The sequence below is a fragment of the Taudactylus pleione genome, unplaced genomic scaffold (assembly GCF_031769625.1).
Source record: "Taudactylus pleione unplaced genomic scaffold, aTauple2 ptg000019l, whole genome shotgun sequence".
Lineage (NCBI taxonomy): Eukaryota > Metazoa > Chordata > Amphibia > Anura > Myobatrachidae > Taudactylus > Taudactylus pleione.
In genome coordinates this window covers 20,853,365-20,997,543 of record NW_028284421.1, presented here as the reverse complement: position 1 = coordinate 20,997,543, position 144,179 = coordinate 20,853,365, and the positions used below count along the sequence as shown (strand labels likewise).

General features: G+C 44.3%; 2 protein-coding genes and 1 pseudogene across 2 annotated transcripts; 2 read left to right on the top strand and 1 right to left on the bottom strand.

Moving 5' to 3' along the window:
* The first annotated feature begins 38,519 nt into the window (after positions 1 to 38,519).
* SCAMP5 (secretory carrier membrane protein 5) lies at positions 38,520 to 64,508 on the top strand. The gene is made up of 7 exons (XM_088445883.1): positions 38,520 to 38,644; positions 49,540 to 49,595; positions 50,151 to 50,279; positions 53,229 to 53,385; positions 53,793 to 53,894; positions 61,160 to 61,277; positions 61,846 to 64,508. The coding sequence occupies exons 2-7, from the start codon at positions 49,589 to 49,591 to the stop codon at positions 62,038 to 62,040; spliced, it is 708 nt and encodes a 235-aa protein (XP_088302009.1). The 5' UTR covers positions 38,520 to 38,644; positions 49,540 to 49,588; the 3' UTR covers positions 62,041 to 64,508.
* A 20,973-nt stretch (positions 64,509 to 85,481) lies between these two features.
* On the top strand, positions 85,482 to 112,952 carry PPCDC (phosphopantothenoylcysteine decarboxylase). The gene is made up of 6 exons (XM_088443644.1): positions 85,482 to 85,649; positions 88,192 to 88,351; positions 88,691 to 88,786; positions 90,013 to 90,141; positions 103,216 to 103,384; positions 112,384 to 112,952. Exons 2-6 carry the CDS (start codon positions 88,202 to 88,204, stop codon positions 112,461 to 112,463), a joined length of 624 nt encoding a protein of 207 aa, XP_088299770.1. The 5' UTR covers positions 85,482 to 85,649; positions 88,192 to 88,201; the 3' UTR covers positions 112,464 to 112,952.
* Positions 107,584 to 107,702, bottom strand: LOC148540397 (5S ribosomal RNA; annotated as a pseudogene).
* Positions 112,953 to 144,179: the final 31,227 nt, after the last annotated feature.

Genomic DNA, 144,179 nt, shown 5'->3' with positions numbered 1-144,179 from the left:
GGTCTCGCACATGCGCACGACGGAGCCGGCTCCGTCGTGCGCATGCGCTGTGGGCCACCATCGACCCGGTTGCGAGCACTCAGCGCTTGCGACCGGGTCTGAATCAGGCCCATAGAGCACTATAAACCTGACCCATGGGAGAGGTATACAGGGAGACGGGAAGCAATTGGGAAGCCGACTGCCTAAATACCGGCAGCCGGCTTTCCGACTGTCATATCCCGGCAAGGGTGAAATGCCGGGCGTCTAGATGTAGACGCCCGCATTTCCCCAACGCCGGGAGACTGGCGCCCGGCATCCCGATCGTAGTGATGCCAGGCGCCGCGAGCGGAAAGCCGCGGGGGGGGGGAGGGTTAGGCACCCCCGGGGGGGACTTAGGGTTAGGCACCCCCCCGGGGGACTTAGGTTTAGGCAGCGGGGAAGGGGGTGGTTAGGGTTAGGCACTTAGAGGGGGGATTAGGGTTAGGCACTTGGGGGGGAAGTTAGGGTTAGGCACCCCTAAGGAGGGTTAGGGTTAGGGGGGTTAGGTTAGGTTAGTAGATACTTACCTATCCACGATCGGGATTTACAGCGCTGTAGGGCTTCCGCTGCTTCTAACTCTGCTCTTGTCGGGCTGCCGCTGACGGGACATGGCCGGCGGTATTTCATACCCATTCCCAGGGAGACTGACCCAAAATCTCCTGAGACCAACAGCTACAGCAGCGCACCAATAGTGGACTATAAGCATCTCATATACACGAGGCGGGTAGGAGGAGCGACCCAGACACGTGAAAACCTTTGATAGGACCGCGTCTGGGTCAGCTGAGTAGCTTTCGGGGGAGCACCTACCTCCCCTATGCTGTGTCAACCGACCGGGTACGCTGGCCTCGTAGCAACAGAACCGATCTCCGGTGTCAGACGATAAGGCCCCGGTGGTCTAGTGAGGACAAGGACACTCCGGGTCCTGACTGCAGTGGCTTCCGGTGTGTATCCTACGCCGGAAGCAAGGACTGCCGAGCACAATTCCCCATAAGCGAGGAATCACCTTACCTGACATCTCCGTGTGTTCAGTTGCAGTCCGGGTCCCAGCATCGCTGCTAGCAAGCTCAGCCGAGACCCGCCGGAATCACCAGCTCTATTACTGGTGTTGCGGCCCGGCAGAGGTAGATGGAGTCGCAGTATATGCGTCTTAATTCAGATGCACAGCACCGTCAATCCGAAAACAGAAAATAAAATAAAACATAAAATACAAGCTTAGAACTGCCTGAGCAGTCCCTGTTACCAAGGTGCGTTAGAATCCTGCCGCACCAAACGAACAACTGAGGGCCTGTGGCTGGGGGTGGGGTATGTGTGGGGGAAGACCCGGGCATCCTGGCAGCTGAGAGCTTTGGCTGTTTGGTGTGTGGATCTCTCCAACCACATTACCCCATTGTATCCCTGTGGACCCTATGGACCTTGAAGAAAAGGAGTTATCAAGATAAGTCTACCATAACTCTAATTATTATATCACATTGCATGCTGCGAGGATTACTGGAGATCCAGGAAAGAGACATTGCTACGTGCTATTATCTTACTCTTATCACTTTCTGGGGAATCGGTTTGAATTCAAATCCCGACAGCGGCTGGCCAACATGGCTGAAAATCCTGATCGTCCCAAGGTAAGTAACTAACCTAACCTACCCCCCCTAACCCTAACCCTCCTTAGGGGTGCCTAACCCTAACCTTCCCCCCAGTACCTAACCCTAATCCCCCCTCTAAGTGCCTAAACCTAACCCTCCCTTCCCCGCCGCCTAAACCCTAACTCCCCTCCAAGGGTGCCTAACCCTCCCTTCCCCTAGCCTGACCCTAACCTCCTGGGGTGGTGCCTAACCCTAAGTCCCCCCGGGAGCCCTAAACCTAACCCTCCCCCCCCGCGCGGCTGTCCGCAGCGGCGCCTGGCATCACTTCGATCGGGATGCCGGGCGCTGGTCTAGATTTAGACGCCTGTCATTTAACCATCGCCGGGATAAAGTGGTCGGGAAGCCGGCTGTCGGGGTTACGTCCGCCAGCTTCCCAACTGCATACCCTTTCGGGGCACTATTCATCCTTCTGTGGATTCTTTTAATCATCTGAGGTTCTATTACAAGTGAGAATTTTTATGGAAATACACACTTTATATATGGACTACGCTATGATGTCTGGCCCTGATTCAGAGCCGGACGCTCTGACAGAGCGCTCGCTCTGAATCAGGGCCGTCCCTCTTACTGTTTGGAGCGGCCTCCTGGCCGCTCGCATAGCTGTGGGTGACCACCCACAGCTATAGCGAGCGGCCAAAATGATGGTCGCAATGGTCAAGACCATCGCGACCATCGGGCTTGCGACGAGACCCTTGCGGTAGAGTCTCGCTGCCGCAAGCCCTGGAGTGCTTTTGGCTCTATCAGAGCCAAAAGCACTCCCACTGACATCACTAGTGATGTCAGTGGGGCCCGGCCCCAGACGGTAGGCGTTCCCATAGGAACGCCTCAGTCTGGGCAGCCACGCCCACCAAAGGGGGCGCGCTGTCAATCACCATCGACAACACGCCCCCTTTGGTGCGAGACCCATAACGACGGCTTGGCCGTTGTTATTCGGGTCTCGCGCATGCACACGACGGAGCCGCCTCCATCGTGCGCATGCGCACTTGGTCAACATCGACCCGCTTGCGAGCGCTCGCCAGCGGGTCTGAATCAGGCCCTCTATTCTGTGTTTGTATTTCATTTAGTGCTGGATCCACCGGACTCTGTGGTCAGAGGTACTTTCCATCAGTAATCAGGGGCACCGAGCGGGGTTGGATCTCTCCAATCATATTACCCCATGGTATCCCTGTGGATCCCTATGGACCCTGAAGAAGAAAAAAACATTTATTACAGCTGTATTTCATAAAAAATATATATAGGAGCAGTGGTACACATCCAGCTAAAATTATGTCAATATAACGTGGTTAATATCAGACAAATAACCCGGGCATGAGTCTAAATATTTACACACGGCCGATAGTGTCCACGCACACCCACTCTTCCAATGCTGCTGCAGTCTTTATCAAGGATAAGTGGGGAGTGAAATAAAACATTATAAATAGCTTACCGTCAGTTCCTCCATTCGGCAGCTTCCGTCTGCGCTAATTGCCAGAGCTGGAAAAATGTCATGTGTTCCATCGTCTCTTGCACACGTCTTCCGGTCCCCGCATAGACAGAAACAGCAAGTTCTTTACTTAATATGTGTATTTGAGATAGGTCAGACCTTCCGCAAGGGCTGCATGGCTGGTCGATATTACCGATATTTACGCTGGTATGTGATTTCGGACGCCGATGAGAAGGCAGTGGTGGGTGTCCCTATGCTTGGGCGAGCTTTGGAACTATTAGTACATTTTCGCAGCTGTGCTTACTCTCCACTCAGATCAGCACCTATATCTACTTGGCACATTGAGACTGCACTGTGCTCCTAGTGGGTAATCTGCTATGGACTTCTGAAATTTAGGACAATGTAACAGAGTGAGGGAAGAAGAAGATCGGGAGGCTGTAGGATTTGTTTATGATTTTAGAGGCAATAATGTACATAGTGAAAATAGCCTCAAAATGTACCATATTTAGGTTATTTTAATGATATACTTTCTATAATATTGTGGAATGTAATGATAAATTCAAGTGTTCCCTAATATATCAGAACGGTAACAAAAATGTATAATAAGAGCATTTTATTATTCCAAGAAACACGTCACTGGGCATGGAATTCTAGCTCTTAAAAGTCCTAGGATGAGGCAAGTATACTCAAGTGGAGTCACCATCTTGGTGAGGAAAAATGTAAATTATATAAGGGCTTTATTTATTTTATGTAAATCTGTAGGAATGCAGAACAAGAGATTTTATATGGAGTCTAAATTAGTTGAAGTAAATAATTATGTACTCAAATCACAAACATCTTACACTGAATGGATGCAGTTATAGAGGAAACACACAGTAATTTTGAGCAGTAAAACAAAAAGAGGGTTGTTTTATAACAAAATAACCCCCAGGCATTATTTGAACATGGTGACAGGGCGGGAGATTGCTCACTCTCCTTGCTATATACTGCATTTGTCAGGAGGCACACCTATATTGTAGATAAGAAAGGCAATAGATTAATCAGACATTACTGACAGGTAAATGCAGTATTATAAAGCAGAGTTGGTGTAAGTACAGTGATTATAGTGAAGTTTGGAAGTAGGAACTACTTGTGCAATTGACTGTTAGATATTCTAGGCAGTGGTATGGAAGATGAAGGCAAGAACAGTAGTGGGATGAGGACCAATCCTTGGCGGTACTCACGGATAGATAGCCTTAATACTAACATTACTATTACAATTGTAGTATATTCTATTCAGATTATTCTTTCCATGTTACAATCTTTGTCTTCTTTTTGTGTGCATTGTTCTCACCCTCCCATATGTGTATGTGTTGCACTAAGCCTCCACCCTCATCTGTATGTTGTGTTGTGCTCTTACATCTCCCTTATCTATATGTTTTGTATTGTGTTCCCCTCCCTAACCTGTATGTCCTATATTGTGCTCCTACATTCTGTATGTCCTTTATAGTGCTCTTCCATCTCCCCCATTCTGTATGTCCTGTATTGTGCTCCCCTCCCTAATCTGTATGTCCTATATTGTGATCCCTATTTTGTATGTCCATTATTGTGCTCTTCCATCTCCCTTATCTATATGTCCTGTATTGGGGTTGGGTACGGCATCCCGGCATTCAGATTTCCGGCGGTCAGAATGCCAGCAGCGGAAGCCCAACAGTGAAAATGCTGCCGAATTTCAGTAAGTATTTTTAGGCTAACCCTGACCCTAATCCTAACCCATCCCTCTCCTCCAGCAGCCGAACCCTAACCCTCATACTTACTTTTAGAAGTTGTCGGCATTCTGACCTTTCGGGATCCTGTCCTTGGCGTTCTGCCCACCAGGATTCTGAATGCCGACTAGTAGACTCAGGATCAGCCTCAACATCACAAACTTATATCAAATTAAATTACGTTGTATGTATCATATACATGATGAAAATTGCAGACCAGGACAGTGCTAGGTATAGTAAGTGGAGTATCGTGGTACTTAATTTAAATTATATTTAAAATATTTTTAAAGGTCAGAATGGAATGGGTGGCTGGTAGAGGTGTTCCAAATAAAGTACAACCATATGTAATTCACCCACATGAAGGATTATCCGGAAATCATAGGCGATTGCGTGCATAAGTATCTGCTGGGAACCATGATTACAATATTTGGAGAGTTATTTGCTGTTATATTGAAGAAACCGAGCAACCACCGGGTAATTGAACCCATTTTCTGCTATACATTCCTACAGATGTTTACAGCGTCACCATAAAAGAAGATTGCATGACAAAGGTAGCCTCCTGACTGTTCATAATCGCTTGCTATCTACACTGAAACTGATGGCACTTTTACAATTTCTAATAAGTATTTTTCCAAAATGTCTATTTTACAATGTTTCTTTTTAAAATGGACTGGCTGGAGGGCCCCATCACAAGGAAAAATTATCACCTGTCAATTAAATTCTGGGGAAAAATTTACATATACTCGTCCATTAATTACTATAACGGCGGTGCAGAAAAACTGAGGATGGCCATATGACGTCATTGGCCTACCGGAGAAACTTTGGTCAGGTCTATGGTCAATCTGCCCCTGACTACACCCATATTCCCCCTAATAATTGTGGTACATTTTCCTCTTCACAGCTGTTATTAATCTCAGCTGCAGTAATGAAATTCTGACAAGAGCATCTCAGTTTTGCACTAATTATCCCAGAGGCTCAGAGTCTAACGAGGGTCAGGTATTTGCCAGGGACTTTGCTGATGAACACTTTAGGTTGTTGCCCAGGGCGTAGTCTAAAGGCCGGTACACACTAGACGATGACAAGTGTGTACCGACCTCGTAAGCGACGGCACCCAGCGGGGTGTCGGCATCGGCAAGTGCATACACACTTGCCGATGACGCCACACGGGGGGGCATGCTGCATTCGGCAGCAATGGCCCTCGCTAACGGTATCCATCGGACCTGTAATGCAGTGACATTGAGGGTACACACTAGACGATGTGCCCGATATCAGAGATTGTCAAGTGTGTACCCAGCATAAAGGCTGTCTGATTATTAGGCTAGGCAAAAATACAATGTTCAGACACAGGGGTCAATCCAATTGCATGCAATGTACTTGTGGGTGCGAGTCATTGCAGAAATGGCCGCACCTTGCAGTAACCTGTATTAGCATAAAAGTGCTCGCAGCCCCTTAGGGCTCTGAGCAAAATTAGGCGAATTTGGTCTTGGAGTAGGCCGCGGGGGGTGCGAGATGCAGTGCCGTTGATACCGGCGCTCAATATAATGGTGCCAGAATCCCGACAGGAGTCGGAATCCCGGCGCCAGTATCCCGACCTCCAGCATCCTGATGGTAAGTATTGGAGTTAGGGGGAGGGTTAGGAGTTGTGTGTGTGTGGTTAGTGTTAGTATACTTAATTGGTTGGGTTGGGATTCTGATGGGATGCATCTGTCGGTATTGTGACCACCCGGGGAAAGGGGAGCGTGTCCGTGGTGCAGAGGGGTGTGCCATGATGTCAAGATGTTGTGTCTGTTGCAGAGGGGTGTGGGTATGTGCACTAGACTGCCCCTTCTCTCTTTCCTGTCTATACAATAACCTTTACACTGCCACATGCACCAGGACAAAGCACTGAAATAGGGACCGTATTTGCACTTAAAGAAGAGGGCGCATATAAGAAGACCACTCTTCATAGAACAACCTTCGTTATTCCTTTATGAACTTTCAGCGGGGGATATGTAGATGAATTTTATCATCACCATCTTATAATACAGATATATCCATTGGTCATTTTTTTGTTTATTTTTCTCTTTTTATCTTTCCAGGCACAGGGGGAATTCAACATAATATCAGAGGAAGTGAGGATTAAGGACCACATGCTAATGCAGCCTATATAGTGGTATTTTTTATGTCAGATTTCATGGTATATTTACCCTTTTGTCCACCTGTGTTTTACCATTGTACTCTTTGGATTTAGGCCCTCATTCAGAGCCGCTCGTAAGCGGCAGTACGCTCGTAGCATTCCAATGTTGTGAAACCACGCATGCGCCGGTGTAAAACTGCGCATGTGCGTACGGCTGATTGCGATCTTTTTTTTAGTCGTTCTTCGAATAGGGAACAGGAAGTGACATGTCAAATGTGATTGACAGAACAGGCCATTATTGGGCGTTGACGGGGGTGGAGATGGGAAAACGCAGGCGTGTCGAGGCGTTTTTTGGGCGTACATAAATTATCTCATGTGAACGGAACAAGTGATACGTCACTGTCTGATCCACTTTCCGTTCAAACTGCTCGCACAGCTTGTGGTCTGGTCTACTCTACCACAATGACGATGGTCACGTCCTCCTTCCCGTGCCTCTTCGATGTTTAATCGATTTATCATTACTTGCCAGAAAAACAATCAACTTATAATTGAAAACCAGCTTGTAATGTGTTTCGCAATTAGTTTTTTTTTAGTAGCACAAAACCGTACGCAGGTGAAATACTCAGCTGCTAATTTCTGGATTAGACAATCAATTAGTGTACCAATTTTTGTGTTGTTTTTTTTTTGGCATTTTATTTTTGTTTTTGTGTTATTGCAACAATATTGTCATCATGTTTGTGTTTTTGCAACATTTTTAATGGGCCAGGAAAAATCGCATTCATTTTGTTTTTGCAAAGTGTTCCTTAAAACTCCTAAATGGTTTTTAACCCTTTGGAATCTGAATTCAAAATAATGTCTTTTTTTTTTGGCCGGGATTACCTATAAACCATTTTTAGAATAATGTCACAATACAATGGAGCAGATTTTCAAATGTTTTTATTTTTTAGACACATTTTTTTTTTCTAATGTGCATTTGCCAGATTTCAGCTCTGGCTAACGTAACAAAATTGAAAATAAAAATTAAAAAACAACAATAGTGGCATTTGCCAAAAAGAAAATAGCACACATTAAAAACAATTCACAAGAAAGGAGAGGGAAGTTTTGGCCCTTAAGGAATATGGGGCAAGCACAGAAGGATTGTGGGAAAATTAGCCAGTGCTGTCATCGCTTTTTGGCCCGTTTGGCCGGGGTAGGGTGGGAGCCTGACCGGGTTCGGGATGTCCTTTGGCTGGCCTGTCCAGAGGCAGATGTTGTGGCCTCTGGACTAGGCAGAGGGCTAGGCACATTTGGAGGGATGGCTGTTGTTGTGCCAGAGGTGGAGGAACCTGATGTTCCGGCAGGAAGGGAGGCCGGCTCCACCATGTGCTGGCGAACGAGCTGCTCCAGGGCATTGGCAATTCGGATGTTGGCCCCGGTATTTTCCGCCAGGGCCTGAGCAATGGTCACGTTGGCAGCAGCATTTTGCTCCATGGCCTCCGCCACCCGTAGCAGACTGGCGTCCATCCTCAGCAGAATCTCCGTGTGGTGATCCAATTTAAAATTGAGATCCGTGAGGAGGGCCACTGCCTGCAAGGGGGATTGCCCTGGACTGGCTTCTGCAGGGTCCCCAGCCGGATCTACTGCTTCCTCCCCTGCAGAGCCAGCAGAAATTCTGCGGCCAAGGCTCCCCTCTGGAGCAGACTCATCCGCCTGTGTCTCTGTGAGAAAAAAGAGAAAAGAGTAACATTAGAATCTATATATTGTCACAAACACATTTCAGAGTTGGTAACATAACAACATTTACCTGGGACAACATGAGGAGCCGCAAAGTCGGGTATGTCCGTATCCATGTTGGACACGCCAAACACCTCCTCATCCTGCACACACCCCTGTGCCAGCTCTTCCAAGTCATTAAGCTCCAATGACACAGGGGTGGGACCTCCACCTGTCCCCCTTGCACGCCTAGCCCTCTCAGCCAGTTTTTGTCTCAGCCGATATTTAAAATCGGTCCATCTGTGGGTGAAAAAGTTTGCATTATTCCTGCAGTATTTGACCCTGTAACCACTTTTTATTAAAATGTAGTTTTTACGTACCGGCGTTTGACATCCCGGGTTAGACGGTCCAACTCACCCACCCTATTGACAGCACTGGCTATCTCATCCCACATTTTCCACTTCTGGCTTGCACCCATATTCCTTTCTGCCTGTGGCTGGGTGTCACACATTTGGACCAAAACCTCCATCTCCTTTCTTGTGAATTGTGGCTGCCTCTTTTTTTTTGTTTGTTTGGTTGGCCTACTCGGCCCAGCAGCCTCTTCCATGGCATCCTCAACACCTTTTTTGATAAACATTGTTTAAATTTTGATGTCAAACTTTCTCTAAATTAGGGTTCTAAATAATCCTTTAATACAAAAGAGACAAATACTTACCGGGCGCCTCTTGGCCATTGTTTTGCTGGTCTGTAGCCATTATGAGCACCTCAACTTGAACTACAGCAGACCGTTTGTGAATTTCCGTGACGTATTTATACATGCGTCCTCATTATTCGTCCGCATCATTGATTGTGCGCTCCTATGATCCGTCCTTAATTTGAGCGGGAAAATAAAGACTATTTATGGCTTGTTGCGACTTGAGTCGAGGTGGCGGGTGATGAATGTTGGAGGTTTAGCTTGGAGGAGTGGATTGTTGGCGTGATTAGTGGTTTGAGGCGGTTTGTTGGAGTTGGTTATTGTTTTTGTTTTTTTGATTTTTGGATTTTACGTTTGCTTTTTTTTGTGGTTATTTTCTTTTTTGGTTATTTTTTGAGTAAGTCTTTTTAAAAACTCCTTGAAAAAATAATGGATCTACTAACCAAATGTTATTACTTATATTTTTTTTTTTATAAAGTTATTTAGGCAGTGCTCCATTTAAGTTTTTGGACTGTGACTTATTTGTCGCTTTTCGGTAAGTTTTTATTGTTTCATGATTTTACAATTTTGATGTGTTGGTCTTCGCATATGTTTTGCCAAGTAATGTTTTATTTTTAATTTAAACAATCATGTATTAACAATAAATATAGCGTACTCTTTTGCGAAATATAGTTAATTTTTTTTTAATTTTTAAAATGCGAACTATTTAGCGCACTAATGTTTCCTTCTTAACCAGTCAAAAATGCGAACTATTTAGCGCACTAATGTTTCCTTCTTAACCAGTCAAAAATGCGAACTATTGAGTGCACTAATGTTTCCATCTTAACCAGTCATAAATGCGAACTATTTAGCGCACTAATGTTTTTTGCCTGGAACAAATGTAAAGTCATGTTTTACCACTAGCAGGGGTATTCAATATGGGTGCGATAAGTATATTTTTTGCGTTAATATAGCACTTTTGTATGTTTTTCCGTTAATATCACTGTTTTTACTATTACACCGTATTCAGTATCAAAGACTTTGCACATTTTAGAATAGTCGAAGTTAAAAAACGGGGATAAGTTTTCACCATTGAATAGGTGTCTAAAAAAAGTGCAGATTTGGGGTTTAGGGGTGCAGGCTTTAACAACAAAAGCCTGCACCCCTGAGAATGTCATTTAAAAAAGAACTGTGTTAAAGAAAGGTTTTTTTAAAAATAGGGATACCACAAAAAAGTTATTGTAAATTTGGGGTTCCCAAAAATTATAAAAAAATATAATTGTTAAACAATAGGCAAATAGGTTCCGGGCTATTCTGCATGTATGCGGCAGGTGTTTTGAAGAATAGAATTATAGCGGCAGGTGCACAAATGCAGAATTTAAAAAAACTTACTTTAGGGACACCAAAATATGCTAGGAGGACCCATTTTAATGTACCCCAAATTTGATGGGACCACTTAAAATCTTTTCAGAAAAATCCTAAGTGCTCTTCTGCATCACTTACTCAATGTCGGTAAAAAAACACCTGCTGCGGCTATTTAAATCCCCGACTTTCACTTAAAGGCTAAAACGGGGGGACCCACAGTGTGCCCCCATGTTTTCCCAACTTTAGGGGGGTCTTACAATTATTTTACGGAAAACTTCATAACTTTACGCCAATCCAACTTCTGAGTTTCCCGTTTTCGTTAATTTGCTATTGAATACGGGGCTAAGCGGGAGCACGCACCCTACCTTTACGCAGAAAAAAACTCCGATATGAAACATCAACTTCGACAGTGAAGTTAACGTTTTATATTGAATCCCCCTCTGAAACGTTAACTTCACTGTCGAAGTTAACGTTTCATATCGGAGTTTTTTTCTGCGAGCTGCTGGATGGTGATGAAAAGCGCCGGGGGGGAGGGGAGGGTGAAGAAAAGAGAAGGGGGGGTGGAGTGGAGGGTGAAGAAAAGAGAGGGGGGTGGAGTGGAGGGTGAAGAAAAGAGGGGGGGGTGGAGTGGAGGGTGAATTTTGGTGGTGGGGGCCTCAGGTAGTGGCCGGTCAGGGGTGGAGGGGGAATTGGGGGAAGGTTGGGGAGTTGTTGCTGTGCCGGGAGTCGGACTCAGGGGACGAGCCCGGCGTCTGTTACTGCGGCGAGGCCGGCTTCTGCGTTCAGCCCCTAAATGAGGTTTGAAAAATGTTTATTCTTTTTTGGGGGGGGGGGGGTTTGGCCACAAATTAACAACTCCACAAATGTTATAACATTAAAAAAATGGAAGACATGCACACGCAGGCCTGTCAAAAAACTACCAACAGGGCTATACTGAAAACATGCACACGCAGATAGGCCCACAATAAACAAACAGGGCTATACTGAAAACATGCCCACGCAGATAGGACCACAATAAACAAACAGGGCTATACTGAAAACATGCACACGCAGATAGGACCACAATAAACAAATTGGGCTATACTGAAAACATGCCCACGCAGATAGGACCACAATAAACAAACAGGGCTATACTGAAAACATGCACACGCAGATAGGACCACAATAAACAAACAGGGCTATACTGAAAACATGCACACCCAGATAGGGCAGCAAAAAAAGCCCAGAAAATAACCAAACAAATACTTACTTTCAGCTATACGCAGCCGAAAACAGGCCAGCAAGCGTGGCGTGCGGCAGCGCAGATCCGACCACCTGCGCTCTAGCTGCCCGATATTTTGGCGTGAGCCGAAGGAGCGCAGGCGGTGGCGAACCTCCGCATAGGCGGATCGCTTCTGGCGGTTGCTGATGGGGGGAGGCTGGCTGGTGATCCGCCGGTCCATCACCTCCGTTAGCACCAAAAGCTCCCGCCTGGTAAACGCGGAGGCTCTCATGATGGCAATGATTTTTTTTACACCAAACAGTTTTAATAAAGGCCAGAGAAAAAATTTGATTGGCTAATGTACTTGGTAAATTAACAGGAACCATTCTATTGGTTATTGTATGAGTCATGTGTCCTCCAGCCTAAAAAATATAATGTGAGTTATGATAGACTTGATGCAGTGACATTCGTAAGCTAATTTAAATAAAGAAATGAAGAAACTAAAATATGCCTAACACAAACACATGAAAACAATAGAATCATCGGTTACAACATGTATTTTTTATAAAGTAAAACATTGGTGAAACCGTACGTATTCTGCAGGAAAAATGACACACACGGACAAGAATAAAGTTTATTGAAAATGGAAAAGGATTGCAAACATGTGAAGAGCAATTAAGCTAATTAATATATTGACTGGCATGAAACGATTAAAGTATGTATGCAGAATGAACGAGCAGGTAATCGAAATCTGACAGGCCCACTTCCGGTTTGGACTTGTGCGAGCGTTCCCTGCAACCAAATTTGGAGATGGACGGTCGCAGTTTTGCTCGCTTGTTAGCTAGAGAAGGGGTTTGGGAGACTTTGGGGCGGAAGATTAGCTACGAGCGAACGCTTGAATTTACATTTTCTCGCTCGTTCCTCGAACGAGCGATCATCCACTTGCGTCCGCCTCTGAATCAGGCCCTTAGTGTGCAGTGTTCCCATCCAGGTCCCATTTTGTTTTATTTCATTGTGTCTTTGAGTGTTGGGTAACGCTCAGGGAACTGTTGAAGGGTGCTGCTGTCAGAATTGTTTGCTCAGTGGAGTTGTCTGGTTTTGTTGAATTGGTTTTAATCTTCAAAAGAGCCCAAAATTTGGGAAATTTGTTGGCACCTACACTATTTAAATCTGTATCTCAAAATAAACATGAAAAACAGGGCAGCACGAGTTGGTAATCCACTCGAACAATGGGTTGCTATAGATGTGGCTCCAGTAAATGCATCACTTGTGGATATATACAACACACAACTTTATCTTTTGTTTCTTTTAAAACTAAAGAACAATTTCCCATTAAAACATATGTTAATTGTAATTCTACCTATGTTATTTATTTTATCGAATGCTCATGTGGGATCCAATATATAGGCCGTACCACACGCCGTCTTAAGGATAGGTTTTTAGAACATTGTAGAAATACTCTAAGAAAATCAAAGGATCATTCCCTATCTAGACATTGTATAGAAGAACACTAAGGAGATTTTAAGTGTATGAAGATTTTAGGGATTGAGACCATCACCCCCACCATTAGGTGGGGTGATAGATATTCCAAATTATGCCTACGAGAAGCATACTGGATCCATAAAATGGGCACTTTACAACCTGATGGTCTAAATGTGATTACGGATACAGACTTTGACATATAGTTTATATAGCACCGTAGGTCCCTCGGGCTAATTTTTACTAATGTGCCATAAAGTACTTTATATTAACATCGTGGTATCAGTTTATTCCTTACTGTAAACACAGTGAATATGATCTAGATCAGGAATATGTTTCCTCCGTCTACCTCCCCTCTCCCTACATGTCGGTGGGTGGGATTAGGTGGACATGTGTTATGTATATCTTTTAAGTATATATATATATATATATATAAATATATATATATATATATATATATATTAGGGGTGAGCGGGTTCGGATTTCTGAAATCCGAACCCCCCCGAGCCCCCCCGATCCGAGTCCGATCCGAGTCAGGCTCGACTTTTCCCGCCTGACTCGGATCTGAAATCGAGGCAAAACGTCATCATCCCGCCTTCCGAGTCTCGCGGGTTTTGGATCCTATATAAGGTACCCGCGTCGGCGCCATTTTCTCACTCGGCTGTGGACAGTGAAGAGGGAGGGTGGGAGTTAGGGCTGTGTAGTGTAGTGTAGTGTAGTGCTGCTGTTGTCCACTACTTCAAAGTCCATAGGGGCTGGCTGTGTTGTGCTGTGCTGCTGTTGTTAATAGGGCTGTGTCCACTACTTCAAAGTCCATAGGGGCTGGCTGGACTGTGTTGTGCAGTCAGTTCTCCATAGGGGCTGTGTCCACTCCAAAGTCCTGTGCAGTGTCCCAGTCCTAAAGGAGTGCTGTAGTGTTGTCCAGGGGGTGCTCTGTCCATCAGGGGTGCTCCCCCCAAGTGCTAAAAAAATAATATATTTTCTGTGTTTGTGAATTGTGTGCGCAGTAGCCGCACGTGCATCAACAAAGTAGTGCCAAGCGTGCACCTGTGTCATAAGTAAAGGGCCGGCTGGCTTGACCGTTAAAGGGTGCTGTAACCCCCGAAAGTACACTCCAGTCCAAACCAAAAAAAAATTATTTTCTGTGTTTGTGAATTGTGTGCGCAGTAGCCGCACGTGCATCAACAAAGTAGTGCCAAGCGTGCGCCTGTGTCATAAGTAAAGGGCCGGCTGGCTTGACCGTTAAGGGTGCTGTAACCCCCGAAAGTACACTCCAGTCCAAACCAAAAAAAAAATTATTTTCTGTGTTTGTGAATTGTGTGCGCAGTAGCCGCACGTGCATCAACAAAGTAGTGCCAAGCGTGCGCCTGTGTCATAAGTAAAGGGCCGGCTGGCTTGACCGTTAAGGGTGCTGTAACCCCCGAAAGTACACTCCAGTCCAAACCAAAAAAAAAATTATTTTCTGTGTTTGTGAATTGTGTGCGCAGTAGCCGCACGTGCATCAACAAAGTAGTGCCAAGCGTGCGCCTGTGTCATAAGTAAAGGGCCGGCTGGCTTGACCGTTAAGGGTGCTGTAACCCCCGAAAGTACACTCCAGTCCAAACCAAAAAAAAAATTATTTTCTGTGTTTGTGAATTGTGTGCGCAGTAGCCGCACGTGCATCAACAAAGTAGTGCCAAGCGTGCGCCTGTGTCATAAGTAAAGGGCCGGCTGGCTTGACCGTTAAAGGGTGCTGTAACCCCCAAAGTACACTCCAGTCCAAACCCAAAAAAAAATTATTTTCTGTGTTTGTGAATTGTGTGCGCAGTAGCCGCACGTGCATCAACAAAGTAGTGCCAAACGTGCGCCTGTGTCATAAGTAAAGGGCCGGCTGGCTTGACCGTTAAGGGTGCTGTAACCCCCGAAAGTACACTCCAGTCCAAACCAAAAAAAAAATTATTTTCTGTGTTTGTGAATTGTGTGCGCAGTAGCCGCACGTGCATCAACAAAGTAGTGCCAAGCGTGTGCCTGTGTCATAAGTAAAGGGCCGGCTGGCTTGACCGTTAAGGGTGCTGTAACCCCCGAAAGTACACTCCAGTCCAAACCAAAAAAAAAATTATTTTCTGTGTTTGTGAATTGTGTGCGCAGTAGCCGCACGTGCATCAACAAAGTAGTGCCAAGCGTGCACCTGTGTCATAAGTAAAGGGCCGACTGGCTTGACCGTTAAGGGTGCTGTAACCCCCGAAAGTACACTCCAGTCCAAACCAAAAAAAAAATTATTTTCTGTGTTTGTGAATTGTGTGCGCAGTAGCCGCACGTGCATCAACAAAGTAGTGCCAAGAGTGCACCTGTGTCATAAGTAAAGGGCCAGCTGGCTTGACCGTTAAAGGGTGCTGTAACCCCCAAAGTACACTCCAGTCCAAACCAAAAAAAAAATTATTTTCTGTGTTTAGCCGCACGTATATATCAAATCGATATAACATAAATGGAGGACTAAACTTTCTCCGATAAAAATAAAATAGAGAAAGATCAAGAACCACTTCCTCCTAGTGCTGAAGCTGCTGCCACTAGTCATGACATAGACGATAACATGCCATCAACGTCGTCTGCCAAGGCCGATGCCCAATGTCATAGTAGAGGGCACATACAATCCCAAATGGCAAAGTTCAGGAAAATGACCTTGAAAAAGACATTTAAATCAGCTGAAGAGAAACGTAAACTTGCCAATATGCCATTTACGACACGGAGTGGCAAGGAACGGCTAAGGTCGATCCCTAGTATGTTCATGACTAGTGGTTCAGCTTCACATGACGATGGAAGCCCTCCTCCCACTAAAAAAATCAAAAGAGTTAAGCTGGCAAAAGCACAGCGAAGAACTGTGCTTTCTAAGAAGATATCACAAATCCCCAAGGAGAGTCCAAGTGTGGTGGTGGTTGCGATGCCTGACCTTCCCAGCACTGGACGGGAAGAGGTGGCTCTTTCCACCATTTGCACGCCCCCTGCAAGTGCTGAAAGGAGCACCCACAGTCCACTTGCTGATATGCAAATTGAAGATGTCACTGTTGAAGTACAACAGGATGAGGATACTGGTGTAGCTGGCGCTGAGGAGGAAGTTGGCGAGGAGGATTCTGATGGTGATGTGGTTTGTTTAAATCAGGCTCCGGGGGAGACAGTTGTTGTCCGTGGGATGAAAAAGCCCATCACGGTCATGCCTGGGCAGAAGACCAAACATTCCACCTCTTTGGTCTGGCAATATTTCTATCCAAATCCGGACAACAACTGTCTTGCCATATGTACCATATGTAAAGGTGAAATAAGTAGGGGTAGGGACGTCAACCACCTAGGAACATCCTCCCTTATACGGCACCTGCAGCGCATTCATAAAAAGTTACTGTCAAGTTCAGAAACTTTGGCTAAGACCGTAAGCAGTCCAGGGACACCTAAATCCCGTTGTCCTGTTGTATCCAAGCGCCTGCAAACCACACCGTCAACTCCCTCCTCGTCAATTTCCTCCTTAGTCAGGATCGGAAGTAGTCCTGCAGGCCATGTCACTGGCATGACTGACTCTCCTATCCGGGATTCCTCTGGAGGATCCTGCATTGCTACGCCTACTGCTGCCGCTGCTGCTGTTGCTGCTGCTGGGAGTTGTTCATCATCCCAGAGAGGAAGTAGGAACACCACTACTTTTACTAAACAATTGACCCTCCAACAGTCCTTAGCGAGGAGGATGAAGTACGACAGCAGTCATCCTGAAGCAAAACGTATAACTGAGGCCTTGACTGCTATGTTGGTGTTAGACGTGCATCCGGTATCCGCCATTAGTGCAGTGGGATTTAGACAATTGATGGAGGTAGTGTGTCCCCGGTTCCAAATCCCATCTAGATTCCACTTCACTAGGCAGGCGATACCGAGACTGTACAGAAACGTCAGAAAAAGTGTCCTCAGTGTCCTGAAAAATGCCGTTGTACACAATGTCCACTTAACCACGGACATGTGGACAAGTGGAACAGGGCAGACTAAGGACTATATGACTGTGACAGCCCACTGGGTAGATGTATCACCTTACGCAGCAACAGCAGCAGCGTCACCAGTAGCAGCATCTCAGAAACCCCAGCTCGTTACAAGGCAGGCTACGCTGTGTATCACCGGTTTCAGTAAGAGGCACACCGCCGACAACCTCTTAGAGAAACTGAGGGAAATCATCGCCCAGTGGCTTACCCCACTTAGACTCTCCTGGGGATTTGTGATATCTGACAACGCCACCAATATTGTGCGGGCATTACATCTGGGCAAATTCCAGCACGTCCCATGTTTTGCTCACACAATAAACTTGGTGGTGCAGAATTTTCTGAAAAGCGACAGGGGCGTGCAGGAGACGCTTTGGGTGGGCCGAAAAATTTCTGGCCACTTTCGCCATTCAGCGACTGCGTGCCGAAGACTGGAGCGCCAGCAAACACTCTTGAACCTGCCCCGCCATCACCTGAAGCAAGAGGTTGTGACGCGGTGGAACTCAACCCTCTATATGCTTCAGAGGATGGAGGAAGAGCAAAAGGCCATACAAGCCTATACATCCACCTATGACATAGGCAAAGGAGGGGGTATGCACCTGACTCAAGCGCAGTGGAGAATGATTTCCGTGTTGTGCAAGGTTCTCCAGCCCTTCGAACTTGCCACACGTGAAGTCAGTTCAGACACAGCCAGCTTGAGTCAGGTCATTCCCCTCATCAGGCTTTTGCAGAAGCAGCTGGAGAAAGTGAAGGAGGAGCTAATACGGAGCGATTCCGCTCGGCATGTGGGACTTGTGGATGAAGCCCTTCATTCGCTTTGCCAGGATTCCAGGGTGGTCAATCTGTTGAAATCAGACCACTACATTTTGGCCACCGTGCTTGATCCTAGGTTTAAAGCCTATGTGGTATCTCTCTTTCCGGCCGACACAAGCCTGCAGAGGTGCAAAGACCTGCTGGTGAACACACTGTCAGCTGAAGCGGAACGTGACACGTCAACGGCTCCTTCTTCATTTTCTCCCGCAACTGGGGCTGCCAGGAAAAAACTTAGGTATCCTAAGCAACCCGCTGGCGGTGATGCAGGGCAGGCAGGACCAAGTTTGGACATCTGGTCCGGACTGAAGGACCTGGCAACAATTTCTGACATGTCTACTGTCACTGCATATGATACTGTCACCATTGACAGAATGGTGGAGGATTACATCGGTGACAGCATCCAAGTAGGCATGTCAGACAGTCCATACCTGTACTGGCAGGAAAAAGAGGCAATTTGGAGGCCCCTGTACAAACTGGCTCTATTTTACCTGAGTTGCCCCCCCTCCAGTGTGTACTCCGAAAGAGTGTTTAGTGCAGCCGGGAACCTTGTCAGCGAAAGGCGTAGGAGGTTGCTTCCACAGAATGTGGAGAAGATGATGTTCATCAAAATGAATTATCAGCTCTTCCAGGGAGACCAGCCTCCAGAAGGTACAGAGGGACCTGTGGTGGTGGATTCAAGTGGGGACGAGTTAATACTTTGTGAGGATGAGGATGTACACACTGAAGAGGGTGAGGAATCGGTGGATGAGGAGGATGAGGATGACATCTTGCCTCCGTAGAGCCAGTTTGTGCAGGGACACATTAATTGCCAGCTTGTTTTGTGGGGGCCCAAACGAACCAATCATTTCAGCCACAGTTGTGTGGCAGACCCTGGCGCTGAAATGATTGATTTGTTAAAGTGTGCATGTCCTGTTTATACAACATAAGGGTGGGTGGGAGGGCCCAAGGACAATTCCATCTTGCACTTCTTTTTTTTCTTTGCATTATGTACAGTTTGGGGCCTAGTTTTTCTAACTGCCATCCTGTCTGCCACTGCAGTGTCACTCCTAGATGGGTCACGTGTTTGTGCCGCCCACTCGTGTCGCTTAGCATAGTCATCCAGCTACCTCGGTGCAACCTTTTGGACATGAAAACACTATTGTGAGGTGTGAGGTGTTCAGAATAGACTGGAAATGAGTGGAAATTAAGGTTATTGAGGTTAATAATAGCATAGGAGCAGAGAAACCAACAAATTCTGTGATTTTAGCTGTTTTTATGCTTTTTAAAAAAAAAATACAGATCCAAAACACAAAACCCAGAACCCAAAACACGGAAGGGTGATTTTGGCAAAACCAATCCAGATCCAAAACACGAAGAAAGATCCAGATCCAAAACCAAAACACGAAAAGTGGCCGGTGCACACCCCTAATATATATATATATATGTATGTAATGTATGTATGGGTATATGTATGCATGTATTCATATTTATTAATTTATTTATGTATATATATGTAGGATATTGTGGGAAAATTTCTGACAATGTCGTATATATCTAGGATACTATTGGGTATTTCAAACTAATTTATACAGAGGGAAGCTCCATATACCCATTTGCCAATGCATAAATGCATGAGAATATTTTTAAGAAGACTCTTAGATGATGTGTTTAGAACGGATGCACCGTCCAGCGGTAATTACAGGAATGATATTTATTAATTACCATGTTTATGCCAAATTCATAGTGAACTTGAATGTTATTATTATTATTATTATTATTATTATTACTACTACTACCAGATAATATACCATTCACGATTATTTTACAAATCATGGGATTATGTTATATGTATTTATATTTTTATATATTTTTATTATATGATATATACCCTTTTTCTGCTTTTTTAATTTTTTCTTTTTATTGATGTAATATATTTTTATTTTTATCTATATGTATATGTGTTCTTTTTCTTTTGCAAAAGTAAACACCCTTGAGTAATTACAAATGAACCACACCTATGGATAATTAATGATGTGCTTTAAAAGGATTTCCTGTATACATGGCACACCATGCTCCTGACGAAGGTGCTTAACAGCATGGAAAGCGCTGTCCTACCTTCCTGTCCCCCTGTGTGCGCTGACCTCTCTCCCTGTCCTCCTGTGTGCGCTGACCTCTGACCTCTCTCCCTGTCCCCCTGTGTGCATTGACCTCCCTCCCTGTCCCCCTATGTCCGCTGTCCTCCCTCCCTGTCCCCCTGTGTCCGCTGTCCTCCCACAGCCACACAGAGTTCCACCCAGCGGCAGCCCGCACTCCGGCGGGAGCCTGGAGCAGTAATTTGAGGAGGAGGGAAGGAGAGGCACAGAAAGAGTGACACTGGAGTCCAGACCAGGGGACAGGAGAGCCTTTCAGGAGCAACAGTAGTTAAGTGCCATCCAACCTTCGGCCCTGAGAGCAACAGAACTTCCGGCGGGAATCACATATAGGCGAGCGGCACTGCAAGGTATGTGTGAGTCACATGCACTGTTAAAGGCACTCCCCCGCTGTATAGCTGCTCACTGTACAGACACAGCAAGGCCCGGGTCAACAAGGACACATTGAGGGTGACAGGGGATGCCGTACATAGAGGCGGGTAGAGGAGTAGCATGGAAACATGGAGCCCAGAGAAGGTGCATTTCATAGCCCCCCTACCCTCCCGCTCCCTGTACTGGACTGTGCCAGTGAGGTATGGCCAACCTGCGGGAGAATATTGAAGGGAAGAGAAAACAGCAGAAGGTGGCAGTATCATGCTGGAGGTCCCATTGGGGGAATAGAATGCTTCGATGATACATTATCTGACATTAAGGGGTAGCTCCTTTGGCACTGCTGTATTTATGGATAGTACCTAGGATCTGACTTTTGAATCATTGTTATTAGTTAATAGAGGAGTTTGTATTATATTCTGATCATTTTACTTAATTTGACAGAATAAATGTGCAAGAGTGAGATTCCACAGGGTGCACAGCTTATTACTGCAATTACTACCCCAAGCAGCTTTCACTGGAGTGGGGACACCTATGGGAAGCTCCCTTCTCAGCTATACTCCTACTTAGCAAATATACATTGCACCCATATTAATGTTACTACTAACCAGGTCATGTTCTGTCTACCACTATTATCATTATGTCAGGTCTCGTAATATTTTTTAAAGACCTTTCCCATAATACTTTCTGGTACTGCCTGGGAACACCTCATTACTTTAAATAGCAAATCAGTGACTTTTTTAATTTCATACCTTTTATTTGAAGTTTTCATATCGTTTAGGACTTTACCTCAGATGTGTCACTTTTATGTCCACTGAAGCGCAATGAATGAATATAGAGAGAAAGAGGGAGGGGATCAGAGAGGAGAGGAAAGTGCTGATTAGAGAGGTGTGGCGTTAGAAGCCTATAAGAAAGGAGAGGAGAGGGGCAAAGAGCCAATCAGAGAGGGATGGTGACCTCTCGGGGCTGCAATAAACGGCACTGTCAAGGCGCCATTGATTACCTCAGGCTCAGTGCAGCTTTGCACATAGGAGCCGTTTGGTGTGTCTTTAACTCTGCCCCACAGCTCCTCCCCCTTCTGCCAGCGCCCCCCCATGGAGTGCAGTGCCTGTCGTTTGAGCACTGTGACTGTTCCCCTTCAGCCCATACAGAGGAGTTAGTTCAGATTCAGACCTACAGTATGTGCAGTCTCCATGTCCCACAAATGGACCCGCCTAGTGCAGCACAATGACTTCGGCCAGGACCACGAGGAGAGCAGCCGGAGGATGGAGCAGAGACTGCAGAGCTACAGAAGAGTGATTGGGAGCAGCCACAGCAGGAGGAGGAAAAAGGTGAGTCATATATGTATAACCCAGAGTGTATATACAGTCCCCCCTCCCTGTCCCCCATGTGTAGACAGTCCTTCCACATGCTCCCCATGTATGCACTGTCCTCACTCCCTGTGTGTGCTGTCCTCCCTCCCTGTCCCCCTGTGTGCACTGACCTCCCTCTATGTCCCCCTGTGCACTGTCCTCTCCCCCTGTGTCCACTGTTCTCCCTCCCTGTCCCCCTGGTCCCCCTGTGTGCACTGACCTCCCTCTATGGTCCCTTGTGCGCTGTCCTGTCCCCCTGTGTCCGCTATCCTCCCTCCCTGTCAACGTGTGCACTGTCCCTTCCCTCCCTGTCCCCGTGTCCGCTGTCCTCCCTCCCTGTCCCCCTGTGTCCGCTGTCCTCCCTCCCTGTCCCACTGTGTCAGCTGTCCTCCCTCCCTGTCCCCCTATGTCCGCTGTCCAAAGTGTCCACTGTTCAAAGTGTCCGCTGTCCTCCCTCCCCCTGTGTCCGCTGTCCTCCCTCCCTGTCCCCCTGTGTCCGCTGTCCTCCCTCCCTGTCCCCCTATGTCCGGACTTTACCTCAGATGTGCCACTTTTATGTCTACTGAAGCGCAACGAATGAATATAGAGAGAAAGAGGGAGGGGATGAGAGAGGAGAGGAAAGTGCTGATCAGAGAGGTGTGGTGTTAGAAGCCTATAAGAAAGGAGAGGAGAGGGGCAAAGAGCCAATCAGAGAATGATGGTGACAGAAGCCAATAAGGAGAGGAGAGGGGCAAAGAGCCAATCAGAGAGGGATGGGGACAGAAGCCAATAAGGAGAGGAGAGGGGCAAAGAGCCAATCAGAGAGGGGTGGTGACAGAAGCCAATAAGAAAGGAGAGGGGAAAAGAGCCGATCAGAGAAGGGTGGTGACAGAAGCCAATAAGAAAACTTTTAAGATGGCTCCTAGATTTTAAAAGGAATTGTCGATCCCTGCTGTGTGTACCCCACCACCTCTGTGTCTTTAACCTTCTCTGTGTACCCCACCACCCCTGTGTCCCTCACCTCCTCTGTGTACCCCAACACCCCTGTGTCTTTCACCTCCTCTGTGTACCCCACCACTTCTGTGTGCCTCACCTCCTCTGTGTACCCCGCCACCTCTGTATGGCTCACCTCCTCTGTGTACCCCACCAACCCTTTGTCCATCACCTCCTCTGGGTACCCTACCACCTCTGTGTGCCTCACCTCCTCTGTGTCCCCAACACCTCTGTGTGCCTCACCTCTGTGTACCCCAACACCTCTGTGTGCCTCACCAGAACCAGGGAGTGAAAACTGCATGGTTAAAAGAGAGCTATAGAGTATGAGTGGTGCAGGGGGTAAGTAAGGGAAGGCGAAAGAGGAGCAGGGGCGCGAGGCATTATGGAAATGCTGACACAACCCTGTTTTGAGTAGCCACGCCCCTCATATGTGGCCACACCCATTTCGTGTGTGTGCTTCTATGACATGCTCACAGGCTACCTCTATACCCCCACTTCAGAATTCCCACTTCGACCACTGACCCAAATACCAGACACGAGTGGCGTCTCAGTCTAGCGTTATTCCCAGGAGCCGTGGTCCATAATATCTGATGGGATCAAACACCTAAGTGCGGCCGCACTATTTGTTACCGGCATAATATCCAGACCAGATGTAAGTAGGGTGGGTGCTTGGAAACCATATACTGTATAACAGCTCCTTTTTAAGTTTGCTGCATTCAAACCCAATATACGCTGGGCATTGAATCGGAAACCAGGACACTTTATGGGGATTGAAGCGGCAGTAGCTTTTTTACAACCAGGAATGCTACATGGATGTGGTATTTATCCACTGCTTATATAATTGAACTCAATATTTTATTTTTTATTGCAAAGGACTAATCTTAAACATCCATAGAGGAGTATATACAGTATATTTCCAAATATTGAACATATATTCGTTCATTAGGATTATTGTTACTATAGTAACCTACAGAACTTACACACTCTCTCTAGTGTGATTCATATTTTCGATTTTCACAGAGAGATAATTTGCATCCTATTCTGGGACATTGTTAATTTGATACAGTTGCTCATGATTGTAATTTACAATTTATTGTATCACTTGTTCTGTGCAGTTTTTTATCACTATTGTTTTATGCATATTTTCATATACCTGTATGTGTATGGGGTTGTGGCAATAAATGTATTTCTACTTTTATAGTTGAATTGGCACTTATGGGATTGTGCAGCTGGCTTTCTTTAATTTCAGCATATTTTTGAAGTGTGGGAGGAAACAGAGGGCCTAATTCAGACCCGCTTGCGAGCGCTCGCAAGCGGGTTGATGTTGGCCCAGTGCGCAAGCGCACGAGGGAGCCGGCTCCGTCGTGCGCATGCGCGAGACCCGGATAGCGATTGCCTAGCCGTCGCTATGGGTCTCGCTACAAAGGGGGCGTGCTGTAGATGGAGAGTGACAGCACGCCCCCTTTGGTGGGCGTGCCGGGGGCGTGGCTGCCCAGATGGAGGCGTTCCCATGGGAACGCCTACCGTCTGGGGCAGGCCCCACTGACATCACAAGTGATGTCAGAGGGAGTGCTTTCGGCTCTGATAGAGCTGAAAGCACTCCAGGGCTTGCGGCAACAAGACCCTACCACAAAGGTCTCGTCACAAGCCCGATGGCCGCAATGGTCTTGACCATCGCGACCATCTTTTTGGCCGCTCGCTATAGCTGTTGGTGGTCACCCACAGATATACGAGCGGCCAGGAGGCCGCCCCTTAAAAACTAAGAGGGACGGCCCTGATTCAGAGCGAGCGCTCTGTCAGAGTGTCCAGCTCTGAATCAGGGCCAGAGTACCCAGAGGAAACCCACGCAAGCACGGGAAGAATACACAAACTCCACACAGTTAGGGCTGTAGTGGGAATCAAACCAAAGACCTAGGCCCTCATTCAGAGGAGGTCGGAGGATGCAAGCGGTCGCTCAGAAACTGGGCGGCCGCTTGCATCCTGACCGGCCGCCTCTGTTTCGGTCGTTAGGCTGTGGGTTTACACCCACAGCTCTAACGACAGCTAGGGTGATGGTCGCGATGGTCATAGACCATCGCGACCATCGGGGCTTACGACGAGACCCTAGGGTACGGTCTCACTTGTCGTAAGCCCCGGAGAGCTTCTGGCTCTGTCAGAGCCAGAAGCTCTCCACTGACATCACTAGTGATGTCAGTAGGGCCTCCCCCAAACGGCAGGCGTTCCCATGGGAACGCCTCCGTTTGGGCTGCCAACCCCCCGGCCCGCCTTCCAAACGGGGCAAGCTGTCAATCAACATCGACAGCTTGCCCCCTTTGGAAAGAGACCCGCTACGACCGGTGCTGTCGGTCATAGCGGGTCTCACGCATGCACACGAAGGAGCCGGCTCCTTCGTGCTCATGCGCACTGGACAAACATCGAGGCGGTCGTGCAATCGTAGACCGTACGGCCGCCTCTGAATGAAGCCCCTAGTGAGGTGAGGCAGTAATGCTAACTATTACACCATCCATGCTGCACACCAAATGCAATATATCTGAAAGATATGTCATTTACATCTACTCCTGTGTACACACGTCCAAACGACTGACCCATATGTTGGCCACAGGGACCAATGAAAATGACATCAAAACTGGTTCTTCTGGCCAGACATATTGTGAGGTGGATTGGTAAGTTTATGTACTTACCAAAATTGGTCCGTTGCCCAAGTGTGTTCTCCACATAAGTTCATGCTATTCATTCTGTAAAGCTGGTCAACATCTAAAGATTATCATTCTAACCAGTCATCTACTTCGCTGGTTGGAACGAAAGCCTAGGAATGTATTCCAAACACTGGAAGCCAGATGAAAACAGTCTGTTTTCGCGCAATTGGGAGCAAAGGCATGATCATTGTTTTCTCCTATACATTACCACAGCGGTTCCCAAACTCTTTTGAATTACGGAGTACTAGATTATCAGCATTATTTTCACAGCACCCCGTTCCAAAAGTTTTTTATTAAAAATTCAGAAGCAAATTATGAAAGTAAATTGTGCTGATGTGTCTCCCTTAGGTCCAGTTATATGGCGGTGGATAGGGTTTGTGCTTCTGCTTGTCCACATATTTTTTGATTGGCTGCCAACAGTTCTGGTTTTGCCTATCATATCCATAAATAATTTGATTGGGTCCTGGTCCACCAACTTGATACAACCCTGTATGTGCCCGACGGAACCCAGTTTGGAAACCACTGCATTACCAGATTTTCGATCCAAACAGCAAACTAGTTGAAATAATCTTTAGATATTTGAGCAGCTTTAATCGACATGTCCAAAATGTTGCTGCTGGCCCTAACACTGGCTCTTGGACCCACCACTGTGCTATGAAAGGTGCTCATGCACTGCTTTTCAGCTCATACACATTCATCATATGTAACCCTTCTGCCGGGCTGGGCCGACACTGCCTACCGGCTGCCACACTTCCAGGATTTGCGTTCCACTGTGGAACGCAAATCAGCAGCTCCTGGCTTCACCATCGATGTGCATCAGCCTCCGCAGCACCATCCGCTGTCAGTCCCCTGTCTCTGTGGGATGGTCAGGACCAGGCTGGACCCTGAGGCTGTGGGAGACAAGGTAACTACGCAGGGAGCTGTGCCTGGGACAGAATAGGAGTACATTGGTGGCAGCGGGCTTTCCCAATACACTCACTCTGTGAGACTGCTGCCAGCGTTGAGAGAGGGATGGCGGCCGGGACCCATAAGCTGTGGTGATCTGACTGAGGTGACCCCGGAGTGAAGGTAATTCTTAGTCAGCTCCTTCCCGCAGAGTCACTTCCACTCCTATCCTGCCTGCTTATTCCCACCACTACAACCACCCTGCCCCTGCTCCACAGCACTACACCCAGCCTGACCCACACTACGACTACTACTCCAAACCTGCCTCTGCTCCACCACTACTAATCCCATTCTACCCCCATTTCCCACTACTACTGCCATCCTGCCCCCTGATCTGCATTACTACTCCCATCCTGTCCCCACTTTCCACTACTACTCCCATCTTGCCCCCTGATCTGCACTACTACTCCCATCCAACCCCCTGCTTCCCACTACTACTCCCATTCTCGCCCCCTGATGTGCTCTACTACTCCTATCCAACCCCCTGCTTCCCACTACTACAACTCCCATCCTGCCCCTGATCTGCACTACTACTGCCATCCAACCCCCTGCTTCCCACTACTACTCCCATCCTGTACCCACTTTACACTACTATTCCCATCCTACCCCCTGATCTGCACTACTACTCCTATCCAACCCCCTGCTTTCCACTACTACTCCCATCATGTCCCCATTTTCCACTACTATTCCCATCCTGCCCCCTAATCTGCACTACTACTCCCATCCAACCCCCTGCTTCCCACTATTACTACTCCCATCCTGTTCCCACTACTACTCCCATCCAACCCCTGATCTGCATTACTACTCCCATCCTGCCCCCTGCTTCCCACTACTACTCCCATCCTGCCCCTGATCTGCACTACTACTCCCATCCAACCCCCTGCTTCCCACTACTACTCCCATTCTGCCCCCTGATGTGCTCTACTACTCCTATCCAACCCCCTGCTTCCCACTACTACAACTCCCATCCTGCCCCTGATCTGCACTACTACTCCCATCCAACCCCCTGCTTCCCACTACTACTCCCATCCTGTCCCCACTTTCCACTACTATTCCCATCCTACCCCCTGATCTGCACTACTACTCCTATCCAATCCCCTGCTTTCAACTACTACTCCCATCATGTCCCCATTTTCCACTATTCCCATCCTGCCCCCTGATCTGCACTACTACTCCCATCCAACCCTCTGCTTCCCACTATTACTACTCCCATCCTGTTCCCACTACTACTCCCATCCAACCCCTGATCTGCACTACTACTCCCATCCTGCCCCCTGCTTCCCACTACTACTACTCCCATCCTGCCTCTGATCTGCACTACTACTCCCATCCAACCCCCTGCTTCCCACTTCTACTCCCATCCTGCTCCCTGATCTGCACTACTACTCCCATCCAACCCCTTGCTTCCCACTACTACTCCCATCCTGTCCCCACTACTACTCCCATCCTGCCCCCTGATCTGCAATACTACTCCCATACAACCTCATGCTTCCAACTACTACTACTCCCATCCTGTCCACACTACTACTCCCATCCTGTCCACACTACTACTCCCATCCTGCCCCCTGATCTTCGATACTACTCCCATCCAACCTCCTGCTTCCCACTATTACTACTCCCATCATGTCTCCACTTCCCACTACTACTTCCATCCTGCCCCCTGATCTGCACTACTTCTCCCATACAACCTTGTCCTTCCCTGTGTATGGAGTTTGTGCTTCAGGTGCTGGTTCCGGTGGGGGCGATTGGCTAACCAGCCTTACCCCTGGTCTCACAATACAGTACCCACCCTAACTACCACCCCCGCCTCTGGAACATACCCGTAACCCACCCTACCTCCCGGCCTCAAGATCATACCCTACTCTCTGGCACATAGACATATGAGTACCCCCTAGCCCATGGACATACACTACCCACCAATGTAGGGCTAAGGTGTTTTTTTTACCTGCCAAGGCTCAATGTGTGTTTTTTTTTCTTTGGGAGCCAACGTGTTTTATTTGTTCTTGTGGAGGCAATGTGTTTTTATCTTTTTCTTGTGGGGGCAAACGTTCTGTATTTTTTCCTGTGGGGCTGTTTTTTTTTTTTTTACTTCTCTTTATTTCTGTAGAAAGTCAATGTGTGTTCTTTTTTCCTGTGGGGGTCAATGTGTTTTATTTTATTTTTTTATGGGGGCCAATGTGTTTTTATTTTTTTCCTGTGGGGGCCAGTGTGTTTTATTTTACCTGTGGGGGCCAAATGTGTGTATTTTTTCCTGTCAGAGCCAATGTGTTTGAGTTTTTTTCTTGTGCATTGTTTTTCATCTGTGTTTGAGTTACACCAAGCATGCGTCCTGATGTTCATATGTTCATACAGAGTTGCAGTACGGATTCAGACGTATGCACCAAGAAGTGTATTAGAAATGTGTTGGGCGTCCCTGGGCAATTACAGTGGGTTGGCTATAGAGATGCTGAGTTGCTCACATTGGAAGCCATACTAGTCTTCATTCTAGCACCCTGCACCTGTCACAACCTGTGCAGTTCCTCTATCCTGCCTGGGGTGTCGCTCTCTGCTCTGCTTCTAGCACACTCAGCTGCTGCAACAAACTGCTGAGACTAACCAGTTTGTGTGCTAGAAGCACCAGAGCAGGCAGTGACACCCCAGGCAGGAAAGAGGAACTGCATAGGTTTTAAAAGGTGCAGGGTGCTAGAATGAACACTACATACTCAGATGGATGATCTGTACCTAGTATAGGGCTGGTGACAGTGGGCGTCTCAGCCATTGCATATTCGGTAACACGGCTGTACACCAGGGAAGGGCATTGTAGCGGCATTAGCCTGAAGTCACAGACACAACTGCAACAAAAGACGCAAGGAAGGTCGCAAATGTGTCCAATTTAGAATTAGGTCCTATGAGGAGGGATCCCACACCTCAACAGACCCCGCCCCAGTAGAGCTGCTTCAATTTCCTGGGCTAGTTTTCCATCCCAATCGCCCCTGATGGGTGCAACTAGAAAAATAAGATCAAGGCAAACTTCATTTTTTTGTTTTTTAATTCATTATTTACTCTTTATTTTAAAAGAAAAAAGTGTGTTTAAAATACTTTAAATTTGTATCTCTCATTCCCATATTCAAGAAACAATAAAGTTCAATTAACATCACATGACTATTTTATTCTATAAGAGACTGCCCTTTTATAAACAATAAAAATCAGACATATTAAACAACATATCTGATTATTTTAACAGAGATATAACTCACCCAATGAGCTAGTAGTAATAGTATAAAAGAGGATTTTGGTACTTACCGTTAAATCCCTTTCTCCGATTCCACAGGGGACACTGGAGTCTCAGTACAGTGGGGTATAGATGTGGGATAACCGGGAGCTGGCACTTTAATAAATTTGAATACTAGGTAGCTACTCCCCCTCTATACCTCCCTACAGGTCAGTCTAAATAATCTGTGCCCGAAAGCTGGAAATATAATAACAGAGGAGAAGAGAAGCTAGAAAAAGGGATATGGTTACATCATTTATCGAAAGAGTGGAAAGAGCTTTACATGAAGTCATACAAATGGATAGAATGGATCTCCTTAGACATAAGGGTCAAGACAAGCCAGCAGAATGTAGGAATTTGGGACATAATTTAGCTTTTATTACAAAGTTTAATAGAGCTTCACATCAAATAAGGGAGATAATTAATCAAAATTATTCAATTTTAAAACAGGATCCCATACTGAACGATATTTTGCCCCCAAATCCCAATGTAGTGTTCAAGAAAAATAAAAACTTGAAGAATATTATGTCACCCAGTTTCTTTAACCCAAGAAAAATAACACATTTTCAGGGAATTGGTTAAAATCACAAATACAGGGATGTTTCAAATGTAATAAAACCAATTGTATTACATGTGGCTATATCACCAACAAAGTAACCGAAATTCCAGCTCATTCAGGTCCAGCAAAATACCATATTATAGGTCTGGTCACATGTAACACATCATTTGTAATTTATCTTATTCGTTGCAGTTGTAACTTGTACTATGTGGGTCGTACTACCCGACCACTTAAGTACAGGTTCAACGAACATAGGAGGAATATCAAGAAGGGACTATATACACACAGTCTCTCACGGCATTATGCGGAGGTTCATGAGAAGAACCCTAAGTGCCTTCGCATTACTGGGTTATAACAAGTTAAAAGCACTGCTAGGGGAGGGGATCGGTTTAGAACTTTATGTTGACAGGAGGTTGCCTGGATTTATCAGTTGAATAGTATGACACCAACGGGATTAAATGAAACTTTAGATTTAAACAATGTTCTTTAGGAATACTATAGAGGGTAGGGGTGATGGGTACTGTTGAGTATAGGTCCCTATACCTTGGGCCCCACTTCTCTTTCTAGGCATACCCTAAACATGTGTATTTTTCAACCATAATTGATGGTCAGTTCTTATCAATATAGGAATAATTTAGTACCTATTGTTTCTAATAGTTTGGCAATACATCTATATATATAATAGGTGCATTTGTAGTAGAAACATTCAAGAACAACGAATATGCGAAAAAGGTTGAACATTCACTTATCTAGGAGAGCTTATAGTTTTAGTTTCATTTTAGGAGAAATCAGTATATTATTTAATAATCAATAATTTTATCAGTTAATGATTATCTGTCCAATCGATGTACTATTTACAACATAAGACGTCTGGAGTACCGTTATCCCCTTATTTGGGATATAGGTACAATCTAAACATACATATTAAAATTATCGGTGTTAATTATAATTAAGTATTATCGGATATATTCATATATACATGTATAATATTATTGATATATGTATACTGATTTAGCGGGTTTAGTTTAGACTGCGGTAACATTTAAGTATGTATCTGGGTAAACATTTAGATTCAAATGTAATATGTTCTACCTATTTATGGATACATATAGATATATAGAAGGGTTATATCTGTATATACAGATACAGTTTGTGAGACCGATGCAGTGTCATTAGAATTATAATAGATTGACAATTGAAGAGATATGTAGTTTTGCCCCCTTTTTTAATGTGATGTTTAATGATGTTTTTTGATTTTTAAAAATTTAAAATGTATTATTTATCATTATTCATTTATTATTTTTTATGTGTATGTATATGCATGTGTATGTGTGTGAGAATGGCACATATGCATGTATATATGTATATAGGTGTGTGTATGATTATAGATATAAGTGTGCACTGATTATTAAAAGGATTTTTTATAAAAGGGTTTGTTTATATAAGTATATGTTTTTAAAATGAATATGTGTTTTGCGTTGGAATACGTGCTCTATGTGCCACTATGGAGAACAACTATATTTCCCATATCAGAGCAAATGGAGCTCTTTTTCTTTAACATTGGATTACAAATCAATTACTATAACCAGCTGAGGGTCATTATCCTTTCAAAAATCCATGCTTACAGGGATATAAGACACATCCCAGGGGAGAACCATTTAGACATACCTCTGACGAAACCTCCGGGAGCGGAGAAACGCGTTAAAAAGTGTATTCTCTTACAGTGGTACCTTGGTGCAAGGTTTAAGCTTGGCTACGAACATTTTTTTCTTGAGATCATTTACCCTACAGCTGCCGCATTCTGGGAACGGCTTTCAGCGATCCTAAGCTCTACGTGGAGGACAGGTGTATACAATCCCCGCCGCTGAGAGTAACCTTCAATCCTTTCTCCAGAATTTGATTTCCCTTGATACTTACTGGGAATCGATGCAGCATTTCAGTTTGCCGTGAACACAGCCGGCCGGTGTGTATCATGTGCACTTGCTGCCCGGACACTGCCTACATATAGCGGCCGTGAACCTTTGGATATATTATAACTACAAAAGGGTAACCACTACTAGGTGCCCAAGAAAAGGAAATACAGCGGGTGAATGCAATGCCATCAATTTTATGTATATAAACTGATATCTAAGATTGCCAGTGCTACAAAAACTCTGCTAAGTCTGCCTAATTGGTTTCCTTTTGGGAACAATTGAGCTCAAATAATTTGTAACTATTCGGGACATTTGAAGTTTGTGCAGTTACTCAACCTATGATTAACATCTTTTCCTTCGCAATTGAAGTAAATTATATGTGTACTATTTGAACTGAGATATAAGTAACGGGTACCATTGTACTTATATATATATTTTTTATGTAAAAATATTTTTTATTTATATGTTTGTCTATGTGCATGTAATAAATTGTGATTGATTTTTGATATATGAATTTGTGGTATTACAGTTTATATGCAATTGTAAGCTAAGCGCTGTTGTATGTTTTTTTCTTTGTGCTTTCTCTGGTAATAGATGGTGGCAACCCTCTAATAACAGCTGCTGGCTATTCTAACCCTTTGATTATTACAATATCCTCTCTTCAGCGCCGAAGGGAACTGTGTATTTAATACATAAACAACAAGCAAATATGCAAACAAATCAAGCAGACCTTGAAGAAAAAGCTGACTGTCCAAACCTGGCAGAACAATAACAAATGCAGGTGGAACAGCGCCGGGTGGGCGTCCAGTGTCCCCTGTGGAATCAGAGAAAGGGATTTAACGGTAAGTACCAAAATCCTGTTTTCTCCTTCATCCACTAGGGGAAACTGGAGTCTCAGTACAGTGGGGACGTCCCAGAGCTCACATCCCGGGTGGGAGAGCGCTGGGAACCCTGCAAAACAGCACGGCCATACTGTGATGCAGAAGCTGCAACGGTGTCAAAACGGTAAAACTTTGTAAAAGTATGCCGGCCTGACCAAGTGGCCGCTTGACAAAGCTGGGTCAGGGAAACCCCGCGGGCAGCCGCCCACGAAGGACCCACCGAGCGCGTAGAATGCGCTGTGATTGAAGTAGGAGTTTGCTTTGATGCAGCCAGATAGGCTTATCTGATTGTCAGACGAATCCATCTAGAAATAGAAGCTCAGAAGCCGACCAGCCTGGCCGCGCCATATCATATCGATCAAACAGCGTATCCGACTTCCGGAGGGATGCTGTCCTATCAACATAAATCCGAAGAGCCCGGACAACATCTAGGGATCTGGAAGTCGAAGAATCCTCTTTAAACACCGGAACTACGATCGGTTGGTTGATGTGAAACGCTGACACTACCTTAGGCAAAAAGGATAACTTACGCAGCTCCGCCCTATCCTCATGAAAAATTAGGTAAGGCGGACAACAAGAAAGCACCCCTAGCTCAGACACGCCTAGCAGAGGCGAGCGCCAACAGGAGAACCACTTTCCATGATAAAAATTTTAATTTCACTGTTTCTAAAGGTTCAAATAGGGAAGATTAGAGAAAAGAGAGGACCAAATCCAAATCCCATGGGGCCGTAGGAGGCAGAAACGGAGGTTGTAATCTGACAACCCCTCGTAGAAAAGTCTGGACATCCGGTAATAATGCTAGTCGCTTTTGAAAGAAAATTGACAAAGCCGATACTTAAACTCTTAAAGATCCCAGATGAAGACCTGCTACTAAACCAGCCTGTAGAAAAAGAAGCAGCCTGGCTAAGTTGAATTCTGACGCTGGCGCACCTTTGTGTTCACTTCACACCAAACGACATATTCCTTCCTCGGAAAGGGAGGGAGTGGGACGGGTAGGGGAAGGGAAATGCTTAGCTCTGTGCTTTTCATATTGGCGCTCTCTAAAGCGTATATCAATTTTATTACAAAGGGAAATGAGGGCCTGATTCAGAGGTGCTCGCAAAAAGCGAGCGCTCGCTCTGAATCAGGGCGGGCGCTGTTTTTTTTTAGTTGCGGCCTCCTGGCCGCTCGCATAGCTGTGGGTGACCACCCACAGCTATTGCGAGCGGCCAGGATGATGGTCGCGATGATCATGACCATCGTGACCATCGGGCTTGCGACAAGACCTTTATGGTAGGGTCTCGTGGCCGCAAGCCCCAGAGAGCTTCTGGCTCTAATAGAGCCGGAAGCTCTCTCACTGACATCACTGGTGATGTCAGTGGGGCCGCCCACAAACGGCAGGCGTTCGCTTGGGAACGCCTGTTTGTGAAGCCACCCCCTGGCCACGCCTACAAAACGGGGCGAGCTGTCGATCAACATCGACAGACGCCCCTTTTGTAGTGAGCCACAGAGCGAGTTGCTTTTTGCGCTCGCTGCAGGGCTCGTGCATGCGCACTGGACCACCATCGACCCGCTTGCGAGCAGGTCTGATTCAGGCCCTGAGATCACTAAGACTAGAGGGTAATTCACGAGTCACTAGATCATCCTTTAAACGATCTGATAGACCTTACCAAAAGGCAAATGTTAAGGCTTCTTCGTTCCACTTGAGTTCAGATGCCAACGTCTGAAACTGAATGAAGTACTGGCTGACAGGACGGGTCCCTTGTTTTAACTTCCTTCCTCTGGAGGAAGCAGAGGAAGTTCTTCCAGGCTCGTCAAAAATCCTCCTGAATGTTGCTAAAAACTCTAGGTAATTATCCAGAAGCAGATCTGAACGCTCCCAGAGCGGAGAAACCCATTCTAGGGCAGAGCTGGATAACAAGGATACAATGTAAGCCACTTTGGTTTTAGGAGCAGGGAAATTAGGGGGTTGCAAAGTAAAGTGCACATCGCACTGGTTGAGTAATCCACGACACAGTTTTGGACTGCCATCAAACTTAACAGGTGTGGGAAGATCCAGAGGAAGATATCACAGGAGTGGGGATAGGAGTAGCTGCAAGCACACTAGGAACCATTGATGTAGCTTGTACAGTATCCAGACAGAGTGCAATGTCTTGCACAAACTGTGCCATCTGTCGCTGTATAGTCTCCACACTCTCCAAGCGAGTTGCTATGCTCTGAATTAAATCCTCTTGTTTAGTTATTTCTTGCATGAACTGAGCCATTTGGTGCTGCATAGCTTCCAGGTTTTCCAAACGGCCTGCAATACTTTGGAATAAGTTCGCTCCAGACTCCTGTCCCGTGGCCGGGTCCATGTGGCCAGAGCAAACTGTGAGGTTCTGGTTTTCTTGTGGACCCGGGGTGGTGATAGGAGCAGACACAGAAGCAGATTTAAATGAAAATGTGGAACTTTTAATGAGTGGCTTAGCAGACATGGAAATGGCAAAAGAAAAAGTCCAGGTATAGCACTGAAGTGCACTTGAGAACTGTAGTGAAGCTAATGGGAGAATGTCCAGATAGTGACAGGCAGGAACAGTCAAGTATGCAGGTTTTGTAAGGCTGAAATTAATTTGCAGACTGAAGTGAATTTGCAGACTGAAGAAATAATGTCCAGAGGAAATGCAAGTGGAGGCAGAGTGCAGGGTAACAGCTGACACAGGTACTCAGGCAATTTGAGAGGTAATTGGAGGAGGCAGGGGAATCCAGCAGGGTAAGGAGCAGGTTAGGTGAAGCAAGCTTAGGCAGAGATCCAACAGGCAGGCGGACAAGCTTAGGAACTCTCTCTCAGCTCGTGCTGAGAAACACATTGCACTGGCAATGTAAGGGAGCTCTGAACTCCCTTAAATCCTCAGTGCACAGCCGTGACTGGTCAGAGAGGAGCATGTGACACACCAGGATAGGGCGACTAGGTCACATGACCGGAGGCAAGATGGCGGCGCCACTGCCAGAGCGGAATGGAAGCACCACCAGGCCTAACCAGACCAGAGTGACTTACCTCCCTCACGGCGGACCGACTCTTGGTACCGCCCTGTTTGTTGATGTACGCCACAGCCGTGGCGTTATCGGATTGCACTCTGATGACCTGGCCCTTCAACAGAGGATGCGCCACCTGAAGAGCATAGAACACGGCCCTTAGCTCCAGAATGTTTATGGGCAGTACTGCCAGCCGCCCAAGTCCAGCGGCCCTGAGAGTGGCTTCCCTGTCCCTGCCCCCATCCTCTCAGAATGGCGTCTGTGGTGAGGAGAATCCATTCCCATAGTGCAAACCTCTTGCCTGCCAACAGGTGAGAGGAATTCAGCCACCAAAGGAGAGATGTCCGAGTCCTGGGTGACAGTTGAACTCGCTGGTGAAGGATAAGGTGGGACCCTGACCACAGAGAGGAGGTCCATATGGAATGGACGGGCACGGAACCTCCCGTATTGGATGGACTCGAAAGACGCAACCATCTTTCCCAAAAGGCGAATACACAGGTGCACTGACACCCTGCGATGACGCAGTATCAATCACACCATGTGTTGGATGGAGGTGACTTTATCCTGCGGAATACCTTCTGCTCCACGGTGTCCAAAATCATCCCTAGGAAAGGCAGACGCTGTGCAGGCTGCAGATGAGATTTTTGGTAATTCAGGATCCATCCGTGTTCCAACAGCGGACTCTGTGTTACCCAGATGTCCTGCAGTAATTGAGAGACTGACGGAGCCTTGAGGAGTAGGTCGTCCAAGTAAGGGACGATAGTAAGCCCTTGTATCCGAAAGAAGGGCCATCAGAACTGCCATGACCTTCGTGAACACTCTTAGTGCTGAAGAAAGACCAAAAGGTAAGGTCTGGAATTGAAAATGAGAGGCCCACACTGCGAACCGAAGGAATGCCTGATGAGGAGGCCAAATGGGAATGTGGAGATAAGCATCCTTTATGTCTAAGGATACGAGAAACTCGCCCTCTCTAGCCCTGCAATGACAGATTGCAGGGACTCCATCTTGAAACATCTCAATCCTTATTTGCGGATGTTCAGAATGGGTCTCACCGAGCCGTCTGGCTTGGGAACCACAAACAAGCTGGAATAAAAACCCTGACCCTGCTGGTAGATAGGGACATGCACTATTACACAAGAAGACAGTAGCTTTTGTATTGCCTTGTTCCCGGTGGAACGAGATAAGGTTCTTGGATACAGAAGGTTAATTAAGCCACACAAACCAGTATCTTGAAAAAAGATATAATTTATTACAACAGATAACAAGATATGGAAGAATAATAGTTACTTAGCTTCGGAATATAAGATGGTTACATGATCCAGGAGCCTCCTCTCAGAATAGAGCTGGAACGAACAATATCCTGGCCCCTAGTGGATGAAGGAGAAATTAAATCGTAAAAAAATACCGGTGGAAGCTCTGCGATAATAACGCCACCTTCAGATGGCGTTCTTATGGCTTCCCTCTCATTTCCCCTACTCCAGCTGTGCTCTCACAGCCAGAACAGAGTTGGCACCTGTGATCAGCTACGTGTATCTGAATAGACCACAGGCTGATCACAGTAGACAATAAAACGATAAAAAGGAAAATAAACTTACCTGAACGCTGCTGCAGCCAATGATCGGTGTCCGACTCCCAGTGATCCCAGTCACCTGATGCTGTGAAGCTCCCAGCCAGCATCTCATTTTACATATAGCATTTACATTCAGCTGACTGGGGTCACAGAGAAAAGGAGCCAGACACAAATCCCTGGCTGCAGTAAAGATGAACATCGGAAGCCCACCATCAAATGATGGCTGGGATTCCACTATCGAAACTTTCGATGTAATGGTAAGTAACCATCGCATCAAAAGTATTAGATGGAAAAAAAGAGTCAAATGATTTGCGCGAATGCAAAATACCCCTTGAGTGCGGCTGAGAGGGGCGGACGGGACTGGGGGTGGTACCCGGAACAGTGACAGAACAGATCACCTCTCTGAGTTAGATACAATAGTAATTTATGCTAAATCAGGCTTGCTTAAATCCATTGGTCAAAGCCGCCAGTAGTAAATCCACCCCCAGATCTATGTTTCCAGTCCACTTCTCAGCAGCGTTCCAGAGCCAGTGACCTAATCTTTTGAATTAATTAGGTCATAACGAACTAGACTGCAACATCAAGGTAGTGGATAGATCCCCTTTAGTATTTGTATCCTGACGGAGGAAGTGCAAAACCACATTAGAAATGGCCTCACATGTAACAGTATAACAAGACCACTTCCTCTTCAATAAACTTTATTGCCAATTTTCTTTCGTACAACACGCACACTCAGACGTCAAGCAGCGCTTGGATATCTCGCGAGAATTGGATACGTGGGTCCTGATCAGAATCAGATCATCAGGGAGAGGAGAAGCGGGACTGACCGGCGTCTGGTACCGTAGCATCCGCTGAGCGCCGCCACCTCTCTGGTGAGTCAGCCAGGGCGGCTAGCGCCGGTGCTGGGGGAGAGTACGAGCCTACCTGTCGCGGGTGTAATGGTTCACAATGCACAGTGGCTGTGATCACGACATATATGGGACGGGTGTACTGTGACCATGTCATGATATGTGTATACTAATTGCAGGACGTTAGGCTGGATGCGCTGTGCCGGTGACCGGCAGGGTGCTGCTGTGTGTCTGTGATGATGATGCTGCTGCTGCTGCTGGTGGTGTATGCCTGCATCGCTCAGTGTGGGTGGAAGTGGGAGATCATCATAACACCACAAGATGTTCTCTGCATAATGACATTTGTTGACATTGAAGGTCTTCTTGTTTACGGTGTAACACCTGTTTGTGTCATATGTATGATGTATATGGTTATACTGTTACATTGACATAGCGAATAGCGCAGCTAATGGAAGGGCAACTTTACAATTGCTGTTTTTGTAGGTTGACTATCATTGGTGTAATGATCCATGGGTCTTCAACCTTTGGCCCTCCAGCTGCTGTGGAACTACAGATCCCAGAATGCCCTGCCTCAGTTTTAGCATGCTGTTATATCAAAATGGTGGCAGGGCACGCTGGGATGTGTAGTTCCACAGCAGCTGGAGGGCCAAAGGTTGAAGACCCATCTAAGCCTCTAGTGACTGGTTGTGCTCTTATATTTTGCTGTTATTGCTGTAACGTTTATTTTCCCATTACCAGGTATGTCTAGTCATAAAATAATGTCAACTTATTGTAACAAATTTAATACAAAAGTGCAGCTGTTCTCTATAGATTCTAGCCGTAATTCAATATGTGAAATGAATATCGATAAGAATTGGTATGTATTGTGGCTAGTTCTAGCTTGTGCCAGTTTGCCTTTGCATTATTCTTATCTCAGGCTAATCTGAGACTTGGAAGGTGAAAGGCCAATGGTTAAATATTTTTTTATGTTATTTATAATGACTTAAGCATCTGTAAGAAGTGTTATCTTAGGAACTGTAAAAAGCCCCTTATGTTAGGGTTGAGCTTATTTCCCCTTCACGCTAGGGACCTGAAAGTGACGTGAGTGAGGCAGAACTGCGATTTCATGCCCATAAAGTCCACCTAGAGTAGAAACTTCTACACTCGCCACATGATTATATTACCCCTCTATGTTCATGTGGATGGTAGGGAATGACGTTGGACTGTACCACTTAGAATAGATATTGCAGCTTGTTATTGGTTTACTCACTCACGCCACCTCCTAGCTTCCATTTAAAGCAGGTTTTGTATTACAGAACTAACCGTTCCCTGAGAAAAACACCTGCATATAGCACATATATCAGGACACTGTGACATTTTGGATAGGTCATAAAATTCACACTTTAGTTTGTATATTTTTACTCTTTAGATTGTAAGCTCTCACAAGCATGGCCCTCTTCTGCTTTTTCTTTCCTCACCTATACCATCATCTCGCTGCCAAAAACTGCCCCAAACCTAATAGAGGTTATTTTTCATATGTAAGAAGTGATTCCGTCTGCTTAAATCTTATGATTGCTGATGCAGCAATGTTTAGAAACCTAGTCCTTTTTGTGCAATGTCTTTTACTGTAAGTCACATTCTGCTTTTGTGTGTTTTATACACGTTGTAAGGTGCTATGGACACCTTGTAGTGCCCTATAAATAAACAATAATAATACTATATAAAGGGCAACAGATTTTTATGATCCTATCATAAAGCAAAAAGTGTTAAATCACTCGAAAAATATTTCCTTTATATAACGCCATTTCAGAATGGGGTTATATGAGGAGAATACTTAAATATCCTGAAAACTGCAGGGACAGAGGGAAATTTTCCCATAAGTCCCTCCAGCATTTTGTAACTCCGTCCAGTCTCCGTGCCTGGTTTCCTGTGATCGCCGACAGGTAAGTCCAATTAGAGCATGTTAAACCTGCCGAAAGTGATCGACGTGTATACGGGCTTTATACTGGCCTGTATACATGTATATCTATGTGCGATTATATTTACCATTTATATATAAATGTTAAATATAAAAGCACATTTATATACATGTATAAAGCCCATATACACATGTCAATCAGTTCAGACAGGCTGGAGCTGTTCTTACCTCGTCGGCGGTCACCGCAAGCAAGGACGGAGACTGTTTCCGAGCGCATGACTGAGCATGCGCAGAGGAACAAACAGGAGGGATTGTTTTGGGAATCCCGATAACAATCCCTTCTGTGACATCGCAGGGACAGCATGTTACCGCATCCGCTGTCCCTGCACAAAATATTGCTGAATAGCAGCAATAAATTGTCATAGTTGATAAAAACTCGTGACGATGTAGCCCGATAATATTCTAGTCAACATCGTCACTGTTGCTGAATAGACTCCTTAATGATGTAGGATTGCGATTAGTTTTCCTCTGCTAAGTAACAAATTATTTGTTTTATAAACAATTACAATATAATCAGAAAACTCATTGTATTTCATTAAATGTAAACTTGCCTTAAAAACCATATAGAAAGATTACAGAAACTGTTAGAAAAGAAGACCGTTATATTGTCCATACCAACCAAATAGCAGTTTGCATTACATTCCTAAACTGCTATTGTAAATTTTGCGAAGGGCAACATTAAATATTTCTTCAGAGCCAGTTGTAAAATAATGTGCAACCTTATCTAAAGCTGGGTATACACGGAGGAGATGTTGGCACGATATGTCGTTCCCGGCCAAATCGGAACGACATATTGGCCGCATTCCTCAGTGTGTACGGCCAATATGCGTGCTCCCGCGTTCGCATGCGCTGCATGTCCAACCAGACTATATTGCATGCGGCACCGTTGCAGTTAATAATGGACAGAAAGAGGGACCGTTCCGTCGTTTATTACCTCGTTCTAATGTGTACCCGAGGTACGGTATGTCGGGCCGACATATCCTACTGATACACATCACTCAGTGTCTACCCGGCCTTAGACTGAATACAAAAGTGTGTCATTGATCATACTATGGCACTGCAATAAGGACATATTATGTAGCACAGTGCTACATAATTTGGGAGGCAAACATGTTTGCAAAAACAAAAAATAATTATTTGTTGGGGGCAGCGAAGCTCTTTGTAACTATTACAGTGCTGCACTGCTTGTATGTTGAGATTTCAATATCTTAAGCCAATTGCGGTCATGTTGAGTAGCCAATATAATTATATAATAAATTTTAGGGATACTGTCTAAATACCGACGCGGGACTAAAGACAGGCGCCGAAATCTAGACAGACGGCTTCCCGAACAAAGGTAAGCCGGGCAGTGTTAGCGCTTAGCTGCGTGGGGGGGGGGGGGAATTTAGGTTTAGGGACCCTTGGGGGGACTTAGGGTAAAGAACCACCCTGGGAGGGTTAGGTTTAAGGTGCGGGGAGGGGGGGGTTAGGTTTTAGGCACTCCTGGGGGGAGGTTAGGGTCAGGCACCACCCCGGGAGGGTTAGGGTTAGGTTTAGGCACCTCCGGGGGGAGGTTAGGGACAGGCACCACTAAGGGAGGGTTGGTGGGGGGGAGGGGAGGGTTAGGGTACTTACCAGCCCCAGTCGAGATTTTCAACGTTCGGGCTTGCGCGTCGGGATTTTGTCAGACGGCTTCCCGGCTGTTGGCATTTCATACCCAACCCCATTTTAGATAGATGGAGAAAGAAGAGTAATTATACTTAACAAAACAAAATCTAGTGCAAAACCTGCATTGCTACCTGCAAAGCACCTCTGACATACTACATAGGTGATTGGATTGGATTTGACAGTTGTTTGCCTTATTTGCGCTGGCAAAAGATGTTCTAATATTTGGGAGAGAAATCCTTCTTGGTTGGGTACGGGATGCCGGCGCTCGGGATACTGGCTGTCAAAAATCCTGTCACCGGCATCCCGACAGGGTTAAGATACCGACACCTGTTTGTAGGTGTCCTAACCCTCCCTCACCGCACCCTGAACCTAACCCCTCCCCCTAGTCCCTAACCCACCTTGCCTAGTGCCTAACCCTCCCCCTAGTCCCTAACCCTAACCCTCCCTGTTCCCCCACTATTTACCTTCAGGATGCCGGTGTCGGGATTCTGGTGCCGGTATTCTAAGCGCCATATGCCGGGATAGTGACTACATCCCATCCTTCTAATAACCATAGTAGCAAACTTTCAATTAAACACAGCAATTATAAGAAAAAATACTTCAGAATTATTCAAGACACTACAAACTATATTTTAGGTAGCAGCTCCACCCTGCCTATTTCCCCATACATCTAATTATGGACAACAGGATGGTATGATGCAAATGATGGATTTATGAGCTTTCCATGGAAGCAATGTGACAACCATCCGATGCCTGTTTTTACTATTGATGTGTGGGGTTAGCTACAGCTTTTTTTCTATTTTTATTGCTCTCGCAATACCTTTACATTTTTGTATACATATAATTATTCCGCTAGGCTGTTTTAGCAGGGTGTGGCTCTTTGCCCATTTTTTCAAAGAAATTCACAGTGTCCTATTTCTAGGCACCACAAACTGAATGGGGAGAGTGGGGGATGCCCCCCGCACAATGCATTCTTGCTCTCGAGTCTTGCCTGAAAACAACACGTTCAGCAACTCTGTTGCCTCCTGGGAGTGCCCTACCAAAGATGAGTTCACCGAGGTCCGATCCCGGGATCCCCCTGAGCCATGTCCAGCTCTAGAGCTGCACTATGTCAGAGCTAAGATCTGTAGCTCTCTAGCTGCACCCAAGGTCCCATACTGCTGCACCCGGCTGGTCTGGGTGCTTTCTATCCTGCTCTCCCCAACTCTGGACAGGACTGTAACCTGTAGAGCAGGGTTCCCCCAGACTTGGTTCCCAAGGAATCCTAACAGTACAGATTTTAAGGATATCCATACTTGTGCACGGATGATCTAATCAATCTGACTGAGGTACTGAATAAGTCACTACTCTAGCGGTTTTGCTTAAATGCCCGCACCACGGCTTCCTGTACATGAAAACTGCACTTTGCCTCTCTGGTGGCCAGCATTCTCCCCCACCATCCCCCCTGAAAACAGAGTGAAATTATACAAACAAATGAATAACAAGACTAAATTGTAACGAACAATTACCTTTACTATGTTACACTAATTATAGCACAGCGATAAAACATTTTCATGCTGTTTTCACCTTGTACAGCGCCATAGTCCCCATATCGGCCAGTCTTTGCACTACTTGTCTTAATTAGTCTCCCTACAACATTTTGTGACAGATCAAGCTAAAGATGGCTCTGAATAGGGGAAGTGTAACTATGGCCACCCTGTGTTGCTTTCTGAAATATTCCACCCAATGTCAGTTCATACTCTTTTGGTATGCTAGTTATTAAATACAAATGTTTAAAGAGTATGTTGACACTATATTGGATGAAAATAAAGGGCAAATTAACAATACAGCTAAGATGTTAAATATGGATTCAGTATGTAATGCCAGTGGCTGAATAGCCGCCGGATCAAATACAGACAGCAGAAGACCGACTGTTCGAAATCCCAAAATCCCGACGGGGTGGTAAGTACCCTAGCCTTCCCTTCTGCCTACCCTAACCCTCCCTTAGTGGTGCCTAACCCTAACCCCACCTACCCCTAACCTAACCCTCCCGGGGGGTGGGGGGGTGGTGCCTATCCCCAAGTCCCCTTATAGGTTTCTAAAGCAAACCTTAAACTCCCCCCCACCCCCCTCCCCCGGTGGCTAGAACCTAAGACACCCGGAATAGCTTTGTTCTGTATGCCGGGTGTCGGGATTTTGTCGTGGGGCTAATGATAAACGCCTACCTTTAGTCCCATGTCGGGATTTTGGTGGCCGACGGTATCCTGACTACATCCAGTTAAATATTGCTTTTGTAATGCAAAATACTTACACCAGATCAGTGTATACCACGCCCCTCTCTCCTTCCGTAGTTTATTACTTTGTTGGGCCACCTTTTACCTTTAATATGGCTTGGATTCTACTAAATTTCTGTATATTTCTTCAGGAATATTAACCCAAATGTGATTAATAGAAACCATTAGTTCTTGAAGGTTTGATGGTAGCGGATCCAGTAGGATCCATGCTTTAGGACTGTTGTTTTCAATCCCATATACTCACCTTGCCGTCTGCATGGTGTAATTGAAAAAGTGATTTTCCAGACCACATGACCCATTTCCAATTCTTTACTGTCCCATACCTGTATTTCTGAGCAAACTGGAGAAGTTTCACCTTGTTTGCAGAAAATAGCTATGTAATACAGACAGGCCGCCTGCTTCTGTAGACCATATGATGGAATGTGCGGTGTACTATTCTTTGAACGGCCATCTGAATTGGTCCTTGATTAAGATTATCCGGAATTTGATGCACATTTGCCAGTCTGTTGGACTGAACAAGTCTCCCCACTCTCCATTCTGCTCGAGCATCCAGTAGCTGTTTAGAACCACAGGCCTGGTGCTCAGACCCAGTTTTTTTGTCTGCTGGTCCACTCTGTGTACTCTTTAACAACTGCCTCCCTCGAACAATTCACCAGTGCAGCCGTGTTGCTAATGCTTGCACACCCAACAGTCATCCCACGTTCAAAGTCCATTATTTCATGAGTGATACACTTGATTAGACTCTGCATACCTGCGCCCGTTCTTACACAGATTCAGACATCCTACATCAGCATTATCTGCTGAATAACTAATTTGCATAAAATTGCCAGGTGGCCATAATAATTTGGCCACTTAGTGTGTGGTTGTACAATAGATACTTGTTCAATCCCGTAATCCCCATAACCCCATAATCTCTATATTCCCTTCTCTCATCTCATAGCTGTATAATAATTTCCTAAGGTCTATCCCGTCTCCTCAATGCACAGGCTGTGGCTTCCACTGCAAAACGGAGCGAGCGCTAGGAAGCGGACAAGAGGCAGTGGAGTGGAAGAAGGAGGTATTAGGACAGAGTGGATCGGGTGGGAGGTTTGGATGGAGCTAAGCAGGGAGGGTTGGGACCAAACAGCGTGAGCATGGTGGAGCAGGTGGACAGAGGTGACCCTGCTTATGACTGCGTTCCTCTACTAGTTTATATATAATTGCAGACATTGTACTGATTGTATAAAAACACAAGATTTTGAAGAAAATAAAAAAAATATATAAGAACATTGATCGACAACAGAAGGAGACAGGTTAAGTTAATACAAGATTACTTGTTTAAGCAAGGAAAAAAAACAAGACAGGGCTGAAGGTTGTGCCTTTTCCAAGGAATATGCTGTTCAGCAAAAACAAGGCAAATGTTTTCTAGTCATGAATTATCACATCCTGTCCTTGCAGTGAGATCTGTTACACAACCAAGTCACGTTATGTGGCCTAAAATGATACGTTATAAAAAAATTTTTTTTTAAATCTGTGTATAGTGTTTTATTGATCACACAGGTGTCATGACTCATGTTGTTTCTTTCCTGATCAAATACATGTATGATCCATCACATTAGTAGTAGAGACCCCACCTTACAAACTGTTTACCACTGACACTTTATGGGTTTTCCCTCAAATGGTCGCATCTGATGCAACCAGTCAGAAACGCCAACTGGGCAGCTGAGGGAAGATCATCTTCAAGCAGCCACCAATCTCAGAGGAATCTCCTGGCCCCTCTGCATCTTGGATCCTGCCCCAGTGAGTGCCGATCACTGCTGGTCACAGTAATCTTGCAGCCCGGCGGATGCAGAGAAAAGCAGTTGATGGGGAAATTTAAATGCCATTGGCCTTCCGACCCTAATGTATACATAGCGGCTGCAGAGAGGAGCAGCCGCTGGGGACATGTAAACACAAGCCGCGCCTCTGCCCCTTAGTGCTTCCCTGATCATCGATACATATCTATTTCCGATATATTGTGAATATTGATATACATGTTCGACAAAAAACTAAATATTTAATTTGCATCTGCTCATTCCATATGTCAAACACCGTTCTGTCTGTATATAGTTAACTCAGGACAATTCTCCCTGGACCTCTTGTAGACTACAATTGCGCACACCCAGCAGTAAATATTGATACTTTTAAAATATCAATATTAATATTTTCTATAATTTTATGTATCATCTTGATTATGGGAATTTTGTATCGTTCAAGAATATCGATATGGAGCCCCCTATTAGGGATGGCCAATTTATATAAGTCCTAAGTGTTTAAAGTGCAAATACTACATGTATTTGATTTAAAAAAAAAATATGCTGTTTTTATGGTATACTGTTTCAAAAAAGTAACAAAAAGAACCTTTAAAAAAAAATAATGAAATAGTGTTGAATAAGTTTGAAATAAATGTTCTTGACCCAATTCATTTATATATAAAAAAAAAAGGTGACAATTTATGAGCGTTTTTGGAAACCATCTTAAGGCCCCCATACATCAGCAATTGATTGCAGCAATCGTGCAATTTGCAATCGATTGTGTATAAAAATCTTTCCCTTTTTCAATCGATTGCAGATTGCAGAATTGTTTGAAGTATACGAAGTCATAAGAATTTAAAGAGCTTCCTTCACCCAACCTTCTATATCAGAGGTGGCCAACCCGCATCTCTTTTGAGTTTCTGATGTGGCTCCCGGCTCGGCAGACCCCACTAGTACTGAGAACGCTGGTCTCTGAAGCGATTCAGGACTAAAGAAGCCTCTGGTCACTTCAGAGGCCAGTGTTCCCAGTAATGCAGTGCGCGGAATGACGTCACCCGTGATGTGAGGAGCCTGTGCGCCTGCTGGATCCAGTTAAATCCAGCAGGAAGCGGCACCAACAGCGAAAGGGGGACTCTGGAGCCCTGACTGCGTGGAGCGGTGCCAGTATGAAGATAGGTAAGTTTCTTCATAGGGGTGTGGGCGGGGAGGGGGAGCTAGTACTGGGGGCACTACCTTAGGGGGCACAAATACAGGAAGCATTGAAGAAGGGGCACAACTACTGGGGGCATTGCTTAATGGGCACAGCTACAGGGGGCATTGCATAATGGCCACAACAACTGGGGGGATTGCATAATGGGCATAGCTACAGGGGGCATTGCATAAGGGCCACAACTACTGGGCGCATTGCTTAATGGGCACAACTACAGGGGACATTGCAAAAGGGGCACAACTACTGAGGGCTTAGCATGATGGGCACAATTAGGGGGCACTGCAGAAAGGGGAAAACTACTGGGGGTATTGCATAATGGGCACAGCTACAGGGGGCATTGCATAAGGGCCAAAACTACTGGGGGCATTGCTTAATGGGCACAACTACAGAGGGCATTGCAAAAGGGGCATAACTACTGAGGGCATTGCATGATGGGCACAGTTACAGGGGCATTGCATAAGGGCCACAACTACAGGGGGCATTGCAAAAGGGGCACAACTACTGAAGGCATAGCGTGATGGGCACCTCTACAGGGGGCATTGCATAAGGGCCACAACTACAGGGGGCATTGCTTAATGGGCACAACTACAGGGGGCATTGCATATGGGGCACAACTACATGGGGCACAGCATAATGGGCACTGGCTTTCTCAATGTATTTTATGTGGTTCTGGATTTCAATATGTATTTTATGTGGATGTGTATTTTAAATGTATTTTATGTGGTTTTCTGGTTTTTCTGTGTATTTTATGTGAACGTGGCTATTTCAATGTTTTTTTATATTGCTTTGGCTTTTTCTTTCACTTCAACAGTGAAAAAATTATATTGGGAACTGCATGTAAATTGTGTATTTTCAATGTGCTGGGCTCGCCGCCAGCGTGCGCATGTGATCGACTCTTCAACTTGACAACAGACATTTTTTGGCTCTTTGCCTCTGACTGGTGGCCATCCCTGCTCTATATCCAAGACACCCTCGATCCCTCCCATTTTTCTCCTTGTCTATGCCTCCAGCAATGCAAGCTCTTATGGAAGGGGCACAATGTCTGAACTCCCAGTTTGCTTGGCTTATGTGCTGTAAGGCATTGTGTGGAGTAACAAAATTAACTTCTAGATGGCCTACAGTTTTATTAAACTTTTTTGTATCCCCACAAAGTATATTGCATAAAGCAGGTGTATGCAACAATTTGTTCTTTGGGTACAGACATTCAGCATTATAAACCAAAAAAATTTCAGGAGTGCCACTTACCATCACCATTACAAAATCTAGAATCATTTACAAAAGTAATAGATGGGCTAATAATAGTGTCGGTGTCTTCCATAGCCCTCTTCTTTTTTTTTTTTTTTTTTTTAAGTTGGCTTGCTCAGGTTAGGTTGATAATGTGTAGTCTGGAGACAGAGACATTATTCAGTTCAGAATTTTATAGTGCTATTCGACTGTGAGTAGGACTAACTGCAGCAAGGCTCACTCATCCGAAGTCCCGGCTTTACTGGTTATGTAGGCCAAGCTTGTGTCCGGTTTGGAGAGAGGTTAGAACTCTAAAAAGGTCTCCTTTTGTGACTTAAACAGGTGGAGTAGATGGAGAGGAGCTGCACAGTGCACCTAATAGGAGAAGGACTCACCCCGTGGGTGCTCCTAATAATATCCTTGAGTGTCGCCTTGTGGCATTTGTAGCCAAGGGTTGTTTACCCCTGGCCTATAGTGTGCACCACAGGAGAAACTTGCAGTCTGAGAACAGTTGTCTAAAATAGTCTTCATTCTAGCACCCTGCACCTGTGACAAGCCGTGCAGTTCCTCTTTCCTGCCTGGGATGTTGCTCTCTGATCTGATGCGTCTAGCACACTCAGCTAATGCAACAAACTGCTGAGATGCAGACCATAGTGTGCTAGAAGCACCAGAGCAGAGAGCGACACCCCAGACAGGAAAGAGGATCAGCATGGGTTGTGGCAGATGCAGGGCGCTAGAATGAACGTTATAAAAACTAGTGCTACCCAACTGAAGTGAAATAGTGATGTAACATTCTTGCTGACCTTTAATAAGTCTGTAATTTCCTCTCTCTCTAGGCTGTTCTGAGATTTAGAAAAGGAGTCCAGATACAGATCGGCAGTGAACATGTCTGGTGAGAATCTGAAAATTATACACATGCACTTTACGGCAATTTCAGGCATATTATTAATCAATATTTCCCTGAGGTGCCTCAATACGTTGGTATCTGAGTCGCCGTGAATTACCACATTACCGGAGCAATCCAATATTGCTCTGGTGCGGGGACAGCGGCTCCGAAAGAGCAGGTGTCCCTGCGATTCCTAGCACTTGTGATTCTAGAAATAATTACTAGCAGTGGAACTTTACATGAAATGAGATCACGCATGGGCACTGCCAGAGGGCACATAGTGCGGATGAATCCGAACAGATCTCTCTTCGCAACCCGAGTCTCCTTCCCATAGGACGGAATGGGTTAACGGGAACCAACGCCTACTTTCCTGCATTCAGACTCTAAAAACTTCCCGTTATCAGAGTTTTCTGAATACTAGGCGGCCACATCAGGCCCCTAAAATGTATAGTCCCATTACTAAACACATGCAGAAACTAGTAACGGGCCCTGATGAATAGACACCTAACTCTCTGGCAGTGTATACTTATTCTCATTATGCATACTTTACTCTCCACACAGAAAAGCAGAATAACTTCCCCCCTCTGCCTCGGTTCATACCACTGAAGCCATGCTTCTACCAGGATTTTGAGACTGATATACCAGATCAACATCGTACTACAGCCAAACGTCTTTACTACCTATGGATGTGTGAGTATGAATTCTGGACTAAATGTCATCTGTTAGATAGTATTGCCAATGCTAGCTGTATGATGGCACAGTTGCCAAGAAAAATGGGGTCCGTACATGCAAAAAATGTTTTACGTTTTTCTTCATTCATAATGAATTGCTCTTTTTTTTTTTTATTCCACCCAAATTGGGGCAAATTGAGGCGGTTATTGATAATGTTAAAGGAGGCTCCAGTGTTAACATTTCCATTCTTATTCCTCAATTAACTTTTCTTCCTTATATCCTTAGTATCATTTACATTGTTTTGCCTCATCTTTGTTATTTGAACTGTCAAGTATGCAAAATGTACAGTTACTGCCTCTCCCCATCCGCTCATTTCCTCTTTAAGGATACATAGACACAAGTGATCCTGATCCAGCCTGAATAAGTGCATTTGGTAATGGAGATGGAGGGGAGGCAGGAAGAAGCACAATAGTTGTACATACAATGGGCTTTATTTCCGCTGATTCCCAGTGGGTTAGACGTGAACATCTATAACTGCACTCGCAGACAGTGTACCCCTCGCCGGTTTCTACAGTGACTGTGACAGCCCTATTACGTTTTCACCTCCAACCCGCAGGGATACAGCCACCGCTAATAAAGCCTATGTTTTTAACTAAACTGTAGAATTTAAAGTAAGTTCCACATTCTAATTATGCGCTAAATAATTTTTAATGTATTTAATCCCTGTGAGTTTCCATCACACATGGTTTCTTGTGTCAAAATGCACAAAAGACAGAAAGAAACACCTGCAGATTAATATTTGCTCGTGATTTGTCCCTTCCATCTTCTTCCACCCTTCTTATGTGTCCTGGGTTTCTCTTATCCCATATCTTACTCCGTATTCTGTATCCCACTGTTCTTCATTTCTGTTATTTTTATTTTATCCTGAACTGCCCTGTACCGGGTGGTTTTCTATGGTTAGTCTGATATGTCATTAGCCCTGTGTGTTGTCCAATTCTGTTATTACAGCAAAACCAGTTTCCCATTACACTGATATATAAAAAGGGGGAGAGCGTTTTGTAAAGAAAAAAAAAAAAAAAGTATTTGTGGTGTCAATTTGTTGAATGTATTATATATATATATATATATATATATACACATATATATATATACACACACACACACACGTAGCTAGCATTTTTTATTTATTTTTTCAAAACATGGGATATTACATATATTAAGTATTTGAATATGTCTTTGTGAATATGAAGCTTTTTAATAAGCTCTTAATTTATATCTTCAAGCAAACAACTTTTATAGAGTGGGCATTGTACAAGTGTGTGTTACCTTTGCAATAGTGCAGGCAGCCATATGATCACTGTATGACAATAGTGCAGGCAGCCATATGATCGCTGTATGACAATAGTGCAGGCAGCCAAATGATCACTGTATGACAATAATGCAGGCAGCCATATGAACACTGTATGAAGTTTTGTCGTACATTTTGGTTGCTCATTTTTACTCTTGTGCATATGGCCAGTATCTAACCAAAACTCTAGGGGGTATATTTGCTTAAGTGCCAGTTTTTAGAAGTGGATATGTCGCCCATAGCAACCAATCAGATTATTATTATTATTATTATTATCCTTTATTTATATGGCGCCACAAAGGTTCCGCAGCGCCTTACACAGTACATAAATGAGCACACAAGAAAAACAGTTAATAGTAATACAAAACAATGCAGGACAAGGACAAGGTTATAAACTCAGCTGCAAAACACAAGCAGCAGGACATGAGCAACCAGGTGTTAGGTGCCGTTGTGGGGAGTTAGGAGTAAATGATACTATAAGTAGGGGGAGGAGAAACACGAGAGGATGAGGGCCCTGCTCGTGAGAGCTTACATTCTAAAGGGGAAGGGCAGACAGACAGGGGCGACACAGAGGGGTAGATAGTGAAGAAGGAGCATGGAGCAGTGGGTTAGGATATGTGCTGCGGAATGTGTGTGTATAAGACGACCTGATGTTATGTAAAAATTAAGTCATTCATACATCTATCTCTATGATAGAAAATAGATTGTTTGTGTTATTTACATGAGAGATGTACAAAGTAAAGTAGAAGCACTTTAATTTGTGTGTTACATTTTAGCATCTATATACAGCCTGACAAGAAATGCAGCTATTATGGGACTGTCCCGCCATCCTAATACAGTAGTGACTACTTTAGTTCCAGCTGCTGGGTGCTATGCCATGCTCCTGTGAGTGGGTGCATCTCACATGCTAGACCCACTCACAAATGGGTGCAGCCATACATGATTCTACTTTACATTCATCTAGCACCTTCTAGAATATAATAGCTAGAATCTGATTGGTTGCTATGGGCTTCCACTTCTAAAAACCTGCAGTTTAGTAACTATACTCCTAAGAGTGTGTACTCTAGGTCAAGGTGAATTGAGTAACCTCTACTGCTACTCCTCTCTACTCTACCAACTTACACACCCATCTAAAATTGGTTTCCTGTCTGTCCCTCCAAAAAAGTAGACCTTTTGATATATCTAAGTATGTAATTGTATGATGGCAAATTTAGACTGTAAGCTCCCCTGTGACAAGGTCTGATATGAATGATTTAAATATATTGGTAGTTATATGTAATCTCTGTATAAATAAAGGATAATAATTGCTAGCTTTGATATTTATGACCTCACAAGTCAAATTATTATATGATACACATCTCATACCAGCCTTTCACAGTCTTCTATATCCAATCTGGTGGTAGGTTAGAACCTTTTCGCAAAAACTGGGAAGATACCATTTATATTTTGTGTATTTTACCTCTTCTGAGCTTAATTTGGAATTCCTCTGGTGGGAGGGGGAAGGATTATGGATCCCAACTCATTTTACTCTGCCTTTCCTCAACCTCACTCTGATCTTTTTGGCTCTCTTCTCCTGGCTGCACGTGTGTGCCTCTGCGTGACCCTGTGTGTGCGTGCAGTGAACAGTATCACGCTGGCGGTGAATCTGATTGGCTGCCTGGCGTGGCTGATTGGAGGAGGCGGAGCCACTAATTTCGGCCTGGCGTTTCTATGGCTTATCCTTTTCACTCCCTGCTCCTATGTGTGCTGGTTCAGACCTATTTACAAAGCCTTCAAGTAAGTATCTTTCTGTCTAGTTCACAATCGCTATCTTTCTTTTGTCTTCACACTTGCTGAGTTTTAACTTTACATTGTTCTGTACCAATTTTTTTCAGCCTGTTTAATCTCTTATTGTACCAATGTCTTACTGTTACTACCTTACATTTGTGTACTAAACACTACAAAACCAGGATTGCTTCTCTAACACAATACAAATATGTCCGTATTGCAGTGGTCACTAGTGGTAGGAAGTAGTATTTTATACGCTGGTGACTGTCAATGTTTTATGTGAGGCTCTTAATAACAACTATGCATTATTAAGCTGTTCTGCATGGTACATATGTTCCACTTTAAGTGTATCCTTGTTACATTTAGTCTGTATGGAGGAGCTTCTATGTCTGATATGTGGCTTTTTCTTCTCACAGGACAGACAGCTCCTTTAACTTCATGGCTTTTTTCTTCACATTTATGGCACAGTTAGTCATCAGCATAATACAAGCTGTTGGTATTCCTGGATGGGGAGTCTGGTGAGTCTTTATACAGATTTGGCTGCAGTAGTAAATCTACTACCTGGTGGACATTTATGAATGTGCTCCGATATTACATACACAGGTGTAGGCCAATACTATAGGACAGATTTTGGCACATTTTCTTAGGGCCTAATTAAGTACGGATCGCAACTGCGATTGCAATAGCGATTATGCACGCAGTCTCACTGCAATAGTATGCTAATCCATTGCAATCGCTATGCCGTCGCAGCCCAACATAAGGACGCCTACTTTACCTTACACACATCTGTAATGTTTAGAAAGACTGCGAAACCATCGGTACTATCGAGTAACATAGCAGCCATAAGCACACTTGTACAAGGTCAGACCTTACTCAAGTATTGCTAATTTCATTGCACACTGAGTACTCAAGCTGGTACGGCATCGCTGTGGATAATTTATGCACGTCTATGCAACGGTGTTCAAACGCCCTGTCACACCTGTGTTTTGCCGCCCACGCCACGTCACCACCCACAAACTGCACTTCCTGTCAATCACTCTGCGATGGGTCTGTGTAGTCACTGCGATCGCAGTGGCCGTTACGCGCACTGCAAAGCATTCGCAGAACGCAACAATTGGCTTATTGCGTGCGTAATCGCAGTTGAGATCTGTAGTGAATCAGGCCCTTAGTGCTCTGCTTGAATATGATCCTACTTAGTAATACAGTAGGTGTGACAGGATTGTCCTTGTTTGGCTCAGATTGTAAATGAAGGAGATTGTGGTTAACAGTATTTATTTTTTGTTTCAGCAAAAAGATGCCGATTCTTAAAAGCACTACTCGTTTCCCCGATAGTAAGACCTACCCCGAAAATAAGCCCTACCCTTACTTTTGTATCCTGGTCCAAAATAAGCCCTACCCCGAAAATAAGACCTACCAAAATTCCATTTTGAGCTGGGAACGCTTCAGAGGCCAGCGTTCCCAGTCATGCAGTGCGGGGGTGAGGTCATGACGTCACCCGCGCGCTGAGGATCCTGTGCGGTTGCGCCTGTTGGATCATGTTAGATCCAGTTAGCGCGCAAGTGAGAGGGACATCCCGGACGGCGGCGAGTCAGGTAAGTACTGTACTGGTGGGTGGGGGATCAATTGCAGGGGGGCTTGCACTGCAATAAGGGAGTCTGCATAAGGGACACTGCTACAGGGGGGGGCCTGTATAAGGGGCACTTCTACAAGAGGGCGTGCATAAGGGGCACTGCTGTCAATGTTACTTAAAATAAGACCTACCCCGAAAATAAGCCCTATGGTGTTTTTTTGAACAAAAAAAATAAGACAGTGTCTTATTATCGGGGAGACACGGTATCACTATACTTAATTGGACGCTAAAACATTGGTTTTCTTAAAGCTCAGGAACAATTGCCTTTAGATACAGGCTGTAACATCCTGACATTGCCAGGATTCCTACTGGTCCTGCTTATTAATTGGAGGAGCATAGTGTGTGAATTAGGCTTTTAAATATTGGGATTTATGCGATAGTGGAAGATGTTTATTTGGAACTGTTTATCGGAAATTAATTAATGAAATAATGGGATTTTGGTACCTACCGGTAAATCCTTTTCTCTGATTTCACAGGGGACACTGAAGGTGCTTACGCTGGGGTTTAGAGGCGTGGATAGCTGGAGCTGGCACTTTAAATAATTTAGAAGTGTGAAGCTCCTCCCCCTCTATGCCCCATCAGCCCTCAGTTTAGAAAATGAAGACCGAGAGGAGATGGAGAACAAGCGGAGTAAAAAGGAGAGTAGAACACACAATAACTGAATCATACAACATACGGAACAAGCCGAATAGGCATGCCAAGAGCGCAGAGGTGGGCATCCAGTGTCCCCTGTGGAATCAGAGAAAAGGATTTACCGGTGGGTACCAAAATCCCATTCTCTTTCATCCACTAGGGGACACTGAAGGTGCTTATGCTGGGGACGTCCCAAAGTTTTTCCCACGGGTGAGAGCGCTCTGCGGCGCCTGCAGAACAAGGCGGCCAAAACGGGATGCCAAAGTAGCAAACGTATCAAATTTGTAAAACCTGATAAACATGTGAACAGAAGACCAAGTGGCCGCACGGTATAATTGTGACGTGGAGGCTCCTCTACACACACCCACAGAACGTGTAGAATGAGCCGAAATGGACGAAGGAGGCCGACGGTCGGCACTAACATAAGCCTGATGAATAGTCATCCGGATCCAACATGCCATAGTCTGCTTAGACGCTGGTCAACCCCTCCGAACAGCATCATAGAGGACAAAAGGCAACTCAGACTTACGGATGGATGCTGTCCTGGCAAAATAGATGTGGAGAGCCCTAACCACATGCAAGGTAGAAGAACCACCAGAGTCCTCCACCAACGATGGTACCACAATAGGCTGATTGATATGGAAAGCTGACACAACCTTGGGAAGGAAGGCGGCTACCATATAGAGTTCCACCCTATCAGCATGAAACACAAGGTAAGGTGGCCTGTAGGACAGAGCACCCAATTCCAAAACTCTACGAGCTGAAGCGAGAGACAGGAGTAGGACCGTCTTCCCAGACAGGTACTTAAGATCAACCTCCTCCAAAAGGTTCAAACATGGGCGACTGAAGAAACAGAAACACTAAGCTTAGGTTCCAGGGAGCTATTGGAGGTACAAAAAAGAGGCTACACGCGCAAGACCCCTTGAAGAAACGTCTGCACCTCAGGAATGAGGGCCAATTTCCTTTGAAAGAAAATGGAAAGGGCAGAAACCTGCACCTTTTAAGGTTCCCAGACGAAGGCCAGAATCCAGGCCCGTCTGAAGGAAAAACAGAAACCAGGACAAATGAAAAGTCCTAGATGGAAGACCCCAAATGGAACACCATGAGATATAAGCACGCCAGATGCGATGATAATTCACAGCCGAAATTGGCTTCCTGGTGCGTAGCATGGTGGGAATAACCGCGTCTGGGATTCCTTTGCGTTTTAGGATATCTGTTTCAAAAGCCACCCCGTTAAATGCAGCTGCGCTAAGTTGGGGTGTATGAAAGGGCCCTGCTGTACAAGCTCCGGGCGCAGGGAAAGGGGCCACGGATCATCTGACAATAGGAACCAACTTCTCAGAGGCCAGTTCAGAGCCACTAGAATTACAGATGCTGACTCTTGTTTTATCGTCCTTAGAAGACGAGGAAGAAGTGGAATCGGAGAAAAAAGGTAACCGAAGTCGTGGACCCATTGACTTGTCAGAGTGTCTACTGCTTCAACCTGCAGATCTCAAGCTCTCGACACGCATACTGAGAGCTAACGATTCAACCGTGATGCCATGAAGTCCACCTGAGGACATCCCCATCGACGTATCGGCGTGTTGAACCCATCTGTATGAAGCTTCCATTCCCGGGATGGATATCCTGTCGATTTAGGTAATCTGCTTCCCAGTTCTCCACTCGGGATGAATAACGCCAACTGAATTACTGGTTCTCGGCCAACCGGAGAATCTGAATTACTTCTCACATAGCCATGCAACTCAGAGTTCCTCCTTGGCGGTTGATGTAAGTGAAGGGCGTCGTGTTGTTGGACTGAACTCTTACCGGACGAGCCTTTAGAAACTGTTGCCTTTATCAGAGCATTGTAAATCGCTCTGGAGGTCCAACACATTTGTGGGCCACTTCTGTTCTAGAGGGGACCATCGACCCTAAAAGTGGTAATCGAGGACTACTGCTCCCCATCCTCGAAGGCTGGCATCCGTTGTTACGATTATCCAGTCCCACACTCCGAATCTTCTGCCCGCTAACAGATTGTTGGATTGTGTCCACCAAAGAAGGGGCCACTCTGGTAACCGGGCTCAGATTGATCTGTCAATGTAGAAGCAGATGAGACCCTGACCCCTGTGCTAGCAGGTCCAGCTTAAACACTCTGGAGTGGAACCGGCCAAACTGTAGTGTCTCGAAAGCAGCTACCATCTTCCCCAAGGGACACAGACAAAGAAGTATTGACACCTTCTTTTGGTCTGAGGACCAGCTGAACTAACAACTGGATATCCCTGGCCTTGTCTGTTGGAAGAAAAAATCCTCTGTGATTCTGTATCCAATATCATGCCTGGAAACAGAAGTTTCTGGAACGTATTGAGATTCGACTTCTTGGAGTTGATTTTCCAACCGTGTTGGATTAGAGTGTGATATGTCAGTAAGGCATGATGTGATAGAAGAGATACCGATGGAGCCTTGAGTAACAGGTCGTCCAAATAAGGGGTTATGTTCACTCCTGATGACCGAAGGAGAGCGTTCTTGACTGACATGAGTTTAGTGAAGATGTTGGGAGCCGAGGATAACCCGAACAGCAATGCCCGAAACTGAGAATCTTTCAATATGGCGAAGCGCAGAAAGGGATGTGGTTCCCAAATGGGAACATGGAGATAGGCATCCTTGAAATCCAGGATAGTAGGAACTCCCCTGGTGCCAAGCTCGCTATGACTAACTGCAGAGTCTCCATTTTTGAAACGATACATCTTCAGATACAGAATCAAGGACTTGAGGTTTAAGCTGGGCCTGACCGAACCATCCGGTCTGGGCACTACAAACGGGTTTGAGTAAAATCCCAAATGAAGGTCCAGTGCTTCTGGGAGCCGGAGCAGTAGACGGGAGGAAATAAACTTTACCCCTCCCCGTGTCCAATTTCCGGGCCAAAAAACAAGTCCCCAATGAATGGTGAACACTCCACCGCACGCTTTGATTCTGCGTCTGTTTGCCAAGCGCGCAACCAGAGGGCTCTGCGGCCCGTCTCTAGAGGCTTCTCCCAGGTAAACTGCAGACTCGCATATGTGTGCTAGTAGACGTAATTCTGCTCTGGAAGGACTTGGGTCCAAACCTGTATCAACTGGTCCGCCCGACAAACCACAGCCCTGTTAACCCAGGCGGTAACAAGGGTAAGTCTAAGTTGAGCTTCCACTGCAGTATAGATAGATCTTAATGTTGTCCCATTTAGAATCCGAAGGGTCTTCTAGTACAGTAGCTCCTGGTAGTAGAAGTGCTGATTTCTTAAAACGGGAGATAGACGCATCTACATGAAGAGACGTTTCACACTTTTCCGACCTGGACGATGGAAAATGATAGCCAGCCGGAAACATGTGGAATTTTGAACCGCTTATTCTGCTGTTTCCAGGTCACAGAAAGCTGCTGTGACAACGGAAAAACAGCCGTGTACATGAAATAATTCATACTCTGGGACGCAGGAATTATATCCTTAGGTAAATTGCGGATATAACTGACTGCCAAAATTAGAGATTCCACCCCGGGAGAGGCGGACTCTAACTTCTAACTCCCGTTAATGGTGTGAATTGGAGGGGACAGACACCACTGTACCCATAACCTGTACCATGGTGTCTAGAGACCTGGTTAACCCAGCCACCCAGGGAGGAAATAGTAGACGCAGATACGCGTGTACTGATAACTAATATCGAGACCTGCATACCTCAGCTAACTGTGACGTTAAGTCAGTCATAACTCCTACCATGTCAGCGGCCCATGGAGGTGAGTTAGTAACTGCCATAGATGGATCCATTGTTGTACAAGCGTCACATGACATGGACCCAGCGGCATGCGTGTTACACTTAGAACAGACAAACAGCTTTTGAGAAGCCTTTGTTCTGCTTGACATTGATATACACAGTAACTCAGAAGAACACAGTATAAACAGACATTGCTCAGAACTGAACAGAGCTGAGACAGAACTAAAAACATAAGGCTGGTCTGGGACACAGAGGAGGAGATGCACCCCACTCCCCTCCCACAGATTAGACTCCCTGCACTTTCTCACAGCCTTCTGTACCAGGGACGTAGGGCTAATGGTTGTGCAGGAGTCCAGCCTTCTGTAGCCTTGCAGCTGCACTGCCTTCAGGAGGGAGAGAATGCAGGCATTAGGTTTTGCAAAATATGGCAGGCACGCTGTTTGTAACAGCTTTGTGCCTAAGCAGAGTGAGAGAGACCGCGCTGGGTAGCTCCGCCCCCCGTCATTATCAAGTTGCAGTCTAAAATGGCTGACCCCGTCTAAGGAGGAGCTCATTGTGCAGGACAGACTCAGTGGAGTCTGGAGTGACCGCATTCAGCCACGCAATGGACGTCCCCTCCGTCCCTCTGCAGCCCTTAGCGGCGAGCAGGGACTGAGTACTGCTTATCCGGCTGCCTTCCTATATGCCCCCGCCTGAAGCAGCGCTATGTACACACTGGGCGGCAGCCGGGCGCCGGGGGTGGGGGGGTTGGTGGCAGTCTGCGTGCGGGGGTGGTCGGAGCGGGAAATGCGCAGCCGTTACTCACTGCGTTCCCCGGAGGCTCTCACAGCTGCAGCACACTCTTCTTCTTGTTAGAGTTGTGCTGTGGCGATAAGGAGCTGTCAGTGCTTTTGTAATAAGCACTGTGCACTCCTTTCTGTTCTACTAAGAACAGGGCGCCAGGTACCCGGAGCCCATGAGGCACATTTTCTAAACTGAGGGCTGATGGGGCATATAGGGGGAGGAGCTTCACACTTCTAAATTATTTAAAGTGCCAGCTCCAGCTATCCACGCCTCTATACCCCAGCGTAAGCACCTTCAGTGTCCCCTGAGATATCTCATTTCAGATCATAATTCTCAAGTCACTTTGGGGCCAACACGGCACAGCATGCACAAAAAAATTAGTATTTTTCCACCTTATGCAGGGTTGCCCACCTCTCTGCAGGGCACCCACTACCCAAACCCTTAAGCTGGGTACACATCAGATGATGTGTACCCAGGCCGATGTCGTGGGCGACGGGACGTGACAAGTGCATACCCACTTCTGATTCCGGGTCTGACGGGGGGAGGGATGTGTCATGCAGCATGGCATCGCTAGCGACAAGCAATAGGGCCAACCAGTGATGTTGCGAACGACCTGCGGGAGCGTGCATATCATGTGTGCACACTAGACTATGTACGTGATAGGTAGCTCCGATCCGCGGGATCAGACGACATATTGTCTAGTGTGTACCCAGCTTACTTGTTGTCTTCATCAGGGCGCACTTGCACCAGCCTATGCTTATGCTTTCATCCAACTCCACACAGCCCGCATTCTGTAGGTACGCCCTCTCTGAATTTTGCCTACTTAGGATTAGCCTGATACAGCCCTGCAGTGACAAGTTGGTTTGGTTACAGCTGTGCATTGTACTTGTGTTCAGTTCCTTCCGGAACATACGCAGTGAGAAAACACTAAATATTCACAAACAGGTGTATGCTCCATCACTTCCTTTATGTTTTTCATCTGCCTCGTTCTTGTTTTATGTGTTCTCTCTTTTAGTGGGTGGATCGCAACTATCAGCTTCTTTGGAACAAACGTGGGTTCTGCAGTGGTGATGTTGATTCCCACAATTATGTTCACAGTTGTGGCCGTCTTCTCTTTTGTGGCATTGACAAAGGTATAGTGCAAACTTCACATCTTTCAATGTGATTTGATAGTGCTCTAGACCACAGGTTCTCAAACTCTGTCCTCAGGACCCCAAACAGTGCTTGTTTTCCAGGTCTCCTCACACATTCACAAGTGAAATAATTATCTCCACCTGTGGATCTTTCAAAATGTGTCAGTGAGTAATGAGTACACCTGTGCACCTGATGGGTGACCTGCAAAATGTGAAGTGTGTGGGGTCCTGAGGACCGAGTTTGAGAACCACTGCTCTTAGACATTTATCACTTAATGTATTGGTAGTTATGTAGGCTGCTATATTTGTACGGGTGTGTATACTGTAATTCCACAATGCTTTTCATGTAGTCACCTAGAGAAAGACAGGGCTGATTTTCTCTGTTGCACCTTTGGTCTGTGTTGTGTTACATGTTGTTTGCTTACAGTACAGGGTAAATGATTAGTTGACACTAGCTGGAATTAATCTTTTATTTTAACGATGAGATACAGGATAGATGTAGTTTAAGGATTACAAAGTTTAATATAGGAGATTGTTTACAAATTGTTGTTTTGCATCATCAACGCAGGTACACAAATTTTACCGTGGTGCAGGAGGCAGCCTGAGTAAGGCACAGGAGGAGTGGACCACAGGCGCTTGGAAAAACCCGCACGTTCAGGAAGCCGCTCAGAACGCAGCCGTCGGGGCTGCTCAAGGTGCTATGACACAACATGAACCTCAGTACTCTGCAACACCAAACTATGGCTACTCCAATCAAATGTGAGGGTTTTCTTGGGACTGTGAGGAGTACATTCCCTGGGGTCACAAGGACCTTACGTTCCTGCTGCCCTCGTAGTTCAGTTGTTTCTTCAACTTTCTACCCGTTTCCCTTTGATATGGTGCATAACTGATTGTGTGTGTGTATGTGGTGTCCCAGAGAGAATCCAGGCCCTTATTAACAGGGCTCATATGCTCATTTCAGTTACATACATTAGATCTACACACAGCCCAGCAGTGCTTGGAGCTTTAGCTTGGAAGCATTACATTAACAGGATAAATAAAATTAGACTGGTTTGCTGTAAATCTAAAAAGGCAAATAGAGGTAAATTAGTAGCAAAAGATGTAATTCATTTTAATGTTATAAATAAATTGGCATTGATTAGTGTGTATCTACCAAACTGACAGTGACAGGTTCATCTCATTTTACTGTCTGTCTGGGACTGGAAAGGAGACCCGCTAGGCTAGATGCTGACCTTGCTACTTCACTTTGCACTTCACTACTGTGCTGTTTCTTTATGAAATAGTACACACCTACATTGGAGGACTTGCACCCTAATGTCATGCTTTCTACACCTTATTTGCTCCAGAACACCACCCAGCATATTTCATTTTATGATCAAATTTGTCATTGGATTATATTGCAGCAATATATATTCAAGCCCTGTCCAGGACTTCTTTTTCTATTTGTATGGAAATGGTGTTTTGTTTGTTATTGAACACTGCTGTGTAATAACTCGTAATATAATTGTGTATGTACTGATAATGCTGCACTATATAGGTATACAGCGTATATGTACAGTACAAATGGATATGTTGCACTGTTTATTTAAACTACATACCTCTAATCTATTTCTTTAGACTCCGTTAGCACACAGAGTTCCGATGCTATGTAAAAGCTGAGAGAGGAAAGTTGCGTCACATTTGGCAGTTCAAATAAAATCTAAAAACCACCTGCACTCTATTGGTCTTACTCTGAGTATGACTATTACATATTGCTCCATAATGTACACAATTTAGAAGACTACGCTCTAAGCTATGCACACTCTTTGCTAATTTTTTTAATATATGAAAATGATCAACCTTGCGTGAGTGCAGCTCCAGAACCTCAGATTGCGAAAACGCAAACTGAGCCTATATCTTAGTATCTTGCATTCATGCAAAATTCCCGAGTTTGTGCAGTTTTATCTTTTTGCCTGATTAATTAACAAACCTATGTGTATATATAAATATATATAGTTATCTTTTCCCTATTATGTTCTTGTAAGACTGCCTATATGGGTATTATAATGTAAAGTCTTATATCTTAATGTTCAGTACATTAAAATTTGTGGGACCAACTGAATACTAACACAATGTATTAGTTTGTATGTTTATAATATTGTTAGACCGTGTAATGTTAAATGGGCAGCTTCTAAAGGACTGAACTCTGGAATAATTGGAACAATACCCCTCAATGTGAAAAAGTTAGCTTTTGCTATTCACACACCTCCGCTAAAATATCATTTGGTGCTACTTGCTGCACTTGTTACCATTCTGCACTCGTTTACAAACTGGTCTTGATATATGTATGAAAAAAAGTCTTAAATGAATTTGCCAGATTGGCATTAACTCTAGTTATAATTTCATGTTTTCCTAACCTACACCTATAGAATAGTTTACTTGCAATAGAGCCAGAACAGCTAAAATGAAATAACTTTCTGTAGCTATGTTGGCAGCTATACATTTGGAAGATTTACTAAAATGTCTAAAAAGTAAATATACTGCTGTTGCCCGCAGTAACCCATCTAGAATGTACTACAATGTTTCCCAATGATCTTTAGGGACCCTTAACAGTGCATGTTTTCCAGATCTCCTCGTTGGTGCACAGGTGTATTCATTACTGGCTGACACATTTTAAAAGATCCACAGGCGGTGCTAATTATATCACGTGTGATAAGCTAACCACACATCTAAAAGATTATCTTTCCAAACAGCCAACTAGATGACTGGTTGAAAATAAAATCAGATAATGTATGTGAGAAAACGACAATTGTCTCTCTGCTTCCAAATGCTGGAAAACGATTTTAGCAACTTGTCTGACCGTTTTAGTCCGTTTTTTCAGCGTTTGGGAGCAAACGGCTGATTGTCATTTGCTCACATACATTACCTGGTTTACTTTTCAAACAGTCAACTAGCTGGCTGTTTGGAAAAATAATCTTTTAGATGGGATGCAGTCATGTGACAATCCCGACAGTGTAATCCCGGCAAGGGATCTAACATAGGCATCGATATACCGACGCCTATTTTAATCCCGACGCTGGGACCCCGACAGGACGCCAGACCGATCGTCCAAGGCCGGGGGTAAGTATCCATGTAGCCAGGGATGGGGGGTTAGGTTTAGGGACCCCTGGGGGGACAGTGTTAGGCATTCCCCACGGGGAGGGTTAGACACCCCTGGGGGGAGGTTAGGGTTAGGCAGCCGGGAGGGTTAGGTTTAGGGTTCTGGGAGGGGAGGGTTAGGTTTAGGGTTCTGGGAGGGGGGGGGTTAGGTTTAGGCACCCCTGGGGGGGGAGGATAGGGTTAGGTACTTTACTTACCTCCGTTGGGATCTGCGCTGTTCGGCCTGCCGGTGTCGGGATTTCGACCACCGGGCGGTCATTCATACCTTATTCCTTTTTTAGATGTGTGGTCAGCTATACTGCGGAGATCTGTAAAACATACACTGTTAGGAGGGGTGCCAGAGGTCTGGAGTTGGGAAACACTGATGTACTTGATAAATCATAGCTAGAAGCTGTTTGGTTATTACGGTTTATACAATACCACCAACTTTAACTTTTTAGAAGCTTTAGAAAATCTACTTCAGAGCTTTTTGTGTTTCTTTTTTACTTTGATTATTACAAACATGAAATCACGGCCACTCTTATATCATGTGCTAGACATTTGCAAAACTCCTGTACATGATATTTATCCTTTTCAATATCTGGTAATAATGGTTCTCTCAACATTGCACATACAATGTTGATGATGCTGCTGCCTGTTTATCTTTCAGTGTTATAAATAGGTGGAAAGCTTCTTTTACAAATAGTTTTTTTTCCCAGAATCTAGCCAGGATATTATGTGGCTCCAGATGCGGTTGGGGGTCATTGGGGGTCTTGTCATCTAATCCTTACCTGGCTCTTTTTGTAGATAAATTAAGATGTCATCAGGCACTTCTGTAACTGAGAGCTTGAAGTAGCCATTAATGTAAATATAAAAGATCTCAGTTATGTGCAGTTCTATATACTATAGTGAGCATTCCGAGGTGATGTTTTACTTTTGTCTTCATCACTGTTCACGAAATGGAAAAGTACACAGACATATGCAGGAGTATAGATACTCTGTGCACTCATTCCCTTCAAACTTCTCCATACAGTAGGTCTTAAAATACCCATGTATATTTCTGTTCAAGGTGAGATGTCCAGACCCAATGATGAGTTCTTGTATTTATCACTGTATGTGTAGTTTCTCTTAAATTATTGACGTTTGGTGAGAAGAGTTGTCCAAAATGAAGTGTGTGATTAAATTAAAAAATTAAAATAAAGGAAACTTTCAAATTAGTACCTTGTCATTTATTAAAAAAACAAACTTTGAGGGGTTATTTGCAAAATGTGCATTAACAGAGTAATCATTCGGCTTTGATTTGTGCAAGTTTGACTGATGTAAGCAAATGTCTTGCTGCTATGCATTACAGCATATTTACATCTGATTGTAAAACCAATGTTTTTTCCAATCTTATAAAAAGATACGTATCGAAATGTCTTCTCAAGCTAACAAAGGTCCATAGATTTGTAGTGTTTCTTTTTTTAAATAGGCAGAGTGGTGTAACTTCATCCCAGTTGCCCTAAGGCAAGATAGATGTTGGCAATCACTGTTAAAAAACTATTTGACTTAACACTGTCCTACTGGCAGGATAATACGCATTCGGTATGGGATCCCGGCTGCCGCATGACCGGCAGTTCGATTCCCGGCTGCGGCAGCCCGACAAAAGAGCAGAGCCCGGCGGCGGAACCCCGACAGCGCTGGAAATCCCGATCGTCCCTAAGGTAAGCATAAATTAACCTAACCTAACCCCATTACTATTATCGTTTATTTATATGGCTCCACAAGTGTTCCGCAGCGCATTACAAAGTACATACATAATCCTTACACCCCCCCTTCCCCGCTGCCTAAACCTAAGGGTATACAATCGGGAAACCGGCTGCCTTAATACTGGCAGCCAGCTTCCCGACTGTCATATCCCGGCAGTGGTGAAATGCCGGGCATCTGACATTTCCCCGACGCCGGGAGACCGGCACCCGGCATCCCGAACGAAGGGATGCCGGGCGCCGCAAGCGGACAGCCGCGGGGAGGGTTAGGTTTAGGGCACCCGGGGGGGACTTAGGGTGAGGCACCCCCCCCGGGAGGGTTAGGCTAGGGGGAGGGAGGGTTTAGGGTCAGGCCCTAGCCCTCCCTCCCCCTAGCCTAACCCTCCCGAGGGGGTGCCTATCCCTAATTCCTCCCCGGGTGCCGTAAACCTACCCCCCCTCCCCCTTCGATCGGGATGCCGGGTGCCTGCCTCCCGGCGTCGGGAAAATTACAGGTGTCTAGATTTTAGACGCCTGTCATTTAACCCTAGGCGGGATAGAGGATTCGGGAAGCTGGCGGTCGGGATTGCGGCCGCCGGCTTCTTAAACGTATCCCGATAATACAACTATTAGAGCAGGGTTTCGGAACTTTTTTTTGCCATGAGACCCAGCTGGCTTTTGTTCTGGCATATCATGGCCTAGCAGGGATCATAGCTGAGCAATTTTTTTTTTTTAACCAAAGAAATCTCAATAACAACCACAACTTGTTAAATTTAAAAGTATTTAATGGAACAATAAGTTGTTGCAAAGGGCAGGAGCTTCTTAAGGAATTCCTTTGAAGGTTGGGGTAGCTGCCTATAGTTTGACCAAAACTCATAGATAGGGGACGCTGCAAAGACTATCATTTAATCTTGCAGGTCATCCTGGATGTCCCTTACTTTAATAAGGAAAGGATTCCTCATAAGTGCAGGGCCTTCTCCCCCAATTTCTGGAAAGGACTGCAGTGTGGCCTAGTGTTGTGGACCACCATTTGGGAACGCCTTATAACAATAATGAAAATTGTATACTGCAAGCACTAAAAGTTTATAACGCAAATCATATATAAAGTAACATTTAAGTTTCTTTAAATGGTTGTAACTAATACGGGATGATTTTCTGGAATTAATTACATCCCAGTTTGTGAAGTCCTTGGTGAGAATATCCTCAAGGAATTTGGAAGAAATGGGCAAAATTATAGTATAGTAGGTTCCATATTAGTCCATATGATCTTCTGCCACCACACAATACGAATTGGAAACTCAAAGAGAAATCCTTCACTGTATCCTAATGAAGTGGATAGTGCCTCCTCCCCAATAGTATTACACTTGCTACATACACTTGAATCTATATTACAGATATTGTTGCTTCTTTATAGCAAGTAAGTCTTGGACTGCTTTAGGGGTCATATATGAAATATGTACATCATTGTGTATAACTTCAGTGCCACAAATAAAGCACTATAAAGTGTAATACTGTATTTATTATTAAAAGCAATAATAATATTAAAACCTACATGTAAATGACTATCTCAAAATGGCTGTACTTAATGCCTACCAGAATGAAATGGGTAAAGCATTTTGCACAACATAGTTCTGGAACAAGATGGTATAGCCTGGGCAGTATTCAGCAAAAGCTATCTGTAACAGGGTATTCAGACAAGTCCTCCTTTTGATGCGTAAACCCGTACAATGAATACATGAACAAATGAGCACACAAGAAAACCGATACTAACAGTACAAAACAAAGCAGGACAATTACATGGTTTATAAACATTGGTGCATTAGCGAGCATAACACCCAGTAAGCAACCAAGTTAGGTGCCCTTGAGGGGGAGTTAGGAGTAAATAATAGTATGAGTTAAGGTGCATATGCACTACACGAGAGTGGAACGACTGTACGATGACAAAATTGTAATCGTTCACCATCCTGTGCAGTGGGTAATGTGCCCACACTGAACGATATGTCATTCAGATCAGGCACCCTCACTCATCCCCGAATATGCACAACTTAACAATCTAGTCAGGTTGTCCTGCATGTTCTGGCGATGACAAATGCCAACAATGATCAGCGGGAGCGCGCATTGCTGGTCGTTGCTGGCATTTTTCTGCACGATTAATGAACGATAACTATGTCATAATCGTTCAATCGCTCATTTTTCTCGTCTAGTGGATACGCGCCATAAGGGAAGGAGAATCACATGAAGGAAGAGGACCCTGCTAGTTAGAGCTTAGATTCTAAAGGGGAGGAGCAGGCTGTGAGGAAGGATCATAGAGCATTGTGTTAGGATGAGAGCTGGAAAAAGTGGGTCTTGAAAGCCTGTTTGAAGATATGTGGAGAGTCTGATTGGGTGGGGGAGAAAGTTCCAGTGGTAGGGAGCAGCACAAGCACTTAAATGGCATCCGTTATGTGACTCTTGGCATGTCAATGATCCCCTAGCCAGGGACTATGGGCAAAATGTACTAAGCGGCAGGCTCTAAATCCGCAGATTTACCATGGCTGTGAAAGCATGCTTTAGAACAGAACTGATATGATTATCAAATTGAATAGAAACCCCAGATTTATTAAGCAGGGGTTTTGAAAACCGCCGCCAAACAATAGAACTGCCTGTGCCAGGCGAATTTGGGAGAAGCACTGGACAGATCAGTATGATCTGTGAAGGCTTTGTTATGTTTCAACGTGTAGAAATACTTATATTTACAAAATAAAAATGCATGGGGTCCCCCCCTGAATCAATAACCAGCCCTGAACCTCTGAGAATGTTCTGGTATTGTAGAACAGGGGAAAAAATAGCCTATTTTCCTAAAACCATCTCCGGGCTGAACCAGCCTGGGGGATAACATTATAGCAGAGAATGTTGGGGTCACCCTGTCAATTCCATTAACCAGCCCTAAACTGGTCAGCCGAGGCCTGGAATCCCTCTTAAAATCAGGACCTCACAAAAAATGTCTCCCCAAATCTAATGATAAGCCCTCAGCCTGACGGGCGCTAGCCTCTAAACTCGATCGAGGGGATACCGTGCGCGGGGGGATGTTAGGTTTAGGGCTCCCCGGGGTGGACTTAGGGTTAGGCACCACCACGGGAGGTTAGGGTTAGGCTAGGGGGAGGGAGGGTTAGGGTTATGCACCCCCCTGGGGGTTTAGGCGGCGGGGAAGGGGGAGTTAGGTTTAGGCACTTAGAGGCAGGATTAGGGTTATGCACTGGGGGGAAGGTTAGGGATAGGCACCCCTAAGGAGGGTTAGGGGAGGGAATTAGGTTAGTCTATACTTACCTTAGGGACGATCGGGATTTTCACCAGTGTCGGGCAGCCGCTGTTGGGATTCTAACCCCGGCGGTAAATCATACCGATTCCACTGACACTACACTAGCTTCAGGACTGCAGTTGTGCAGATCCCCAAGTCTTGTATCGATGACAGATCCTAATATTGTACAATTAAAATTCTATCACTATGCCCATTATACCATATACATCTATTGCTTGCCACCACCTGTGGAAATAAGAGGCCACATGTCCCCAACACACTATCACAATTGCACGGTCTCTTGAGACACAAACTAGTACTCGGTCTCCCCCTACGTCTACCAATAGTTATAGCATACCTTTAGCGATCAAAGACTAGGTTCTGGAGCATATATGAAAATAGATTAATATATGCACACTTTATTTACAAAATACAATGCTTAGTTACAAAATTGATAGTAATAAAAATGGTTAAGGAGGTATCCACTAGGTTATATTGGCAGGCGATTGCACGATAACGACGTTGTTATCGTGCAATCGCCCGCACATCGGGCATGTAAATGACAAAAACGACCAGCGATGTGTGTGCCCGCTGGTCATTTTTGCCATCTATCATCGCCCGTACATGCTGGTCAACCTGACGATCCCGTCAGGTTCAGCATGTACGGGGAGCAATACACGGAAAAGGAAACAATCACAGCCTGATGACGCCGGACATTCACAACATGTCAGTGTCCAGCGTCATCAGGCTGTGACTGTTTGTTTCCCTTCCCGTGTGTTGCAGAGAGGTCCGTGTCTTGATCTCATGCTGCCTAGACTGAACGAGTGAGCGTTCAGTCTAGGCACATCACTAGATATACAAACGAGAGCACGATTGCAAAGTCGTAATCGTGCTCTCGTTTGTATATCTAGTAGTGGATACCCGCCTTTACAGATTACATAAACAAACGTATTCTGCAATTTAAAAAAAAAAAGGAAAAACTTACACAAAATAACACTTTGCTTATTCTGAGCCAAGGGGAACAACATGAAATGAAGGCCCAGGCTTCAACTTAGAATTGATCCCCCAAAGTCTGACACAGAGCAAAATGCTCCCATACTTTTAATCAACTTTTCCAACCCACATATTGATGTCAGGACTGTCCACATAACGTAACCTAAGTAGAAATAACTGTACATAATTTCCCCTATGTCAGTGGTTCCTAACATTTAGTTCCTATATGTGCCACAGAAATGAACAAGTGCCTGCAAACTTCAAAGACAAGAGGTAATCCTGCCGATATGTGAAGAAACGATAAGCCACAAAAGCGAGCTTACTGTTTTTTAATAACCTCTGAATGATTTTCTCTTGCAAAACAGTAGTATGGCAACAGCAAAATTATTATGTTTGCAGATAACAAGTGATTTTTCTCTGTTACAACCTACATCAGTGTGTATGTAAGGAGATAAGTGTCAAATAGTGCTGGTTATAGTGTATTTGACACTTAGCACCTCTTCTTGCATCTCCCCATACTTGCCAACTCTCCCTGATTGTGAGGGAGACTCCCTAAATAGTAGCAATCTCCCTGACTCCCTGAAGAGTCTAGCAATCTCCCTGACTGCACCTTACCCTATTATGAAGCTGTATATATACTATATACATTCAAATGGGAAAATTTGTATAATTTCACTGCGTTGGTTATTATAAGGCACAGTGATCCCTATGGTTACATGCATTTTCTGAAAAGTATCAGTGTGTTTTCATCAACAAGTACAGTATATCTTACTAACTGCTTTTGGGCTTGTTTACATTTGGATGTAAATCAATTGTATGACACCTCTCAGATGTAGCATTACACGTCCACTTTACCACTGAGCTCATAGGTGCTGCTTTCACAATCTCCCTGAAATGCTTTTTCAAAAGGAGGCAAGTATACATCTCCCTCCACGGTTACTAACTATATTTAGCACTGGTGAGAGGTGGAAAGGTCAGTTGAAGACCATGGTAATGATATTATTACATAGTTATGCACTTTATCTTTATTAAAATATCTATAAGACTTATACACTTTTTTCTTATGTGCTTTAAGTCTTATGTACTTTATCTTTATTTAAGATATCTATAACCATGTAATAATAACTTTACCATGGTCCGTAACACTCCCTTTCACCCACCCAGTGCTAAATATACAGCATATTTGACAATCAAAAACATAATGATAAAAAATTAGGGGTAAAATAAATATTAAATTACATATATTCAGTTTTGATATTAAACAACTACACTACTTGAGACACTTGTCACAGACTGGCACTACCAGGAAACTTAGTTCATCAGAAGTCCAGGGGGTATATTTATTAAAGTGCGGATTTACAAAAGTGGTATGTTGCCCATGGCAACCAATCAAATTGTAGCTATCCTTTTCTAGAAGGTATTAAATAAATAAGTAGAATCTGATTGGTTGCTATGGACAACATCTCCACTTTTGTAAACCTGTGCTTTAATAAATATACCTCCAGGAGTCCCAATGTTAGGTGTATGAGTAGGAAAGATGAGAAGTGGAGGAGGGGGCGGGGCCACATGGCTCAGACAATCAGTGAGATTGTCCAGAGCATGGCATGGGGTTGGCTGTGCTGTGTAAATGGCCGGGGCTGCTTAGAGAGGCAGTGATGGCCCGACCAGCTGACTTGCTGTCGGACCATCTACCCACGGCACCCCTGGGCACTGCGGCGCACACTTTGTGAACCACTGCCCTATATAGTAGCCCCATTAATTATGGTATGATCACATTAATTTCTATTATTTAAGCTATAAAAATGATTGTAAACAAGACTGCTCTGGGATGTGCGATTGGTTAAGGTGCATACACACGGTACGATATCTATAAACAATATGAACGATAACGATATTGTTAAACAAAATATTGTTCATTTTTATGCAGTGAACGACCAATGATGCGCGTTCCCACATGAACATTAACGATATCTATGATCATTCGAACATGCAGGCCAATCTGGATGATATTGTCAATTTTGCCTGTTCAGAGATGTGGCAGGATGACTTCACTGAAAGATATCTTTCAAAGATCTCTTTGAAAGCGACCTATGAAAGATATCTTTCAAGTCATTGGTGGTACAGATAGTTCCGTGTGTACCCAGCATTAGATAACTTATTTCTCCCAAAACATATGTCCTAGTGGCCCCCAAAACTCATCTAACCAGCACACAAACGTCAAGTATTTTCCTATAATTTCGGAAGCTCCCAGCTACTGTAGAAATAACAATTTTACGTCACGATAGATGACATATGGTTTTAGTCTTTAGTCCTGCTTGAAGTTTGAGCACCCCTGATGTTAAATAATCTCTACATTCATCAATTAGCTCAGACTTTCACAGGTTTTACCAAAACTTGTATAACCTCCCACAGCCAAACAATAATTCGTCCTTTCAGAGGCAAACACTTTTAATCAACACATGTCTGGCTGTAGATAATCTTCCCATATTAACTCCCCAGTCTGCAGAGACTATTATACCCCTTTTACACCAGAGCAAAAACCTGGGTTTTTGCTGGGTCTACCCGGGTTGCAGCTCAGTATAAAAGGGTACCTGAAAAATAACCCGGGTCAAGTGACCCAGCAATCCAACCCAGGTAGCTACCGGGGTCGGACCCAGGATGGACCTGGGTAATGGTGCAGTGTAAACGGCGCAACCTGGGTTATCCGACCTGGGTCATGCCAAAAATGAACTGATCGGTGGTTGTGGAGCAGTCACCTCCCACTTTTTATGACCTAGCAAGTTTAGCAGGGCAGACCCAGGTTAAGTGTGAATGGGGATGACCTGAGAATAACCCAAATTGATGGTGCTGTGTAAGCAGTGTCTGACCTGGGTTGGAACCATATCTGACAACCCAGGTTGGACCTGGTTTTTTAGTAGTAAAGAGGTATTAGTGAGGATATTTCAGTAGATAAAATGAATGATGTGATCAAAGCCCAGAAATAAAGCCCCAGGCCCAAATGGGTTTTCCATGACATCACATAAAAAGTTTAAAGATGTCCTGCCTCGCCCACCTCCACACTCTTTCAACTCGATCCTGGATGGAGTTCCTTAGTCCAGAGTCCCTTGAGGCCAGTATATCCATTATCCGTAAGGAGGTCAACGATACTTATAAATGTTTCCAATTTACTGCCCAATGGGCCTGATTCATCACAGATCGCAATTACAACAGCGTATGCAGATCGGCCGGTGGTGCACACTGCGCATGCACCGGCCAGTTTTGCGATCGCACTGTGATCACGTACGCAGTTACAAAGCCATCGCAGAGTGACAGGACGTCAGCGTTTGGGGGTGGTGACGGGGGAGTGGTTAGAGAAACGCAGGCATGCCTGTCTGTTTGAACGGCATTTCCTGGGCATGCATAAATTAGCCACTGCGACGACATACGCAGCTTGAGTACTCACTGCGTGCGATGAGAGTTGCAATTTCTGAGTCAGGTCGGACCTGCTATAATTCTGCATGAGGGTCTGATGTTACCGATGTATACACAGGATTGCGAGGACTTAAGGATGTGCGAAAGCGGTAGTGGGCGTCTCTATGCCGGGTGAGTGGTTGCAAACATTTAGATAAACAAGGGAAGACACTGCACAGGATAAGAGATCTGATTCATAGATATTAAGACCAACATATAAATTAGTATTAAGGGGAACCCCCCTTATATTTATCCAGTGGGGGTGAAATATTAGTTATGCTTGTTCAGATAGTATATCACTAATTCTTGTAGCAAAATTGCTCTCTATATGTACTGCAAGCCATATCTCAAACTGGCGTCTGGTGGATTAACCCTTTAATCATATGCTTATCCACACAAATGGATAAACCCTTAATTATGTAATTGTGCACACTAATACCATTTATTAGTGTTAATTAGGGGTATATAACATCCATGAGGTATATCAAATCACATTTTCCATTTGTACTCTTATCCTCCTTTCAAAATGATCCCAACTGGCTCACAGATAATAATTATTGTGCCAGCAATGTAATTTTTAGAACAGTCCCAACTTAATATATGCATATATCATTTGGTTGTAATGTGGGAACAGCCCAGTATAGCATGTACATGTGTTCTATAATGTCTACAAGAATACATATATTGTTAAATGCCTACAAGCATACACATATGGGTCATCAAAAAACCTACAACCTCTGTATAAATCACAGTTGCTATAGTGTGAAGGGGGAAAAAAGACTGTAAGCTATACCGCCTCTACTAGTATGCAATCTGTCATGTGTGGATGGCAGATAGGAGATTTTGCGGCTCTGTGGCAAGTACACTGTCAGGTAAGAAAGGAGGTGCCCCCAACACAGCCCAGGACGGTGCCTGGCTAGTAATACTGCCAGATACTGCAGAGCCTGTCTGCTTGTCCAGCGCATATTTTCTCAGAAGAACTGCGTGCGTAATCGCAACTGCGTAATTGCAATAGAAATCCGTAATGAATCAGGTCCAATATCCCTACTGAATAATGATATCAAACTCTAATGCTAAAATACTAGTGAATTGACTCAACGCTGTGCTTCCACCTTGGTTCATTATGATCAGGTGGGCTTTATTCCTGGTAGACAGGCTAGGGATAAAGCAAGCGTACCATTGACTTGGTTCACATTATAAACTCTAGTTTGTTTGCTGATGACATCCTGCTAACACTCCAACAGCCTAGGATTTCCCTAACTACCCTCTTCAAAAAATGAGCTCCTATGGCAACCTATCTGGCTGCAAAATCATATTTTAAAATCTAAAGCTTTGCTGTTTAATCTTCCTTCCCTAGAGAAACTACTCATTTTTCCCCAATTTGATTTCAACTGGCAAAAGAAAAAAATAATTGCCTGGGAGTTTACCAACCGCTTCCTATGAGTCTGTATATTCTGAAAACTTCCCTAAGCTCCTGGGCAAGTAATTATTAATAAACATGCTTTATTTTTATTTATTTTCTTAAAGTATAATCCTGCTATTAGACTGCAGCAGTGTGACTACATTTGAATACTTAGGTGTGTCTTAGACGCGTTTGACGAATCAGACATGCCCTGCTGCCATCATCATCAGCTCATAACTTGCCGTAGAGTTTGAGAACCTCATTCAGAGTCGGTCGTTGCGGCCGCACGGTCGTACGCCACCGATGTTCGCTAAACTGCGCATGCGTAAAGTTCGCAATGCGTGTACGCAAACTAGCTGCTACGATCAGAAATTTCTCTCTCCTTGATCACAGCCAGGTCGGTAGTTTGAGTGACAGAATGAGGCGTTTGTGGGTGGTAACGGGAAGATGCTTGAAAACGGGGGAGTGGAGATCCGAACGCAGGCGTGCCTAATTATGCGAACGGCGTTTTATGGAGTGCATAATTAACAAAGTAGTGTCATGGCACACGTGACATGGGTGGTTTGTACACTGACTTGATCGTAGTGCTTAAGAGAGGGTATGGTCAACCTTAAGCACTACGACCAGTTCCGATGGTTCCCGATGCTCGCGATTAATCCTTATATCCCAGGAGATGACGTGTGTGGTGAACGAGAAGGGGGCGTGATTTAGTCTTACGGCCGCTTCTTACCCTCGGTCGTTCAGCTAACGATCTCATCGTAGGACCGCAACTTGCGATCGCTTAATTTGCATATCTGGCCCCTTTCCCCTACCGAGCGGCCGCAACGACCGACTCTGAATGAGGTCCTGAGTGCCCACAAGTCAGCTCTCTCCAAACAATTGCTTTTGCACCTTTTAGGTGGCCATTGACACGCTCTTACAGTAACTTGGCCATGCACATACACCCTTTCCAATCCCCGTCTTGGCCCCCTTGGTGTAGGGAGCCATAAGTGCAACTGGTAGCCAGGTCGCCATGGATTAAAATATTCATTGTGGAAAGATTTGCATGTGTACTAAAAAAAAAAAAAGAGACAGAAACTTATGTTTATACCAACTCTGAGTGAGGTCCAGAATGTTTAAAGTGCTGCTGTTTTTGTATCTCTACAGTACTCCATCATAGAAGTTGTAGTCACCAGAATTTGGAAACGTACTTTATGGGGAAATTCCAAACCAAAGGAGGATTTTTAATTTTACTCTAAATTGTCTTTGTAATGTGCTTTTTTGTATTACATATTTTAGGATGTTATGACACGTTTAACTTGACCATGTGTAACCTGTGTGTATGAAAAGCTAATCTACAGTGCATCTGGAAAGTATTCACAACACTTCACTTTTTCCACATTTTGTTATGATACAGCCTTATTCCAAAATGGAATAAATTAATTTTTGTCCTCAAAATTCTACACACAATACCCCATAATGACAACGTGTACATTTTTTTTTTTACGATTTTTGCAAATTTAATTAAAAAATAAAAACTAAGAAATCACATGTACATAAGTATTCACAACCTTTGCTCAATACTTTGTTGATGCACCTTTGGCAGCAATTACAGCCTCAAATCTTTTTAAATATGATGCCACAAGCTTGGCACACCTATCATTGGGCAGTTTCACTCATTCCGCTTTGCAGCACCTCTCAAGCTCCATCAGGTTGGATGGGAAGCGTCAGACCACAGCCATTTTCATATCTCTCCAGAGATGTTCAATTGCATTCAGGTCTGGGCTCTGGCTGGGCCACTCAAGGACATTCACAGAGTTGTCCTGAAGCCACTCCTTTGATATCTTGGCTGTGTGCTTAGGGTCGTTGTCCTGCTGAAAGAAGAATTGTCGCCCCAGTCTGAGGTCAAGAGCGCTCTGGAGCAGGTTTTCATCCAGGATGTCTCTGTACATTGCTGCATTCATCTTTCCCTCTATCCTGACTAGTCTCCCAGTTCCTGCCACTGAAAAACATGCCCACAGCATGATGCTGCCACCACCATGCTTCACTGTAGGGATGGTATTGGCCTGGTGATGAGCGGTGCCTGGTTTCCTCCAAAGATCACGCCTGGCATTCACGCCTGAGTACAATCTTTGTCTCTCATGGTCTGAGAGTTCTTCAGGTGCATTTTGGCAAACTCCAGGCGGGCTGCCATGTGCTTTTTACTAAGGAGTGGCTTCCGTCTGGCCACTCTACCATACAGGCCTGATTGGTGGATTGCTGCAGAGATGGTTGTCCTTCTGGAAGGTTCTCCTCACACCACAGAGGAATGTTGACAGAGTGACCATCAGGTTGTTGGTCACCTCCCTGACTAGGGCCCTTCTCCCCCAATCGCTCAGTTCAAAACGGCCGGCTAACTCTAGGAAGAGTCCTGGAGCTTCCGAACTTCTTCCATTTACGGATGATGGAGGCCACTGTGCTCGTTGGGACCTTCAAAGCAGCAGATATTTTTCTGTACCCTTCCCCAGATTTGTGCCTTGAGACAATCCTGTCTCGGAGGTCTACAGACAATTCCTTGGACTTCATGCTTGGTTTGTGCTCTGACATGCACTGTCAAGTGTGGGACCTTATATAGACAGGTGTATGCTTTTCAAAATCATGTCCAATCAACTGAATTTACCACAGGTGGACTCCAATTAAGCTGTAGGAAACAGGATGCACCTGAGCTCAATTTTGAGCTTCATGGCAAAGGCCGTGAATACTTATGTACATGTGATTTCTAAAGGTGCATACACACACAATTTTTTTGATCGATTATCGTTAACGATATCGTTTAATCATTGAAAAAATCGTTCACTTTCTGAGTTAAAACGATGAATGATTATCGTTCATGCGCGTTCTCGTTTGTAGTTCAGTCAGACTGACCAACTCAACGATTTTCAGTAAGGGAATATGCAAAAATCGTTTGTAGTTCAAAAAAATCATTCATTAAGGTGCGTACACACGTAATGATTATTAGAACGATTTAACTATAACGACGTCGTTATAGTTAAATCATTTTTCAAAATCGTTGTTTTTTGGACCTAAAACGATAAACGAAAATCGATCATACGCGCGCCCGTTTTTCGTTCATCGTCCATTCTGACCATCCAACAGAACGATATTCATTCAGAAAATTGTTCATGTTTGGAAGAATGAACGAAAAATGATAAACGACGGACCCGCCCACAACACTCTCTGCCGGACATCAGTCATTTCCGCGCTTGGCCACCTGAAAGACGCCACCTACCCACGGAAACCCACGAGCAGCAATTTCTCGCGGTAAGTACCCATCTCCCCCTCCCCCCACTGTCCACCAATGCTTTAGGGGCTTAAATGGCATCATTTAAGGTTGCTTTCATATGGCAGTATGAAAGGGCCTCATATGGCAGCATTAATGGGGCTAAAATGGCAGCATTAAAGGGGCTCAAATGGCAGTATGAATGGGGCTCATATGGCAGCATTTAAGGGGGTTAAAGGGCAGCATTACATGGGCTCAGTTGGCATTATTGGGGCTCAAATGGCAGTATGAAAGGGCTTCATATGGCAGGGTTAAAGGGCTTAAATAGCAGCATTACATGGGCTCATATGGCAACATTAAAGGGCCTCATATGGCAGTATGAAAGGGGCTCATATGGCAGCATTTAAGGGGGTTACATGGCAGCATTACACGGGCTCATATGGCAGCATTAATGGGGCTCAAATGGCAGTATTAAAGCGCCTCATATGGCAGTATGAAAGGGGCTCATATGGCAGCGTTTAAGGCGGTTAAATGGCAGCATTAAAGGGCCTCATATGGCAGTGTTTAAGGGGGTTAAATGGCAGTATTAGACGGGCTCATATGGCAGCATTAATGGGGCTCAAATGGCAGTATGAAAGGGCCTCACATGGCAGGGTTAAAGGCGCTTAAATGGCAGCATTAATGGGGCTTATATGCTGCATTAAAGGGGTTCTTATGGCACCATTTGAATTTTTTACCTAGGTACGGCTGAGATGCATTGCGGGTGGTGGGGCCTGGGGGGTGTTTTGAAACTGTATAATTGTGTACATTGCGGTGTTGGTGGTACAACAGTGAAATGATACGTGTGCTTTGCAGGGTGGAGTGTTTCATAGTTCCAGGGCCCTATTAAATTAATATTTGTTATTTTATTACACTTTAAAAAATCTGACAGAAAATCGTTCATAAAATCGTTGGTAACAAAATCGTTGTGTGTGTATGCAGCTTTAGTGTTTTTTTTTTTTTCATTAAATTTGCAAAAAAAACTTTTTAAATGTTGTCATTATAGGGTATTGTGTGTAGAATTTTGAGGACAAAAATGAATTTATTCCATTTTGGAATAAGGCTGTAACAAAATGTGGAAAAAGTGAAGTGTTGTGAATACTTTCTGGATGCACTGTAAACAAAACGTGATCTTTCTAAAATGATTAAACTCCCCCAAAATGATATCTCACACTCACTATGAATTATTCATTTCTGCCGCTGCTAAGATTTGATTCCAAAGCTGACAATGTTAAGGTAAAGCCTTAACTATAGTGTTATAATAACCAATCCTCATTGATGTGAATTATTATGGAATGGCTCTCAAGACCCACTTCTTCATCAAAGCCTTCCATCTCTCATCCTAACACTCTGGACCTCATTCAGAGGTGCTCGCAAAATGCGAGCGCTCGCTCTGAATGAGGGCGGCCGCATCTAATTTCTGACCCAGCCTCCTGGCCGCTCGCTAGGCTGTGGGTGACCACCCACAGCTTTAGCGAGCGGCCAGGTTGATGGTCGCGATGGTCAAGATCATCGCGACCATCGGAGCTTGCGACGAGACCCTTGTGGTAGGGTCTCATCTGCCGCAAGCCCCAGAGAACTTCCGGCTCTAAGAGTCGGAAGCTCACCACTGACATCACTGGTGATGTCAGTGGGGCCATCCACAAACGGCAGGCGTTCGTTTGGGAACACCTCCGTTTGTGAAGCCTTGCCTACAAAACGGGGCGAGCTGTTAATCAGCATCGACAGCCACCCCTTTTGTAGTGAGCCCCGGAGCGAATTTCTTTCGCTCCGGGGCTTGCACACGCACAGTGCGGCTGCTGCGCGTGCGCAGAGACCAACATCCACCCGTTTGTCTACCCCTACCCTTTAGAATGTAAGCTCACGAGCAGGGCCCTCTTCCCCATGTGCTTTTTTCCCCCCTTACTATTCCTTACGGCACCTAACACTTAACTTCTGCCACCGTACTACTTATGTGTGGGTTATGACCACTGTTGCAGCAATGTCTATATACCATGTTTTTGTTCTACTCAATTGTTTACGTGCTTTGTGGTGCCATATAAATAAAGGATAATAATTTAAGGACAAAATGTTGTATATGACATAGAAATTCGCAATCTTTATTGTATAAAATTGATAACAATATGGCAAAAGTTTCTTATAAAAGGAATAAAACCAGAAACACACATACACACTTTGCTTAATTCTGCTGCCTGGGGAAAGGGTAACATAGACAGAACCTCAGCAGCAGACTACCTCCAAAGAACTGACCATTTTTAACATTAATTCCAAGATTTTTTTTTAATCTCTCTTGTAATATATTCCATTAAACAGCATACATTTTCCCTCATATATGAAACATTGGACTTGATTCTGAGTCGCCTGTCTGCGAGTTTCTGCAAATAGTGTACCAACTCCTTCATTTGTGTACATCTGTCCGGCCGCCTGAGACTCCCACTTTTGCTGCTTGTACAAACTGTAATATTGATTGGTGCGTCCTTATACGCCATCATCGAAAATTGCACCAGGCGACATGAGACACAGTAATAAGCCATTTTTGCGTGCACTAGTAGCCACCTCCCAGTCACCAGCCCTCATTTCTCCTCCACCTTTCTGTTACTGTCTGTCCCGATCGCTACAGCAACTCTGCGCGTTCACTCTGTATAACACATGCACCTTAGAGGTTATCAGAAATGTTTGTGAAAGCGCAGATGCATATAATCGCTCAACTTCGTGAACATCAACATTGCATGCTGGCTCTGAATCAGGTCCATTCTGATTAAATATGGATCCCTTAGGAAGACCTTTTTTTTCTTCTACCTCTGAAACTGGTATTTCTGGATGACACAATTTGTGCGACTCATTCAGGGGTGCAGCTAGGACGGCTGCTGGGACATGTTCACAGAGGATGTGCGCCATCAAGGAATCTGGATCCTCAGCTGTGATAAAGATGTCTGGGGCCTTACAGCACCGGGAGGTCCCACGTGGCAGAAGCACAGTAGATTTCCAGGCTGATGGAGAGTTGAGATGCAACATAGCCTGAGAAAATTTCTGTGTCGATGTTGCTACGAGTCTTCACTGATATCGCTATTATTAGCTCCTAAAGTATTTGACGTAGGGAAAGATTTATTAAGCCTTGGAGAGAGATAAAGTGGAGAAGTTGTCCAAAATATCCAATCAGCTTCTGTCATTTCAAAGACTGTGCCAGATAAATGACAGTTGTGCTGGGCATACACTATACAATTATATGGGCGATTCGCCTACTATCGGCAGATTGCCCAGATAACTGTGCTATATATGTGCATGACTGATCCAAAAATATAGATGCTGATTGGTTGGGCATGCCGGTTATCAGTCTGATGTGGTATTTTGAAGTAACATGCCGGCCACATCAGGCAGTGTGTTCGCTGCTGCCTAAGAACGGCACAGGAACGGGGAAGACAGGTATCATGGCCAATATACTGTGAAAAATCTCACAATGTATGGCCATATATCTGCTGGGTGTCAGACTGCCAGATAATATGCCTGCCGGCCTAACACACATTTTTTCTGTCAGTGTATGCCCAGCATTAGATGCTGATTGGTTGTTTTGGGCAACTTCTCCACTTTATTTCTTTCCAAGGCTTGATACATCTCCTTTTTAGAGAGCGTACAGGGAATATAATCAAAATACAAGTTCTGCAGTAATGTAGAAGTTTCTGCACATTTAATTCTGCATTGTCATTGTGATTTTGATTGGAAAACATATCAACTAATGTGAAAATTAATTTGTGACAGAACGCTCTGCTTTATATGTATATGCCTTTCTATAAATTGTGTCAAAAGAATTTTGACTACATGTATTTTGATATTTAAGTACACTATTTTAAATGGTCTGAAATATGACCAGGTTCAATAGTTTGAATGTTTTTTTTTTTAATAGATTATTGAATGCTAACCTGACTGCCATGTTTTTTCTTATACGTCAGAATATTGCTGCCTGTCCTGAAGGATTTCTTAGGTTAGCTAATATTAAGAATAAGAGGGCAGGAGGTTACTGTTTTATTAGGGTTACTTAAGATTAAGGTTTTTTTTATGAGAGTGAGGGAGGAAATTAGCGGATTAATTTACATGTATGGAATTTATAATGTTGGTGTAATTAATAATGGGGATTTGAAGTTAATGATTGTAAAGAGGTTAATTATAACGAATGGGGTTGTTACAATTAAGATGAGTGGTTAATTATTGAGGGAATTATAAAGGCAATAAAAACTGGGGTCTGTCCTCACTCTACAAACATTTCAGTTTTCACAATATTGACATTTGTATTCAGGCAAAACAAGGGTGACTACTATCTAACAGGGGGCGCCCAACTGTGTCTTTGCCCCACATCACAGAAAGTCTATCTTCACCCCTGAACTAATTTCACAGATTATAAATCGCTATTGTGGTCTTATGAGGATTGTAAAAGTTATTGTTTTGATTAGTTTTTGGGCAGCATGTTAGTGCAATGATCAACTTAATTAAGGTCCTGTGTTTAAAAAACAAGGCCCTATCTTTGTTAAGTTAAAATGTTATCTCTAGGTTTGTGTGGCTTTCCTGGTAAGTAACATACTGGTAGGTTATTTGGTTTATGATAAAGAAAATTTAAACCTAGTCCGTATTCATTAGGTTTTCACATAAAAAAACCTTGTGCCCAATTTTGGATTACCGCGGTCCGGGTGGTATCCAGTTTCAAAAAATGCATGCAGGGTTTTCTTCTCACCTGTGGGTAAGAAGAAAAAATAAATTACTTACCGGTCTGGTGGTGTCCACTGCTCTCGGTCATCTCCCCTCCATCTTTGCACTGGGGAGGGGCTGCTGGGAGTCGAGGGGGCAGCTGGAAGATGTACTTCTCCCTGCTGCTGCCTCAGGGGGATGGGGGGGTTACACACTTATACTTACACACACTCACACAGACTATACACACCGCTGCTGCAGAAGACTGAATTCTGACGCTGGAGGAAGAAGACACTGCTTCGGATGGTCCCGGAGCAATTCCTGACAATTTTTCCTAAAAATATAAATTTTAGGAAAAATTGGTCGTGCTCTGGAGCTGCGACAATAAAAAACTCCCGCCGCTCAAAAAATGAAAACCTTGCACCTAACTGAAAAGCAAAAAACCCCACAGGTGCAAGATTTTTGCTATTCTCGCTCCTAATTGATATTGATATAATATTACAGGGAACTACCACCAGATTACACGGTACAAAACTACATACTTGGTGGGACATATAGTCTGGGTACAAAGAAATACCGCCACATACAGAATTACACAGGACTACACCACATACAGTATTTCAGGGAAATATAATCACAAATAGTATTACATGGGAAATACCACAACATACAGTATTACAGGCGATTACACACCACATACAGTATTACAGGCAATACTGCCACATACAGTAATGTACAGGACTATACCACATACAGGAGGGCTCGACAAATCCCAGGGGCCAGATCGCCATGGCTACCAGATTTTGCAGTGAGGGAGTAAGCAGATCATCATCAGCTCTGCCGGAGTTTCATGCATATAGTATTAATATCATGCACAGGAGTGCAGGTGCTGAGTGTTGCCTGCGGTGACTGCTGTGCCTGTGTCCGTCCTGGCCTGCGCTGACTGCTCCTCTCCATCCTGGCCTGCTCTGATCCCTACTGTCTGTCCCAGTCCACGCTGATCCTCCTGTACATCCCAATTGTCTCCTATCTCCTACATAGAGCTCTCTGGTAGTAGGGTCTATGCGTGGCCAGCGATTGCAGAGCAGCTTCAGAGGGATAGTGGTGTGACCATGAGGAGAGGGGGGTTTTGTTGTATTTTCTGGCCCCATTGTTTTATGTGACATGTGGTCTGTAATTACTGGAGGGTGGGGGGTAGAGCAGAGGAGCTGTGCAGAGCAGTGAGGGGGCCTCCATTTTACTGTATCCATTCAACTGTGATCATTTTGTGGACTAGTATAGTGTGTATAACACACAGAGCTGTGCTCCTTACTCACTCCTGTAAATTTTTTGGGGGGGCGGTGGTCTGGCTCCTACGATTTCATCCTGGCTCCTAGATTTTAGAAAAATTTGTCAAGCCCTAACATACAGTATTACAAGGGACTCTGCGAAATGAAGAATTAAGGCCCCCGTTTATCAACGATGGTAAAAACCAGTGCAATTTTTTGTTTAGTATCACTGTGATACAAACTAAAAATGTACTGGTATTTATCAATACTTACCACTTTGGCGAGGTCCTCCGCTGGGCTGCTGACAGCCTAACGCTGCAAGCGACGGGGGGCTCCCAAGTTATGCACATGTGCAACAGTCCGTCTACGCATTTGCATCACACGTGGACCAGGCAATGCCTGCTGGAAGGGTTCGCTGAAGCCGAAAAGGGACCGCATCACTCTCGCCATCTAAAAGACAGGCGAGAGCGATGCTTAACAATCAGCGGTAGTCTTAGATTACCACTGTTTGTTAAATCCAGAAATGGTGACATTATGCTTCGTTGATAAATGGGGGCCTACATGTGTTTACATTGCATGCAGTATTACTGGGATATACCACCACTTACAGTATTACAAGTGACTACACCACAGTATTACAAGGAAATCCAATCACATACAGTATTACAGGGAATTTCCATCACATACAGTATTACAGGGAATTACCATCACATACAGTATTACAGGGAATTACCACTCCATGCAGTATTACAATGGACTACGCCCCATTGAGTATTAAATGGGATTACATCGCATACATTATTACAGTGAAATACCACCACATACATGAATACAGGAGACTAACACCACATACAGCATTATAGGGAAACACAGCCACATACAGTATTACGATAAACTACATTATACAAGTGTTTAATCCCTGTAAATCCTCCCTAATGGCTGGCAGTAAACTTCCTGCGCTCACAGAGCCGGCGCCGGGATGACGTAATAATGTATCACCAGAGAGAGCCGGAAGCTGGAGCTGCAGCTGTGACGCCAGTGCGACGGAGAGAACTCTGGGAGTTGTAGTTTCCCCGTTACACGAATTACAGGGACCTGTCCTGGTTGTTCGAGTCTGAAAGATCCGTCAACTGTGGCTTCAACAATTGTTCTCATGTAGATGAATGAGGGCATGTGCCATTGTCGTGGTAAATTGAATTATTAATATTTTTTGTCATTTATATAAGACACTTATAGCGTTCGATTTATTTTACCAAGTGACGTTTATTTTTATTATGATTTGCTATAGGATACACAGCAAAAGTCCTGCTCATGTCTGATTCTAGCATTAGAGCAATAAATGCGTGTATAAAAATGGTCATATATTAACCTCACTCTTTCACTTTGTCTTCATATAGTTCTCGAACGTAGACACGGTCCTTCATACAGTGTTCTCCACTTTACGCATCTAAATTAGGGATGTGCAGGCTCGGATAGGTTCGAGTTTGCACGTGGAGTTCGGATTTTTCCCTCCAAAAAAACGGAACTCAGAACGAGGCAAAACGTCATCTTACATGGACGAACATCATCATTCCTGGTCTTTTGTCCAGGAATGATGATGTTCGTCCATGTAAGATGACGTTTTGCCTCGTTCTGAGTTCCGTTTTTTTGGAGGGAAAAATCCGAACTCCACGTGCAAACTCGAACCTATCCGAGCCTGCACATCCCTAATCTAAATCCAGTGCGTATGGGCACGACCTGTACGAAAAGTAATAGGTGCCTAAAACAATTGAATATCGCCCCATCACTTTATGGGAGAGAGGTCACGAAAAAATAATTGAATTCTATCCAAAGATGTAATTGTTAAGCACTTTTGGAAATGTGTCCTGGAACTGAGAGACCGAACAGAGCTTTATTGCCCATTCTCAAGCTGAATACACACTAGACAATATGTCGCCTAATTCGGCGGATTGGCCCAACATATCGTCCACATAGGCCAGTGTGTACCCACTATGAGCGACCATGCGCGCATCGACAGATCAAGCCCAAATCTGTCAATTTGATGAATGACCCAATGCTTGTGGAGGCAGCTGGTGAACGACATATCGTACATTATATGTCCTTCATGGCATCGTGTGTCGGCATCAGAACAGCACACAATTCATGATCTCCGATCTGATTTGCTGATCCCCAATTCCATGACAATCTGCAAAATCCAACATGTTAGAAATCCCCGACATGCCGATTCCGATAATTTTTTAGTTGAAATTGGCAAATTGAGGATTTCCAAAATGTTGAAATTTGCTGATCATTAGACACAATCATCTGGAAAACTGAGCATTGTGCCAATAGATTCTTGATGTATGGTGAAGACCATCCTAAAAGGTGTAGTCCAGGTGATTTCTATTACCTGTTTCTACATTTATGTATTTATTATTTATTAATGGTTACTTATATAGTGACATCATATTCCTCTGCACTTTACAATTCGGAACAAATAGTAATAAAACAAAACTGAATAATTACAGACATAGAAAGAGGTAAGATGACCCTGTTTGCAAGCTTACAATCTATAGGGAAATAGGCATTGATGCATAAGAATAAGTGCTACATATTGCATATTGGTCCAGCTAGATTGCAGAGGTTCTTGGTGGGTTGTATGATCAAGTCACATAGGAATGTTGGCCTAAGGTCAGCGGGATGTGAAAGTGGAGAAAGAGAAAATATGTTTGTTATGTGTGGACTGTATAAAGGGGATGTAATTAGGTAGGATAGCTTATAGAGGTTATGTCGGTGGCTCTGGAATTTAATAAGCTTGCCTAAAAAGGTCAGTTTTCAGGGAATGCTTGAAGGTTTGGAGACTAGAGGAGTCTTATTGTGCATGGAAGGGCATTTCACAGAGATAGCCTTGAGAAGTTTAAAATTAAATACCTCAAAGTTGAATGTTGTCTTCACGGGAACTTGAACGACTGTACCATTTAACCCTCTTAATTTTTGCATTTTACATTCAAACTTCTACATGGTATTGTCCTGTAGTAGCCGCAGTGTTTCTGGTCACTGGGGTGGAGCTTGACAATCTTTTGACTGACTACGGTCATGGACTTAGAACTCTTGTGGCTTTGCATATTTGGAGCACTGGCTAATCATTTTGCAAATGTGTCTTTTATCTCTTTACATTAGGTTTTTTGTTATCTGTTTTGCTCTCAAGTAGTCAAGTGATGGGGAAATTGCGTTTTAATAATTTACTACAATTTAGCCGAATACACATTAGGACAACCGATAATCGTGCAGATGGTCGCCCCAGACCATCACAGATTGCCGGTACACACTAGACGATTTAATGAATGATGGAACATTACCTCGTTCCATTCCACATTAAAATGCACTGCTGCACATGCGATATCGCCTGATTGGACGCGCAGCACAGTCAATCAAATAATCTCCTATGTCTGCTGGAGTTCGCAGTGGAGGGTATACATTAGACGATTTGTCGTTCCAATATGACAAATCGTCCCGATATCGTCTTAGTGTGTACCCACCCTTTGTCTCCTGGTTTGTTCTTTATATTATTGTGCAACGCGTAATCTTTAGCAGTTTGTTTTAACCACACAAAAAGAAAAGTCTTAACGCCCAAATCAAGTTATCGAAGAGTTGTCCTGTAACTCCAATACAAAACAATATTTCATTATGTGAGGTCTCCGATATCAGCAATATAACATTTCTATTGGACTTTATTGTATTATTGTGCAGGCTTTAATCGATGGACAACCTTCGGACAATTCGGACAATGACTGCTGGAGATATGAGTTCACCTGCATCTCATGGAGCCCATGTGCTTGTGGGAGTCACAGGCAGTGTGGCAGCTCTGAAGTTGCCACTTCTAGTGTCTGGCCTTCTACAAATACCTGGAGTAAGTTTATACCTGTAAACTATATCCACACTAAGAAATGGACTAAGCGCACATGGACGTTTTATTTACATTGTGCATATGACAGCACAATGTATCATTTCATGCTGCATGTAACTGTACCACATTGTTCATTGCATCATCCAATCTGACATGCAGGACAGCTGATGGAACGATGCAATGAACGATGTCCGGGTACAATGAATCAGGCATACACATTATACGTTGTGTATGATATATCGTTCCGATCCGCATTGGAACGATATATCGTACGCTACATCGTACGCATACATAAAGGCCAGCTTTCTTCTGTACATGTGAATAATACTCCCTCTCCTACAGGTACAGGTGCAGGTTGTAAGCACAGAAAGAGCAAAACACTTCTACAACGTGCAGGATATCACTGTGTCAGTTTATTGTGACGAGGATGAATGGAAGGTGAGGTGAGCAGCTTCTATGTCTTACAATCTGTAAATATATTGAGAGACTGAAGTTAATGGGACAATGTAGGTTTTCAGTCTGGTGTCAGACGTTACCCTAAAGCAGTGTTGGCTAACCTTGACACTCCAGCTGTTGTGGAACTATATATCCCAGCATGCCCTGCCACAGTTTTAGCATGCCCTAATAGCAAAACTGTAGCAGTGCATGCTGGGTTATGTAGTTCCATAACAGCTGGAGTGTCAAGGTTAGCCAACACTGCCCTAAAGCATTATTTATTCTACAGAGACTGAGTAGACATAACCTTTTCCGCAGAGGGATGGGGAGATAGTGATTGATTTATGGATGGCAATGTTTTCCATACAATGGGCTTATGTAGCACACTTGCTATTAAACCAAGTGGATTCTAATGTCATGGACTTTCTTACATTAGTTATTGTTTTATAAAGTCCAGCAAGTTGTCATTTTGCTGATACCTAGAATGCCTGTTCTACAGCAGTCAGGGCCATAGATGACATAACAAGATAGATGCTTAAATGGGTTGTAATTGTTTGACAGTATAACTGCTGTTTTGTTTTTTACTTTGTATATTCATATATGGGGGACATTTATTTACAGTGGTGCAAAGAACAAAGTTGGTGTTGGCTTTTGCAACCAATGATGCTTAGTGTCTTTTATGTACATCTTATTAAAAAAAAAATGACAGTAAACCTGATTGGTTGCTGTGTGCATTTGTCCATTACAGCAGTGTTCACCGATATACCATACTGTCAAAGCTTGATGTTTGATTCATGCATGATTATGATTATTTGTAGGGGAATTACCAGGTTTGAAAGCTGACAGGAATGGTATAGATTATTATTAAAGCACTTTATTTACAGCACCACCATATTATATGTACATACTGTACACTGAGAGGATTATGATACAAATACATAGCATACAGTACCTGACAGCATTTTACTGCTTTACTGTCAGGATACACTACTCAACCCAAATATTCTCCTTGCAGTTTTATTAACTTAAAATAATTGTATTATTTTGATTTATTTTGCCGGTAATTTCTTCAGCTCAGTATAATGTTTGGTAACCATCCAAAAGGCACAGAGTGTCCTGGTTACATGTACAGTGATGTACATAATAGGGATACAACTACAGGTGTTGTGTTGATTTCTCACTGAGTACAAGGACCTATGTGCCACTCACTGTTTACACTCTCCTCACAGATGTGGAACCAGCGTTCTGACCCGGTGCTACACATAGAACTCCGCCGCTGGGCAGATCTCATGCTCCTGGCTCCTCTCGATGCCAACACTTTGGGGAAAATTTCCGGTGGGATTTGTGACAACCTCCTGGTGAGAATTCATCTTTGTCTGTCACTAGTGCAACAGAGCCTTACAATGGAAGCATGTGCAGAACATATTAAACAATCGTGTTGTCAGCTTATCTTATACCTCAAAATTCACTATAATGTATGTCATTTTATATTATTTGTTTATTCAGGTACTTACATCCAGTCCCTGCCAACAGAAGCACATTATCTAAAATGCGGGAAGAGTTCAGCTAGTTATGTATGCAGCTTTAATGTGGCAGCACATTATCTACTATATATCACTATCTAGCTAAAGCAGGGGCCTCAGGAGCGTTACAAATATGAGAAGTACATTTTCTTGCAAAAATTTGTTTGCTGAATGAAATCATGAGCACGCAGCCTAACCTGCTCACAGCTCACTATTCTCACTGTACATAATCCGTGTTCACAAGTAAGGGCTGTTAGCATTATGTAAGTGACCAAGCACTCTGTTTCATTAGCTTTGTTACCTACAGGACAAGACCACATGAAAGCGCCTCACTTTTACATTTGGGACATAATGGGAAGTCTCTAATTTCTTTGTGAAACATCCTTAGAAATAGATAGAAATCACCCTTCTTGCCTTCAACACTCCTCTCCAATCTTACTCTGATGTGTCACTTACGTTTCCCGGCCAGGGGGCGTAAAGTGAGGATCGGTGAGCAACAGCTTTGCATATATTTTAGCTATTAGTTTTGGATGACACCCCATAGGCAGAAAAGACACCACTGGAGACATAGCAATGTCTGCTCGTCCATGGTCCCAATGGGCAAATGGCATGTTGTAATTGCAAGCATCTATAAAATTACTTTTGAGGTATATCAGTGTTGCTTAAAATCTGAAATATAAGGGTTATTTTAGCCACATAAAGATATGAGTTAAAATTACCTTAAATCTCCACAATTTCGTTTCCTTTCAGGGACATAAAATATCTCCATAGGTATTTTCCAACAGACTCCAAGCCTTTGGCCTGATGATGTGATTACTCCTGTATATATATGTCCTTACACATGTTTGCTGCAGTCGTGCTAAAAAACCCTCTTGACGCGCTAGGTCCTGTGAGACTCTGCTAGTGCCAGAAGTCTTCTTTGCTTCTTTTTTTACTGATAATGCATCTAAGTCGCACCAGCAGACTGTGCTGATTAATTTGATATGCAACCAAATGTCAAAAATCTTGCGCAGACAAGACTAGAAGACTCCTTTCTGGGGCACTCTTAGTATCACTGTGTTGTGTGTAATTGTAAAATGTAAAATCACTAATTTCTACTTCAGGGTCCATAGGGTATCCACAGGATACCTTGGGGTATAGGTGTGACGTCAGTCGCTGGGCACCATAGAGTTAAGCTTTTCAGCCTCCCAGGATGCACTAGGGTCCCCCTCCTATACCCCGCCCCTGAGCCAAGGCACCTCAGTTTAGTTTGGTGCCCGGCCGGAGTCGGGTGCACCTGTCGGAGTGGGGCCTAGAAGAGCCCCTGAAGCTTTCTTCAGTGCAGCTTTGGCTGCACATCTGGATGTACAGCATGGACAGTCAGTCCTGACGTCCATGCTGTCTTCCCTACACCCCCGCCAGTACCAGAACGCCGGTACCGATCCGGGGATGCTGGTGAGCATCTGGGGTCACAGCTAGCGGTGACCCCAGATGTTCCGGACCATGGCCGGATCCAAGGGGGACAAAGGTAAGCAGCGGGGTCCCGCGGTGGGTCCCCGCTGGTCACATGGTCCTAAGTCCCCAGGCAGGGGGCTCCCTTGGGACTGGCTGCAGCGTGGAGCCAGGCGACCAACCTGCGCTTTCCACTACCCCCTGGGACAGCGGACCGCAGCAGAGCGGTAGCACTGCGGCGTCCCAGGGGTTAAATGCATGCCAGGGGAGCGCGCCTTCCCTGTCTCACAGCCGGCGCCTCCCCCGCTGCACACAGCCCTCTCTGCACGCTGCCGACTGGTCCTGTGGCAGCGCTCCTCCCCCAGGCCAGCCTCCTCTCTGCTCCTCGGCGGCCATCTTCTCCAGAACGCATGGTGAACGCTGCTGGAAGCGCTGGACGGAAGCATTGTGGTCTGGGTCCCCCCGCATACCTCTCCTCCGCTGTGGTCAGGTCTGTGTATGCAGCGCTGTGTCCTACCAGGCCCTGTGTCTGCGTAGTTGAGTGATCAGCGCTGTTAGTGCAGGAATTGATTTTCTTTGCATTGTATGTGACTGTGCTAGCGCTGCTGCCTGTAACTTTTCTTCTCAAGACTGTCAGCTTTATTACTGTCCCTGTTCTTTCTGCTAAGCCCTTGCGGTGCGGTGCTGCAGGGTGGTCTCTCGCCTATTTAAGTTATAATTGGTGAGAGAGGTCACATACGTGGTGCCATCATGTCCGAAAGTGATTTTCCCCTCCGGCTACAGTGTACTACGTGTAAAGTACCGTTAGCGGAGGGGGAGGGTAGCGCGGAGGGCCTTTGCCGGCAGTGTTTGTCCATGGTGCGGCCTCTTACGGTTACAGCACCGGTACAGGAGCCGCCCTGGGCTTGTTTCGCTCAGGCGCTTACAGCCTTAGTGGGCCAGTTAGCTCCGCAGCCCGCGTTTACACCGATGGGTTTATCCCAGCAGTCAGTGGTGTCGTCACCCATGCAGGGTTTCCCACGACAATTGGTGGTACCCCACAGTCTCCCTATTTCCCCGCTCCCGGTTTCTCAGGAGCCAGCGTGGGTTAACTCCCTGACGAGTTCTGTACAGCACTTGTCGGATGTGTTGCAAGGGGAGTCTGTGATGCGGCCGCATAAACGGCCGGTGGCGTCTCTGTCGGCTCCTTATGAGGATGACGAGGGGACGTCTGATGATGGGGAGATTTTGGATCCTTACGATCAGGAACCTCTCCATACTAAGGACGCTGATGCTAAGTCCAAAGTATATATTCCTGGACTTATTCGGGCGGTCCGCACAGCCTTGGTGATTGAGGACGAAGTTCCCCCAGTGGCTAAATCTAAGTATGTCTTTTTCAAAGATGTGAAGGGCGATGCCACAGTCTTTCCTCTTTCGGGTCAGTTGGTGGACCATTTAGAGGAGGCGTGGAAACAGCCTGGCAAAAGGTACCAGTCGCAGAGACGCCTGGCGGTGGCTTATCCGTTCGCGGATAATTATTTTGCAAAGTGGGAATCCCCTCCACAGGTGGATTCTCACGTGACCCGTCTTGTCCGTAGTGCCACATTGCCGATGCCATCTATGTCTTCCCTTAAGGATGCTACAGACCGCAAGGTGGAGATCTGCCTGAAGTCCGCTTATTCCCTTGCGGGGGGGGCAGCACGGCCGGCTATGGCCATTTGCTGGGTTGCCAGAGCGATGGAGCGCTGGGCGGATTCATTAGAGGCTTCTTTTGATTCCGACTGTCCGGCCGAACAGGCGGAGTTGATTGGTAATCTCCGTGATTCGGCCACTTATATCAACGAGGCGGCCCTAGACATTAGTACTCTGGTGTCTAGAATTTCTTCAGCAGCGGTGGCGGCTCGTCGCACCTTGTGGCTGCGATCCTGGAAGGCGGACGCAGATTCCAAAAAGGGTCTGGAGGCGTTGCCGTTTACCGGAGAAGTTCTCTTCGGTCCGGATCTGGATAAGATTGTGGCCATGCTGGCGGCAGCCAAATCGGCTTGTCTCCCGTCGGTCGCTGCTCCTTCTGGTTCTGGACCATCGTCCTTTTGGTCATCTAGGGCCCAGGGCAGGCCCAAACCACAGTCGTTTCCTCGACAGGCTGGCCTTAAGAAATCGGCCAAGCCCCGGAAGCAGGCATGGAGTACCAGACGTCCGGCCCCCAAGCCAGATGACAAGCCTGCGGCCTGACGGTCCGGGCCTCCCTTTGGGGGATCCTAGGGTGAGAGGCCGCCTGCTGCAGTTCGCCCAGTGTTGGTCGGCTACTACGACAGACACTTGGGTTCTGGAGGTGGTTTCCCACGGATACGCCCTCTCCTTCCGGCACAGACCCCCGGCTCGATTCTTCACCACGGGTCTACCGTCCGACCGGAACAAGGCTACGGAGCTGCGGAAGGTATTGCACACTATGCTCCAGGCTGGAGTTATAGTGCCTGTTCCATTCTCCCAGAGGGGCCAGGGTTTCTATTCAAATCTATTTTTGGTACAGAAACCCAATGGGTCGTATCATCCGATTCCTCAACCTCAAAGCACTCAACAAGTCTTTGCGGGTTCCGAAGTTTTGGATGGAGACCCTACGGTCCATCATTCTGGCGCTGGAACCTGGGGACTACATGGTGTCATTGGACATACAGGACGCTTACCTGCATGTCCCTATTCTTTTGCGCCATCAACAGTTCCTCAGGTTTGCAATCCGCAGCGACCACTTCCAGTTTCGGGTGTTACCTTTTGGCCTGGCGACAGCACCACGTGTTTTCACCAAGGTGTAGGCGGTCATGGCGGCTTCTCTGCGGATGCAGGGAGTCCGCATGTTGCCGTACTTGGACGACCTGTTATTGGTGGCAGGATCTCCAGAGCTCCTGTTACGCCACTTGGACCTGACCATTGCACTGCTGCAACGGCACGGCTGGCTAATCAACTGGCAGAAGTCCACTCTAATCCCGTCTCGGAGGATTCTGCATCTTGGAACCTTATTGGACTCGGGACAGCAAAGGATCTTCGTGACGGACGACAAGATCTCTGCTTTACAGTCAAGGGTGCGCAGTTGTCTGCACAGCCGCCGGGTGTCTCTACACTCGGCGATGAGGTTACTGGGCTCCATGGTGTCGGTGTTCGACATGGTGGAATACGCCCAGTTTCACTCCAGACCTCTGCAGCACCTGATCCTGTCCAAGTGGAACGGGCTGCCTCAGTCTCTGAAGTCCCAGACGATTGTGATCACCCCGGAGGTTCGTCTGTCCCTTGCGTGGTGGTTACAGACGACCCACCTCAACAAGGGACGTCCGTTCTGGGTTCCAAATTGGGTCCTGTTGACAACAGACGCCAGTCTTCGGGGCTGGGGAGCAGTTTCGGGTCCACACTTGTTCCAGGGCAGGTGGACGCCGACAGAAGCGGAGCTTCTAATAAATATCTTGGAACTCTGTGCGGTCTTCAATGCTCTCCAGGAGGCACATCGGTTTCTCCAGGGTCACCCGGTGCAGGTCCACTCGGACAACGCTACCACCGTGGCCTACATAAACAGGCAAGGAGGAACTCGCAGTCGGGCGGCTCTCGTAGAGGTCTCTCGGATCCTGGTTGGGGCGGAGCGCAATCTTCCGGCCATATCAGCGGTCTTCATCCCGGGAGTGCTAAATTGGGAGGCGGACTTTCTAAGTCGCCAGGATGTTCATCCGGGGGAATGGTCCCTGCATCCGGACATTTTTCAACTGCTGGTGGACAGGTGGGGTCTTCCAGAGATCAACCTCATGGCGTCCCGGCACAACAACAAGTTGCCGGTGTACGGGTCTCGCACAAGAGACGAAGGGGCGTCTCTGGTGGATGCTCTGTCCGTCCGGTGGACGTTCCGGTTCGCATACCTGTTCCCTCCGGTCTCCCTTCCTCCACGGGTAATCCGGAAATTCAAACAGGAAGGAGGGACGCTCCTGTTGATAGCTCCCGCGTGGCCCAGACGGCACTGGTTCTCAGACCTTCAGGGTCTGTCCGTGGACAGTCCTCTGCGGTTGCCGCTACGACTGGACCTTCTGTCTCAGGGTCCTTGTCTTCACCCGGACCTGACTCGGCTGTCTTTGACGGCGTGGCTGTTGAGACGGCCATGCTGAGGTCCCGGGGGTTTTCCAGCTCTGTGGTGCGTACCATGTTGCGAGCTCGGAAACCGTCTTCCGCGAGGATATACCATCGCGTGTGGCATACGTTCTTCCAGTGGTGTCGACCGAGAGGTTATACACCGCGGGAGTTTCGTCTGTCTCGGATTCTCGCCTTCCTGCAAGCGGGACTAGATCATGGGCTTCGCCTTGCTTCTTTGAAGGTACAGGTTTCGGCCCTATCTGTCTGGTTTCACCGTAGGATTGCTACAATCCCGGATGTGCGCACCTTTATGCAAGGTGTACTCCGCATTCAGCCGCCCATTGTTCCACCTGTGGCGCCTTGGGATTTGGCTGTGGACCTGAGGGCTCTCCAAGGACCGCCGTTTGAACCACTGGGCTCAGTGGATATTAAATGGCTAACAGCTAAGACTGTTTTCCTTCTGCTATTGCTTCGGCCAGACGTGTTTCTGAGTTAGGGGCTCTTTCTTGTAGACCCCCTTTCTTGGTTTTTCATGGGAACAGGGAAGTGCTCCGCACTCGGCCCGAGTTTCTTCCCAAAGTTGTTTCCCAGTTTCATGTTAACGAGGAAATCGTTGTTCCAGCCTTTAACTCACCGGGTCTTTCCGTGGGTGAGGCCTCTTTGGATGTTGTGCGGGCCTTAAGGACTTATGTTGACCGCACTTCTTCGTTTAGGAAGTCGGACGCTTTGTTTGTCCTCTATGGCTTCCGTAAAAAGAGTTGGCCTGCTTCAAAGCAAACGTTGGCAGCCTGGATCCGTATGGCTATTTCTGAAGCTTATCTTCATGAAGGCCTGCCGGTTCCTCCTTCTGTGAAGGCTCATTCCACTAGGTCTGTGGGTCCTTCGTGGGCAGCTCGACGTGGTGCCTCAGCAGTTCAGATCTGCAAGGCTGCTACGTGGTCCTCTGTCCATACCTTCGTGAGGTATTACAGGTTTGACACCTTCGCCTCTCAGGATGCTTCCTTCGGGCGGCGGATTCTCCTTTCTGCACAGGAGCGTCCCCACCCTTAAAGGATACTGCTTTGGGACATCCCCAAGGTATCCTGTGGATACCCTATGGACCCTGAAGTAGAAAATAGATCTCAGACTGCACATTCTGGACATATATATATAATTGGAGGTGCTACCTGTGGAGACCATTGACATATACACAAAGAAGAAATACAGGTGCACAACTCCAAATTAACTGATTATATATAAATAAATACATTTTGCAGTAAATACAATAGAGGTATTTGGCATAATTTGGCCAAGCTTATGGGCCTGCCCACCATATCCGGGTAACCTCTTGTCGGGCAGGTCTCTAACATACTAAGGCTCAAATCCAGAGCGCAGGACACCCCCAAACTAGCCCAGCCAATCCACCCCAAAGCACCGCTCTAATAAGTAAAGTGTTAAGAGCAGCCGCTGGCCGCATATAAAGCATAAAAATAAAAAAGTGAAATACATATATATAAAGGAAACAGACAGTGAAGTATTAAAATGTGTTAAAGGAAAATGTGTTATACTGCGGTGCCCTGAAGCAGATCAGCAAAGCAATCTAGGGGGACCCACACCCCAAAAATGAACCAAAGCTGCTACTACATTGGTTACAGCATGGAGTCTGGCAATGTAATATGCACACCAGTCAGGGCACAATATAGGTAAGTCCTGCTAATATTTAGACTGTGTAGTGCAGCTTTGGTTCATTTTTGGGGTGTGGGTCCCCCTAGATTGCTTTGCTGATCTGCTTCAGGGCACCGCAGTATAACACATTTTCCTTTAACACATTTTAATACTTCACTGTCTGTTTCCTTTATATATATGTATTTCACTTTTTTATTTTTATGCTTTATATGCGGCCAGCGGCTGCTCTTAACACTTTACTTTCTTATTAGAGCGGTGCTTTGGGGTGGATTGGCTGGGCTAGTTTGGGGGTGTCCTGCGCTCTGGATTTGAGCCTTAGTATGTTAGGGACCTGCCCGACAAGAGGTTACCCGGATATGGTGGGCAGGCCCATAAGCTTGGCCAAGATTATGCCAAATACCTCTATTGTATTTACTGCAAAATGTATTTATTTATATATAATCAGTTAATTTGGAGTTGTGCACCTGTATTTCTTCTTTGTGTATATGTCAATGGTCTCCACAGGTAGCACCTCCAATTATATATATATATATATATATATATGTCCAGAATGTGCAGTCTGAGATCTATTTTCTTTGTAATCTAATTAGTGCATTGATTTGCACACCTGGGAAGCCTGAGCCACTTCCCACTCAGACTAGCACTTCTACTACATTGGTTACAGCATGGAGTCTGGCAATGTAATATGCACACCAGTCAGGGCACAATATAGGTAAGTCCTGCTAATATTTAGACTGTGTAGTGCAGCTTTGGTTCATTTTTGGGGTGTGGGTCCCCCTAGATTGCTTTGCTGATCTGCTTCAGGGCACCGCAGTATAACACATTTTCCTTTAACACATTTTAATACTTCACTGTCTGTTTCCTTTATATATATGTATTTCACTTTTTTATTTTTATGCTTTATATGCGGCCAGCGGCTGCTCTTAACACTTTACTTTCTTATTAGAGCGGTGCTTTGGGGTGGATTGGCTGGGCTAGTTTGGGGGTGTCCTGCGCTCTGGATTTGAGCCTTAGTATGTTAGGGACTTGCCCGACAAGAGGTTACCCGGAGATGGTGGGCAGGCCCATAAGCTTGGCCAAGATTATGCCAAATACCTCTATTGTATTTACTGCAAAATGTATTTATTTATATATAATCAGTTAATTTGGAGTTGTGCACCTGTATTTCTTCTTTGTGTATATGTCAATGGTCTCCACAGGTAGCACCTCCAATTATATATATATATATGTCCAGAATGTGCAGTCTGAGATCTATTTTCTTTGTAATCTAATTAGTGCATTGATTTGCACACCTGGGAAGCCTGAGCCACTTCCCACTCAGACTAGCACTTCTACTACATTGGTTACAGCATGGAGTCTGGCAATGTAATATGCACACCAGTCAGGGCACAATATAGGTAAGTCCTGCTAATATTTAGACTGTGTAGTGCAGCTTTGGTTCATTTTTGGGGTGTGGGTCCCCCTGAAGTAGAAAATATGAGATATGGTAAGAACTTACCCTTGTTATCTCTATTTCTACGAAGTCCATAGGGTTCCACAGGACTCCCGCCCTGTCACACCTGTGCTGCAGATGGGCTTTGCTCTGGTCACCGGTTTTCCGTCTCCCTCTGGTGAGAATGTGATTCTTGTATGTGTCCAGATCTTTTTTCTCTCTCTTCCTTCTCCTCCTCTGGCCTATGGCTTGATAACTAACTGAGGTGCCTTGGCTCAGGGGCGGGGTATAGGAGGGGGACCCTAGTGCATCCTGGGAGGCTAAAAAGCTTAACTCTATGGTGCCCCGCGACTGACGTCACACCTATACCCCAAGGTATCCTGTGGAACCCTATGGACTTCGTAGAAATAGAGATAACAAGGGTAAGTTCTTACCATATCTCATATTTTTATTTATATACTTATAAAATAGAATGCAATTTAGATTTATGTATAAGAAATAACCACATAAAAATGTGGCATCAATTCTGTTCAAAGAAAATGAATTTGATTCACTCCTAAAGTAACAGAAAAATTTATAGGGCGAATATATTGAAAAAAATCTCTCTTTGGCTATATATAATTATACAGATCTTTGAGGGAAATACACCAAAAATTATATAATAGGGTATACAGTATATACAGGGGAAAACCAGGGACCAGCGTCTATGATATAAACAAAATGATTGTTCCTTTTGTAACAAGGATGAAAAATAAGTTTGCACAGTCAAACACACAAGTATATAGTACTGCCGTGGATTCCAAATATTACTTTCTCATCAATCATTAAATATACATATGTTTAAATATCATTGATAGGCTTTTAAACATGTTCATAGCTGCATATATCCTATGATTCACACGTATTCCAAATTTCTATCCAGGTGATTAATATAGAGCATTAGCAAGACCTTACAGTTTCTCTCCACTTCTGCTTTCTCTCATCTTACAAAGTATCAAATGAGTGATGAGAGAGTGGTAAGAATTAGGTCTGTGAAATAACAGTAAAGGTATGGTCTGTTAAGGACTTATAGGGTGTTAGGTAATATCTGATGTTTTACAGCATTGCAGGGGTTAAATGCGCCCCAAGTCAGTCAGGCCACCCCTGAGAGGATAGAAAAACAGTGCCTAGTTCTGTTAGGTGATATTATTTATAAGAAAAATGGATTCAATACATTTGTTTTGCAACCATAAATTACGCTACTGTATATATCTCCTGTTATCAGTTTCCTTATTGTGTGGAAACAGAGTGTGATGTTATATCAGCATGATATCCACCTAGATGATACCAGCTATAGTCATATGCTGAAAGGGGAGTCAGTGAATACGGTCCTATAGCGTGTGTTCAACTAACAGCCCGGTCAGTCCCTGACATAACCCTGTAGTGTATATGAGATGTACTGTAGGACAAACCCGGTCATCTGCTGTAGGATGTCTCCCACTACTCCACTCCTTGTCGGCACCATTCAACAGTCTTGCTGAACACAGCGTGGTGTCCTGGAGCTGTCCGTGCAATTGTCGTCATGGTATGTGTGAGTCAGCTGATTGGGTCCTGAGTATGACGCGCGTTTCGCCTGGAAGCTTGTTCACATGAAGAATGCCCAGAATCCTTTGCATCTTAGTCTAATATATTTATCTACAATGCCATCAAATCCAGTCCTGTCTCTTCTTGGATTGACAGCATGCAAAACCAATAGTCATGTTAGTTGTAAGTGGCCAATTTGATATGCAACCAGCAGACCCACCAGCAGACTGTACTGATTAATTTGATATGCAACCAGCAGATGCACCAGAAGACTCTGCTGATTATTTTGATATGCAACCAGCAAACGCACCAGCAGACTGTGCTGATTAATTTGATATGCAACTTGTATATATGTGTGCAAATGAGACTCTGAATACAAAGTACTTCAATATAGTGGCTGCAGCTTTTTTCATTCCAAGTTCCGTTGTGCTTCATATATAGACTCGGGTGCACACAGATCTACTAGTGTCGCATATCAAATTAATCATCACAGTCTGCTGGTGCGTCCTAGTCACATTACATTGCGACTTAGACGCATTTTCAGCAAAAAAAGGATGCCTGACGCTAGCAGAGTAACACAGGACTGTCAGCTCACTAACAACAGGCAAGTCGCCCTTTGTGTTGAGGCTATATGTATGAGGACACATCTGTAACTGTATTATCATTGGGGATTTAAATATTAGCCATACGATGCTTAATACTTAAGGTCCGTACACACGGGACGATCAGACAACGATCCGATATCGTCTGATCGTTCTGCATGTGCTGGATGTTCGATATCGAACATCCAGCACATGCACCAACCCCCAAACGACGTAACGATATCGCGGGTCCCTATAGTAAAAAGGCTAACCTTGTCGATATCGTCCAGGTTGGCCGGCATGCATGGGCGATAGTCGATATCGATATCGACTATCGTTTGGTCATTGGAGGGGTTAAAAAAAAAGAACGATATAAATGATCAAGCGATAAACAATACAGTTAGCGTTTATATCGTCCTTTTTATCTGACCGTGTGTATGCACCATTACCATTGTCTTTTCTGGCACAATGCTTGTTTGAGATCTGTGTATAATTGTTTAGTTGGCCGAAAGACAATTTTTTTTCAAGGATTTTTGTATCTGAACTAATCAGTGAAATGTGCCTATTTGAATCATATTCCGTACAATTTACCTGGCTTTAGGAAAACAACCATATGAGCCTAAGCATTAGAGGAAAGTAAAGAAAAACCAAGGCAGCATAAAAGTCGGTCACGACCTGAGGGTCTAGATGCACTGCATGGATTTTGTAGATCCCGTCAGTCCTCGGTACCTTGATGAAAATTATTTTATTACATATAAAACAAATATGTTGTTAAAAGGGGTATTTAATGCTGGTAAATGAATGTCTCGTAGTCTAGGCCAGTGTTCCCCTAATTCAGTCCTAACAGTGCATATTTTCCAGGTCAACTCACAGAAAGCGAAATAGTTAGTACTGCATGTGCTCCAGCAAAGAGATATGGAAAACATGCACTGTTAGGGCACCCTGGTGACTCTATTTGTGAAATACAAAGCAGTGATGTAGTAATATAGACCCTAAGATCTGTTGCCATGTCTGGTATAGTAATAGCATATTGGGAGCGATTGAATTAGCTGCAAAGTTGAGTATAAATGTTGTGGGTTATGTCTCCATGTGATGTGTAGGTAATGATCTACAAAAATAAGTGATGGTTGAACATAATTGTCAGTTTTTGCACAGCTAATATAATCGCCACCATAGTGTCTCCTAAAATATCTTAAAACCTTTTTCAGTGTCGCAAAGATTAATAACTAAGGTCCTCAGAACATCACTTCTGTCATGGAGGTAAAATACTGTGGACCTCATTCAGAGTCGGTCGTAAGCGGCTGCTCGGTCGTAGGGGAAAGGGGTCGGATATGCAAATGAAGCGATCGCAAGTTGCGTCGCTAAGATGGGATCGTTAGCTGAACAAGCGAGGGTAAGAAGCGGCCTTAAGACTAAAAACACGCCCCTTTCTCGATCGCAACACACGTCATCTCCGGGGTTATAAGGATTAATCGAGACCATCGGGACCCATTGGAGCTGATCGCAGAGCTTAAGGCTGACCATACCCTCTCTCAAGCACTACGATCTAGTCAGTGTAAAAGCACCCATGTCACGTGTGCCATGACACTAATTTGTTAATTATGCACTCCCCTTAAACTCCGTTTGCATAGTCAGGCACGCCTGCGTTCGGATCTCCACTCCCCCGTTCACAAGCACCTTCCCCTATTACCACCCACAAGCGGCTCATTCTGTCACTCAAACTAACGACCTGGCTAGTTTGCGCACGCGCATTGCGAATCTTACGCATGCGCAGTTTAGTGAACATCACTGGGTACGACCGACGCGGCCGCTTACGACCGACTCTGAATGAGGTCCTGTATCCTCTGAGTAATATTGATAGCCATTTGTCCATTTATACTCCATATTCAAAGATTGGCATTTTTAACACCATGAATATATTGATCCTGCTTCCAGTTCCTCGGAATATGTTTTGGCAATGTAAATCTCCCCTTTCTTTTGTACTCCCTTCACAAGAAACTTTCCATGTATCAGTTTTCTTTCCTTGTGTGTAGAAACTGCTGTATTATTTCTCCTTTCATATGGGTGTAAGCTACGTCCCAAGTCTCCAACACAAAGGAGTGGTGTGTGTCTAGAATCTCCACCCTTTATCTTAATATATATTTAATTTTGCAGACCTGCGTGGTCCGTGCATGGGATTTACAGAAACCACTGCTGTTCTGCCCAGCCATGAATACAGCCATGTGGAATAATCCAATCACAGCAGAGCAGATTAAACGCCTTAGTACTTTCGGCTACATGGAGATTGCATGCATCGAAAAGACACTGGTGTGTGGTGATAAAGGTCAGTGACACAATTCCTTAGACACAGTTCCTAACATGCAGATTTAGATTTTTTCAATAAGTGCACCAATTGCCTCAAACAGAGTGCCTGATTTTGAGTAGGATGCAAAGTAGCTGTAATTAAGGGAAGCTGCGGAATCCAGATTTACTACATTATGCTAATGTCGGTATTCGTACAGCTTCAAGCGGGAAGCCGCTATGCCCACTGTTTTTCCGTCAATAGCTGAAACCATTATCAATCATATGGGCACTTGTACCCCATGCTGGGTGCAAGTGATCTGTCAGGAACTGGCGTTCTCTCGCTGTACACTACCCTCAGAATAGCATGGTACTCTAGATACATGCTCGCGACAATCCAATGACATTCCTACCAGATGGATTGTTGTATGCAACGTTGCCACCCAGAAACGCTTATTCCACGTAAGGAGAGTTCTCGCTAACATCCGCCCGACTCAGAATTACCCAGAGATATACAAAACTGCGTAAATTCACTGTTGCCCCTGGTAGTTTGCTAAAACTCACTATTTGCTGCTGTATACGGAGCTGCATCCGACTCAGAATCAGACCCACACTTTTTGTGAGCTGAATCAAACTTAGGCAAGAAAAAAATGAGTTTCTATTGAAAGAAAGCCTAGTCTGGACATAGGGCCTGATTCCGCATAGATGGATCGTAATTGCAACCACGTACGCAGATTGGCCGATTGTTGCGTATTGCGCATGTGTATGCACCGCACTGCGCGTGCAAACCAATTGCACTGCGATTATGGCCGCACTGTGGAATCCATCGCGGAGTGAGTGACAGGCTGTGAACGATGGGGGAGTGGTTTCAGAAACGCATGCGTGTCTGTCCGTTGGAACGTCGTTGCATGGGCATGCATAAATTAACCACTATGCTGCCCTACGCAGCCTGAGTACTCACTGCGTGCAATGAGACTTGCAAATTCTAAAACAGGTCAGAGTTGTTGTAATTGTGCGTGAGGGGCCAATGTACCCCGATGTTACCGATATATACGGAGGACTGCGAGGTATTGCGGATGTGAGAAAGCAGTAGTGGGCGTCCATGCCATGGCAGACATTAGCATATTTTCGCAGCTTCAATGCGTGCGATTACGCAGCTGCGATCTCAGTTGTGATCCGTGCTGAATCAGGCCCATAGAACCAAAAGCATTAGAGATGCAGGTATATTCTCTATCAGCAGTGCATGCAGCTCTCCAAACATCCACCAACAGGCGCTGTGTACTAATAATTTCTGTTTACCAATTTTTAACATTCTTAAAGCTGTTTTCTAATTATCTGTCTAATGCTGGTTACACACTGGGATATATATTGGCCATTCAATCGCGAGTGCGTCTGCGGATGTGTACCCTTGATATGTCTGTGAACTACGTCGTTCAGACATATCGCGTCGACTCGACTGTGCAGCACGGTGCATCTGGCAGTGTGTACAGGCGCCGACCGCCTGTACACTTGCTGCAGGGGCTGAAATCACAGCTGGGCAGGCAAATTCGAATGGCCCGCCCAGCTGTGACGTCAGGACGACATGTCGAGCACCCGATCGGTAAGTGTGTATACGTACCTGAATTGGCCACTCGGTTGGCGCGACGACCAGTCAGCCGTCGACATGGTGTGTACCCAGCTTAAGACTGCATCAGCTATAATAAAATGACCACTCAATATGTCTAGTATGAGACATCATTCGGAAACTGTGAGTCTTCAGAAATTTATTTATTTATTTATTACCAGTTATTTATATAGCGCACATAGGACCTGATTCAGAGCCGGACGCTCTGAACGAGCGCCCGCTCTGAATCAGGGCGTTTTTTGTTTTTTTTTGGTTTGTCCTCCTGGACGCTCGCATAGCTTTACAGAGAATATTTGGCCATTCACATCAGAAAAATAACTTTGCCATATTTAATGGGAGAGGGGGCAAGTGTAGATTGCACACTATTAACCTTTTGTCACGTTTTGAATAGTCTAGTATTATATAACAACCTTCACGGTCAATGATTGTAACATGTCCTACAAATGGTATACTTCATTCAAGTACTGTAGGATGGCTCTACCCTTTTAGCTTTTAAATAAAATGGAACATATACTAAATTAGAATTGTACCTATATTTATTACACTCTTGTCCTGTCATATTGATTTCTTGCAGGACTATATCAGTTTTAATTTATATAAGTACAGTATGTAAGGTTTTTACTTTTTATTGATCATTATACAGGTTGAGTCTCCCATATCCAAATATTCCAAAATACGGAAATTTTTTGGCATGACTGAGATAATGAAACCTTTTGATTTTTGATGGTTCAATGTACAAAAACTTTGTCTAAGGCACAAATTATTAAAAATATTGTATAAAATTACCTTCAGGCTGTGTATATAAGGTGTATATCAAACATAAATGAATTTCATTTCTGTACACAAACTTTGTTTGAGCCACAAAATTATTGAAAATATTGTATAAAATGACCTGCAGGCTGTGTGTATAAGGTGTATATAACACATAAATGCATTCTGTGTATATATTTGTGTCCTATTCCCAAGATATTTCATTATGATATGCAATTATTCCAAAATACGGAATATTCCGTTGTCCAAAATACCCCCAGTCCCAAGCATTTTGGATATGGGAGACTCAACCTGTACCTCCTAGATTTCATGTTGGGGACAGAACAGTTCTGTTAAGAGAGGTTAATTAATATAACAAAGTTTGCATTCTGAGAAATCTGGTATATTATCGGGCACTCAGGGCCTGATTCAGAGCCGGACGCCATTTGCGCTTGCTCGTTCAGAAAAAGGGGCTGGCTATTTAAATTGAGCGCTCGCTCTTTGCGGTCTGTTGACACCTCTATGTATGAGCGAGCGAACGAAACATGCGCTCGCTATTTTGTAAAGACGCCCCCTGGCCACTCGCATCATACGTCATCTCCGCTATTTATTAGATTAATCGAGTACATCGAAAGGCGACTGAACTGCTCACAGTGCTTGTGGTAGGATTTTCCTACCGCAATCATGCCAACAGTTCAGGCTAAGAAACAAGCAAGTGACGTGGTCGATGACGCTGCTTTGTTAATTATGCACACCCTTAAAACGCCCGTTTTGGCCGTTTGGCACGCCTGTGTTCTAATCTCCATTCCCCGTTTTCAAGCACCTTCCCCTGTTACCACCCACAAACGCCTCATCCTGTCACTCAAATTAGCAGGCACTCGCTATTTTGTGAGCGCTCGATTTTTCGACCGCACTGACTGGTTGGCGCATGCGCATTCCGACCCATACGCATGCGCAGATGTGCGAACATCGCTCGGAGCGAACGAGCGGCCGCTTGCGAGCGGCTCTGAATCAGGCCCTCTGTGTGAATAACTTTCCAAATGTAAAAAATAAGCAAAAGGAAACTGAATATAAAATTGTTACATTTAAATAATATCTTTCATGCACCAGGAAAAGAGCTGGAGCGCACTGAAGACCGCTTGTTAAACAAGCATACGGATATTGGCAGTCCGATTCTTGCATAAAACTCTGTATGCAGGCAAATATCCTCATTTAGTTCTGTACACGCAATGCAGATACATTTGTGGCCAACTTGCGTGCAACTCTGAATTTTCCCCATTACAGCTACATGTGTACATACTGTAGATGCATAATATTAGATTAAAATATTAGAACATCTCGTTAAGATTATAACGAAGAAAAGGGGGTGATTCCGCATAGAACCCATAGAAATTCAGTGAAAGCCAACAATATTTCATCACTTATCCAAATGGAACATAAATAACCGTTGGCGGTGCTCCTAAAGCCCAGAGTATAGTATTAACCACAAACAAGAAAAAAAGAAGGGCTTGTTGTTGGGGCACTCTTTAGTAAGATGTTTGATATGAAATAGGAAGTTAAAATATAACTTTTAATAAATGCAAATAAAAATAAGAAGGGACCCGTGCCACACAAGAGAATGGGTTGTTATATTAATGATGCTAATGTTCATATAATTAAAAAGGTGAAAATATTTGAAAGGGGGTACCACACACCTGTAACTTATAGGTATTGATCTGTCAATCAATGGGTGTAGGTACCCTTGTAACCCTGATAATAAAATTGCAACGTGATTATCTATTGGTTAAAACCAGAAAGATATGTGGAAACAAATGGGTATAACTACTTGGTGTTCCACCACTCTTATCCAATTCACCTCTGTGTGTATGAACCTACAGTACCTGGTATTCCCAGGTGGTCTCCCATCCAAGTACTAACCAGGCCCCATACTGTATAGCTTCCAAGATCAGATGAGATTGGGCATACCCAGTATGGTATGGCTGTAGGTAATTGATTGCTCTGGAAGGTGTAAATGCCCAGCTGAGCACAAAGCAAGGTGGTTTGTAGGACTGTCTCATTGAGAGCGTCCACTTTGTTAAGAAATTACATACGACAATGAAAGTATTGCATGAGCATACTTTAATTGTTCCACAAGCTCATCATCACAAATTGTTACCAAGATAATATCATATATATGTCAAACATGATATCATATTTACACATGCAAAAAGCAAATTAGAAGTATAGGTTGAGCCCCACATGTGATTTATATTGGACCAACAGAGATCACATAGGATAAATACTGTGCTAACAGAATCCAAATATTTCTGAAAAAGTGAGGCAATCAGTCTAACAGGATAGATATAACAGTAGGATAACAGGGACTAAAAAGTCCCTATACACAGAAATCCTCCTGGTCCACAATATCTTTAAATGTTGAAATTGATTCACTAAATAGCATGTCCGTAAGTATAATTACTTCTGTACTTCACTAGAGAGAATGCAGGTATATGACACCCCTGAGGTTGTATCCATATACCAGATGTATATGTATCGCATAATTAGCGATCTAATATACACAGCAAGAATGTAACTAATAATCCAAGAGAATTTAATTGACAATCCAATATGGGAATGTAATTTTCCTGTTTCCCATATACTATAAATTGTTTATGGAAATACCTGATAGCTAGGTGCATATTGGATTGTCAATTAAATTCTCTTGGAGGATATTTCCCTCATTGTAAATATACAATTGATGTTCATTTGCATATGGGATTATTAATTACATTCTTACTGTGTATATTAGATCGCTAATTATGCTTTCCTAGAGGGTATACCTCCTCTCATGCAGGATTAATCTCATATCACCTATATATACATCTGGTATATGGATACAACCTCAGGGGTGTCATATACCTGCATTCTCTAGTGAAGTGCAGAAAAAATTATACTCACGGACATGCTATTTTGTGAAGTTTATGGAAATACCTGATAGCCATGTGCATAGCCTTATGTTTAAGTGAAAGTATTTTATATTGAAAACCAGAAGCCAATGGAGGGACTGACAAAACGTATCAGCAGACGATGAACGTTCGGTTACGAGGATCAGCCTCGCAGCTGCATTCAAAATGGATTGTAGTGGCGAGAGTCTGGTTTTGGGATTCAGTAAGGAGACTATTGCAATAGTCAATGCGGGAGATAATGAGTGCATGGATTAGAGTTTTTGCAGTGTCTTGTGTAAGATATGGTAGAATTTTGGATATGTTTTTTTAGATGTATGTAACATGATTTTGAGACAGATTAAATGTGGGGAACAAAGGGCAGTTCAGAGTCAAGGATAACACCTAAGCAGTGGGGTGGGGTTGATTGTCAAGTTATTAACAAAAGCAGAGGACCTAAAACTGAGCCTTGTGGTACTCCAACTGATAGAGGTATCGAAGAGGAGGCAGAATCAGAAAAACAAACAGTGAAAGAGCGATTTGATAGGTAGGATGACAACCAAGAAAGTGCTGTGTCCTGAAGACCTAGGGATTGTAATGATTTTATGCGAATTGAGTGGTCAACAGTGTCAAAAGAAGCAGAGAGATCTGTCTATGTGAAGTGTTAGGAACAAAACCCTGACTGAAGTGGGTACAGTAATTTGCGTGAGTTAAGAAAGTTTGAGGTGAGTGTAGGCAAGTCTCTCAAATAGTTTGGAGGGACATGGGAGATGGGATGGTAATTTGAGAGAGAGTTAGGATCAGAATTTTGTTTTTTCAGAATGGGAGTAATTACTGCATGCTTGAACAGGGATAGAAAGATACCAGTAGAGAGAGAGAGATTACAGATTTTAGTTATGGTTGGGATGAGCACAGGACACAGAGCTTTACTGATTTGTGAGGGTATAGGATCAAGAAGAGAGGTAGTAGAGTAGGAGGATGAGAAGAGTGTAGATACTTCATCTTCAGTTGTGGGGTCAAATGAAAAGAATGTACTAGAGGGTTCAGGTAGGGAATTGAGCAGGTCATTGGCTGAGGAAGTGCATATCATTTCATTTTGGATCTTATCAATCTTGTCCTTGAAATAGGAAGCAGGTAGGTTGGGTGAGGGAGCAGGTGGGTTGGATGAGGGAGGGGTAAGAAGTGATTTTAATGTATTTAAAAGTTGTTTGGGGTTGTGTTTGGGCAGGGATGAGAGATTGGAAAGATTGGCAGTGTCCAGTGCATTACGATAAGAGTGGTAGATAGTGAGGTATATGTGAGGAAGTCACTTGGATTACGAGATTTCCACCACTGATGTTCTACTTTGCTTGAGAGTTTTTGTAGTTGTCTTGTTAATTTAGAATGCCACGGTTGTCTACGTGGAGTATGATGGATAGCTGGAGCCACTTCATGGAGGGCTATTTCTAGATTCTGGTTCAGGTGTGATACTGCAGGAGAAGTGAATGTAGAAATTGATGAGAATAGTTGTGGTAGAGAGGTGGATAGTTGTTAAAAATTAATAGCAGTACTATTTCTGCAGGTTAGAGAAGGCTTGGTTGATTTTAGTGACATTGAGGTTGATGTAATGGAGGAGAATGTGCAGGTGATAAGCTTCTGATCTGAGAGAGGGAAAGGAGCATTAGTGAATTCAGAAACTGAGCATAGTCTGGTGAATACAAGATCAAGGCAGTAGCCATCCTGATGAGTAGAGGAGTCAGTCCATTGGGAGAGTCTGAGAGAGAAGTTTGGAGGCATGAGGAGATTGTGGACTGTCAATAGGGATATTGAAATCACCCATTATGATGATGGTGGAGATGTCAGAGGATAGGAAGTGAGGGAGCCAGGCAAAAAATGGTTCCAGAAATTGTTGGGGTGGCCCAGGTGGGCGATAGACAGCAGCGACATGCAGAAAGAAAGGGGTGGAAGTCCTGATAGAATGTACTTCAAATGATGTAAATATGAGTGATGGTACTTGTGGGAGAACTGTGTATATGAAATATTGGGACATTCCAGCCCCACCTCCTTTACTATTACCATGCCTGTCGGTGTAGGTGAAGTGTAGGCCACCGTGTGAAAGTGCTGCAGGGGAGGGAGTGTCTGATTGTGCGCCATGTTTCCGCTATCGTCAGAAAGTTGAGGGCAGTTATTTAACCTGCCCTCTAGTGGTTGAGACAGGTAGGTGCCCCTGGACTTTCTGGTCGCTGTCTTTTTTTCCTCTTTTACCTGGAACCTGCATTCATGGCAGAGGTCAGGGACTGGTGCCAGCATTCTCCCCCTTTAGCCTTAGGCTTATTCATGGTCATAAAATGGGATTTGTAGTTCAAGAATGTAGAAAAGCAGAAGCTTAGAAAGAGCACTTCCTTGTTTTCTAATAGCAAATACTCCATTTCCAATCTTTATGCTGCCCCTGTTCTGTTGCTGCTGATATACACTCTAGTTTTCTTCTTATTTTCTAGTCCTATTTTTCACTTGTCTTCTTGCAGTTCTGAGTTCCTTGTACAGTCAGATATTGAGGGAATCTGAGTATCCAAAAGTAGATCATGACAGGAAAGGTGGCATGTTAGGTTTGGGAATTCAGTTCTCTAGCAGTGGTTTGATTGTCAACTCCATCTTCATTCCCTAGTACCTATGTTTGCTCTAGATCTGTTGTGTCTGTACCCTTGTTTTTTCCGGTCCTCCTTGGCTTCTGACTCTTTCTTTGTTCTGTCGCTGCTTGTCAGTTACATTCAGTGTGAGCAACCTACAAACTGGGCTGATACAGAGTGAGGACTATGCCAGTACCTGGGGTAGCATATCTTGCATGGATTTACACTGCGTGTGCCAAGATCGTTGGGAGCACACATATATGCCCATGCAGATTTGCTTTATTCTGCCACTAAATCTATCTGGGCATGGATGGTCAGAACGGTGCTGGACATACATATACGACTTGAAAAGCTGTATTTCCATGTGCAAATAGCTAATGATGATGCCAGTTTATGAACCTTGTGATTAGTTGTTTGAAAACCCTCCCCTTGGCAGAAGATTGGATTTTTGGATGCGAGAGATGAAAAGTTGTTTTTCCTTATTAGAGATGTTTTTGTGGTTTAATTGATGCCTGCAATCAGGTGTGTTTGCTTTAAAATTTGGGCACAAGTACCTGGTATAAACCAAACACAGATTATATTGTTGCGGATTGTCCATATCATTTAGTTCTCCTAGGTGCAATCCTTAGACTTCATACCTCATGATTTTCATCAGCACTTCCTGCTGACATTTACAGAGACTGCTTACTACTGATTAGGCCATCTGAGAATTAGACTCTTTTGTATATTGTATTTGGAGCTTATGTATTTATATCACTTCTATATTATGCTTTATAAAGGAATTATTTTAATATATATGTATGTATATATACACTGTATATATATTTTAAAAAATGGGGTTCACTCACCAGTCTTCAGAAAAAGAATCCTTCATTAAATTTCACAGCATGGCAGAGTTACAGCATATCTATATCATGTCATATTTGATATGGATATGCTGTAACCTTGCCATGCTGTGATATTTAATAAAGGATTTTTTTCTGAAGACTGGCGAGTGCACCCCTTTTTTTTAAAGTTTTGTCTTTTATGGTTGGTCTGAAAGACTCCCTTTAGGGTAGCTACCCCAGCACTATATGTAAGTATATGATTGCCTAAATGTTTATATCTGGTTAATATATGAAGGCTCCCCTTGTATTCGCAGGACTTGGAGCCATGGCAGAGGTCTGCACAATCCTAGACAAAGTCAGGGAAGTCCTTTCCAAACAACAGCTGCTGGGATGAAGTCCATGATGTGAAGAGCAACACTGTGCAGCTATTGTTATAATTTACCTTACATCCTCGCTTCCTAGCAGACTAAAACTGGATTAATGAGCGATTTCATACATAATGACATTAATTATATAATCCTAAAATAAACAAGTGAGGTAAAATATGATGTTGTTTTAGGGCCTGGGGGCAGCCTTGTGGTTAAGACTGTTAGAGCTGTGCTAAACGCTCACAAAATAGGACCTTTTACACTTTGCCTCAGTCTGTATTAATACAGTGTAAGCTGCAATTAAAAGGAATGTAGTTTTGGATGGGATTTGATGAGCCCACTTGCTTACTTAACTTCCATGTTGTGTTTGCCGTATCCACTGGGGTCCCTAATGAGTTTAACAGATCCATGTCCTCTTTCAATCACTTCTTTCCATTCAGGGGTATCAGAGAACTGTGTGACTAAAGGTGCAAATGTGTACTTAAGGAAATATGATAAATAAATCTGTGGAATTATGTTTTCTCTGAACAACTTTTTAGGAGACATTTTATTATAGCTCCTGTGCTGACAAGTTCAAAACTATGCTGCAACATACTTAGAAAACAGCACTACAGTATTCTTTATTGTGGCAGCAAGGCAAGATAAAATATGGAGGAGGACTTCACTGTATACTTCACCCAATGTGCTATGTGTATATGTGCATATATTTGCAAAACAGCAAGCGGCACTAATGATGCTAATCATGAATAATCCAGTGCCTCCAATAGACAGCGTGGTGGTACTCGTAAATATTACATCTCAAAAGAGATGTAACTGGATGAAACCCAATGTGTTATAGTAATGTCCTACATTATTGTCAAGGTGCTACCATGCAAACAAAGTGACCACCAAAGAAGGCTCCCCATGGCGTCTGGTCCTGGCGTTCTCCACCAGTCCAAGCAAGACTACAGTGAAGGTCCTGCCAGACCGCATGTCATGGGGGCCAATACCTGAATAATTAACATAAGTAAATGAACAGAGGGCCTGATTCAGAGCCGGACGCTCTTGAAGATCGCTCGCTCTGAATCAGGACGTTTTTTTTTTTTTGTTGCGGCCTCCAGGCCGCTCGCTAAGCTGTGGGTTACCACCCACAGCTTTTGCCAGGTGATGGTCACGACCATCGGGGCTTGCGACGAGACCCTTGTGGTAGGGTCTCGTCCATCGCAAGCCCCAGAGAGCTTCCTGCTGTAACAGAGCAGGAAGCTCTCCACTGACATCACTGGTGAGGTCAGTGGTGCCTCCCACAAACGGCAGGCGTTCCTTTGGGAACACCTCTGTTTGTGTAGCCACCCCCCCTCCCCGCCTACAAAACGGGGCCGCCCCTTTTGTAGTGAGTCCTGGAACGAGAGAATTTCTCTCTCACTCCGCGCGTGCACAGTACCCCACCATCGACCCGCTTGCGAGCGGGTCTGAATAAGGCCCAGAGTTCATACAGAGCATAGAGAGCAAACCGTATTATTCAAAACATTACATTGGATGTTCAGTATTAAACGGCACTGACAAAACAAACAAAGCATATGCATTCATCTCTAAGTTCAGGACAGACATGAAGTGCTATTAGGCATATAAATGAGAGAGGCAGAACTGTACCCCAAACTAAAATAAAGAACAATCCATTACATTTTGTTTAAAAAAGACTGATAATAGTAAGCAATAACAGGGATTTAAGAAAAAAAACAAGTAGAGAAAAGAAGAAAAACTAAAAAAGGAAAACATGAAAAAATCTAAGAAAAGAAGAGAACAAATTAAATAAATCTAAAAATAAACATGAAAATAAAAAGAAATAGCGATTAAATGATTTGAAGGAAAGGAAAAAGAAAAAAAGGGATAGAAGCAGAGGAGAGAAACAAATTAAAAAACTGAATCAAGGGAAGCAAGAAAGTCCAAAGGATTCAGGACCTCATTCAGAGTCGGTCGTTGCGGCCGCACGGTCGTACGCATACGATGTTTTTCTTTCTGCGCCTGCGCACGGCTAGCAGTGCGCATGTGCATACGAGCTCTACCGATCAAAAATACTGTCGGTCGTAGGGCTTCCGACATGGAAGTGGATTGCTAAAGTTGATTTACAGGAAAGACCGTTTGTGGGAGTATACGGGGGTGGCGGTCTGGAAACGGAGGCGTTCTTCAGCGTTTCCAGGCGTTTTAGGGGAGTGCATAAATTACCTGCTTCGTACGACCAAGAATTGCAGATGCATGAAAATGTCACTCTACAAACAGGCTGATCGTCCAGGCTAAGGTTGGCAAGAAGCGTCCGTAAGCCACAACAGTACAATCGTTAATCTGATGTTACCTGCGATGTTTCGATTTGGAACCACACAAACCAAGCAGCTAAGATTGCTGCATTGTAGCTATTAACACTGCTAATTACCTTGTAACTCATTTCACTTGCGTGTGCATTATGGAATTCGTAACACAAATGTTTATTTGTGCTTTTTAAACAGTTTTTGGATAAAACAGTTTTTAAAACATCTAGCATTGTGTTTTGCGTAGCAGCCTTTTCAGATACCACACTGTTTAAATCTTGTATACATTGATATAGTTAAAGATAGACATTTTTGGTATGAAATTTTTTTCTTTTTTTGAAATTTGCCTTTCATCACAATGTAAATAATAATTGTTTAGGCAACATTTGTATATAATTAAAATAATGTTAAAAAAAATAAAATAAAAAATAAAAGCTTGAGACATTGGTGACAAGAAATATGGGGACTGGACAACAGGTGAGGGCGGAGATATCCAGGACTACTTGCGTCATTTGGGCCGGCTCGGAGGAAGAGGTAAGCTACGGACAGCCGACTGGCGTGTAACACGCCGACTGGCCTGGCCAGAGGTAGATGGGATTTCCTCTGGCCTAGGCATAGGGCTCTCTATACTTGCGGGGGTGACTGTTGGGCTGCCAGAGGTGGTGGTCCTGGGAGGAAGGGAGTCTCGCTCCATCATGGCAGGTGGGTTGGCCTGCTCCTGGGTATTGGCCAAACGATCTAGGGCCCCAGCAATGGTCTCCAGGGCCACCGCCACCCTCACCAGAGTGGTCTCCATCCTCAGAAGAACACGTGTTATCCTGAGTTTTGGAGACCAACCTGGTGAGGAGAGGCACTGCTCGGTCTGATGGTTGCCCTGGAGTAGACTCCACAGGGTCCCCAGATGGAGTACTTGGATCCTCCCCTGCAGAGTCTCCATCTGTGCTGGACCCAGACCTGACCTCAGGAGCAGGCACTACCTCCTCTGAGTCTGGAATATAAAAAAAAAAAAATGTTATTTGTTTTTCCCCCCCAAAAAAACAGACGTTTCAGCTTTATACTTTTTGTCTAACAAAATTAAATTACCTTCTTGCACATGTGGAGCGTTGAAGTCAGCCATGTCAGTGTCCATAGTGGACACGCCGACTATCTCCTCTTCCGTCACACATCCCTGAGCCAACGTCTCCAACCTTGTCAAGGCCAGCTCCTCAGGGATGGGACCACCACCTGTCCCCGCAGCATGGTCCACCCTACTCCATAGCTTCCTCTTCATTTGCTACTTGAAATCCGTCCAGCTGTCAATGTTATTTTTGAAATTTAAAGTGTTAGTTTTTTTAAATAAGATCAAGCTTTGGACTTCAGTACACTCACAATATCATTTTCTTACTGTTTTTTTATGACTTTCTTTGTTCTGTAGGTTGTCCCCACACCATTAACAGCCCTGGATATCTCCTCCCAAATCCTGTCTTTGGCTCCAGCCCCCATATTTCTGGGTGCATTGACTAGGTTCTCCATTGTCATGGTCACCAATGTCTCAAGCTCGATCCGTGAAAATGGAGGGTTTATTGGCCTTGGCCTGCTTGGGCCTGCCTCCTCCTCCTCTACTGGTGGACTTTGATTCCCAGCACCTACAACAATTTTTAAAATAGTAAAAAATTTTAATTTTTTTTTAGGGAAATATTACCAGTTCTTGTGTTGTGTAAAAAATGTGATTTGCACTTACCTGGCTCAGTTGGCCTCTGCTCACCATGCTCCTCGGTTGACATTCTGCTAACCTGTGAGAGAGCATGAAGAATACTGCTTGTGCAGACTTTTTTATAGATGTGATCGCATCCCTGGATTGGTCACCCGTGCATCCTTATTTCCCTAACTACAAATGCACACCTTTCCTGCATTCCGTAATCACTGCGTGGGTTGTGCTAGATGTGATCGCATCCCTGGATAGGTTACCCGTGCATCCTTATTTCCCTAACTACAAATGCACACCTTTCCTGCATTCCGTAATCACTGCGTGGGTTGTGCTAGATGTGAGCGCATCCCTGGATTGGTTACCCGTGCATCCTTATTTCCCTAACTACAAATGCATACCTTTCCTGCATTCCGTAATCAAGGCGTGGGTTGTGCTAGATGTGAGCGCATCCCTGGATTGGTTACCCGTGCATCCTTATTTCCCTAACTACAAATGCACACCTTTCCTGCATTCCGTAATCACTGTGTGGGTTGTGCTAGATGTGAGCGCATTCCTGGATTGGTTACCCGTGCATCCTTATTTTCCTAACTACAATTGCACACCTTTCCTGCATGTTTCAATAATTGGGGTTTGGTTTCTTTATTTAAGGCAAAGCCAAATGTTCCCTTACTTGTGGGTTGTAGTTGGAGTGTTTGGTGGTGCAGGAGGTGTTTGATGGTACTTAAATAGTTTGCAGTTGATTGAGAGGTGCTTGTGTGTGTTGTTTGAGAGGTGCTTGTTTGAAGTTGATTGAGAGGTGCTTGTTTGAAGCTGATTGAGAGGTGCTTGTTTGAAGTTGTTTGAGAGGTGCTTGTGTGTGTTGTTTGAGAGGTGCTTGTGTGTGTTGATTGAGAGGTTTTTGTGTGATTTTATTTTTATTTTGGTTGTGGTATTTTTTTTTTGGGGGGGGGTTTATTTAGTTTTTTTTGGGTGTTGGTTTTTTTTGTGTTCCTTTTTTTTGGTGTTTGTTTTTTGTGTTCATTTCTTTTTGGTGGTTCTTTTTTGTGTTCCTTTCTTTTTGGTGTTTGTTTTTTGTGTTCATTTTTTGGTGGTTCTTTTTGTGTTCCTTTCTTTTTGGTGTTTGTTTTGTTGTGTTTTAAATTTTTTGTGGTGGTGGTTTTTGTGTTCCTTTTTTATTAAATTTTTTTGTGTTTTGTTTTTGGTGGTGGTTTTTGATTGACAAATTTGATTCGTTCAGACTTTTAACAAACCCCGTTAATTGGTGTGCTTGAGCTGGTTACTTGTTTGGTTTGGTTGGCCGGGCTTTTGTCTTCTTCAAAAATCCAACGTTATTCGAAGAATCAAGTAAGTGTGCCAGCCTACTCCATTTTGTTTTTTGTTTTTTTTGGATTTATATGTTTTAAATTATTTATTAAAGGTGTTTAACACTCCTTTTTGGACTTGAATCAGGTAAGTGTCTATTTATTCAAACCTACACTTTTTTTTATTTTTACATTTTTGATAAAATTTGACTTGGAATATTGTTTATTGATCTATTTTTTAATTGTAAATTTGTACATTTTACAACAATTCATATTGGTGTTTTTAAAAATTAGGCATGGTTTTAACACTAAAAGTAGTAATATTGGTTTGACCTCAAAAAATCTAATTTTTTTTTTATTCTCTCTAATTGTAAAAACGGACAACAAATACACATGTAGTGCTTTCCGAAGATGGCACTGCCCGACCCTGTAAGAATATGCACCATTATTATAAAGCTAAGTATTTTTGCACAAATAATCAAAAAACACTCTGTAGAACCAATTAAAATTATAATTTTAACTTTACAGAGTGATGTTGGACAGCTAATAGTGGCCATGTTGACCCCCACCAACCTTCCTCAGCCTCCTCCTGGGCGTAGGCATAGGAGGTGTGCAAGGGCCAAGATATATAGAACACGTGTCACCCTTTTTGGAATTCCTGATGATGTGGTTGTAACCACTTATCTCCTGCCTCCAAATATTATCCTAGACACTCTTTCAATAATAAAGAATGATCTAGAAAGTCACATTAACATTCCTACAGCAATCTCACCACTTACACAGTTGTTGGCGGTATTACATTTCTGCGCCTCAGGATCCTTCCAAACCACTGTGGGGCTGGTGGGTGGCCTCTCCCAGCCCTCATTTTCACAGATCCTGAGGCGTGTGCTAGATGAATTTTTCAATCATCTAGCACATTTTATTAGTATGCCTTTGGATACGGAAGCCCTTGATGTGGTAAAGCAGAAGTTTTTTTAAATTGCAGGCTTTCCACACGTCATAGGGGTAGTGGATGGTACTCACATAGCACTTCAGCCCCCTGCATGCAGGGAACAAATATATAGGAACCGCAAACATTGCCATTCCCTAAATGTAATGGTGCTATGTGATGCCTCCCTCCAGATCCTCTCCCTGATTGCAAAATTCCCAGGCTGCAGCCATGATGCGTACGTGATCCAGCATTCAGGGATTTGGCCAAAATTAAGCACATTGCAAGCTGGTGACACGTGGATTCTTGTTAAGTAAAAATCCAGTTTGTATTTCTAGAAATAGTGTAAACAGGTTCTCATGGTAAATGTATGTATCTTTTGGTGTCCCATTTCCATCAGGTGACAGTGGATATCCTTGCACGCCCTGGCTGCTGACTCCTTATTTGACTCCCACACCAGGGCCACAAACTCACTATAATGCCGCGTTTACTGCCACCAGGCAGGTGGTGGAGCGCTGTATCGGCCTTTTAAAGGGCCGGTTCCGGTGTCTCCATCACTCTGGTGGTGCACTCATGTACTCGCCGTATATGGTTTCTCGCATTGTGGTCCTGTGTGGGATTTTACACAACATTGCAATAAGGAGTCGAGTACCCATGCAGCCAGAGGAGGCCTTGCCAGAGGATGGCCCCCCGGAGGAAGGTGTTGTGATGCTGTCGGGGGGGCCAGACGCGATTATGTTTTACGTTTTTTTAGGTAGGCATATTGACTTTTTTTTAATTAAAACATTTTAAAAAAAATATATTTTAATGTGTACCTTTTTCTTTTGTTTTCTTTTCCTACCAACCAAATCACAACACTTTCCAAAACCTGAAAAAAAATGGAACCCATTGGCAATACCTTGTATGTTTTTGGACAACTAACACATTTTGCACGGATATCCCCCAACATGTTTAGTTAATTTGCCTTTTGTTTTAGTAATTTCTATGTTTCCCAATCAAAAATCTGTTTGTTTTTTACTATAGTTGTTTATGTTTGACTAAGCCAGATGTTTTATTTGGCCAAACCATGTGGACATTTGTTATGTGTGAATCTGTTATGAAATTTTTTTTACCAGTAAAAGCCTGTTGGCAACATGTTTGTTATTTAATAAATGTTTTAAATGAAAGACAAATGTTGTTTTTTGTTTGTTTGAAAAAATTGAAAGCAATTTTGAGGTGGATAATGTATGCCAACCCAGAATTTAAAAATATACAACATTACTGCAAATGTTCTTAAGCTTTACTAATACTTTTTTTAAGTTCTTACACTATGGAAAGGCACCCACCTTTGTTCCAAAATTTTATTACATGCAGAATTACACCCTTTAATGTGTGGCAAAAAAGAGGACAAATGTTTGAAATACAAAAACTATTTTTTTTTTTTAACGTATCTAAAAATGTAAAAAAAAGAAAACAAACAAACTACACATCCTCCAAACGCCCCACTAATCTTTTTAGGCAGCAGTAGGCCTGCATTAAATAGCCCGAGGACTCTCTCAGGTCCTCCCGAATTTCCCTCAGGATGTGGGTTAGATCTGTGGAAATTTAAAAAAATTTGAGGATTAAATACTTCATTAAAATTAGAAACATTTGAACATTACACATTATTCAATGTACCAAAAGGTGTTTAAACACACTGATGTTACGGTGTGTTTGAAAGTATCAGACACACAACATTATTAATAGGTTTCTACTTTTATATTGTTAAACTAATTTGAAACCCTAACTATGTGGCATAAGCCAAAACCCACTATGATGATGTTACAAATAATGGTAGGTGTATTCTTAAGTCATGATGGCCATATCCTTAAAACACAATGCACGTATTCACTTCTAGATTGTTGTTGTTAAACCAAAAATAGAATGTGTTTGTTTGCTATGGAAAACATCACTTTGCCTAAGTACATTAGTACATTTTAAACACAGTGTACAGTAGTCTGGTTCCTAGCACCTTGCCAAGTTTGGTGACATGTTTTTTTACATTGTAAAATACTAATCCAAATGTAATCATTATTTCCTAAAACTCCAAAACATTTTTTAAAAACCACTAAACCTAGATTTTTGTGGTCCCCAATAAAAAAAAAAGGGCCAGCCAATAAACATAAGGTCGTAATTCTGCAAAACAGCATTACTGCGCAATGATGTTGAACCCCATACAGCAAATTTTTTAACCAACAAAAAAAGGTCAGAAATTTGTACAAATACATGGATAACAACAACACCCCCCAAAAAAAATACTAAAAACAAAAACATACCCTCAGAGTGTGCCGACACAGCAACAGATGGTGCCGGAGATCCTTCAGGAGAGGGAGAATATTCGGGAGTTGGGGGAATGGTTGAAGGGGAAATGGAGCCGGAAAGATCACAGGGAGGGGAGATTTGAGACATTTGGGATGAGTGGGCAGGGGAGGGAGGAAGACTTGGGCAGGATTGGAAGAGGGAGGGAGGGTTACTGGGGGAATATGGTGGTGGGGAGGGAGGGCTGGGTTGAGGAGATGCAGGTGAGGGCTGCTGGTTTACACCAGCATGTCTTTGCCTTCTGTGTGCCCTTCTCTGTCTCCGCTGTGCTTCTAAAATTTAAACAGAAAATCCCAAAATAAAATTATTTTAGAATTTCGGCTACACAATACAAGTACACTTTACACATTCTGGACAATAGGGACAACATACAGGAGGGATTTTTAACATTGACTAAAATAATTGGCAAAGGAACATACATTTTTAACAGTCCACTAATTATTACTTTTAAACAAACACATACTTATGTCTGCGTATTTGCGCCCGCAAATTCATGAGGAGCGCAGGCGACCGGTGGCGCAGGTCCGACCAGCGCCTCTCTAACTGGGCAATATTGCGCCTATACCCTGCTGATCGGAGGGCTCGCCTCACCTCCGTATAGGCCGCCCGCTTTATGCGGTTAGAAATGGGCGGCTCTGTGGACGTAATCCGCCTGTCCAGTATGTTTACCAGGATAAGCAACTCTCTCCTGGTAAAGGCTGCGGCTCTCATGATGGCAATGGCCGATTTTACAGAAAACATGAAATATACATGGGGTGCTAAAATATTTACACTTTCCTCAAAAAAACACTATTGGCCAATCCTTTAATCATGTGTCCCGAAAAATAAGGTCACATTTGATTGGCTACAACACGCAGTGTGCAATTGCAAACATAAGAGTGAAAATGATCCTAACGCAAAATGCACATGCATTTATAAAGTTAACACAATTAGCAAACGTACATTCACAGTTAATAAACCTTACTTTGTTTTGAAAATTGTGTGAAAATAAAACAACGGAGAAAACAACCACGAAATGAACAATAAAGTTTATTGACACATGATAAAAAACTAGTTTTAAAGAACAGCAAGAGTTAAACAATTAGATAATTGCCAACAAGCTAATAATAAGCTGATCGATAGTCCATGTAAACATGACATGTGATCATCAAAACAGCACATACGGCCGCAACCATCAGAACATAATTAGCATACAGCGCCTGACTACGATTGACTCGTTCGTTCAGATCAGTTGGTAGCTAGGGGAGGTGCAGTGCTAACGAATGGGCGTCACTTTGTTTACGATCGCCCTGCCGTACAATCGGATTTTGCGGTCGTTGGTCGTACAACTGTGCAGCCACAACGACCGACTCTGAATGAGGTCCTCAGTCCTTTGGCGGAAAGCGTATCTAGAAGGTGGATCCAGTGGCTCTCCAGTTGTGCCAGTTTCAGAGAATGATCTCCTCTAAGAAATACTTTGTCAATGACACAGTACCATAGGTTGGCTTAGCTTTGTCTAGCTTACTCAAAGTTGCGAGCCACGGGATGTTATTAAGGCAGCCCTAATGGTAGATCTGTGAGCAACCATGCGTTCCTTGAAAGCTCTGTCTATCTTGCCAATATAAAATGTCTCACTGGGACAGTTAATTAGATAATTCACAAATGTATATGTACAAGTAAACCTGTGTTTGATCTTGCATGTTTACCGTGAGAAAGGTTGATGAAATATATTACCTGCAATCATAGCAGCATGTGGTGCACCCCAAACACAAAACAACTGGGATGACTCGCATTCAAAAAGAATGAACTGTTGGGGTTGCCCATTTCAAAATATCGGTCTTCACAAGATGGTCTAAGAGATTGCGCCCCAGTCTTCATTTGCCGTACTTCAACATCTGAGAGTACGGGAGGCCTTTCTTCAGAAGCATGGGATGATGGCTGCTGGCTAATATAATATTGTTGCAGTCCATCGGTTTCATGAAGATAGAGGTGATTTTAATTGTGATAATTGATCTGTGATGCTCTGTAAGTTTCTATAATCATGCACCACTAGCACCAGGTTCAGGTGTGTTCAGTATGCTTCGGTGGCCGATCTCCTCGTAGCTAAGATAGGACACACCATGTCAGAGAGGCAAGCCTAGTGATATCCCCTTTTGCAGACACAGTGACCAGTCAGGAAGGAAGGTACAACGCAATTTTATTATTGCAAATAAATGAACTACAATTAGTAGAAACTAAACAATAGACAATATAAAATCTTGCAGAATTCAATACCAAGCTGATTACTCAACACCTCCCTGTCCTGTACCGGTGACCCCAGCTGGCAAGTAAAGGTCAATACAGGATACACAGTTTTTAAGCCTTTGTTTTGAGAAAAAACAGGGACAACACTGAGGCTGTGCTGGTAGCAGTAGTTCACCGGCAACTTGCAATAGTTTAAACACACAATCTTTGAGCCTTGAGAAAATAGGGACAACACTGAGGCTATAATGATAGCATTAGTTCACCGGCAACTTGTAATAGTTCTAACACAGTATTTGAGACTTTGCAGAGAAAAATAAGGCTAACACTTAGGCTATGCTGAAAACAGTAGTTCACCGGCAACTTGCAATAATTTAAACACAGTCTTTGAGCGTTAAGAAACATAGAGACAACACTGAGGCTATGCTGGTAGCAGTAATTCAACGGCAACTTGCAATAGTTTAAACACAGTCTTTGAGCCTTTAGAAAATAGGGACAACACTGAGGCTATGCTGGTAGCAGTAGTTCACAGGCAATAGTTTAATGACAGGCTTTGAGCCTTGAGAAAATAGGGACAACACTGAGACTATGCTGATAGCAGTTGTTCACCGGCGACTTGCAATAGTTTTAACACAGTCTTTGCTGAGAAAAATAGAAGAACAATCTACCTAAATGCATATGCCACAAATTATTACCACCAGAATTGCCAGCCGGGGTTACACAGGGTTAAGCAAGCATTAGATATACATTGCACCACAGAAATTAACAAGGTAAATGCTTCACAGTAAAATACACAGTATTTTGAGAAATGTCAGCATACAAATTAGGCACTGGCAAGGATGAATATACATTACATAAGAATACTGAAAACCAGCAATGCACCATCACAGTACAGCAAACTTTTAGCACTTGACTGACATTAGGCACAGAGACTGTTGCAAACCTATACATGCATAAATAGAAAAGATACCTTGGCGGGCATAGATGTACAAGTAAACAAAATAAAACTTTAGCAATGAGACATTTGCATTTACACCAATACCAGCGAATACATATACATTTCATGGCAAGAAAACAGCATTTACAGTAAACACAATTACATCAGACATGAACTGACACAATAACCCAAATCACGTCCCCTCCAGCATGAACTGGATGTTCACAAGAAAGATAAAACACCAGATAAGCAATGAATATGAGAAAGGGGGTATCCTATCCCTTACTTCCCCCCTTATTTCAACACCTTACCTAATTTAAATGAACTGTTTAAACAGAATCTCACTTGTTACTAGCTCCCTAAGATAGCTCAGATCAAACTGGAACTGTATAGGAACTGGACCCGTGACTAAAAGCCCCTTCCCAAAGCTGCTCTGAGGCAGCTCTACACTACAGTGGGGAGTACTGCTAGATGAATCACTTAGGAGGGGAAAGAGAGGGACAGTCATCAGTTCTCACCCCACGCTGCGGCTATTCAGCCTCCTCCGATATCCAGTGGAGCTCCGGAATGCAAAGCACCGCACCAGAGCTCCGCCCGCCAGACTCCGAGCAGGTAGGTGGGTGAGTGCTTTGCAGCTCCTATTCCAGAGCTCTTTCTGACAGAGCAGGCTATACTCCCGGGGTCCTCGTGCTCTTCTCTAGGGTTGTCCTATCTTCTGCCTGTGCGGGGGCCGGCAGTGTCTTAGTCACTCGCTGGACCTTTTCCTCGGCTGGGGCTTAACACACGGCGATGGGGCGACGAGTCGTTCTTCAGGGTAACTCCTATCCCTCCCAGGAGCCAGTATACTTCAGCCTCAGGGAGCCTCCGGGATGCAAGCACTTCTCTGGGCAGCCGGCAGCCGAATGGGGCCTCTCTCCTCTGGGGTCTTGCAGTGAGCTGCCAGGCACAGGTGATGTTTACAATAGGGAGAAGCAACAGGGGTAGGCTCAGCGGGGTTCTTTAGCCTTCAGGGTGGGTGTAATTACACTTCAGGCATATGTAGCAACTTGGTATGGCAATCCAGTGGGGTACTCCTCTTCTGCTACGGAGTACAGTATTTATATTCCACGGTAAGGCACTTGCAGGGGCTTGGTATAACACTCCAGTGGGGTACTCCTCTCTGCTACGGAGTACAGTAATTGTAATCCAGGGCAACCAAGGGGTGAACACACTCTCCCCATATTCCACAGATCCAAGGGCACTCCACAGAAAGATCCTCACACCTCACTCCCTCTACTCAGGGCTCGCTCTTTTAAAACCTTCACATCTCTCTCCTCCCTGTTGGTTCGGCTTCTATGAGTGGACGGGACCTTCAGCAACAGGATCTCTGCCTGGACACCCAGGCTACCAATGAGTGGGGCAGGATTTCCCGCAAAAATGGGTTACTGACCAAGGGACATTTTCTTCCCCCCTATTTGCACATGCTCAGTGGGGTCCAGGGAGAGCAGGGTCAGTAAGAGTTCACTATACATGCCTATGGGGCCAGTGGTGCTGTATAAACTTCTGAAAAAAAAAAACTGACAGGGGCTACAGGATACCTGAGTGTCTCCCTAATTTAGTAAGGGGTACCCCCATAACAATGGGGGTACCACACACTTCCCCCCTAAAATCATACGTGTCCTCACGTATTAATCTTCACAATTTCAATAATATAAAGTAGCAATTTGTGTGTTACACAATATTACATATATTACATCTGCATACTTTTAGACTCGGCCTGATTCAGACCCGCTTGCAAATTGCGGCCGCTCACTGGCAAAAAGGGGCCGGATATATAAATTAAGCGCTCACACTGCGTCTCGTAAGGACACCCTCTATGTCTTAGCGAGCCCCGGCAATAAGCGCTTGCTAGTGTATAAAGACGCCCCCTTGCCACTCGCAACACTTGTCATCTCCGGTATTTGAAGGATTAATCGGTAACATCGAGAGCCATCGGAGCTGCTCGCAGCACTTGAGGTAGACCTTACCCTCCCGCAAGCACTGTGAGCAGTTCAGGCTAAAAAACAACCAAGTGACGTGTTCAATGATGCTAATTATGCGCACCCATTAAACTCTGTTCTGATGGTCATTCCATCAGTCCCCCATTCACAAGCACCTTCCCCTTAAGGATACTGAATTGAAACCTCTATACGCTCCTGCCTATACCTTCTAAAACCTGCCTATACCTTCTAAAATTTACGCTATTTGCGTACGCAGTCATACAGTAAATAAATACCCTCAGACTTTGAGAAAATGTGTTTCCAACGCACAAGGTATTATTCAAGCAAAGTACAGATAGTTACACGCTGTGATCTAACTACAATTTAGCGCAAAGAAATTATACAGACCCAAGGTACAGTTATACATACGCACGCGCTTCTGGGACCAGATTCCGGCATCAACAAGAAACCTCCATCATCAGCATGAAGACTGAGGTCAGAACCCACATATTTATACCCTTACAGAAATAGACTATACAATAGAGAGGTTTGTTGTGATCCCATTGGTTCTCCATCACGGTGCTTCTGTTACAGGACATTTAACAGGTCGATTCAAATGGACACAGACCAGCCTCCGACAGCCTTTTGTCTCCGTTTTCCCGCATCATGCAAACCTAAGCTGTTAATTTTACAAAGTACATTTTGGTGCTTTAACTTTCTACGGTCCATAAGTTGAGAATGCATGTTGCGATCTTCACACCAATGATACCGGGAAGCTGTTGAGAAAGTGCAGATCAGTACAACACCAAACACGGTTTACTTATCATGTATTAAACCTAAGATACCAAATAACCTTTATTTCACAGCTTTAGTACTAAATGGATACCACTTGAATCTTATACCTTTAAACTATGGAACCTTTTACGTGAATGTACAGTGTGTAAGTGTTAGGGGTTTGGGGAAAAACGCTAGTTAACTTGGGGCAGATGCGTACGCACAAAGCTAATAAACAGCGTTCGCATGCGGGGTATTATGCATTCGCTAATGTGCGACATGTTAACGCAACTGTGTGTATTAATGTGTGTATGGGGTATGGCAAAATATGCGATCGCATGATGCTAATAATAGCATCGCCATATGTACTTAAGTGTGAGTTTAGCTAAAATGACGCTGAGCGGCCATTCACAAAATGGCGTCTCGCAGATCTCATTTTCAAGATGGTGTCTTGTGGCCATTCGCAAGATGGCGTCGTTTCGATCTAATTTTATGCTGATCTTGTCTCTGTCAATTATCCAGCTTCGACACCCTGTTACCACCCACAAACGGCGCTATCTGTCACTCATTCCACTGGACAGTCTTTTCAGGGCGAGCTAGCAAAATCCGATCGCTCGTACTAGTTTGCGCACGCGCACTGTGACTTATACACATGCGCAGATGGATGACCATCGCTCAGAGCGAGCGAGCGCAACTTAGCGTCCGGGACTGAATCAGACCCTCAGTCTCTAAATCTAAGAGGTAGGACCCCTTTTGTGCTTCTTTCAGAATGTCGAAGTCCCTCTTCTCCTTTCACGGCTTCAAGAGTTGTTTCTTTGGGGACCGGAATGTTGATGCTCTTCCACGTTACTGGATAGTCTGTAAGTAATAGCACATCCATTGGATTGCTAATGTTCTGGTCTACATGGGGACTTGACCTCTCTGTCACAAGTGAGTCAGCTACCTGGTCTGGACCTATTTCTTGGCCTTTGGTCAGCAACTCAGGTTGTTTGCATGAGGCCATACCAGCATCGCTGTCGTTCACCCTCAGTTGGCTCTCATGAATTGGCTCTTGACAGGGAAGCAGTCGATCTGTACCATGGCGCTGCCTCACTCCTGGGTTAGGGACCATCTCTTTGTGCGCAAACAGTTCCACATCTAGGTTATTTACTAGGTCTCCTATCCCTGACCACTCGATATCTGTTCCTACCCCTTTGTCTATCTGCTTAACTTCCTTATTTTCAATGGGAGTGGGTTAGTAGGATAACATCAGTTGCGAAGAGCTGCATATCGGCATGCCTTGTACGGGAACACCTCCAGGACCAGTCACATTTATTTCTGTAGCACCGTTCTCTCCATTTGCAATGTCGAGCTCGACCATCTCTACATCTCCCACACTGTGCAGGTAGTTCCTGGGGTTGTTCTTCTTAATGGCCGTAAACTGCACAAACACATCCACTATGGTGTCATTTGGGTTTATAAAACCATATCCGCGTTGCACGTTGAACCACACCACCTGACCCAGAATTCTTCTGGTGGTTGTGGATGTATTCTTGCGTGGATTCGTGGTTTTGGGTTGTTCTTCTGCCAAGAGTGGACCTAGTGTCTCTGTTCTTCCTGAGGGTTGGTCCTCAGCCACAGGACTTCGAAGTTTAACGCCTCCACGTGGCATTCACGTTCCAGGTGTCTGCTTTGATGACATCGCCAACAGATAGGGCGCCCCTGTTGGTCGAACTGATCCACGGGCCGTCGTCCTGGGTTTCTCCAGTTTTCTCAGCATGGCCTCCTCTCGGCTCTCCATCCGACCGAATCCTCCTTCTGATCGGCTTTTAAGGATTGTATTTCCTTGGCTAGTTCGGCTACTTGTTTACTTAAGGATTCCAACAGGTGCACTTTAAATTGCTGACTGCTTTGGGTCGCTGATGCTGTTAGCGGGTCCCGCTCTCCATTTCTTGACCTGGTGTTTTCACCTACCACCAGGATGGCCGTTTCTTTGAAGTCCAAGAAAGTCACTTCTGGATCTTGCCACTGCAATTATCGTAACTGGACTTTCATGGGTTCTCCCCCCACGCCTTCCGTGAACTAATCAATTAAGGTTTTATCAGCGTCTCGCACTTCGTCTTCATCCACTTGCTGAATGGCCTTCAAAGCCCCCTGAAAACTAAGGGCATAGTCACGGAGTGATTCTCCATGTTGCTGTGTCCTGGCATAGAACCGCATCTTCAGCTCTGACATACTTTTCTTTTCAAAGGTCGTAGTTAGTCTCTCAAATATCTGTTCAATGGTGGTCTTTTCATGATTTGGCCAGGAGGTGACTTCTTTTAAAGCTGAACCTTTTAATTGTCCTATCAGGACTTCAGTTTTCTGTGCTTCAGTCAGCGAGTATAATCTGAACATGGACCTCAGTTTTGCTTTAAAGTCTTTCAGACTCCCAGTTCCTTTATCTCCCACTTCTCTGAAATAACATGGCAGCCATGGAGCCCCAAAGTAGTAGGGCATGGTGATAGGAGTAAGGTTGGTCCCCTCCTGGGAACTGCTGCTTGGAGACGACTGTTTGGTTTCCATTGTATCTGTAGGGGTAGGCTTGCGTGAAATCTCTGTATCCTGTTTGTGACGCCAAACTTTTCTTATGTGATGCTCTGTAAGTTTCTATAATCTTGCACCACTAGCACCAGGTTCAGGTGTGTTCAGTATGCTTCGGTGGCCGATCTCCTCGTAGCTAAGATAGGACACACCGTCTCAGAGAGGCAAGCCTATTGATATCCCCTTTTGCAGACACAGTGACCAGTCAGGAAGGAAGGTACAACGCAATTTTATTATTGCAAATAAATGAACTACAATTAGTAGAAACTGTAAACAATAGACAATATAAAATCTTGCAGAATTCAATACCAAGCTGATTACTCAACACCTCCCTGTCCTGTACCGGTGACCCCAGCTGGAAAGTAAAGGTCACTACAGGAAACACAGTTTTTAAGCCTTTGCTTTGAGAAAAAACAGGGACAACACTGAGATTATGCTGGTAGCAGTATTTCCCCGGCAACTTGCACTAGTTTAAACACACAGTCTTTGAGCCTTGAGAAAATAGGGACAACACTTAAGCTATGCTGGTGGCAGTAGTTCACCGGCAAATTGCAATAATTTAAACACAGTCTTTGAGCCTTTAGAAAATAGGGACAACACTGAGGCTATGCTGACAGCAGTAGTTCACCGGCAATTTGTAATAGTTTAAACACAGTCTTTGAGCCTTTGCTGAGAAAATAGAGACAACACTGAGGCTATGCTGGTAGCAATAGTTCACCAGCAACTTGCAATAGTTTTAACACAGTTTTTGAGCCTTTCGAAAATAGGGACAACACTGAGGCTATGCTGGTATCAGTAGTTCACCGGCAACTTGCAATAGTTTAAACACAGGCCCTGATTCAGACCCACTCGCGAGCGGCTGTCCGCTCGCAAGTGGGTCGATGTTCTGCACTGAGCATGCGCACGACGGAGGGAGCTCTGTCGTGCACATGCGCCAGACGCGACGAGCGAAGGAAAGTCCTTCGCTCGTTGTGTCTGATCAAAGGGGGCGTGCTGTCGATGTTGATTGACAGCACGCCCCCTTTGGTGGGCGTGCCGGGGGCGTGCCTCCCTGACGGGGGCGTTCCCACGGGAACGCCTCCCATCAGAAGCCGGCCCACTGACATCACTAGTGATGTCAGTGGGAGTGATTTTGGCTCTGATAGAGCCAAAATCACTCAGGGGCTTGCGGTTGAAAACCTCAACCGCAGGCTCTGGCTCGCAGTTTCGATGGTCGCGATGGTCACGACCATCGCGGCCATCAAACTGCACGCTCGTATAGGCTGTGGGTGGTGACCCACAGCTATACGAGCGTCCAGGAGGACGCTCCATTTTTATGGAGGGCGGCCCTCATTCAGAGCGTGCGCTCTGCTCAGAGCGTACAGCTCTGAATGAGGGCCACAGTCTTTGAGCCTTTGCTGAGAAAATATGGCTAACACTTAGGCTATGCTGAAAGCAGTAGTTCACTGGCAATAGTTTAAACACAGTCTTTGAACCTTTAGAAAATAGGGACAACACTGAGGCTATGCTGACAGCAGTAGTTCACCTGCGACTTGGAATAGTTTTAACACAGTCTTTGAGTCTTTGCTGAGAAAAATAGAAGAACAATCTACCTAAATGCATATGCCACAAATTGTTACCACCAGAATTGCCAGCCGGGGTTACACGGGGTTAAGCAAGCATTAGATATACATTGCACCACAGAAATTAACAAGGTAAATTCTTCAGAGTAAAATACACAGTATTTTGAGAAATGTCAGCATACAAATTAGGCACTGGCAAGGATGAATATACATTACATAAGAATATTGAAAACCAGCAATACACCATCACAGTACAGCAAACATTTAGCACTTGACTGACATTAGGCACAGAGACTGTTGCAAACCTATACATGCATAAATAGTAAAGATACCTCTGCGGGCATAGATGTACAAGTTAACAAAATAAAACTTTAGCAATGAGACATTTGCATTTACACCAATACCAGCGAATACATATACATTTCATGGCAAGAAAACAGCATTTACAGTAAACACAATTACATCAGACATGAACTGACACAATAACCCAAATCACGTCCCCTCCCAGCATGAACTGGATGTTCACGAGAAAGATAAAACACCAGATAAGCAATGAATATGAGAAAGGGGGTATCCTATCCCTTACTTCCCCCCTTATTTCAACACCTTACCTAATTTAAATGAACTGTTTAAACAGAATCTCACTTGTTACTAGCTCCCTAAGATAGCTCAGATTGAACTGGAACTGTAAAGGAACTGGACCCGTTAAGAGCCCCTTCCCAAAGCTGCTCGGAGGCAGCTCTACACTACAGTGGGGAGTACTGCTAGATGAATCACTTAGGAGGGGAAAGAGAGGGACAGTCATCAGTTCTCACCCCACGCTGCAGCTATTCAGCCTCCTCGGATATCCAGTGGAGCTCCGGAATGCAAAGCACCGCACCAGAGCTCCGCCCACCAGACTCCGAGCAGGAAGGTGGGTGAGTGCGTTGCAGCTCCTATTCCAGAGCTCTTTCCAACAGAGCAGGCTATACTACTGGGGTCCTCGTGCTCCTCTCTGGGGTTGTCCTATCTTCTGCCTGTGCAGGGGCCGGCAGTGTCTTCGTCACTCGCAAGACCTTTTCCTCGGCTGGGGCTTCAGACACGGCGATGGGATGATGAGTCCTTCTACAGGGTAGCTCCTGTCCCTCCCAGGAGCCAGTATACTTCAGCCTCAGGGAGCCTCCGGGATGCAGGCACTTCTCTGGGCAGCCGGCAGCCGAATGGGGCCTCTCTCCTCTGGGGTCTTGCAGTGAGCTGTCAGGCACATGTGATGATTACAATAGGGAGAAGCAACAGGGGTAGGCTCAACAGGGTTCTTTAGCCTTCAGGGTGGGTGTAATTACACCTCAGGCACATATAGCGACTTGGTATGGCAATCCAGTGGGGTACTCCTCTTCTGCTACGGAGTACAGTATTTATAATCCACGGTAAGGCACTTGCAGGGGCTTGGTATTACATTCCAGTGGGGTACTCCTCTCTGCTACAGTAATTGTAATCCAGGGCAACCAAGGGGTGAACACACGCTTCCCATATTCCACAGATCCAAGGGCACTCCACAGAAAGATCCTCACACCTCACTCCCTCTACTCAGGGCTCACTCTTTTAAAACCTTCACATCTCCTCCCTGTCGGTCACGTTTCTATGAGTGGACAGAGGACCCCCAGTAACAGGTCGTCTACAAGGATCTCTGCCTGGACACCCAGGCTACCAATGAGTGGGGCAGGATTTTCCCACAAAATTGGGTTACTAACCAAGGGACATTTTCTTCCCCCCTATTTGCACATGCTCAGTAGGGTCCAGGGAGAGCAGGGTCAGTAAGAGTTCACTATAATGATGGTGCTGTATAAACTTATGAAAAGAAAACTGACAGGGGCTACAGGACACCTGAGTGTCTCCCTAATTTAGTAAGGGGTAACCCCATAACTATGGGGGTACCACAGATCTTTTGGTCATCACAACTGCAGTGAGTTTGATAGGATGAAGCCTCTCATTATGTAGACTATTCATTTGCTAAATGCTGTCGTGAGGGGCCGATTCAGACCCGGACGCTATTCTGCGCTCTCTCGCAGCCGTCAGGGGGCGGATATGCAAATGCCGTGATCGCACAGACAGGCTAAAGGATGCCCTCTATGTCTTAGAGAGCGATGGCAAAGTGAACAGTCACCGGTGTAATGACGCCCACTTTTCTTTCTTAGCACACATCATCTCCAAGAAGTGTATGATTATTCAGTAACATCGAGAGTCATCGGAGCTGCTCGAGGCCCTTAAGGTAGACCCTACCCTGCCGCAAGCACTGTGATCACTGCAGGCTGAAATACAACCAGGTGACATGTACACAAGGGGGCATATTCAATTAGCCCCGAAAAGTCACGTACTTTTCGAATGCTGGACTTTTCGCAAACATCACTGGTTTTCCATCCGAAAAAGTATCGCGCTTGTCCCTGTATTCAATTCCAAATCAGCAAAAACGTTACCCGGCGAATTCAAAACCAGCAAAAAGTCCTGGCAGATTTGGGGAAACACCCCCCAAAAGATGCACTGACATTGGTGATGACTATAGATACCCCTGAATAGGCCTGCTGAAGGTATTAGGGGTACTTTAATGATCTTAATAGCTGCTAATTAGTGTCTTTGCAGAAGTGGTGAAGAATATAGTCTCCTATCTGGCCTCCCCAAATCCCATCTCTCTCCTCTCCAGTCTGGCCTTAATACTGCTGCACGTCTTATCTTCCTCTCCAAACGCTCTACATCTGTCTCCCCTCTCCTACAAGCACTCCACTGGCTCCCCTTCCCTTTCAGAACCCAATTTAAGGTTCTCACGCTCGCTTACAAAGCCCTCACCCAATCTTCTCCCATTTACATCTCTGATCTCATCTCCCTTCACTCTCCTGTCCGCTCTCTTCGTTCAACTGATTGCTTCCTGCCACTCCTGCCTCCAAGATTTTGCCTGCACTGCTCCCCACCTTTGGAACGCTACCACTCCCCATCAGACTCTCTACCTCTTTGCAATCCTTCAAACGGGCTCTCAAGACCCACTACTTCCTCAAAGCCTTCCAGCTATCATCCTAACTCGCTGCTATATGCTCCTTCCTCCCCGTCTACCCCATCTGTGTCAAACCTGTATGTGTGCCCCTCCTTTTTAGAATGTAAGCTGGTACGAGCAGAGCCCTCTACCCTCTAGTGCTTCTCCCTACTTTAGTTTCATCTACTTTTTATTCTACTTCTTACTCTCCTGTTGCTTATCTGGGTGTTATGGTCGCTAATGTAGCAATGTATATTATCCATGTCCTAGTCCTGTATTGTATTGTTCTGTAAGTCACTCGTCAACAATATATGTACTTTGTAAGGCGCTGCGGAACACTTGTGGCGCCATATAAATAAATGATAATAATAATAATAGCATTTAGCAGTGTTTACTGGCAGAAAATAAGTTGTTCCAGCAAATTTGGGGTACATGAAAATGGGTGCTAGCATATTTTGAAGTTGCTAAAGTGAGGTTTTTAAAAACGTAAATAAATCACCTGCAGCAAACACCAGCAATCTTAAAAACACCTGGGGCATACCTGATGACATGACCCCCCTGGAGTCCATTTCACTAGTTTTTAAGTTTGTCCCCCAACTTTGTTTTTTTTCGCCCCCAAAATGAAAGTATTTTTTTGGGGTGTTCTTAAGTTTTTGTTTTACTTTTTTTGACACAGTTTACCTTTGGGGGGCTGTCCCAAGGGTGCAGGGTGGTTTCCGCAAGTTTGCACCCCAAAACGCCAATTCTGCACTTTTTTTCGACATCTTTCGTAGGCAAATCTTTTTTACTATTCCAATGCAATGACTTTCCGCACCGGCGAAAAGTCTTTGGAATTGAATACGGGGATAAGTTTTCGCCTGGCGAAATGATGTCACCGGCGAAACTTTTCCGCAGAAACTGACTTTTCGCACCTAATTGAATACCCCCAAGGTTGGTGTACAGATGTGTCCTCATACTCTATTGCTGCAGTCACACCAAATAGCCCCTCTTTGCGCTCCAGGTCCCGTGCGATTCTGCTTGCACTGAGAATCTTTTTTTGCCAAAAAACGTGTCTTAGGGCTGTATACAATTAGGTGCGAAAAGTCAGTTTCTGCTGAAAAATATTGCGAGTGACGTCATTTCTCCTTGCGAGAAGTTTCGTACGTAATCAATTCCGAAGACTTTTTGCCGGTGCAGAAACACAATGCAATGGGACCTGCGAAAAAATTTAGCCTATGAATAGGTGTCGAAAAAAAGTGCAGATTTGGGGTGCAAAGCTGCGGGAACCCCCCTGCACCCTTGGGACAGTCCTCCAAAAGTAAACTGTGTAAAAAAAGTTACAAAAATTAATTAGATCACCCCAAAAAAGTACTTTCATTTTGGGGCAAAAAAGTCCAAAGTTGGGGGACAACATTAAAAACTAGCGAAATGGACTCCAGGGGGGTCCCCAAGTATGCCCTGGGTGTTTTTAAGTTTGCAGGTGCTTGCGGCAGTTGTTTTTTTATGATTTTTAAAACTTCACTTTAGCAACTTCAAAATATGCTAGCACCCATTTTCAGGTACCCCAAATTTGCTGGGACTACTTATTTTCTCCCCAAAAAATCAACAAAATGCTATCCTTCACCACTTATGCAAAGACGCTAAATAGGAGCTATTGAGAGCATTTAAGTACCCCAAATACCTTCAGCAGGGGTATTCGGGGGTATCTAGAGTGATCCCCAATGTCAGTGCATCTTTTGGGGGGGTGTGGAAGCTGAATAATTGGCTGAGACAAGTTCAGTTTAAAATTTAATCGCGGCGACGCCATCTTGCGAATGGCCGCAAGACTCCATTTTGGAAATGAGATCGCAAGACACCATTTTGTGGTCAGCGTCAATTCAAGTTATAACTCAGGAGCTAAGAACAGATGGCAATGTTTTTGTTAACCTACCAAGGGCAACTGGAAAAACAAGCTTTCTGAGTAAAAGTAAATAAGAATAGACAATGGGTATTTTTACATACAAATTGGGAATCCCTGGATGCAGATAAAGTATAGTTGTGGCAATTGTAATATAATCCAGGCATTGATCTACACAATTGGATTTGTCTGAATCCTAGACAGGATGGCCCCAAACTCCACAGCTTGAGGTGGTAATACATTTGCATTTCACACAAGAGTCTGTGAGAACAAAAGAGGTTTTGTTTTCCTTTGAACACACAACAGGTGGGGGCCTGCTGACAGAGGGCATGTAGAACTACAACCCTCAGCCATCCACACTGCTGGATGTTCACTTCGTGTATGAGAGATTATGCACTTAAATCTCACCCATTAATAACTAGCGTCCTTGTACCAAACCCCGAATACCCACACACTACATATTCGCACACAAGGTTCCATTAGCATCAAATTGTATGATTCAAGTTGGTTAAGTTAGTTTAAATGCTAAGAAATAGAGGTTTTTGATAACTAAGGTATTATACATGATAAGCAAGGTGTGTTTGGTTTCGTTCTGATGCGTACGCTTTTACAGCATCCCGGTGTTATCGGTGGAGAGATCGCATCATGCAAACTCAAGTTACGGATCGCAGAACTTACAAGCAACAAAATGTTTAGCTGATGGAATGTTATAGGAGGCGTTACTAGAAAGACCCCTGTTGTCGGAGGCAGGGAAAGTCTATTTGAAACAACCTGTTAAATGTGCCGTAACATATACTTCTCCTCTGGGAACCAATGAGATCAGCAGGAAGTTTTCCCTTTGTCCTGTTTCAGTCTGGGGGGGAATAAATACGTGTCCAAATACTGGTTTGCCAGTCCATGCTGAAGGTTGTATGTACTAGGGGTCTCTAGTCTGAGGTCTATCTCTGGGTCCGGAGGCGCAAGCGTATGTATACTGTACTTGGGTCTGTATTATTTCCTTTTTACGCCTAAATTATGTATGTATAGATTGCGTGCAACTGACTGTACTTTTACCTGAATAATACTTGTGCGTTGGAACCACAGGTTCCACTCCTGTCTTTATTTGCGGTCATACTGCGTACGCAATTAGCGTTGTGTTTAGAGGTTTATAGGAAGGTTTTCAGAAGGTATAGGCAGGGGTATATAGAGGTTCATTTCTAATATTGTTAGTTGGTGGCTCGTGAAGAAGTCACTTACCTGCTCACACGGTACATACGGTCATCGATATTTCAGCAAAGGGTGGAGTGGCCACATGCAGGGTTTGCCTGCAACCGCTTTGTGCTGAAAGATCGCTATCTGTCTCCGTGTGAATTAAGGAAGCTGACTAGAATCCAGGGATAAGAGAGGAAAAAGTTTGTTTTCCTCCGTTGATAGAACCTTGTGTTTAGAGGGGTGCCGCAGTATTGCGTACGCGGCTAAAACACATTTTTGCATACGCAGTTAAAAAAGTCATTATACGGTTGTGTGGTAGTCGCATAATTGTGTATGCGGCCGTTCGCACAATAACGTATACGCACTTCCGGTTCTACTGCCACGTGTTTGAACAAAGCCATTGAGGTTTACATTTTTTTTCTATCTACCAATATCTGGGTTAACGTTTATTTTCTGCGCAGAGAAAAAGTGTGTAACAGTGAGTGTATTGTTGGTAGGGGTAATTTATTCCCTAAAGTTAAGGGTACCGTATGATCCTTAAGGGCTAGGTGCAAGGGTTAGCCTAGTCGCTCGGTAAGCAGCTTTACCGTTCTAAACACAGTAGCAGGTGTACATGTTGTCTTTGTTGTATAGAGGTGCGTGAGAGTGGCCGACATATAAACTCTCATAGGTCTGGAAGTTACCTTACTAAAGCTTATCCGGGTCTGGAAGTTGCCTGTTTCAAAACTTATCTAGGTGTGGAAGTTGCCTTACGAAATCTTATCCAGGTGTGTGGGCGCCGCCGACTTAAATCGTTCACAGGTAAGTGAAAGTATCTTGATTGTCTTTCACCAGCTTAAATTTTTATTGAAAAACGTAGGAGTTGTCTCAGAATGGGAGCCACGCAAACAGTAGAGATGTTAGGCAATGATGTGCTGCTAATGGAGGCGCCGATCAGATCGGCCCGTCGTATCATGCATACTAAGTACGGTACTTATGCAATAAGGTATTGTGATATATGGTTTAATATGACGAGAAAGAGTGTTAGACCGTTTCCCAGAATTGGTAGTTTTGACAAAAATGTGTTAGATAATGTCCAGGATCACATCAGTATGGTGCGATCCCGAGAGAAAAAGATTAAGTATTTTGAATGTTTAAAACTATGGCAGCATGAAGGGCATGCTTGGCTTAAAAATGTGCAAACGACGCAAACTAGCGTTGCGAACGCATTGCCAGAAAATACATCCACGACGCTGAGTTGCAATACGGGCGAGCCGCAAATTGGCGCGCACGTGCGGCAAAGTAGCATCGTGGAGAGTATTGGCAGCAGTTCACGCTCACCTCCCCCACCTTATGTGGATGGAGGTGCAAGTACAGTTACCAAAAATACCAATAAAAATGTAACAAGTAATTTGTACCCCCTCTTAAGTAACCATAAAGAAAATGTTTATGATGTAGAAGATGAGCCTATTGTAATGTCTGCCATTTCCCATGCTGTGCAAATGATAGATGCTGCATCACCACAATCACGGGTGGTGCCGCCATCTCCATCGGTAACAGCAAGGGAAGTGTTAATACACTCTGCACCCATTGAGGAAGTTGTTAATACCATACGTAGCAGCAGCAGATTAAACCCCCAGCCAGGTAACCAGGTCAGAGGTAGCAACGCTGCCGGTCTGCATCCCATTCGGACAATAACTGTTCCGAATGGAAATGCGGATGCAAACGGTGTAGTGCCCACTAGGGAAGTAGTAATGCATTGTCCATGGACAAGGGCAGAACTAAATTCCATCATAAATGATTTCCCTGATCCAAAAAAGGAATTAGCCAAATCTCAAAGATTTTTGAGAAATTTGGGTAGTTCTCATGAGCCCACTAATAAAGATTGGCGTGTAGTGTTAAGGGCCTGTCTACCACGCAATACCGACGTGACAAAATTTATCACGGATTGTGTATTGGATGGCGACGTTCCCTTAACAGACCAAGTAAACCAAGGTAACATTTCCCGCATTGTGACTATATTTTCCAGTAGTAGTTAACTGGAACAAAATCTTCACAATCAAACAAAAAGAGAGTGAAACTGCAGAAGAATATTGCGACCGGGCTCTGCAGGCTATCACCCAGTACACTGGGATAGAAGAGATTAAAGATAGCATTCACCACAGGGGAATGATAGTCACGATATTAATGGATGGGTTAAAAGAGAATTTAAAAACTCGGGTTCAGACCTCACAGCCTGGCTGGCGGGGACTTACAATAGATAACCTCATAGAGTCTGCCATAGAACATGACAAAAACATCTCAAAAAAGAGGGAGACCCAGAGCGAAAAATTAATGGCTGTCAGTATACAAGCTCTGGAAGGAATGACAATAACATCACCGCCAACCGACACACCTGCACCGGAACAATTACACGTCCTCACCAATCCTACTGTGCAGGGTCTCACGAAGATGAATGAGAATAACCGAAATTGAAAGTGTTATTAACTAACATGTCTAATGCAAACTGTCATGATGTCAAATCTGGAAGAATTTGTTATGATCCAAAAATTTTTTTAGCTCAGGTTGTTTGACTGATCGGTGGAAAGGTCCGTATCTGACGATACAGCATCCTCAAAGGGTGGCCGGGGAAGATACGTGGGTCCATTCCACTCACTATAAGGAGGTTAACTAACCGGTGGAGATACAAAGCAGAGACAAGGCCGATAACGTGGACCTGTCGATTGCGAGCTTGTGCCGGAAGGATTAAAAAGGTGACAGTGAGATATCTGAGCTAAAGAAATGTGTAGATCAGTGCTTCCAGCAGTGGAGTGGTCTGCTGTGGTCATCCTAGTTCTTTTTCTTTCCAGAGTTTTATTTTTTTTGTCATGATGATCTGTTTGGGGATGCTCGGTGTCTGTGATGGGGGACCGATAAAGGAGATGTGAGCTTATGGCGGAGCTGATGGAGTGGAGTCAGGAGGAGGAGTGCAATGCCAATCAGGGGACTGTCTGACCAATCTTAGTACTGTTATTGTTAAGAGAGCTGTCATTCCGGATACTCGGGGAAGGTGTGAAGGGTTATCGTCTGATGATTCCTGTATTTGTGAGTTTTGTGGGTCCCTAGTTGATGAGAACTGTATTCAACGGTGCCAACCTAAATATAACCCGTACTGGGGAGGGTATCCTTTAGAGGATTATCACAGCATGGTAGGCAAAGTGTTAAATCAAACCGATTGCTGGGTGTGTTCACATGTGCCACAGGGACAGCATAATGTAGGGTTGGTGCCATTTCCACTGAATATCACGGAAATTTTAGAATTACAAAAGGGGAAAACATTGGATGGAAAATTCCTCTCATCCAAACCGCCTCATTTCAAACTCTATCAATTTCAAGTAGATAAATCACTTTTGTGTTTAAACATAACCAACCCCAATAAACCCGGAGGTTGGGAAGTGACGGGGAATAATCAGACGATGACCTTCTCACAAAGAGCTGATAATGAGTCCATAAACTATGATCTGCTACGCTCAATTAAATCAAGTGGGAAATATTTTAGGTACCGGTATACATTGAGTTCCACCAAAGAAATGATTGGTAAAGTACCAGATGGTTATTGTGCTAAAATAATACAACCAGAAACTTGCATATACCAGATGGAAGAGCCTGAGATAGGATTGTTTGCAAGAGAAATGTGTTTAATGATAATGATGCATTCCATTCCTTATATTCTCCCTGATAATGTATATTTTATATGTGGAAGAAAAGCGTATAAATGGCTCTCCCCGAGTTCCGAAGATTTGTGTTATCTGGGAAGAGTAGTCCCAGAAGTTATGACCCTCACACATGTTGAAATGTTGGGAATACATAAAAACACACCGTCACCATATCTTCACACACAATATGAACACAGAGGCAAGAGAAATATGATACCTGGTGATATGCATAAAGCCGCTCAGTTAATCAGTGAGACAACTGGCTTCCAAGTTTTAGTCGCCCTGGATCCCACCAGAATTGCTAGGGGTACATTAAATTTTAGATATATCCAGGAACTTGCTAAATTAATAGATAATATCACCGAGATGTATGATGACACATTCAGGTACACGGGGAGAGAATTGCAAGCGTACAAGAAAGAACTAGTGCAACACAGGCTAGTGTTGAATTATTTAACTGCTGTTACTGGAGGGTATTGCATAACATTAGCCACCCAATTTGGAGTAAAATGTTGCACTTATGTCACCAATGATACCAGCGACCCTAAGGTGATAGACCAGAAGATGGATGAGATTCTGCAGTTAAAGTGGGAATTTCGTAAGAACCACAACGCATCAGTGGCTGAAGCAGGGGAAAAGATAGAAGGATGGGTGTCATGGCTGAACCCAGTTAAATGGTTCTGGGGAATGGGTCCAGGAAGTGATCGCCAGCATAGGCAAATTCTCGATCCTTATACTGATTGTCATCATAATAATTGGCATATGCGTCCAGTGTGTTCCTATTGTGTTGAAGTGTGGAAAATGTAAAAATGGAGTAAAACAAAAGAATGAAATTATGATGGTGGTCAGAAATGATAATATGTATAACGAGGTAGATACAAAACTGCATTACAACCCTGAGCTAGGAAGTACCATCATTTAAATGAATAATATTTAGACATGCATAGAAGATATTATTGAAATGTTATTTATAGAACACCTCAGATAATGTAAAGTCTCAAATTCCCCTTCAAGACTGCTGTTATAAGACTGGTGCATTCCCACATCTGTCACATGATCTCCCAAGATCCGCGGTGTGCGTATAATAGTAGTTTTATGCCCCCGCCTAGAGACACATTATTGATGGATTAAGAACCACCTTGTGCCATCCCATAATAACACCAAATAATATGTAAATGTAAGCCTAAATTAAATTCTAATAGCAGATTGTGATAGCATGTTGTTTGCTATCAAAGGGTGGACTGTCGAAGCTGAATAATTGGCTGAGACAAGTTCAGTTTAAAATTTAATCGCGGCGACGCCATCTTGCGAATGGCCGCAAGACTCCATTTTGGAAATGAGATCGCAAGACACCATTTTGTGGTCAGCGTCAATTCAAGTTATAACTCAGGAGCTAAGAACAGATGGCAATGTTTTTGTTAACCTACCAAGGGCAACTGGAAAAACAAGTTTTCTGAGTAAAAGTAAATAAGAATAGACAATGGGTATTTTTACATACAAATTGGGAATCCCTGGATGCAGATAAAGTATAGTTGTGGCAATTGTAATATAATCCAGGCATTGATCTACACAATTGGATTTGTCTGAATCCTAGACAGGATGGCCCCAAACTCCACAGCTTGAGGTGGTAATACATTTGCATTTCACACAAGAGTCTGTGAGAACAAAAGAGGTTTTGTTTTCCTTTGAACACACAACAGGTGGGGGCCTGCTGACAGAGGGCATGTAGAACTACAACCCTCAGCCATCCACACTGCTGGATGTTCACTTCGTGTATGAGATATTATGCACTTAAATCTCACCCATTAATAACTAACGTCCTTATACCAAACCCCGAATACCCATACACTACATATTTGCACACAAGGTTCCATTAGCATCAAATTGTATGATTCAAGTTGGTTAAGTTAGTTTAAATGCTAAGAAATAGAGGTTTTTGATAACTAAGGTATTATACATGATAAGCAAGGTGTGTTTGGTTTCGTTCTGATGCGTACGCTTTTTACAGCATCCCGGTGTTATCGGTGGAGAGATCGCATCATGCAAACTCAAGTTACGGATCGCAGAACTTACAAGCAACAAAATGTTTAGCTGATGGAATGTTATAGGAGGCGTTACTAGAAAGACCCCTGCTGTCGGAGGCAGGGAAAGTCTATTTGAAACAACCTGTTAAATGTGCCGTAACATATGCTTCTCCTCTGGGAACCAATGAGATCAGCAGGAAGTTTTCCCTTTGTCCTGTTTCAGTCTGGGGGGGAATAAATACATGTGTCCAAATACTGGTTTGCCAGTCCATGCTGAAGGTTGTATGTACTATGGGTCTCTAGTCTGAGGTCTATCTCTGGGTCCGGAGGCGCAAGCGTATGTATACTGTACTTGGGTCTGTATTATTTCCTTTTTCCGCCTAAATTATGTACTGATGTGTCCAGCTATAACGTGGCATCACAGCACTATCTCTCACGCCACGCATGGCGCGCCACACACCACGCCATGAGTCGCGCCACAAAGAAAGTTTATTAGTGAAAAAAGTCATTACGTGTAATACAACATTTTGCCCACCAGTTGTCACTTTTCCTAAACTACATAGCGCATGCGTCTGATTTCATTAAGTGTAATACAACATTTTGCCCACCAGGTGTCACTTTTCCTAAACTACATAGCGCATGCGTGTGATTTCATTACGTGTAATACAACATTTTGCCCATCAGGTGTCACTTTCCAATGTACCGTACGGTATGTTCTGTATCACCGGCCGATGATTGTTTGATAGAAGCTTAGACATTAGACTTTACAAACTACAGAACTCTATTAATGGGTGAAGCGTGTGGCCTAGCGGTCTAATGCCTAGTCTCACTGCTTCTCCTCTCTTCTTGTTCCGTGGGTTCGAGACCTTGAAAATACAGTATGTTTTTTTAATTTATTTTTAAAATCTTCACTTAAAATATTCAGTATTCAATACAGTACATGTGGAGCGCATGTCTGCCCAGTGCTTCGGGAGTCAAACAGCGAAACTAGGATTTTTATTATCGTACATACAGTACTGTACCTTAGAACGCAAACTTGCGTCAATGCCGGCGCTGACATGAACGCGGACATATAGTGATTTATTATGACCATCAAGTGGCAATGGGCCCTGTTAAAGAGACTGGTTTCTGTATATCAAACTGACTGCGCGTTTAAACCGCAAAATTGCGTCAATGTCTGCGCGTGCCCAGTGGTCGGATTTTAATCACAATGGAATGTGTGCCCCATGTCCAGTGGAGCCAAGCCATACATTAAGTAGCGCTATTTTATGGCGCATGCCCAGTTGTCTGTATTGCTTACAGTACTGTTGAATTTTCACACTAGTGCAATTCTGCACTGTCCGAGACTTACAGTACCGCACAGTATACACAATAGTAAATTCATTACTACAGTACATAAGGTGCTACAGTAGTGGACTAACAGCAGTT

Excerpts from the sequence above, each read along its gene's own strand:
- SCAMP5 (XM_088445883.1), top strand. Across the intron at positions 53,386-53,792 it reads CCTATTTACAAAGCCTTCAA|GACAGACAGCTCCTTTAACT; the intron begins GTAAGTATCTTT and ends TTCTTCTCACAG. Across the intron at positions 53,895-61,159 it reads ATTCCTGGATGGGGAGTCTG|TGGGTGGATCGCAACTATCA; the intron begins GTGAGTCTTTAT and ends TCTCTCTTTTAG.
- PPCDC (XM_088443644.1), top strand. The coding sequence starts at position 88,202 with ATGGACAACCTTCGGACAATTCGGACAATGACTGCTGGAGATATGAGT. Across the intron at positions 90,142-103,215 it reads GGATTTGTGACAACCTCCTG|ACCTGCGTGGTCCGTGCATG; the intron begins GTGAGAATTCAT and ends TTAATTTTGCAG. Across the intron at positions 103,385-112,383 it reads ACTGGTGTGTGGTGATAAAG|GACTTGGAGCCATGGCAGAG; the intron begins GTCAGTGACACA and ends TTGTATTCGCAG.